The sequence below is a fragment of the Ochotona curzoniae genome, unplaced genomic scaffold (assembly GCF_017591425.1).
Source record: "Ochotona curzoniae isolate NIBS_2020 unplaced genomic scaffold, NIBS_Ocur_1.0 contig_2723, whole genome shotgun sequence".
NCBI lineage: Eukaryota > Metazoa > Chordata > Mammalia > Lagomorpha > Ochotonidae > Ochotona > Ochotona curzoniae.
This window is the reverse complement of record NW_024465573.1, coordinates 24760940-24891566: the sequence shown is the minus strand read 5'-3', so window position 1 is coordinate 24891566 and position 130627 is coordinate 24760940. Positions and strand designations below refer to the sequence as shown.

General features: G+C 46.2%; 4 protein-coding genes and 1 pseudogene across 22 annotated transcripts; 2 read left to right on the top strand and 3 right to left on the bottom strand.

Moving 5' to 3' along the window:
• The first annotated feature begins 3774 nt into the window (after positions 1 to 3774).
• Positions 3775 to 4309, top strand: LOC121153992 (annotated as a pseudogene).
• Positions 4310 to 12000: 7691 nt separating this feature from the next.
• IFT46 (intraflagellar transport 46) lies at positions 12001 to 29948 on the top strand. Of its 5 annotated transcripts, none has more exons than XM_040977050.1 (13): positions 12001 to 12155; positions 12868 to 12964; positions 14887 to 14966; positions 17362 to 17514; positions 18742 to 18881; positions 21242 to 21316; positions 21450 to 21543; positions 22920 to 23048; positions 23922 to 24043; positions 24337 to 24403; positions 28088 to 28148; positions 28390 to 28475; positions 29557 to 29948. In XM_040977050.1, the coding sequence occupies exons 3-13, from the start codon at positions 14922 to 14924 to the stop codon at positions 29650 to 29652; spliced, it is 1068 nt and encodes a 355-aa protein (XP_040832984.1). In that variant the 5' UTR covers positions 12001 to 12155; positions 12868 to 12964; positions 14887 to 14921; the 3' UTR covers positions 29653 to 29948. The 5 variants fall into 5 exon arrangements, with proteins under 5 accessions (XP_040832984.1, XP_040832981.1, XP_040832983.1 ...); XM_040977047.1 differs by lacking the exon at positions 12001 to 12155 and adding an exon at positions 12619 to 12740; XM_040977049.1 differs by lacking the exon at positions 12001 to 12155 and adding an exon at positions 12620 to 12740 and having other exon boundaries at positions 18745 to 18881.
• A 4077-nt stretch (positions 29949 to 34025) lies between these two features.
• On the bottom strand, positions 34026 to 38314 carry TMEM25 (transmembrane protein 25). Of its 9 annotated transcripts, none has more exons than XM_040977058.1 (8): positions 38272 to 38298; positions 37665 to 37758; positions 37106 to 37417; positions 36392 to 36682; positions 35815 to 35845; positions 35554 to 35654; positions 35364 to 35456; positions 34026 to 35244 (listed from the first exon to the last, which is right to left on the bottom strand). In XM_040977058.1, the coding sequence occupies exons 2-8, from the start codon at positions 37732 to 37734 to the stop codon at positions 35171 to 35173; spliced, it is 972 nt and encodes a 323-aa protein (XP_040832992.1). In that variant the 5' UTR covers positions 37735 to 37758; positions 38272 to 38298; the 3' UTR covers positions 34026 to 35170. The 9 variants fall into 9 exon arrangements, with proteins under 9 accessions (XP_040832992.1, XP_040832988.1, XP_040832989.1 ...); XM_040977054.1 differs by lacking the exon at positions 38272 to 38298 and adding an exon at positions 36052 to 36180 and having other exon boundaries at positions 37665 to 37991; XM_040977055.1 differs by lacking the exon at positions 38272 to 38298 and adding an exon at positions 36052 to 36180 and having other exon boundaries at positions 35364 to 35453; positions 37665 to 37991.
• A 169-nt stretch (positions 38315 to 38483) lies between these two features.
• On the bottom strand, positions 38484 to 41947 carry TTC36 (tetratricopeptide repeat domain 36). Its single transcript, XM_040977289.1, has 3 exons — positions 41519 to 41947; positions 40790 to 40978; positions 38484 to 38761 (listed from the first exon to the last, which is right to left on the bottom strand). The coding sequence occupies exons 1-3, from the start codon at positions 41634 to 41636 to the stop codon at positions 38502 to 38504; spliced, it is 567 nt and encodes a 188-aa protein (XP_040833223.1). The 5' UTR covers positions 41637 to 41947; the 3' UTR covers positions 38484 to 38501.
• Positions 41948 to 42191: 244 nt separating this feature from the next.
• KMT2A (lysine methyltransferase 2A) lies at positions 42192 to 128462 on the bottom strand. Of its 7 annotated transcripts, XM_040977020.1 has the most exons (38): positions 127992 to 128236; positions 125657 to 125755; positions 92043 to 92112; positions 87673 to 87996; positions 85343 to 85479; positions 83850 to 84027; positions 81771 to 82005; positions 80051 to 80115; positions 78952 to 79338; positions 78583 to 78656; positions 77958 to 78089; positions 77204 to 77317; positions 76422 to 76568; positions 75939 to 76034; positions 75586 to 75706; positions 74646 to 74768; positions 74069 to 74253; positions 73075 to 73248; positions 71908 to 72018; positions 71580 to 71653; positions 70624 to 70817; positions 70169 to 70275; positions 68401 to 68538; positions 67318 to 67476; positions 66533 to 66650; positions 66333 to 66411; positions 64872 to 65032; positions 64494 to 64679; positions 60047 to 64280; positions 58588 to 58668; positions 57614 to 57681; positions 55396 to 55566; positions 53999 to 54073; positions 49942 to 50116; positions 49673 to 49780; positions 48159 to 48242; positions 47655 to 47784; positions 42192 to 47154 (listed from the first exon to the last, which is right to left on the bottom strand). In XM_040977020.1, the coding sequence occupies exons 5-38, from the start codon at positions 85472 to 85474 to the stop codon at positions 46879 to 46881; spliced, it is 8892 nt and encodes a 2963-aa protein (XP_040832954.1). In that variant the 5' UTR covers positions 85475 to 85479; positions 87673 to 87996; positions 92043 to 92112; positions 125657 to 125755; positions 127992 to 128236; the 3' UTR covers positions 42192 to 46878. The 7 variants fall into 7 exon arrangements, with proteins under 7 accessions (XP_040832954.1, XP_040832948.1, XP_040832949.1 ...); XM_040977014.1 differs by lacking the exon at positions 125657 to 125755 and having other exon boundaries at positions 85343 to 87996; positions 127992 to 128462; XM_040977015.1 differs by lacking the exon at positions 125657 to 125755 and having other exon boundaries at positions 74655 to 74768; positions 85343 to 87996; positions 127992 to 128462.
• Between the last annotated feature and the right edge of the window lie 2165 nt (positions 128463 to 130627).

Below are 130627 nucleotides of genomic sequence, written 5' to 3'. Positions count from 1 at the left end.
ATTGACTAATCCTCCCCTTGCAATTTCTAGCATTCCACATGGGCACCAGTTTGTGTCCAGGCTGCTCCACTTCTCATTCAGCTCCCTGCTTGTGACCTGGGAACGCAATAGAGGCTGGCCTAAAGCCTTGGGACCCTGCACGTGTGTGGGGAACCCAGAAGCACCTGGCTCCTGGCTTTGGATCAGCTCAGGTCTGGCTATGAGTGGCCACTTGGGGAGTGAACGAAGGGAAGGAATATCTTTCTGATTCTCCTTCTTATGTAAATCTGGCTTTCCTGCCAGAGTCCAGCTCCAGCTGAGTTCGGAACTCGAGAAGGGTGCGTGGATGAGGCGCAAAGAGAGAGAGAGAGAGAGACAGACCACTAGGATTCCATGATCATTGTGGACAATGCAATAAAGCTGTCTGCTTTATTTACACAGTACCAGTCAAACTCTGGCTCAGACTTTTCACGTCACAGTCAAGTGGGTGTTTCTGAGGATAATTCTGCCATTTGTTTCACCTTAAAGCAGGATGTTAACCATCCTGGCGCCTTGGTTAGGAAGTTCTCGATAGATGGTGCATATCACTCAGTAACACATTCCTGCCACAATCCTCATTCTACAGCTTAGTCTTGAATCAGCTAAGCGAGGAAAGGCATCTCAGAAGTCAGGACCTAAAGATCAAAGAAGGAGGGAAAGAATAGATTCCCACTACACCTGGGGACAGAACACCCTTGATTAGCATATGGTCAATGGGGGCAGCCGAGACAGCGATAATAAAAGGCCTTTTGGCTAAAACGGTATCAGCAGCATCAACTTCCAAGCTCACATTGGTACTAAACATTAATTCCGCAGAGGCAGACAATGCCTAAATAAATCACAGAAATCTCAGTGGGGTTGTCCAATGTCCATGCAAAGGGAGGTGGAACTGCATTCAAGTGGATGCAGAGACATCCGCTGGGCCCTGCCATGCAGCAGGAAATTCCTTGCAGCCCTGCCTGCAACAAAACAGTTCTCTTCACACCTTCCTGTCTTCCACACCCATCACACAAACCCCAGAACTTTCCAATAAAAATAAATTTTTACTAAAAATTATTTGTTTATTTAAGATTCAAAGAGAGACACAGAAGAGAGCAAGAAAGCCCCGATCTCCCTAACTCCCCATCTGCTGGCTCATCCCCATGTCTGGGAAGGCTGGACCAGATGGAAACAAGGAGCTGTGTGGAACTCCAGGTCTCCATGTGCTGGCAGAAATGCGACTCTTTGAGCCATTACCTGCTACCCCGCCAGGGCACGCATTAGCAGGAAGATTAAAAACTCAACACCCTACAACTGTTTTTAACCTTTTTTTTAAAGAGATTTATTGATTTTTATTGGAAAGTCAGATTTACAGAGAGGAGATACAGAGAGAAAGATCTTCCACCCACTAGTTCTCTCCCCAAGTGGCCACAATGGCCAGAGTTGAGCTAATCAGAAGCCAGGAGCCAAGAGCTTCTTCCAGGTGTCACATGCAGGGTACAGGGTCCCAAGGCTTTGGGCCATCCTCTATTGCTTTCCCAGGCCACAAGCAGGGAGCTGGATGGGAAAGGGAGCAGTCAGGACATGAATCAACACCCAAATGGAATCCTGGCAGTTTCAAGGCAAGGATTTAGTCACTACGCTAGCACATCGGCCCACAGATAAATAATTTTTAAAAGAAAATCTAACACAAAAATCTGTACTCTAGTCTTCATAGCAGCATTGTTCATAATAGCTTAAAAAGTGGAAACAACCTCAAAGAACAAAATACAAAAAGGAATAAAGTGCTAGTCAGTAATACAGGTGCATCTTGGGAACATTATCTTTGATAAAAGAAGCCAAATAGGGCCCAGCACGGTAGCCTAGTGGTTAAAGTCTTCGCCTTGCACACACCGAGATTCCATATGGGTACTGGTTCTAATCCTGGCTGCCCATCTTCACATCCAGCTCCCTGCTTGTGGCCTGGGAAAGTGGTCGAGGATGGTCCAAAGCTTTGGGACCCTGCACACCATGTAGGAGAAACAGAACAAGCTGCTAGTTCTTGGTTTTGGATCAGCTCAGCTTTGGCCATTGCAGCCACTTGGGAAGTGAATCAATGGATGGAAGATCTTCCTATCTGCTTCTTTTCCTCTCTGTATATCTGATTTTCCAATAAAAATAAAGAAATCTTTTTTTAAAAAAATGAAGCCAAATACAGAAAGCATATGTTTTAATTCTACTAACATGAAGTGTCCACAATAGGCAAATTTGTGGAGAACAGAGAGAAGATGAGCGGTCCCCAGGGATCAGGAAGGTGACAGAATGGAGAATGTCTGCTAATGGGTGTGAGGTATATTTTCAAAGTAATTAAAATGTGAGAATCAAGATGGCGGAACAGGGTAAGGACACATTTAAACGGACGGAGAAACATTTAGCCAGGATGAAGCAGAGAGGACATATTTCAGGAAATACGAAAGGACAGAACAACAGCAGAGGGGTACCTGGAGACTGACAGACACAGGAAAGCAGCGGGCACAGCAGTGTGATGTTGCAGTGACTGATGCTCCAGCACGGCGATCTGAACTCCAACAGCAGCCGGAACTCCACCAGCAACCAGGTAGGAAGGGACTTTCACTGGGAGCTTGGAAGGTGAACCCAGACAAAGAACTGTCTGTCCTGCTGGTCCATTTGATTTGACCAGGAGCAGAGACAGAGCAGCAAAGTAATTAAAATGCTTGGGACTCGGGAAAGCAGCATTATAGTACAGCAGGTTAAGCTGCTGTTTGCATTGCTAGTGTTCCATACGGGAGTGTCAGGTTGAATTCCAGCTCCTGCCAAGGCTCTTAGGAAAGCAGTGAGAGATGGCTCAGTGCTCAGGCCCCATCACCCACATGGAAGGCCCTGATGGGAGCTCCTGGCTCCTGGCTTCATCCCGGCCCAGCCTGAGCTGTTCAGCCAATTAGGGAGAGAACCAGAGGATGGGCGATCTATCCCTTCCCTTTTCAAATAAATAATCTTTTTAAAAAAATGTTTTGCGGGCCCAGCGCGGTGGTGCAAGTGGTTAAGGTCCTCGCCTTGCACACCCAGGATCCCATATGGGCGCCGATTCTAATCCCGGCAGCCCCGCTTCCCTTCCAGCTCCCTGCCTGTGGCCTGGGAAAGCAGTCGAGGACAGCCCAGGGCTTTGGGACCCTGCACCCGCACAGGAGACCTGGAAGAGGCTCCTGGCTTCAGATCGGCATAGTATCGACCGTTGCGCTCACTTGGGGAGTGAATCATCGGACGGAAGATCTTCCTGTCTCTCCTCTTCTCTGTATATCTGACTTTCCAATAAAAAAATAATAAAAATAAATCTTTAAAAAGAAATGTTTTGCAACCCCAGATGTAGGCAACTATCTAGGTTGATTGTACCTAGACAAGTGTTAAACTCCTGGGAGAAAAGCAGGTAATAGCTGGCAGGCATTCTATGTCTGGTTAATGCCAAATTTGTGTTAACTATACCAGTGTGCCAACACAGTTGCTTTTTTTTTTTTTAAGATATGTGGAGGGGCCCGGCAGCGTAGAGGATTTCCTAAAGCCTTCAGACCCTGCATCCATGTCGAAGACCTGGAAAAGGTTCCTGGCTCCTGGCTTTGGATCAGCTCAGCTCTGGCTATTGCAGCCACTTGGGAAGTGAACCAGCAAATGGAAAATCTTTCTCTGTGTCTCTCCTTCTCTCTGTAAATCTGATCTGCCTTTCCAATAAAAGTAAATCTTTTGAAAGACAGGAGGAAGAGGATGAAAAAATAACCGTCTGAGATGCTGAGCCGAAGTGGACCTGGAGCCACCACGAACAGCAAAGGCCAATATCCGACGCAGCAGACATACCCGTGCAACCTCCCAGGAACCCCGTGTACTCTTAGACCTTGTACCTCCCCCAGGTTCTGCCCTACACTGATGCTCCACCTACCTACTCAGAGCTCTATCATCCGAGCTTTGTGCACCCAGGAGCTACCACAGTGTCCACCATGTCAGCAGCATTTCCTGGGGCTCTCTGTATCTTCCTATGGCCCAGTCCACGGCCGTTGGGTCTTTGGGTTCCACTATCCCCATGGCTTACTGTCCAGTCGGTCTCATCTACCCCTGGGTTCAGCAGTGCTGGTGGAAGGAGGCTACGATGCAGGTGCCAGATTTGGAGCCAGGGCTACTACTGGCAGCATCCCTCCTCCAACCGCCTGGACGTCCTCCCAATGCCACTCAGCTTGTGGTCATGCAGGGAACTGACGTCCCAGTAACTCAGCAGAAGGGAAACTTCTTCATGGGCGACTCGGACAGTGGCTATACCATCTGGTGAGGTCCCTGTGCCGGGAAATACATCACATACCTTCAGCACGTCTTACAATGTAACGGCTTTAGTCATATTAACCTGAAGTTGCAGTTTAAAAACATGTTGTTGAGGTGTCTTTCTGGTGCCCAAATGTGCTGGCACCTTTCCAATTGAATAAGGAACCATGCAATGGTAACAGCACTTCCCTAAAGCGTTTTGAGGTCGGGAGGTGGAGGTATCCATTCATTAAATGAACACCAGTGAAGCAGCTCCGAGGATCTTCCTTTTATTCCTCTGGAGTAATACTGTACCATACTGGTCTTTGCTTTTAGTAATAAAACATCAAGTTAGGTTTGGAGGGAACTTTGATCTTCCTGAGAATTAAATTTGCCAAATTACTCTGACTGGTCTTTAAAAAAAAAAAAAACAAAAAAAGGAAGAAGGAAATAAAGAAAAAAAGAAAAGAAAGCAGGAAAGAAAGAAAAGCCCAACATGCAAGAAGCATAGTAACTATTGTGTTTCAGTCAATTTTCTTTTTCTTTCTTCCTTTTTTTTTAAATTGGAAAGTCAGATATACAGAGAGGAGGAGAGACAGAGAGGAAGATCTGTCCGCTAATTCACTCCCCAAGTGGCTGCAAGGGCCGGAGCCAAACCAATCTAAAGTCAGGAGCCAGGAACCTCTTCTGGGTCTCTCACACAGGTGCAGAGTCCCAAGGCTTTAGGCCATCCTCTACTGTTTTCCCAGGCCACAAGCAGGAAGCTGGATCGGAAATGGGGCCACTAGGACATGAACCAGTTCCCATATGGGATCTCAGTGCATGCAAGGTGAGAACTTTAGCCACTAGGCTATTGTGCCAGGCCCAGTCTATCTACAGTATAAGATAGTGGCAAGTTTAAGAGAGTAACCTGGAGCAGCAGTGGGGTGGGAGGGAGGGAAGTGTCTGAATTCCCCCTTGCTACATGGTGGCTGTGGCTGGGGGAACCTGTGCTGGCTCAGACTTCCTGCTGGGGATCATAGTTCCTTATCCACTGCTGCTAGGCGGGGGGAGGGTCCTGGGCTTGTTCACAGCCACAGTGCCAGCTGGCGCTGGTCTTTTCCCACTGGCTGCCAGGCGGCAAGCTCTAGGGACTTGAGGATATGGAATTACTGCATAGGGACATCCATGGATAAGGCCACTGTATGTGTAGGTGAGGAATGAATCCTGCAGGACACTGAAGGACAGGGCTACTATACTTGCAGGTAAGCAAAGGGACTGAGACCTAGTGGTTTGAAGGGGAAAGACCTGAAGATCTTTATGGGTCAGACTGATGCATCAACCCACATGGGAGTCCTAGTCTGGGCTTGTTAGCATGGAACATGGCTGACCACCACTTGCCAGCACACCCGCAAGCTACCAGTACCTGATAGTGAGTGTCAGATCAAATGATGGGTCACATTAGTCTGGGCCGTGAAACCAACCAGCATGCAAGAGAACCAGGTCTGGGGCTGGATTCTGTGGGGGATAGGTGGGCCCAACCCTATGGAACTACAAGCCCCGCTGGTTAGCTTGAGAGTTGGGTTGATGATGGCCTGAGAGTTAGGCGTGACCATGGAATTCACTGATGCTCACCAGTACTAGGGCTGGGAATAAGTGGGGCAGGTCTAGGCTGCAGAACCCACACAAGCATCCTAAAACAGGGTGTGGGGCAGGCTGGGCCACACCAGCTCCTACAAAGACCAGAATGGATTGGGCAGGCCATGCCGGGTAAGGGCCAAGCACCTGCTGACATGTGTGAGATCTGGGTCTGGGAGTGGTCCAAGTGGGGGGACCTGGGAAAATTCCCTAGTTGGTCACAGCTCCTGCAGGTGAACATGTGGTCCATGCCTGGATTTTGAGCAGGCTGGGCAGGGTAGCTCCATCCGTTGGCAAGTGTGTGATTTGGTTTTGGAAGAGGGCAGACCAGCCAGGGCCGAGCAAACCACTTTCACTGGGAAGTGCAGAAACTAGGCTGGAGTGCAGGTCATGCCAGGCTAGGCTGCCATACTTACTGGTTTGCATAAGCCAGGGATGAGAGCAGACTGAGCAGGGCCAGGTTGAGCACCCGCCAGCAAGAGTTAGGACTGGGGGCCAGCTGGGTCAGGCCAGGCTGCAGCATTCAAAGGCAAAGGCCAAGACAGGGGAAAGGCTATGCCAAGCTAGGTCAGAGCAACCACTAGTATGTGCGTGATCTGTGGCTGGGATCATGTCTGGTTGGGGAGAAAAGGGGATACCCTGGCTTGGTTGTGAGTCCCCCTGGTGAGCCCAGGGGCTGGAGTAGGGGCTGTGGTCTGGTCTGAACATGGCTGCAATCTCCCTTGGCACCAGTGTTAACTGGGTATGAAGTGTGCCAGACTGGGCTAGTGTCCAGCACCCACTGGTGATTGTGAGAACCACGGTGGGTGTTAAGACAGGCTGGGCTAGGTATCTGCACCTGCTGAGCCATGTGTGAGCTGTGTCTGGGTGTGGGCCAGGTTTGGCTGGGCTGTAGCACCCAACAGTAAGAACTGGAATGGGTGAGGGCCAGTCAGAAAAGGCTACTGTTCCTGCTAGAAGGAGGTAGACTCAGTAGGGCTGGCCCATGGACCCTAGGTGTGCCTGAGATCTGATACTGGGAGAGATTCAAATGGAGGAGCTTGGGGAGCTCCTCTGTCAGGACATAGTCCTTGCAGGTGAGCACAAGAACCATGATAGGGAGCAGCCCAGGCAAGGCCAGGTTAGGTCCCCATGAGCTTATTTTGGGCTTATGTCTGGGGTGATCCAGGTTGAGCAAGTTCATATCACCCACTGGCAAATCTGAGAGCTAGAATGGTACGTAGGTCATGCCAGGTCAGGCCACAATACCAGCCAGCTCACATTAGGGCCGGGACTGGGGGTTAGCTGGGCTGGCTAGGCTGTAGTCCCCACCAGTGTGAGCTGGAACTGGTGGAAGGCCGGGCCAGGCTATAGCACCCACTGGCAAATACTGAGGTGAGGCAGGCCTGCCAGACTGAGCTGCAGTGCCCAACCAGCACATGTGAGACCTGGGAAAGAGTGAGTGAACCCAGTAGGGCTGCAAGGATCGCCCCTGTCGGGCCACTATTCCCATTATTGAGCATGAGAGCTGGGACTGAGGGCAGACTGGCCTGGCAAGGCTACAACACCTGTTGGCCTCCATATAAGCTGAATCAGGGACAAGTCAGGTTGGGAGGACTGTACCTATTGGTACATGCGTAAGCCAGAGGGGGTGAGGGTTGGTTGGGCTTTGCTGCAGCATCAACTAGCAGATGCTGGCACAGGGGGAATCTCTGTTGAGCTAAACTGTAGTACCATCTGGAGAGTGCAATATCTGGATGTGGGAGTGAGCCCATTAGGGAAATAGTGGGCACCTCCCTCTTGGGTTGCTACTCTTCCTGGTGAGCATGAATACCAGGACCAGGGGCAGGAATGACTTGACAGAGTGGCAACCGCCGGCACATGTATGGGTTATGTAGTGGGGCTAATTGGCTTGAAGTAGGCTCCAATGCCCATTGATATGCATGAGAGCTAAATGGAAGGAATGTAGGACAGACAGGACCAGTCTGCTGTACATACTGGCAAGCACAGGGACCAGGGCAGGGGGCGGGCCTAATGAGGGGTTCTGTGGGTCGCTCCGACTAGGCTAGAACTCCCACTGGTTTATGTGGGGGCCGAGTATGCAGTGGACAGGATCGGGCTGGATTGCAACACCCATTAGTTTGCATAGAAGACAGGGCTGGAAACAACTGACTCAGCAATTGCAACCAACAGGGTGTACAAAAGCCAATTTGGGCGACAGACTGTACCAGAACCTGTATCAGAATGCATACACAAAAATCAGGTCTGGGATCACCTCAGATGAAGTTTCTTTGGGAATCCCCCCAAGTGAACTGCTGGACTCAGAACTCTATCCATGGAGAAAACTGCAGGTTCCATGGTCTGACTGTGGAGTGCATGTGTCAGAGCTTGGCCTCCTCAGTGGCTTAGATGGAGCAGTAGGCCAGCATATCCAGAAGCACATGGAGGATACGGCAGCTCACTGGACCCTGCAGAGGACACCTGGTACATAATAGAGGATGGAGGACAGAACAAATTGATCAAGTACCCTAGCCAAGAGTTGGCAGTGAATACCTAGGCAAACGGAGACTATAAGGTGGACTATAGCAGCCAATGGATTCTGGAGAGATTTCATTGTGATTGGAGTGGCAAACTTGGCAGCAATAAAGAACTGTTGAACTATCAAAACCACTTGAGGGCCTGGCACAACAGTGTAGTGGTTAAAGTCCTCTCCTTGAACACACTGGGATCCCATATGGGCACGGGTTCTAATCCCGGCAGCCCTGCTTCCCTTCCAGCTCCCTGCTTGTGGCCTGGGAAAGCAGTTGAGGACGGCCCAAAGCTTTGGGACCCTGCACCCGCATGGGAGACCCAGAGAAAGCTCCTGGCTCCTGGCTTCGGAATGGCTCCGGTCCAGCCGTTGTGGCTGCTTGGGGAGTGAATCATCGGACGGAAGATCTTCCTCTCTGTCTCTCCTCCTCTCTGTATATCTGCCTTTCTAATAAAAACAAATAAATCTTAAAAAAAAAAAAAAACCACTTGAGCAGGACCCTCGGAGCATGCCCCACACTGGGGACCCTGGGATGGGTAGGAGGCTGGGTGTGGCTTCTACTCTTACTCTCCCTCCCTCCAGATACAGGAAGGGAAAAAAAAGAATGTGAAAACAATGGTCTCACCCACTTTCTTCTAGCCCTTGACCCTTTGCACACTATCCAAATATGTAAAAATTATAAAAAATAAAGTTCATACAAAAAATAGAAAAAGAAAAAAGAGAGAAAGAGAGTAACCCAGGGGCTGGCGCTGTGGCATAACAGGTAAAGCTGCTGCCTGCAATGCTGGCATCACCTATGAATGGCAGTTTGTGTCCTGGCTGCTCTGCTTCTCATCAAGCTAATGTGCCTGGGAAAAGCAGCAGCAGGTGGCCTAATTGTTTGGGTTCCTGTATCCACGTAGGGAGGCCTTGAAGAAGTTTTTGGTTCCGGCCTGGGTCAGTCCATTCAGACCATCTAGGGAGTGGAACCAGGGGGCAGAAGACATACCTCTCTTTCTGTTTGAGTTTTTTTTTGTCTGTGCCTTTCTCTGTAACTCTGCCATTCAAACAAACTAATAAATGATGAGAGGTAGAGAGAGATTATCCCAAAGTTTGTAGATCAGTGCATATTCAAATCAGACTTGAATCCATTCCTCCAGCCATCTCTCTTGGTAGTTCTCCCATGCCAATCCTTGGACTTTTCAGAGTACAATCCATCCAGCAGTTCTTCCCACAACACTCGAACAAGTTAAGCCTACATGTCTGTAATAAAAGATAATAATCGGCTTAGGTGGTTTCTTTTTTGTAAGGCAGGTTTACAGAGAGGAGGAGAGTCAGAAGGAGAGAGATCTTTCATTCCCTGGTTTATTCCACAAATAGCTACAATGGCTGAAGCTGAGCTGATTCAAAGCCACGAGCCAGATCGCCCACGCGGGTGCAGGGTTCCAAAGCCTTGGGCCATCCTCCGCTGCTTTCCCAGGCCACAAGCAGGGAGCTGGCTGGGAAGCAGAGCAGCCTGGACACGAACTGGACACCAACAGGGAGAGGACTGGCCTGTTGTCTCACTGCACCAACCCCAAGAACTGTTTTTTTATGCAGTGCTTACTTTGCGCCAGGTGTTTTACATGTTGCTTCTAATCCTTTACAACAATCCAGACGAGTGCACTAAGGCTCAAAGCAATGAAGCACAAAGCCTGGAAGTAAGTGCTAGAGCCAGGACTCAAGCCCAACTCTGTCCATCACGTGATAAGGCCTCTCCGTGTCTCCTGTGTGTTCCTTAGCTTACTGAATCACCACACTGTACCAGCCACGCCTGTCATCTTCACATGGAGGCGGGTACCATTATTATCCTCATTGTATCATGAGGAAATCAAGCAACACAGAAGAGAATTGATCTAGCAAAGTTCTCACGGCTAGGACATAGAAAAGCCAGGATTGAAAGCAAGCTGCTCAGCTCCCGAACCCACGGCCTTGGCATGCCCTTCCTGCCGCCTCATTCTCACCCTTATCACTTACCTCTCCAGTACTTGCTAATTGAAACTTATGAAAGCACAGATGTTCTCATGTCTGGAAGGACACATCACACCATATTTCTGTTTAAAAAAAAAAAGCACACATACTTTAAAGAAGAGAGGCTGGTGCTGTGACACAGCAGGTAAAGTTACTGTCTGTGGGATCAGCATCCATTTGGGTGTCCAGTCACTTTTTTTAAAGATGCATTTTTATTTTTATTTTTATTGCAAACTCAGATATACAGAGAGGAGGAGAGACAGAGAGGAAGATCCTACATCTGATTGTTCACTCCCAAAGTGACTGCAATGGCCGGTGCTGTGCCGATCCGAAGGCAGGAGTCCGAAATTTCCTCCAGGTCTCCCACACAGGTGCAGGGTCTCAAAGCTTTGGGCCGTCCTTGACTGCTTTCCCAGGCCACAATCAGGGAGCTGGATGGGAAGTGGAGCTGCTGGGATTAGAACCAGTGTCCATATGGGATCCCAGCATGTTCAAGATGAGGACTTTAGCCACTAAGCCACCACGCTGGACCGGCCATTCACTTTTCATCCCAGCTCTCTGCTAACATGCCTGAAAAAGCAGCGGAGGATGACCCAAGCACTTGGGCCCCTGTACCAACATGGGCCAGGAAGTTCCTTGGCTTCCACCTTCAGACTGCCCAATACTGGTTTTTACAGCCATTATTCATACAGTGAATTAGCTTATTGAAGATCTCTCCCTCTCTCTGTGTTACATTTTTGAATAAATAATAAATCATTTTTTCAAAAAGTGAAATATGTGCATCTTTCATCTTAATCACTTACTCTTTGATTCATGCACCCAATTACTTTTTTATAAATTTGAGAAATGGAGCTCCCTCCACTGGCTCCTGCAGATGCCTGGCTGAAGTCAGCAGCCAGGTACTCAGCCTGGTCTTCCAAGTGGCAAGAGCACAGCTACTTGAGCCATCCCTGCTCTCTCCCAGGGTACACAGCAGTAGGAAGCTGGAGTTAGAAGCCAAAATCAGCGACCAGCAATCAGACCCACATTTGTCTATGTGAAATGCAGGCTTCCTAATTCTTAGGCTAAATGCCACCTCTCCATGGAATGCCTAAGTTTTGCAACGAAGTGGCACTCTTAAGAAAATTAGACACAGACCCTGGCATAAAGAAGCTCAAAGCCTTTAGCAAACAAACAGAGGACACAGAATTGAGCTGAATGGCAGGTAACCAGGGAATAATATATTAATATAAGTATGTCTCATGTGGTAGGACATTTTGGAGGGGCTTATGTATATTCATAAATGTAATAAATGTTATAGGAGGAGATACAAGGCGTTGTGGAATATTCTAGGGCGAGCCCGTCTCAATTCTGATTAGACCGATCTGGAAGGATCCCACGCCTTGGCTGGATTGAGGCGAGCGGGAAACGCCTATCCAGGCTGGAGGGCTAACTCTCCTGGAGTGAGCATGAATCAATCATGGCTGCCCCACATGGCCACTAGACGGCGCAACAGATACACCGAGTAAAATCATAGACAAGCCCTCGGCTCGGCGGCCCAGAGAGGCTTCATCTGAACCCCACGCCTCCCATCTCCTTCCTGTGCCTAGAGATCCCTGTCTCACGAGAATGGAAGCAAATCTCGCGATCCCTGCCTTTTTTGCCTAGCGACTGACAACAGGCTGTTGGCTCCAAGTAGAATCTGCCTGACGTGAGATTGGAGACCCCGGCCCTAAGCTGGGGTTCTGCCCATATAGGGGAGACGGATTCAGAGGGGCTACAGGTAACTCCTATTCACCCCCGGGGAAGGAGCTGCCCGCCTCCCTCCCTCCGGACTTTAAGGGAACTTCTCGCGCCTTCCTCCCATCTCCATGACAACTAACCGTTCCTGGGCTCTTTCCCCCACCCCACCACCTGCCAGCCGCTGTCCGGCTTGCTTCCCTCTCCTGGATCGGAGGACGAAGGGGTGGAGATGGGGTGATGCTTTGAGGGTCTGATGAATAGGACATAGAGGCTGGACTTAGTCTCTTCTTGGGGATACCCTCCCATCTCTCCCTCCTATCTCCCCCATCCTGCTGTCCCGTCCAGGGGTGGCACCGAGACAAAAAAGCAAAAATCTGAGGTCTTCTCCGGGAAACTCCCACAGCTTCAGGGACACTTCCAGACCTGAGACCCGAGCTGCCCCTCCAGCCCCAGATAGGAATATTTTTTGGTATCCTTGTGCTGGCTCTCTGGGGGAGCAGCTGCCCACGTGGATGCTCCCAGCTCATTTGCCTCTTCCTCAGCTAGGCGCCCCAGCGAGTCCCTCCATCGGGGTGACAGAGCTTGACCTGGGGCCAGGCGGCTGTTAACGAAAGCTTGGATGGAGGTGAAAACTTTTGGTGCTCCTGGTATCTTGGGCAGGAGGGAGGAACCCGCGCTTTTTCAGGATGCACCTGCTGGTGGAGTGCCGAGGATTCCCCGTGAGTTAAGTCTTTCTCTCTCCTTGTGCTTAGACCAAGATTGTTGAAAACCAGACTTACGATGAGCGGCTAGAGATCCACGATTCTGAGGAGGTTGCAAGCGTTCATACTCCAACTCCGGGTCGCCAGGGTAAGAGGGATGGAGGCGAGGGCAGGGAATGTGGGTCTCTGAAGGAAGAGGAAGGTAGGTTCATGGTTATCTTCAAGAAGTTCCTATTTCTCTGCCCTAATCAGTGGTCCACAGGGGCATGCATCCTTCTTAACTATGTAAACATCATAAAACATGTATGTATTATTTTTAAAAAGAATTTTCTATTTAGTGATGGTGGTTACAGGTGTTAGAGTCAGATTCACTTGCTGATGTTTCTGATTTCTGAGTAGTTAAGAAGGAAACCTCACAGCTTAAAGAGAGAGAGAGAGAGAAAGAGAGAGGAAACAGAGGAGAGATCTGTCTGCTGGTTCACTGTCCAAATGCCCATGACAGCCACGCCTGGGCCAGGCTGATGCCAGGGGTGCAGCCCTGTACCCAGGCCTCCTGTGTGGTAGCTGCAGCCCAAGCACTTGACTGATCGTTTGTCTTCAAGATGCATCCACAGAAAGCTGGATCCTAAGCAGAGTAGCCAGGACCTGGACTGAAAATCCAGCATGAGACATGGGAGTCCTAGGTGGCTGAAGTGCCCACCCCCTCATCACCATTTACTTGGTGTCACTGCTTTGCTTAGAGTTGGCCAAGAATTCACTATGGCAGTGATGATTGGGCTTTTTTTTTTTTTTTAACATCGAAATTGTGTTTTGCTCAGTTCTGAAGATCTTTCAGTACCTGATGTTAATTGCATCCTAACCAGAAGTTCAGTGGATCTCCGTAGAGGACCTGGCACTGCTGGTTTATCTAACAGACAGTATATGATACAGAAGACAGATACATTGGCCCTGCTGCCCTATTGCTTAGAATCATGGAAGACAGATGACACATGGGAGAAACAAACTTAATGGCCAATGTGACAAGCATAATGATGGAAACAAGAATTGCTGGCTGTTATGAAAAGAATGGTGAAGAAAGTGAGCTATTTCTGATTAGAGTGGTCAAAAAAGACCCAAGGAGGACGATGCTTGTGACTAAAAGATGAGAGTCCAGACACTGAGGAAAAACAGGCCAGGAAGAGGAAAGAGCCAGTGAAATGGGAGAGGCACTGAGGCCTGAGCGGGGACCTGGAAAAGACCCATATGAGGGAGAGTGGCATGTGACCATGTTAGAGAGGCAGGTGAGAGGCGTGGTGGACAGCTTTGAAGACTGTGTGGAAAGGACAGAAAGATGCAAAGATGAGTATGGGAAACCAATTGGAAGAACTGTGGCTGAGTTGAGATGATGGCGCGTTGGGCTATGGTAAGGAAGTCAAGGATAGAAATACAAGGCAAATACAAGACACTGACATTGTGACATCATGAAGATGTAGGGGTACTTTGGATTAGACTAACAAAAAGCAAAAAGGGATTCACTTATTTGAAAGGCAGAGCGATAGAAGGTGAGAGATTTTCCATTGCTCATTTGCCAAAGTATCACAGTGTCCAGGGCTGGGCCAGACCAAAGCTCTTAGCCAGGAATGTTAGATCAGAAGTGGAGCAACCAGGATTCAAACCGACGAACCGGTACTCCATACGGGATGCTGGCATTTGAAGCCGTGGCTTAACTCATTCACTGCGTTAGCCCATGGATGTGACTCTTGACACAGAGTTGTTACTCATTTCTTATGATAAAGCATATACAACAAAATTTACTGTTTTCAATGTGACATGAAGTTCCATTAAGCATATTCACAGTGTTGTGTAACCATTACCAATGTCAATCTTCATTTCTTCCCTCATCACCTTACCGGAAGCTGCCTCCTGATTAAACAGTAATTCCCGATTCCTCCCTTCCTCCCAGTCTCCTGTCCTTTAGAGAGGTGATCTTAGAAATGCTATTCCCTAAAAATATTATAAACCTTTTAAAAAGAGTCCTCCTTAGAAATCATCTGAACAATACCAACCTAAACGGAAAACTTGTCTTCTAAGGACTTCTTCATTCTGCCCGGCTCCACGGCCAGAGCATGGCTGACAACAGCAGCGACGAGTATGAAGAGGAAAGTAACAAGGTACAGCTAGGCCTCCCGACGCCTGGGGCACTTGGGCTTTGGGTTTGTGTGGTTGGTTTCAGATGAGGGCAACTTGACAGTAAGTGCTTTCTGGAACGCTCCCACCTGCAGTGGTGGGAATCGTCCTGGCTCCTGGAGGAAGGCAGGCCAAGTGCTGGGAGATTTGTCTGTTCTTCAGGGGTAAAGCCTGTTACTTAGTGGACGTTTAAAATATGTTTTAAATTTTATTGGAAAGGTGGATACATAGAGAGAAGGAGATACAGAGAGAGAGATCCTCAACCCATTGGGTCATGCTCCAAGTGGCCACAACTGCTGGAGCTGAGCTGATCCGAAGCCAGGAGCCAGGAGCTTGTGGGTCTCCCACACAGGTGCAGGGTCCCAAGGCTCTGGGCCATCCTCGACTGCTCTCCCAGGCCACAAGCAGGGAGCCGGAAGGGAAGTGGAGCAACAGGGATTAGAACTGGTGCCCATATGGGATCCTGGTGCATGCAAGGCAAGGACTTTAGGTTACCACGCCAGGTTCAGATTTCTTTTCTTTTTTTTCTTTTAAGATATTCATATCTTGCGGATCAGTGCTCTACATAATTTACTGATGATAAGAGTCACCGGGAGAACTTGCTTTTTGAAAAGATTTATTCATTTTTATTGGAAAGGCAAATTTACAGAGAGGAGAGTCAGAAAGAAAAATCTTTCATCCCCTGACTTACTCCCCAGGTGATCACAACAGTCAGAGCTAAGCTGATCCAAAGTCAGGAGGTTCTTCCACGTCTCCCACGTGGGTGCAGGGTCCCAAGGCTTTGGTCCATCCTCCATTGCTTTCCTAGGCCACAGTCAGAGAGCAGGCTGGGAAGTGGAGCAGTTAGGATATGAATCGGTGCTCATACTGGATTCCTGCACGTGCAAAGTAAGGATTTAGCCACTAGGCTACCACACCAGGCCTGAGAAATGTTTTTTTTTTTTTTTAAGATTTATTTATTTATTGGAAAGTCAGATATACAAAGAGGAAAGACAGAGAGGAAGATCTTCCGTCCAATGATACACTCCCCAACTGAGCGCAACGGCCGATGCTATGCCGATCTGAAGCCAGGATCCAGGAACTTCTTCCAGGCATCCCACACGGGTGCAGGGTCCCAAAGCTTTGGGCCGTCTTCAACTGCTTTCCCAGGCCACAGGCAGGGAGCTGGAAGGGAAGCAGGGCTGCTGGGATCAGAACTGGCTCCCATATGCGATCCCAGCGCGCCCAAGGCAAGGACTTTAGCCGCTAGGCCAAGCCGCTGGCCCCGAAATTATTTTTATAATTGCACATCTTGCCTCCCCTCCCGGAATCCTGAAAAAAAAAGCCAGAACATTTATGTATTCTGTAAGCCGTTCAGGTAATTGTTATGCCATAGCAAGTTTGGAATTAATTGGTCTAAGCATTTTTTCATTGTCATCAAATATAATACTGTCAATATTTTGTGGATAAGATTTTAATTTTGAAATCTTTATTTTTAAATTTATTTTTATTTGAAAAGCAGATTTTTTAGAAAGAGGAGAGAGAGAGGTTTTCCATCTGCTGGTTCACTCCCCAAATGGCCACAATGGCCATTATTGATCTGATCCGAAGCCAGGAGCCAGGAGCTTCTTCCAGGTCTCCCACGAGGGTGCAGGATCCCAAGGCTTTGGGCCATCCTTGACTGCTTTCCCAGGCCACAAGCAGGGAGCTGGATGGGAAGGGGGGCTGCTGGGATTAGAACTGCCACCCGTATAGGATCCCAGTGTGTTCAAAGCGAGGACTTCAGCTGCTAAGCTACTGTGCTGGGCCCAGAGAGAACAATTTTTAAGCAGCAGATGAGCTACAAGTGTACCTGTGTAGGTGTCGTAAATTGGCCTCTTGATTTTGTGTCCACCCTAAATTCTTCCTGGTTTCAACGTGTGGTCAGGACCAAGGCTTATGTAGCTTGGCAATTTGTACCGTAGCAAGAACCAGCAGATCTGATCCAGTTTTGGCAATATTCCTAAAAAATTTGCTTTGCCAAAACTGTTTCCTGGGTAATCAAGAGATCATTTTGGCATATCTGATATCGAGAAAGAATTATGTATAAGGTTCTTGTCAATTGTAGTGCAATAAGGCATAGTCACTGAATAAATTATGCAAGTATGTGTCACGTTTGTCATATAAATTAAAGATAAGTTAGAGTATAGTTTTACCACTGTATAATAAATTGGATATTCTTAGAGGTAAATGTAACCCAGTTCACTTTTTGATATCCTGTGATGTGCCAGTAGTTGTTTGATCATAAGTGAAGTATTAAATTTTTAAAATAAAAACTAGAAACAAACCCCCATTAATATAAGCCATATGCTATAAGCTTTCAAAACCTACTTTAAAGGGGGCCAATTGGTCATCCTTCAGGTCCTAAGCGAGGGCATGCCACAGGCTGCAAGCCACAGAGGCAAGGACACGGACCCCATTCCAACTGCCCCCGCAAGTCCCAAGCACCACCAGCCCTCTTCTCGTGGACTGGAGAGGGTGGGATGGTACAGAGAGAGGCATCAGCTCAGTAAGGTAGGTTGTCATGGAGTGCTTGAGACAGATGGGACTCGCTGTATTTACCTTAGGGGGAAGGGAGGGACATGTGGACAGGCCAGGTGCCCCGTGTAGGCAAAGAGGATACTCCTGACCCCTGTCTCAGTGGGTCCGAAGGCAGGCACGGGAAGACTGCTGGCTTTCTTTTTCTAATTCCAGGCAGCTTACTCATAACTATCCTGCAAATGAAATGCTAGGTTCCCCTTCCCTGACCCCTGTGAGTATTCAAATCTTTCTAAGTCTCCCCTGCTTCCTCTTTGTTCATTTTCTCCTTAAATAATTGTTTTGCTAGTTTCATTTTATAAAAAAAGGGTTTATTTTTATTGGAAAGTCAGATTTATAGAGGGAATGAGATATAGAAATACCTTCTGTCCACTGGGTTACTCTCCAAGTGGCCTCAATGGCTGAAGCTGAACTGATCTGAAGCCAAGAGCTGGGAGCTCCTTTCGGGTCTCCCATGTGGATACAGGGTCTCAAGGCTTTGGGTCACTCTCTACTGCTTTCCCAGGCTATGAGCAGAGAACTAGAAGGGAAGTGGAGCAGCCAGGACATGACCTGGCACCCATCCGGGACCCAGCCCTTGCAAGGCGAGTATTTAGCTGCTGAGCCATCATGTCAGGCCCTGCTTGTTTTTAGAAAGATTTGTTTATTTGAAAGGCAGAGTTACAGAGAAATTAAGAGAGAGATCTTCTATCTGCTGGTTCACTCCCCAAACAACAATCGGAGCTAGGCAGTCTGAAGCCAGGAGTTTCTTCCTAGTCTCCCCACATGGCTACAGGGGCCCAAACACTTGGGCCATCCTCTACTACTTTCCCAGGCCATGAGCAGAGAGTTGGATCTGAAGTAGGGCAGCTGGGACTTGAACTGGCATCCCATATGGCAGAGGCCTTCAAACTAATGAGCGTTGCTGTCCTATATGAAAGCCCTTAAGCTTTAGGGTTGAAGTAGGCTACATAAAGCCTATGCAGAGCTATGCCTAGGGAACAGGTACCATAGGCAGAGACACGTGGTGTGGGTCTAGAAACGGAGGATTTGGTGTGTAGCTGACGGGGCAGAAGGTGGCTCTCGAGTGGCAGCTTGTCTGCAGGTGGTTGGGTGCTAGGTGCGGGGCTGGGGGCGCTGGCGAGAGCGGAAGAGCCCTGGGCATGGGTGTGTTGAGCTCCTCTCTCTGTGGACCTGTCTTTGCCTGCCCCTGCCCTGTCTCAGGAGAAGAAGAAGACCAACCCCCAGATGACCTCACAGCGGGGCTTCAGCGAGAATGACGATGACGACGACGACGATGACGACTCCTCTGAGAGTGACTCTGACACAGACGATGATGAAGAGCATGGTGCCCCTCTGGAAGGGTGAGGAAAGGCGCCTGCGTGGACAGTCCTTGCGAGGCGAACCCCCTGCTCAGCACCCTCCCCCACGCCCGTGGTCTCTCTTGTGTCTGCCACGCTGGAGGACTCAGGACTAGATGGAGCTTTCCTGAGCTAACCTACCAGACGGCACCTGCCTTCAAGTAGTTCATGGTCCGAGCCAGGGAAAATACACTTGCAGTGGGCCAAAGTGTTTGTGCTTAGCAGAGAAGCTCAGCCTGGTGCTTAGCCTCTGGTTTGGGCTCAGACTTTTAGGGGCAGCCAGGGAATAGGTGCTTGGGAAACCCCACCTTCCTTGGGCAATGAGAACATTCCAGCTTGCTGCCTTAGTCGAGATTCACCTCCCTGGGCTTTATTCCAAGTGCATTCTAAGGCCTCATCGATTTCCAAGGTAATTGCTTGCTTCAATAAATGATGGTCAGTCAGCAGAATTCTGCCTAGTCATTGAAAGGTTTGTGGCCACATTCTGTGCACTGGTGAGGAACTGCTCAGTTTGGAGAAGGTCGGGAGGAGTTTGAGCTGTGTTCCCGTGTGTGCAAAGTGTCAGAACCGCCTTTGGAAGACACTAGGAAACTAACGCTAGTAGTCACTTTGAGTGAGGAACCTCTGGCGACAAGGGGACAGGTGAGAGAAAGACATAAACTTTTCATTGTATTTCCCATATGCATACATTGTTGTTAAATGAAGCAGTTTAGTAAAAAATTTTTTAAAAATATAGTTAACTTTGGAATATCTCCTGGCAGGCGGGTGCTAAGTAAATTAAGCAAATGTTTACCCTAGACTGACTTCCCAGTTTGCTTCAGGACCGTATTCTATTTCTGTGAATATATTCTGGGAAAATGCAATTAAAATCTATTTGTTTCAAAGAAAGAGAAGCCTTTCATCTGCTGGTTCATATTGGTCATTGATTAGGCCATTCAGAGCCAGGAGCCTGGAACTCCATCCAGGTCTCCTAAAAGGGTAGAGGGCCCAAGGACTCGGACTGCCTTCTCCTGTCCTCCCGGGAGCGTTGGCACGCGGCTGGATAGAAGTGGGACAGCCAGGACTTGAACTAGCACTCTGACTTGGGATGCCAATGCTGGGGTTGCAGGTGGCAGCTTGCTGTGCTGTGCTACTCCCCAAGCTGGAGGAAATGTAAGTTTAAAGTCATCAGTATCTTCAATTTTTTTGAAGTGTTACCAGAAACACCTTAATAACCTCATAACTCAATATATGTTACCAGCGTTTATTTCACTTTGTTATTATAATTAATGCTATATGCACTACTGTTTTTTTTTTTTTTAAGGTTTATTTTATTTTTTTATTGGAAAGGCAGATGTACAGAGAGGAGGAGAGACAGAGAGGAAGATCTTCTGTCCGATGATTCACTTCTCAAGTGGCCACAACGGCCAGTGCTGCACCGATACAAAGCTGGGAACCAGGAACCTCTTCCGATCTCCCACGCGGGTGCAGGGTCCCAAAGCTTTGGGCCGTCCTCAACTGCTCTCCCAGGCCACAAGCAGGGAGCTGGATGGGAAGTGGAGCTGCTGGGATCAGAACCGGCGCGCATATGGGATCCTGGTGGGGCGTTCAAGGCGAGGACTTTAGCCACTAGGCCACGCTGCCAGGCCCTATACTTTTACTTTTTAAAGAAGTTAATATATTTGAAATGCAGAGAAACAGAGAACTTTGATCTGCTAGTTCACTTCTCAAATGCCCCTGGTGTGGGGGATTGGTCCCGGTTAAATCTGGGATCCAGGGCAAGTAGTTGGACCATCACCCATTGCCTCTCAGGGTGTGCCTTAACAGGAAACTGGAGTCAGGAATGGATGCGAGACAGGAACCAGGCATTCCGTACAGAACGTAGGTATCCAAATCAGTTTTGTAGCCATCAGGCCGAACACCTGCCCCTCACAGGGCTCTTGATAAGCTCTGTGGAGTTCAGTTTGACAAATTTAACATCTTCCAGAAGTTGGATATTTTATTTGTTTCCAGTGATTTGACATTGCTAAACATTGTTAAACCCATCTGTAATTTTTTTTCTTAGTGTAAAGTATGTTCATGTCAGAAATCAAAATTTCTTCTTCTTTATGTTCTCATTAATTCTTTCATTTAAAAAAAAAAGGCAGAAACAGTTTTTGTTACCATTTAGCATGAGAAGAATTATAGTTTAGAGTTTCTGTGGCTCTGTGCTTCACTGTCAGAGGTGACTGAAAAATAATTATAGTCAACTTTAAGGCTGCCTTTCACACCATCGAAGGGCAGATGTGGGAAGGTCAGAAGCCAGGTTCAGGGTCGTGGCCCTGGGGACACCCCCTCCACTGTGCCCTGGACACCTTGGACCGTAGGACTTTCCCTCTCCACAGGGCCTACGATCCTGCAGAGTATGAGCACCTGCCAGTGTCCGCCGAGATTAAGGAACTCTTCCAGTACATCAGCAGGTGAGCCCGGGCCTCCCACCCGCCCCGCCTTTCCCACTGCTTATCTGAAATGGACCCATTCTCCTTCTGATTTTCCCACCCAAACAGGAGGTGACTTTCTCTGACTCTCTCCACTCTCTTGGCAATCCCCTAGGTACACACCCCAGCTCATTGACCTGGAACACAAGCTGAAACCTTTCATCCCGGATTTCATCCCAGCTGTTGGGGACATTGATGCGTTCTTAAAGGTACCAAAGGCCTGGAACTGGCTCCTTGAATGTTTCTGCCCTCCCCCCGTTACTCTAACAGTTCCCCTAACTTCATGGACTTGCATTGGCTACTGTGATAATATACTCATTTCACTGGGATTCTTAACCTTGCTCTCTAGTCCAAATTATATTCATTACTGTTAATATTTTATTATCTCATTATATGTCAAAACCTTGTCATTGATATCCTAATTTTGAGTTTTAGCTTTATATTTAGGGTCCTGTTGATCATGTATTTTTTTCCCTAGGTTGTATTTAGTACAGTGTGATAATAAGCATACTTGTTTGTTTCCCTAGTATTTAGTATTTATTTGAAAGGCAGAGCATCAGAGAGAGGGGGAGAAAGAGAAATATCTTCCTTTGACTGGTTCACTCTCTATACATGGCCATAACAGCCAGGGCAGGGCCAGGCTGGCTGGTGCCCAAACACTTGGGCCATCAGCGCCTGCCTTAGAAGGTCTGTTAGCGGAGAACTGGGTCGGAAATGGAGCAACTGGCACTCACATATGGATAAATAGAGAATGCTGGTGATGAAGTGGTGGTTTAACCCACTGTAGAACCAATGTTGACCCCAGCATACTTTTAAAGAAAAAAAATATGTTTCTTTTTTTAAAGATTTATTTATTTTTATTGGAAAGGCAGATATACAGAGAGGAGGAGAGACAGAGAGGAAGATCTTCTGTCCAGTGGTTCACTCCCCAACTGGCTGCAACAGCTGCAGCTGAGCCGATCTGAAGCCAGAAGCTTCCTTCCTCTGGGCCTCCCATGTGGGTGCACAGTCCCAAGGCCCTGGGCTATCCTCAGCTGCCCTTCCAGGCCACAAGCAGGGAGCCGGATGGGAAGCAGGGCTGCCGGGAGTAGAACCAGTGCCCATATGGAACCCGGTGTGTTCAAGGCTAGGACTTTAGCTGCTATGCTATTGCGCTGGGCCCAAAAATCATATATTTGTATTTGATTTAAAAAGCAAAGTTACAGAGATTGGGAGAGATACGGAGAGGTAGAGAACTTCCTTCTGCTGGTTTACTCCCCAAGTAGCCTCAATGGCAGGGGCTGTGCCAAAGCCAGGAGCCAGAGTTTTCCTCATGGGCTCCCAAATGGGTACAGTGAACCAAGCACTTGAATCATCTTCTACTGCTTTCCAAAACACATTTGCAAGGAACTAGATTGGAAGTGGAGCAGTCAGGTCTCAAACCAGCTCCTACGTGGGATGGCAGCCCTAACCCAGCATGCTTTGAATACAGAGAATAATATGAACTAGAAGAGTTTTTCTTCTTGAGCTCATTGGAAGCAGCAGGTGTGACCCTGTTGCGGCCTCTTCTGCTATTTCTCTGCTTTCTTACCTTTCGCTTAACCAGGTCCCACGTCCTGATGGAAAGCCTGACAACCTTGGCCTGTTGGTGCTGGATGAACCTTCTACAAAGCAGTCTGACCCCACAGTGCTCTCACTGTGGTTGACAGAAAACTCCAAGCAGCACAACATCACGGTAAGATTTGGCCCATCCCAGGCGCCAGCCGGAGGAGATGACGACAATGCCATTTGTGCCCGTGCTTCCCGCCTGTTGAAGGGATGGTTAGGGCTCTGGGCCAACCCTACCTTCTTTTACCGACACTTCATCTGAGATCTAATCCACATGCTGCATCGCCCTCCCTTTCCGTTGTGCAGCTTGTTAGTGTTGGGTGGGTTCACAGAGCCGCACAGCCATCGTCACCATCTTAGAAACACTGTCCTTGTTCCAGACAGACCGCCCCCCACAACCGCTCCATGCAGTCACTCCTCTTCCTTCCACCCTCGCATGCCCAGGCGGTGGCTGCCACTTTAGTCCGTGGCTCTGGCCGAGTGAGGTTCAGTTGTATGGCTATACCACACTTTGTCCACCCACCAGCTGCTTCCACTTCAGTTAGCGGTGCTGCAGTGAACATCCGAGTACAAATTCTGCATGGGCACCTGTTGTTGCTTCTCTCGCATATACATCAGAGCAGGTTGCCGGACCGCAGGCTCTCACCAGTGTGTCTGAGGCGCTGCCAGCCTGATTTCCAAAGTGGCCACACCTTGTGGTAGTGCCAACAGCTGTGGGAGAGGCTCTCTGGTTTTCCCACTGCCAGCCTCTCCAGTGCTTGTTAGCATCTGTCTTGTGGGTCCTGGCCCTCCTTGCAGCAGGAAACGGTGCTTCCCTGTGCCAGCCCTGCCCTGTGGATTGGCCCCGCGATGGCTGCTGGAGCACGTTTCAGGCTTCCCCACGCCTAACTTCGGCTGTCATTAGCTTCCCCGTTGCCTCAGCTTCCTCATGAGTTACCCCGTTACAACCCAGAGAGCTGCTTCAGCCCTGGCAGCCAGGTCCTCTCCTCATTTTTCCCAGCAACATATGAAAGTCAAGAGCCTGGAAGATGCAGAAAAGAATCCCAAGGCTATCGACACGTGGATTGAGAGCATCTGTGAGTTGCACCGCTCCAAGCCCCCTGCCATCGTGCACTACACCAGGTAAGAGGGAGCCCTCGGTAACTCAGGCCACCTGCAACCAGAGCGCCCAAGAAGAGTCTCAAAGACTGAGTCCTGGGCGCCTGTGTGACTGCTGGTCCACATTGTAAATACAAGGATTCTGATGTCTCTGGGATTATCTTCTCCAAACTCCAGGGGCCATGGAGAAATTAGTTTTGCTCAGCCTAGGTTCTCCTGGAATCCTAACAAGCTTCATGCCGGCGGCATCCCCCCAGCAGGGGCTGCTGCTGCCCTTAGGCCGGGCTTCCTCTTTCTATTTACTGCTGTTCTCCTAGGCCCATGCCGGACATCGACACACTGATGCAGGAGTGGTCCCCAGAATTTGAGGAGCTTTTGGGCAAGGTGAGTGGAAAGGAGCAGGAGGTAAGATGGATGCGGCCTTCTCCCCGGCGGCCAGTGTCCTGTCCCTACATTGTTATGAACAGTTATGAAATGGAAGTATAGGGACCAGCATGGAGGCTTAGTGCGGTAAGGCCAGTTCCTGTTCTGGCTGCTCCATGTCCCATCCAGCTCCCTGGGTGAAGCAACAGGAGGTGGCTCAAAAGTCCTTGGGCCATTGCAACCCACATGGGAGACCCAGAAGCTCCTGGCTTCAGCCTGGTCCAGCCCCGGCCTTTGCAACCATCTGGGGAGTGAGCCAGCAGATGGAAGATGTCTCTTTCTCTGTCTCTCCCTCTCTTTCAAAAAGATAAATAAATTTTTGAAACAATATGAATTAAAATGTGATACACAGCAATGTACACAAGAAGTATGCATTGGTGTGTTTGTGCTGCCTGAAAACACTGTTTTTTTTTTTTTCATTTTGTTAATTATATTCTTACTTAGTTAATTAGGGTAAAAAGGTTCAAGGGCTACTGGAAAGTGGGTAAGACTATTATTTCTACATTGTTTCCTTCATGTATCCTTGGGACCCTGCACCCACATGGGGGACCCAGAAGAAGGGGGAGATAAAGGGAGAAGCCCCACTTAGTCTCCCACCTACCCCAGGTCCCTCATGTGGGGCATGCTCCGAGGGTCTTGCTCAAGTGGTTTTGATAATTCAACAGTTATGAATTGCTACCAGTTTCACCACTCCAAGCACGAAGAGGTCATTGCTGAATAAACTGTGTGAGCAGCACACTGGATCAGCACTCAGAACACTGCCAGATTCTTTGGGGGTCCCCAGGCTCCCACTTGCTAATGTTGTCAATATCCTGATTGCTAACAGTTTAGACTAGATTTGCCTGCAGGGTTTTTTAGTTTCTTTGTTTTTAAATTTTTCTCTTAAGTTTTTTCAGCTTTTTTTTTTAAATAGGGTGTTTTTTTTTTTTTTTTAGCTTTTTTCCTTTTTTTAAGATTTATTTATTTTATTGGAAAAGCAGATGTACAGAAAGGAGAGACAGGGAGATCTTCCGTCCGATGATTTACTCCCCAAGTGGCTGCAATGGCCAGAGCTGAGCCAATCTGAAGCCAGGAGTCAGAAACTTCTTCCAGGTCTCCCACGCGGGTGCAGGATCCCAAGACTTTGGGCCATCCTTGACTGCTTTCCCAGGCCACAAGAAGGGAGCTGGATGGGAAGTAGAGCTGCTTGGATTAGAACCGGCACCCATATGGGATCCTGGTGTGTTCAAGGTGAGGACCTTAACCATTACGCTATTGTGCTGTGCCCAAAAATAAATAAATCTTAAAAAAAAAAGAAGTGTAGCATCTGGGATCTGCACCATACTCCTACATGGATGCAGACATTAGCAAGCAGCAGCAGCTTCACTTAATGTGCCGCAATGGTCTGGCTCCTATTTTATTTATATTTACTCACACTGTTGTGTCTTCTTTTGCCTAAAATTTTGGGATATTTCTCTGCATTGTCCCATGCAATTGTTCGTTTGTTGTTACTTCTATATGGAATCCCATCATTGAAATATATAATAATTGGTTTATTCATTCCATGAGGGCATGTGGGAAGTTTCCAGTTTTTGGTTATCACACAGAGTGCAATTGGGGAACATTATAACATGTTTTTTGGTGAACATGTACTTCCGATATTAATTTAGATTCTGTCATTTCCATAGGAGATACTGTGTTATTCTAAAAAGTTAGTGTCTCATATATAATAACCCCAAATTAAAAAAGATACCCAGGAGTAATTTTAATAAAAGATTGTAAGCCCGTTTTGGAAGCACATTAAGAAAGTTTAATGAAGTTCACCTCTCGGGTGCCTGCAATGGCCAGGGCTAGGCTAGGGCAAAGCCAGGAGGCTAAAACCCCAACTGGATCTCTCATGTGGATGGCAGGGCTCAGTGACTTGGGTCGTCTTCCTCTTCTTTCCCAAATGCATTTGCAGGGAGTCGGATGAGGAATGGAGCAGCTGGGACTTGAGCTAGCACCCATATGGGACACTGGCACTGCAGGCAGAAGCTTAGCTTACTATACCATGGTGCTTCCCCTTCCACTTACGTCCTGATACACTATATATCCCTAATGACTCACTGGCTTTTTCCTTTTCCTCCCTGTTAAAATGCGAGCTCGGGCCCGGCGCGGTGGCGCAAGTGGTTAAAGGTCCTCGCCTTGCACGCCCGGGATCCCATATGGGCGCCGGTTCTAATCCTGGCAGCCCCGCTTCCCTTCCAGCTCCCTGCCTGTGGCCTGGGAAAGCAGTTGAGGACAGCCCAAAGCTTTGGGACCCTGCACCCACGTGGGAGACCCGGAAGAGGCTCCTGGCCTCGGATCGGCATAGTATCGGCCCGTTGCGCTCACTTGGGGAGTGAATCATCGGATGGAAGATCTTCCTCTCTGTCTCTCCTCTCTGTATAACCGCCTTTCCAATGGAAAAAAAAAAATGCGAGCTCCATGAAGACAGAGTTTTTGTTAGCATACAGAAGAAACAACTTCTTTCTTCACAACACTTCCACGGTGTGATTAGCGCATTGGACTGTGCCAGGGAATCATGTTTGGAATTGTTTTTCTGAGACATAGCGGCAACATGTTACATTGAAGAAAACAAATTGCAAAACTCTAATTTTTAATTTTTTTAAGATTTATTTTTTACTTTTTATTGGAAAGGCAGATTTACAGAGAGGAGGCGAGATGGAGAGATGGAGAGAGAAAGATCTTCTATCTGCTGATTCACTCCCCAAGTAACCACAATGGTCAGAGCTGTGCTGGTCCAAATCTTGGAGTCAGGAGCTTCTTCTGGGTCTCCCACGCGGGTGCAGGGTCCCAAGGCTTTGGGCCATCCTCAACTGCTTTTCTAGGCCACATGCAGGAAGCTGGTTGGGAAGTGGAGCTGCTGGGACAAGAGCTGGCGCTCACAGAGGATTAGCCAATATTATTTTTATTATTTATTTATTCATTTTAAGGAAAAATTGTTAAGAAGTCTGTGGTTTTTAAACTTGCCACATGATTTGTTTAAACCAGCTGGGTAAGACGTCATGTTCCTTTTCCCTGTTCTCATGGGGTCTCTGAGCCCTAGGGCATCACAGCCCCAACACATCACAGCGCATGGCCATGACCCGCTGCTGCTTTACAGATCCACACAGAAGGACTATCTGACCATGTATTTTAGTTACACAGTCTCTTCACTTTGGTAGTTCATGGGCATGACCAGTTCTGCCTGGTTGGCTGGGGGCAGGCGTTGTGTGCCGTGTGAGTTGGCAGGGGCTGCTATGCAAAATGTCACAGACTGGGGGTGACTGAAACAACCCAGAGGATTCTCCTGCAATCTTGGAGTTGGAATTCCAAGGTCAGGTTGTGGGCAGGGCTGGTTTCTTCTTGGCCACCTCCCTGTCTCCACACAGTTTTCACTTCGGGTGTGTCTGCCCTGATCTCTTGTGGTAAGAGCACCGGTCGGATGGGACGAGTGGTCTCATGGCCAGTTGTCTCCGAAGAGACCTTCCCTGCAGGCACAGCCATGGTTCTGAAGTATGAGGGGTTTGGGCTTCCACGTGAACGTGGGCTGGGGATCACAGTTCAGAGGCTCCTGTCCTGAATGAGATGAGGCTGGCGGCAGCAAGGTGAAACCCTTTCTGGCCTTGGATGTGCCCCCTGCAGGTGAGCCTGCCCACGGCGGAGATTGACTGCAGCCTGGCTGAGTACATCGACATGATCTGTGGTATGCTGCCCTCCGCACCCACCCTGCCCTGTAAGGCTGGAAAGGCCATGTGCACTGCAAAAAGAGCAGCTGGCCTCACAACCTCCCGTTAGCGCGCTGTGCTCTAGCAGCACTCAGGGGTGAGGCTGGGGGGCCTACCTGGGAGAAGACTGGCTTCCTAGACACAAGTGTCCCGTCACTCTCCTCTCACCCCTCCCTGAGTGCGTTTGGTTCTGTTTCTGGAACATTGTCTTCATTTCAGCCATCCTGGACATCCCTGTCTACAAGAGCCGGATTCAGTCCCTGCACCTGCTGTTCTCCCTCTACTCGGAGTTCAAGAATTCGCAGGTGGGACCTCAGTCAGTGGTCGACTTGGGCTGCACTCGAGGTCCCGGTGGTGTCCTCTGGGATTACAGCGGCGGTGTTCCAAGGACAGAGCACGGCTCTGCCTGCCGTCCCCACTGCCCTTCCCCACAGCCAGGAGAGCAGCTCAGGGGCGGGGGAGAGGAGGATGCGGAGGGGATGGTGGGAAGGTGTGGGCCTCAGGGAGCTGGGAGAAATCTCACCAAGCGGCCCCGTGAGTGGAAGCCGGAAGGAAGTACAAGTGCTCCTTTTCTGAATCTTTATGGAGTTATTTTTTTTTTAATTTTTATTTAGTTTTATTGCAAAGTCAGATATACAGAGAGGGGGAGAAACAGAGAGGAAGATCTTCCATTCAATGGTTCATTCCCCAAGCAGCTGCAACGGCTGGAGCTGAACCAATCTGAAGCCAGGAGCCAGGAGCTTCCTCCGGGTCTCCCACACGGGTGCAGGATCCCAAAGCTTTGGGCCGTCCTCAACTGCATTCCCAGGCCACAGGCACGGAGTGGATGGGAAGCAAGGTCGCCGGGATTAGAACCGGCACCCATAAGGAATCCCGGCACATTCAAGGCTAGGACTTTAACCACTATGCTATTGCACTGGGCTCTATGGAGTTTTTTTTTATTGGAGAAGCTGAAAGACAGATGGACAGAGACCTTCCATCTGCTGGTTGATGCCCCAGGTAACCACAGTGGCCAGGGATAGGCCAAGCCGAATCCAGGAACTCAAAACTCCCATCTGTGTCTCCTGTGGAGGTAGCAGGGACCTGAGTCGTTTAGCTGTCCCCCTGGTGGTGCAGCGGCCAGGTTGCAGAAGCAGGAAGCCGCAGCTAGGGACAAAGCTAGGGCCTGAACTCGGATACTCTGATGGGAGTGGGATGTGCAGGTCCCAAACAGTGGCTTAGCTGTCACGGCAGCCAGCTGAGCTGCTGCATCAGCGAATTCACGTGCTGCAGAGACCCTGGAAGCAGAGTTAGGTCAAAGTCGCAGCTGAGAGAGTTTTTTGAGATGTGGTACAGTGGTGGTCCCTATGATCCCCTAAATTGTGTGTCTCTCCTCTTTCCTTGCAGCATTTTAAAGCTCTGGCTGAGGGCAAGAAAACATTCTCCCCTCCATCCAACTCCACCTCCCAAGCTGGAGATGTGGAGACACTGACCTTCAGCTGAGACACGCTGCCAGCAGCTCTGTTTCAACGCCGAGCTGCAGCTCTGCCCTCGCTGAGGCAGAGAGATGGCTGTCAGCCGCCAGCGGCTCAGCCTGCCTCAGCCAGGGCACTGGTGGCTCCCAGATGGCTCTCCCTGGGTAGTTACACGTCTTCCCACTGTGGAGACTGCCCTGAGAAGAATTGGAATTTACTGAAGGGTTGCAGAGGAAAGCCTAAAAGATGTTCTTTTTGGGATAGGAATGGGATGATCTTTGAGTTAATTGGCCAAGATTTTACAAATAAAATACCCTATCTGTCGGGGGTTCCTGCCTTTTTTTTTTTAAGATTTATTTTTATTATTATTTTTTTTATTGGAAAGGCAGATATACAGAGAGGAAGATCTTCCGTCCGATGATTCACTCCCCAAGTGAGCGCAATGGCCGATGCTATGCTGATCCGAAGCCAGGAGCCTCTTCCAGGTCTCCCACGCGGGTGCAGGTTCCCAAAGCTTTGGGCCGTCCTCGACTGCTTTCCTGAGCAACAGGCAGGGAGCTGGAAGGGAAGCTGGGCTGCTGGGATAGAACCGGCACCCATATGGGATCCCGGGCGTGCAAGGCGAGGACCTTAACCACTGCGCCGGGCCCTTTTTTTTTTTTTTTTAATGAAAGAGAGGAGGCTAATGGAGCGAGCTGAAGGCGAGGCCAGGAAGTTGGCCCCATCCTAAGAGCGTTAAGTGGTCAGTAAACCAGCATTGGGAACTGACATCACCCAGAAGAGCAGTAGATGGGATCCCGTTCCCCCCAGAGTTTAATGTTTTGAGGGGTCACTCTCCAGAGAATACCAGCCCCTCAGCATATCGCCCGTTCACCTGTGCTCTCCCCAGCATGGGATAGTTGTGGCTTGGATTAAAGTGGATGTTGTAGAGATGGACAGACTTGGGAATATTTGGGAGTTATATTAGCCAAATGAAACCGTGTGGCTTTTTTATATTTATTTGAAAGGCAAAGGTATAATGATCTTTCATACCCTGTGTCATTCCCTGTTTCATTCTCCAAGTGCCTGCATCAGCTGGGCACTTGGAATTTTAGGAATTCAAAATTCTGGGGCTCCATGAGGGTCAAGGAGTCAAGGAGTCAAGTGCTGAAGCCATCACCTGCTGCCTCCTGCATCAGAAGGAATGTGGGATGAAGAGCAGAGATTAGAACCTGTGTCCATATGGGATTCCGGCATGTTTAAGACGAGGACTTCAGCTGCAGTGGCTGGAGCTGAGCCGATCCAAAGCCAGGAATCAGGAGCCTCTTCTGCGTCTCCCACGTGGGTGCAGGGTCCCAAGGCCTTGGGCTGTCCTCAACTGCTTTCCCAGGCCACAAGCAGGGAGTTGGATGGGAAGCGAGGCCACTGGGATTAGACCTGGCGCCCATATGGGATCCCAGTGCATTCAAGGCAAGGAGTTTAACTGCTATGCTATCGTGCCAGGCCCAAGATTTATTTATTTTAAAGGAAGAATTCCAGAGGGAGGAGAGAGAGATCATCTCTCTGCTGATTCACTCCCCAAACGGCTACAATGGCGGTTGCTGGGCCAAACCAGGAGCCTCGAACGCAATCTGGGTCTCCCATGTAAATATAGGGACCTTTTGCTGCTCTCCAGGTACATTAGCAGGGAACTGGATTGGAAGTGGAGCAGCTGGGACTTGAACCCACTGAAAGCAGCTCAACCCATTGTGCCATGCTGGCCCCCATGTTCATTCTAACAAATGATGCTTAATACGAGAAATTGGTGCAAAAGTGTTTAAAGGGCTGAGGAATGAATGGAAGAGCACGAGGGTCATGAAGGTTGAAGGCTAGTATCCATTGCAGGTGCTATAGGCAGGCCAGAAGTGGCTGTGCAGGTGGCACATACAGACACCACACATACCCACAGGCCCTCACCTTCCTTGTTGTAGGGACAGACCCAGCGGTGGCAGGTGCTTTCCTCTGCACCATCTCAGTTCCTGTTGGTGCCACCACCCCAATCCTGGCAGAAATGAAGAGTTGGTGAGGGCATCTGGAGAACCCTGCCATGCACAGCTGAGGATACAGGGGAGAGTGTGGGCCTTGGGGCATCAGATACAGGATTGGTGCAGGTGTCACCAACAAAAGTAGCTGAGAGATTAGATACGAAGCACAGAAGGAAGATCAAGATGACTTCTGGCTGTTGGTGGCTTCAGCAGAGGGATGGATAGTGGAGCTGGTGCTGATGGGGAGAAAGGAGGGTGGACGGTGATGGAGGGGAAGGTCTCATGAAGGGCTGGGCCTTCAGCCTAGTTGCTATGCTGTAAACACTGTGGTAAGATGAAAGACAAGGTGTTGCCTACAGACTCACAGCTCAGGCCTGCCTCTTGACAGGGTGGGTGTGTGGTGTGGAAGGACTCAAATGTCCCAGGTTTTCAGGGAGCCAGCAGAGTGGCCTCTTGGCCAGCGCTGTGACTGGCCACTGCCTGTTCTGTTCATGGCATTACAGTCATTAGGGCCCAGGTCACTGAACGCCGAGTCAGTCAACACTGAACCCCTGCTCCCATAGGGAATGCGGGGCTGGACTCCTGAGCTCTGGTCATGACATAGCTCCAGTCATTTAACTCAATGCAGGGTGATGGCTGTCTAACACGTGTTCTCTGCAAGACAGGTCTTGGCCTTTCCTGTGGCCATGCATGTGGACACCATTTTAAACAGTGCCATAACCAACAGAAGGCACAAAAGTGTAAAACATAGGCTGCCAAAAGGACGCATGGACAATTGAGAGTATAGAGCAGCTGACTATCATCTATGGTCCACGCCCCTACTTCTAGTTCCATGTCAGCTTCCAGTCATGGTAGGGGGCTCTTTCATGCACACACACACATCCAGACAGAAGGTAAATGAGGAAATAGAGGACTTAACAAAACAGTTATGTTCACTAGGCCTACCAGAGCACTCAGCCCAGCTTCAGCAGCAAACACATTCAAGCTCACCTGGAACACTCCTGTATGGAACATCTGGTAGGCCAAAAATGACATCTCCAGAGGTCCTGTGTGTGTGTGTTTTAAAGATTTTCATCGGAAAGTCAAATATACAAAGAGAAGGAGAGACAGAGAGGAGGATCTTCTATGTTGATTCACTCCCCAAGTGACCGCAATGGCTGGAGCTGAGCTGATCCAAAGCCAGGAGCCAGAAGCCTCTTTCAGGCCTCCCATGTGGGTGCAGATTCCCAAGGTTTTGGGCCATCCTCCACTGCTTTCCCAGGCCACAAGCAGGGAGTTGGATGAGAAGTGGGGCTGCTGGGATTAGAACCAGCGCCCCTTATGGGATCCTGGTGAGGGCCTTATATACTAAGATACCACGCTGGATCCGAGGTCCTGTGCTTTAACATTGATTTATTGGGGAGTTGGTGTGGTGATTCAATAGCCCAATCCTCCGACCTGTGCTGCTGGCATCCTATATGGGTGCTTATTTGTATCCTGGTTGCTCCACTTCACATCCAGCTCTGTTTATGGCCTGGGAAAGCAGTGGAGGATGGACCAAAGTCTTAGGACCCTGCACTCACATGGGAGGTCCAGAAGAGGTTTCTAGCTCCTGGCTTCAGATTAGTTCGGCTGTGGCCATTTCATCTACTTGGGGTGTGGAAGAAACCTAGCAAAGTAGTTAAGAGAGAAACAGAAATTAATCTTCCATCTGGGTTCATTCCCTGAAATGACCACAACGGCCATGCCTGGGCCAGGAACAGCCAGAAACTTCTGGGTCTCCCACATGGGTGGTAGGGGCTTGTGATGCTTTCCCACACATATTAGCAGAGAGTTGGACCAGAAGTAGAACAACAGGACTTGAATAAGTGCTCATATGGGATGCCAGCATTGCAGGCAGTAGCCTAGCCTGTTATGCCACAACACTGGCCTCCAAATACTTATTGTTTTTAACACAAAAGATTTGGCAAATTCAGTAAAATGTTGATTCAGGGCAGCACTTTGGCATAGTAGGCTAAGCCTCCACCTGAGGTGCTGGATTGAGTGCTGGCTGCTCCACTTCTGACCTAGCCCATGCTTATGGCAATGGAAGGCAATGGAAGTTGACCCAAGTCCTCGGGTCCCTGTTCCCATTTGGGAGACTCGGAAGAAGCTCCTGGCTCCTGGCTTCAGATGGACTAAGTTCTGGCTGTTGCAGCCATTTGGGGAGTGAACCAGCAGACTAAATTTCTCTTTCTCATTTTCTCTAACTCTGCCTTTCAAATAAAAATAAAAACATCTATAGCAAATTCGGTAAAATGTTGACTACAGAGCTGAGTGACGGGTGCACAGGCACTTGCTATATAGTTATTCCACCATGTGATTCAGAGATTTCATTTAAAAACCATCTGAAGAAATGAAGCAAAGGCATGGCGCTTGGTTCAGTCACGTTTATTGAATTTACTGTGTGCTTTGTACTGTCCTAGACAGTAACTTGAGGAAAATTACAAAATAAGACCTCAGCAAGGGAAAAATACACTCTGTACTATATTGCTTTCCCTTCAGTGCCTTGTTGCTTCTTAAAATATTCTTAGGTTGTTGTTGGGGGTGATGTTTGCCACCTCCCACTCTCTCCGCATCCCCCTAAAGCTACTGTTGAGTTCTCTGCCTTCTGGGACCAGCCCCTAAGGAGCAGAGGGTGGGGCAGGAAGAGCGGCTTCCTACTGATGGGGCAGCCAGGGCAAGGTCCCACCCAGGGGAAGGCATGCAGTCCTGAGCCTGTTGCTCACAGTGAATCACTGGGAGGTCAGGCCTGAGGGGTGTCAGGGGGTGGGGAGTTGCCCTGGGACCCTCACTCACCCCCTTCCGGAGGTGCTGTGCTTAAAGTGCTAATCTTGTAAGAAAACGATGCATAGCTACATGCGGTCCTGAGTACCACTTGATTTTTCTACCTTCTGTCTCACCCTGACTTGTGCTAACCCCAGGGGCCAGGCCTCAGGGCAGTCTAGGGCCCAGTGGAGAAGGTCTAGTGCATATCCTAGAATGCCCGCAAGGGGGCAGGGCAAGGGGACACAAAGGTGTGTAGTAAAAGAACTAGTGTGTGCTTGGCCAAGCCTCCAAGGCCAAGGGCAGGGTCCTACGCAAAGCACAGGTTGGGAATGGACAGTTAGCGGGGGTCCTACATTGTCCTGAGGGAACCAAGTTGCATCTACATTGCATGGACATGCGGGGCCTCCCCCCCGACACACAGTCTCATGCTTGCTGCACAAGGTGCAGAGCAGGACCAGTGCCTGGTGTCTCACAGGCCACACCTGCTTGCATGCTGGATGACAGGGAAATCCATCTGGCCAAAGAGCTCCCTGTGCCTGGGCTCAACCATCTGTGCTCCCCAACCTGAGTCACCTGAGGGGATCCCTGGTTACCTGTGCCCCTGGGCGCCAGATCCCAGGGAAATGGGACAGAGGGCACAGCGGAGGTAGCCACATGGCCATGGTGTGGCATGATAGAGGCAGCTTTAGAGGAGGAGGCATGAGAGGGTGCACAGGAGGGGTTTGGGAGCAGGAGGGCGCTTGTCCCGCTTTCAGCTCAGAGCCAGATCTCATCACTGCTCACGCTGGACACCCGATAGATGTAGCTCAGCATCGGGAGGCGGATGAAGCCTGCAAAGGGGGCAGGTCAGAGATGCCCAGGGCATTCAGAGACTTTGGTCCTTGGAGTTCTCCCTGTCCCTGGCACTCAAGCCCAAGAGGGGCTGTAGGATGCCCTCCCTGCATGGTACCTCGGCTGGTGAGGAGGCCACCAGGCTCTGGGTCCTGAAGCTCCGGGCGGCTGCTATTTAGAGCTGCTGGCTGCTGCTCTGCTGGTTTCCCTGCTGTGGACACAGAGGGGATAGTGCCAGGATGAGGAGCAGCCCCCCCCAAAGTGGCAAGACTTTGCTCTGCCTCAGCAGGGGGTGGGGCAGGGTGTACCTCTGCACTCCGGAGTGAGGTCATTGAGCTGGAGGTTGGACGGCAGCGACATGTTCTCCCGCGGCAGGCGCACATTGTTGAGTTTTAGGTTGTTGGAGTCACTGATGGGGTGGGCAGAGACTGCAATCCGTGTTGGCAACAGCAGCCCAGGCTCCTGCCTGGGGGTCTGCTCTCTACTGCCCAGATGGCCCCATTTCCTCCAGACCCCATATGCCTCCAGGTTCAGCCCATTTGTCTACCCCAAACCCCAGGAGGCATTACCTGGAGATGAGAGATGTGCGGCGGGAGGGGCCTGAGGAGAAAGAAACCATGCCGCTGGCTTGTCCTTCACCCCAGGGACCTCACACCAGGAGTTTCAAAAGCCCAGCTGAAATGGGGTTCCCAGGGCCTACTAAGCAGGGCTATACACTGTCTTATCCTGGCCATGGCCCAGAAGCTCCACCTGCTGCCCTGACTTACCCTTGACCACCCTCTGTTCCCCAGTGCTCCCAGCCCTACCTTTGGTCTTCTCTTTCCTGCAGACCAGGCAGGCCACCAGGGTGCTGAACCCCACCAGGGTACCCAGGGCAAGCCCTCCAGCCACAACGATGCCCAGCAGCGGCACCTCCACCCGGGTGGCCAGGAGCCCTGCAGGTTGTCCCCTGGTTAGGTTCCAAGTAGACACCCCTGCCCATCCCAAGATGCCCCCAATTGCTCTCTGTCGCCACCCTGCCCAAGGTAGCCAAGGGCAGCTCACCCACTAAACTCCCCAGAGGACAATAAGCATTCCCATGTCCTGGCAGTGGCCCCTGAGCCCACCTGAGGCCGCATGCTGCACCACCTGCTGGCAGAGGCTCACCTGGGGCCGGAAATGAGGCACTGGTGACACCCACATCATTGGCGGCCACCACTGAGAGGTTGTGTGCCAGGCTGCGGAGCTGCAGCTGCACGGTGTGGTTGGTCAGCCAGGGGTAGTTCTGGGCATCCAGCACCAGGAAGTCGGAGGTGTTGACGGTTACTGGCCCATCCTGGTCGATCCAGGTGACATTGGCAGGTGGGTTGGCACGTACCAGGGCAAACAGGACAACTAGGAGGCCCGGGCTCTCAGCATCCGGGTACTTGGCCCCAACTTGTGCAATCTCTGGCTTGACTGGTCCAAAGCAGAGAACAACACCATAGTCCCTCATCCTTCCGGCCCCATTTCTCTCCCAAACCCAGGTGCCAGCCAGGGGCCCTAGACTCTCCTTGGGGGTTGGGAGGGAGTATGCTTGAGTCTGTCTGGGGACAGATTTTTGTAGTGATGGAGAGCATAATGCCAGGAGCCCACATGCCTGGATTTGGACCCTGGCTCCTGTGCCTCTTGCCATATGGCAGACTTGGGCAGATCCCTGAAGCTCTTGGCACCTCAATATTCTGGCTCACAGCAGTGAGACCCTCCTAGGCCCACTAGCAGAGAGACTAAGTGACCTAATATTTGCATAGGGCTGCAATGTTTGTTGAGTGTCTTGCCAGCTGGCTACAGGGTGGCTGCAGGGGTCCCCCAGGGCAGGAAGAGGACCCTGGCCACACTCACATTGTACATTGAGGATGACTGAGGCGTTGGCTGGTCGGCTGCTGCCCGGCTCCTGCAGGGAGCAGTTGAGCTCATGCTGGGCTCGCTGAGCAGTGACAGTGAAAGTGCTGGTGCCGCCGGAGAAGGCCTCCCCACCCACACTCAGCAGTCTTGAGGTGCTGGCCTCCTGCAGCTGCCCGTCCAGGTACCAAGATAAATGGGGAGTGCCAGGACCCCCTGCCACCCGGCAAGTGAAGGCGTGGCGCTCATTCTCCCGAAGGGCCCGCTCAGCCCATGTCTGGCCATCGATTTGGGGTGCCAATTCCCCCCAACCTGGAACAAAGCAGGGGACCTCTGGGGGGGAGGCTTGGTACTATTCGGAGTCCAGTTACATTAGGACAGCAGGCCCAGGGGACAGGGCACACGGGGGTTCTCTTACCATGCACTGCCTTGAAGTACAGTTGCTGGGAGGGGGAGCCCGGGGCTTGGAGAGGGGACCCAGAGTGTCAGACACCCAACGAGGGGAGAGTGGGCTCTGATGCCCAGAAATGCGTGACCAGCAGGCCAGCAGGGTGAGTACCTGAGTTCAGAAGGGCTGGCAGGAGCAGTAGTGCCTGCAGGAAGGTAGCTGGGCCTGGCAGCAGCGCCATGCTAGCCCTGGCCAGGGCTCTAGGCTGCCCTGGAGAGAAGGGGCGGGCCTCGTGTCAGCCTTCGGGAGCAGGCAGGCCTAGCAGTTCCTCCGGGAATTCACTCTCCAGAAACGGCACAAGGAAACACAAATGCAGGAATGCCCAGGATGGCCAAGGTGCTCGGGGTGGCCAGCGTTCAAAGTCATCCTCGCACCATCCCCCCCCACTCAGACACCCCAGCAGGTACCTGCACACCCCGCTGGGACAGAAGCCAGTCCTGTCTCCAGTGGACACACCGCACACCCCCGCAGCTACACGGAAGCCGCGAGAGCGCCTGTGCACATCAACGTGCCTACCAACATTATGCCCAAAGGACCCGCTTTCCTCCCGGCCCGGCCTTTCCCTCCGGTCCACCTCTCGCTCCACGACTCCTCTCCCAATGCTGACTGCTGGGACAAATTTGAGGCGAGAAGGCGCAAATCGCAGGGGCCGGGGTCTCCGGAGCATCCTCCCTTCCCTCCGCTCCCCTCGCTGCCCCATCCCCCCCGGGCGGCTCACCTGGCTGCCTCCCCGAGCGCAGCCCGAGCAACTGCTCGGGTCTGAGGAGCGCCGCAGTCCGCGGCAGGCTGCGCCAGGCAGGGCCAATCAGTGCCTGCCGGCGGATACCCCACCCCCGGGGCAGGCGGCCGTGCCCTCCCCAGCCCTACGCCTGGTGTCCCCGTGCCCATGCGCGGGCGCGCGGGGACCGCACACAGAAGCAGGCGGAGCAGGCGGCGAGCCCGGCGGTTTTATTGGTTCGGGGCGCCTCGCAGCTGCCCCATCATGTCGGCCAGCATGCGGTTGCACAGCGCGGCGTAGGGGTTGAGCAGCACCAGCTGGCGCCGCGCGAAGGGGCTGCCCAGCCGCGCCGCCCGCTCGAAGTCCCTGCGGGCGTCGTCGTCCCGGCCCTGCAGTCGCGCCAGCAGCCCGCGCTGCACGAAGCTCTGGCGGGCGGCGCGACCTCGGCCGCCGCTCAGCGCCAAGGCCCGCTCCAAGTCGTCCAGGGCGCCTGCGGGAGAGCGGGCGGTCAGCGGCGCGCAGAGGGGTGGGCGGGGAGGGTTGCCCGGTACCCCAACCCCTTCCCTCTTGCGGCCGCCCGCGGTAGTCCCGGAGGCTTCGGTTAAAGGGCTGAGCACGAGCACGCTTTTGCTCCCAGGGTTACAGACGGTTCCCATTTCACTAATGTAGACAGGGAGATTCGGAATGGCTTGCCCTGCCTGGGCTGAGCAGCCATGAAGCAGCAGAACTGGGACCACAAGGCCAGTTATTTTCCACCATGAGTGCACCCGACAGAGCAGGTTCCTGCGAGGACTGTGTTGGTGGGCTGTGCTTCACTGCCTGCAGTCGTTCATTCCCAGTGTTACTTACCACTAATCCGGAATCCCAGAGCTACAAAATGATACTTTAAGGGTCGGGGTTAAGGCAACTTTTGGTTAAGCTGCTGCCTGCGTTACCAGCGTCCCATATGAGCACTGGTTCTGGCCACTCCACTTCCCACCCAGCTCTCTGCTCATCCGCCTAGAAAGCAATGTTAGATGGCCAAAGTGCTTGGCTTCCTGCACCCACATGGGAGACCTGGGTGAAGCTCTGGGCTCCTGGCTTCTGATTTAGGCTATTTGGAGTTGAACAACAGATGGGAGATTCTAACACTGTTTTAAGTAAATCTTTTTTAAAATATGCTGAACTGCACAGTCATTCTTGCAGATACACAGTTAAGTCAGCCTCTCATTCTTTTCCTTTCTGGGGCTCCCTACCTTTTCCATCCCAGGTTCCCTCTCCTGTTTCCTGCACTGCGTACCTCATTCGTCTACGATCTGGAGCTTCAGTATTTTGGATCTCCTTTCTTTGCAAGCAGGGCAAGGAGCAGCGGCTGTGGCCTGCACTTTGCTCTTGCTCTCATCCAGTACTTCAGAGGGTGAGCCTCAGAACTTTACCCCAGGGAGTCCCAGGAAGCTCTCAGAGAAGGCTCACTGGTGGCCTGTGTCTTGGCTTCAGTTCACATCCATGGTATGGCCTCTAGCTGGGCCTAGCATCCCTTTGGAGCAAGGCCATTACCCCCCAGCAGGTGCCATGCTCCCCTCTTCACCCACACTGGGGGGAAGCTCCCAGATTGTTGTTTCCTGGCTTCCCTGCGGAGGAGCTGGTCTGAAGGTGCTCAGGGCCTCTCCTGGGAGTCACTTTGCTGCTTGTTGGGCCTTGGGCCAGCAGCTTGATGGTCCCACCTGCCTGTGAGACACACCTGCAGAGGATGACTCAGGGGTCCCAACCACTCCCACAGTGGAGTCCCTAGCATGTCCCCTGTGTCTCTTTCTCACCACTCTAGCCAGAGTAACTGGGAGTACAGCAGGTGCTGTCCAGTTACTCCCTCAGGTGATCCCCCATATTTCCAAGGAAGACACGATGCAGTCACATCGGGGAATGCCGTTCTCCACTTCCTGGTGCATTTCCGCAGGCTCAGCTTGCCACGCACCACACTGCCAGTTCCTGCCACCCTGCACCTGTGCCTGCTCCTCCGCAGACTGTGCCTTCTCTCGCTGAGCTGCAGTCAACTCCTATCCATCCTTCTAAACCTGCAGATCCCCATCAAACCTACCCTGCTGTTGCCCCCAAACCCTGGACTGTGAGCTCCTGTGGGGCTTAAGAGCTCTGCCCGAGCCCAGATGGTTGACTATGGACAAGGTGCTTTATCTGTGAAATGGGGTAACAATACTGCATCCTTACAACGGGTGTTGTGAAGACTGAGTTCCCAAAGTTTATACATGCGGTGCCTAATGCTTTGCACTTGGGGACTGCGACATATTAGGTGACCTCAGTGCCTAGCTTGGTGCCACAGAGCTGGCTCCCCAAGTGCTTCTTAAATGATATGCAAGCTCCCCTTCCACAAGAACCCCATGAGAGTAGTAGGACCCCCACTATAGCTGATCCCTTACAGCAAACACAGGCTCCAACAGGGTCTGGGAGCTACCTACTCCCCCGCCCCAAGCCCAGCACCTCCATGGACCCTGCTCCCAGAAGCTGCAGCCATCCCTCTCCTCACCTGCCACATCTCCTTGGAGCCGCCGGGCCTGGGCTCGGTTATTGTAGGCCGAGGCCCTCTCGGGCAGCAGGTCGATGGCTTGGGCAAACCTTTCCAGGGCTGTGGCCAGGTCCCCAGCTTCCGCTGCCATCACCCCCTGCAGTTCCAGGGCCTTGGACTGCTCCAGCTGGGCTTGAGGGAAAACTCCATCTACCCAGAGGGAACAGGTGCAGTCAGGAGCAAAAGCTGTGACCTTCCCGGGGAGGGGCGTAGGCAGGAGAATCACTTTGGATCAATCTTTTGGCTTTTCAGCCTGAAGTTCCCATAAGGCTTGGGCCTCTTTCAGAAGCCAAGCACATCAGTCCTTCAACGGGGGGCTGGCAGAAAAGCTGGTGAACACAGGAGTCAGCTCAGCGCACCCGGCCAACGCTGCTTCTGCTCCTTGTGTCAGAGCCACAGAGCCATCCCATCCCCTTCCCTACTTGTTTCCTGTTCTGCATGGGGTGATGTCCTGTGTCGTGGCAGCACAGCTCAGCGAGGGTCCTGGAGTGGGCTGTGAGGGCCGATGGACTGGGAGACAAACCTGGCTTTCTGGTCTTAGCCCTTCCCAAAGCCCTGTCCTCATCAGCAGCCAGCCCCTCGGGTTCCAAGCTTGGTCATTACCTCAAGGTCATGAATGAGACCCAGTCTGTCTGCTGCCAGTGGCTGGGATGCCACGGGGGGAGTCACCCTCCAAAGTCAAATACTCACCTTCATCTGCTTCCTCCTGCTCTGTGTCATCTCCCAGGTCCAACCCCCCCACATCTCCAAACGGGGTGTTGGGGTTGAAGATGGCCTGCAAAACCGCCTGGTCATTAGGAGTTGCCATGGTGCTCCTGTCTGCAGGTGAGGAGCGAGAGCAGAGGCCTAGGGGGCGGGCGTGGAGCCTGCAGCAGGGAGCTGCTACTCTCCTGGGGTAGGTTGTATGTGAGAAGTGTGTTAGTCTGCGGCTGTAGCATAAGCTCAACCCCTCTGGTCTGGAGTCAGTGACCCTGGCTTGGCAGAATATTTACTTATTTCTCAGAGCCAATCTAGAATTAACAAATCCAATTTTGGCCTTAAGGTGGAGCAGGGCAAAGCAGGCTCCAGCTTGCCAGCAGCCCAGGTATTTTAGTTTGAATGTGTTATATGTATTTGTAGTTGAGGATGAAATTGCTGGAGGCTACTACCTTATCTCTCCTGGATGTGGGAGGCACTGTATTAACTGGGTCCTAAACATCTAGGCTGGCCCGTGTGGAGTGAGATCCGGAGGTAGGCCTTGGGGCATAGGTTAAGGGATTCCATCTTAAAATGACGGGAAGGTACTCTAGTAAGCAGGTCACAGGCCATGCCACCCTCCACACCCCTTGCCAAGGCCAAAAGGAAGCTCAACTGTGTGCAGCAATAAACTTGACATGTTTATTAATTAAACTATCACTTAAATAAAAAAAAGTGCATAGAAAATAAACATGTTTAAAAACTCCTTTTTTTTTTTTTACAACTATGTACACTTTTTACTTTTACATTCAGTCTTTCGTAGAGAGCTTTCAGCATTATTATTTTTTGAACTATTAAAGTCTTCTCCTTCATCCCTGTCACAGGGAGTTAACACTGATGGACTTTACACACTTTTTCTTTTTTTTTTTTTTCCTCTTTTTCTCTAACCAGAAGCTTGGAAGAACACAAGGAAAAAAAATTAACAAAACAAAAGATCTGTTATACATGATAAAGTTGTCAAGAAATGTCTTATTTCTAGAAAAGAAGCTTGTCATCTGTTGAGCTCTTGAAACAATTATTCAACTACCTGTATTTACTAAAGAGACAGTTAAAAGTCCAATAAAAGAAACAGCACGCGTCTGTTTGCTTGGTTGAAAGGACTAGAGTACCTCAGGGCAGGACACCAGGAAAGCACAGAACACAACTGTCCCCTAAGTGCAGGTGGCAACCCCAACATTCATGGGCGGAAATAGAGAAACAAGGGGTACAGGTACCGACTGGCAACATTCACGGGCAGAAAAAAAAATCCAGGTGACACCATTTTTGCATTTCTCTCTGGTCCCGGGGAGGGACTCTTCCCATCCCTCTGTGGTCTGAGCCCCCTCCCTTTCGAGGACCAGAGGAATGCTGGCCTGACATTTTCCTGCCACTACAAGCAACTGTAACACAATCCTTATCTATAGTGTTAAGAGTTAGAAGCCATGGACTGAACTAGGCTTTGTTACATGGTATATTACTATATTAGTTCCTATATATATCATATTTATATTTATTTGAAAAACCAAAACAAACAAAAAGATTGCAAGTTTTCAGAGTGAGACTTGACTGGTATTCAAAAACCATCTGCTCAATACCCTTGTATTGCTTTAAAATGAAGGAATGAAACACAGAATGACACCCAGCCCTTTGCGATGACCCGCTTTTCCTTTAAAACAAACAACAAAAAGAACAGCTTGATCTCTATTCAAAAAGAAAAATCCCAAATCAAACTTAAAAGTTAACATCTGACAAGGTTTTGACCTTTAGTATTTTCAAATATTTGATTGAATGTCAGTCCTTTAGAAAGATACATTCATTAAAATAAATTTTTTTGTCTTTGTGTTGTTGCATTTTTTTTTCTTTTTTTTTTCTTTTGTATTGTTTTGTACTCAAGGTTGCTGCATGGTGCTTACTACATTGGCCGGGGCTGAGACGGAGGCGAGCAGGATGGTGGACTGGGTCCCAGCCAAGGAGTCTCAGTTGAAAACTTAATAGCTGCCAAGGCTTCCCCCTTAACGCTTGTTATTGGTCTAAAAACAGGAGGGGCTGTGCTGGAGGTGGTGGGCAGCCACGGAGGGAGCCAAGGGGCCAGGTTCCGGCCAAAGGGTCGGCGCCATGCAGCTTCTTCTGGTTACTCAGTTGTCACTGGCCACCAGGAAATGCAGCCACAACAGGTTCTAGCAGCAAAGCGGTAAGTGAGCTGGCTCTCACTGAGAACTGACCAGGTATGCAGCTGTTACTCCTTAGGGACTGGGGATGCCCCTTGGGGGATATGCTGGGGAGCGACCCACCACGATGCCTCCATCTGCACTTTGGTGCGGAGATGCCCTGGGTCGCTTTGCAAACAGACTCCCACGAGTGCTGGAGATGGCTCCACCATTCTTGCCTTCTTCCCCATTGGTAGGGAAGCCTTAGCTTTTATCCCCCAAGTTGCTGGCAGGTCTGCTGACATTTGGCAATGGACTCAAGGCTGAGCTGTAAGAGGAGATTTCTTGTTTCTGTGGTTTGATGATTTGGGAGGGGTGGAAAGGCAAGGCAAACCAGCTGCAGCTGGCAGGAGGAGAGCTGTGGGTTCCTCCCTGTCCTCAGGGTTTAGGGTTGTAGGAAGAGGAGGAGGAGGGGGCTCACAGTACAGCATGGCCTAGCAGGGCAGTCACTAGGTCTATTGAGCTGAGTTTCCCCCACCCTCTGACTGGCCTTGGGTCTTTCTCAAGGTGAATTCGTGACCCATCAGTGCATTAATCGTTTCAGTAACAAACGCAGCTTAAGTTTTTTTTTTTCTTTAAAAAAAAATAGGAATACAAGGATTTACAAAAAAACCTCACACAGTGCAATAATAAAGGAAACCAGACACTAGTGGAACCCCTCGGGCCACTGCATCTTGTTCACGGGCAAAAGGAGGGGGGAGGGGAGGTCTGGGTAGAGTGCTTTCCCCAGTCCCCTGCTGGCACTTCTCCGTGATGACAAGGAAGTTCTCTGCCATCCTGGCCACAGTGCTGGGCTCCCTGTGTGACAGTGGCAACAGTGACAATGTTCCAGCAAAGCCACCAAGCGAAGTTCTTAAGGTCATGAAAGCCAAGGAGCCCAGGATGGAAGGCACAGCAGAGCCGTGAGTCCCGGGGCAGAGTGCGCTGGGCCCAGTCGTATTGCTTCACTAGGCTTCCATGGGAGTGGGCTTCTCACGGTGAGAAAAGGGGCCCCCCGCCCTCGCCGTGGACTACACTACTCTGAAACCACATGGCAGGGGCAGAGGAGGATCGGCTTCATCGTGAGTGGTCAAACTGTGCTTCAGTTTCAACGGGCTGCCCCTAGAGAGGGCACAAGATCAATGGGTGCTTGGCAGGAATGAGGACTCGGTGGGCAGAAGAGGGAGAGGAAGAAGGTGACCTATGAGGCAGATGGTGATGGACAATGTCAAGTTGCCATCCAGCATGTTGGCTGCAAACTCTGAAGGAGGAAAGGTGAGGGAGATGCGGAAGATGCTCGCCTCCTGCCGCTCAGGGGCTGGTGCCAGCAAGGAAAGAGTTCGGGAAGGAAGAGGACGAAGTGTTGTATCCAGATCCTATGACAGCCTTTTGAGGAGCTTCACTAGGGGAAGGAGGGGAATGGCCCAATGGAGTTGGGTGACCGTCCTTCTCCATTTATTGTCAAGGAGCAAACCCAGGAAACATTGATGTCGACAGGGCACAAACAAGCTACACACTGAACGACAAAAAGTACACCCTCCGGGGGGAAGTGGGGCAGGAAAAACCAGACTTTGTGTGTACAGCTGAATAGTTTCTCTAACTTCATCCTATGAAAATAAAAAATTATTAAAAACCGATCTTCTTTTAAATTAGGATAATACCGCAGTTTAAAAAATAGCCTTGTCATAAGTGCTTCTCCCTATGAAGTGCTTCTCATAGAAAAATATACAAAATATATTTACATTTATAAAACCTTAAATAGTAAACTGTAAACAGAACAGAGTAAAATCCAATGACTTAATTTAACAGGTTCAGGATACTGTCTCAGGGGAAGGAAGAGAAGGAACATTTGATGCTGTTTTGACCACGTCCTAAGGAGTAATCAGGGCAGTAGTGTCATTTCATCTACTTTATCCATGGACTGTACACAGGCGGCAGAGTCCCCCCCACACGAGGTGGTCTAGTCTCCAAGTTTAGGGCCTTGGAGTCTGATTAGTGTTCTGCCTTCAACCGGACACTGACCGTTTACAAGGGAGTCTTCCTATGTCTTAACACGGGGTAGAGCAAGTCACCGTCCTGGGCTTGGGGCCCAGGGCTCATCCTGGCTGTCATGACACTCTCGTTGTTGCATGATTCAAATCCTATTTAAATAATCTTTTTCCTCTTCTAAAAAAAATCATGCTACATATATATTTCTTCAAGACTCTCAGAGGAGCTTGATGAAAATGACTCCAAATTCTGTCTGGTTATGGCCGCTGGCTCCTGTCCACTTCCCCCCTTCTGTCCCCCAGAGTGCTTTACAGGGTCAGGGAACTTTCCGTAGGCACATCCTATGCCCATCAGGGAACGTCCTGGAGCAGAGAGTCCCTCTCCCCTACCACCCTGAAAGAAGCATGGGAAAGCAGTGGGATGAAGGACGGTGTGTGTGGAGGGGAGCAAGGAAGAAGGTGGAAGGAAGAGAGGGACGCGGCTCCTACTGCCAAGACAGGGAATTGGCTGAGATAAGGCTCCTGGGGAGAGCACTCCCCCTTCAAGCCACAGGCTCAATGTTTGGAACATAATTGGCACAACCCCAAGGCAGCCTTTTGACATCAGAGGTGCTAAGGATCTGTCTCCCTACCAGAAGTGAACTCTTGAGTGGGAGGAGAACAGGGAAAACTATCAGCCCTTCTCTGTTGGCTCAAAAGATGCCTCCATGCAAGGACTGGTTGGCAAACTACCAGGCATCCAACCGACTCTAGATGAGGGGTCTGGCCTGAACCCTCACTCATAGTGCTTGGGAAAGGGCCAAGGTGAGGATGGCAACTTCTCTCTGGGGAGAGCTTAGGCCCACTTGCAACGTAACTAACCCTCTACAGGCTCCCTCCAGGCGAGTCTGCTTGGGATCCCCACTTTCCACTTCGTAACGGCAAACAATCAGAAGGTACCCAGGAGAAGGCTGATCACACGGTCTCTTCTTTGGGACCTCAACGCTCTCTCCAGGACTCTGATCACACGCGCAATGTAAGTATGGGACGTAAGGGTGTTGAGCCGTCACAGAGGCCCCTCAACTGTGCCCACTCAATCCTGGAGCTCCTTGGACAAGGCCTTCAGCACTGCCCTGGCTGGCTGTGGGTCCTGGTTCTCAAATGCCGGGGGACAAGAGCAGCTTTAGTTTAGGAACTTCCGGCATTTCTTGGCGCCACAGTTGCAGGGCAGCTTGTTGCTGGCATCCTCGATGGGGAACTTATAGTCATAAGTGAGCTCCTCCCCCCGGTAGATCTTACGCATGGCAAAGATGACAATGTGCTTCTGCCCATCAATGTTGATGACCCGAGAGTAGCAGTTGGGCTCACAGGAGTGATTGATGAAGCGTGCAGCATTTCCATGCATAGTGGCGTCTACAACCTCGGAGTCATCAATGCGGAACATGTAGCAACCGATGCCCTACGCAATTAGGAGAAAGAAGAGCTCGTTATTTCACAGGGCCTAGGCTCAAGAGCTTTTCCCAGCCTTCCCCTGACGTTACCTCTGACCACTGGTGAACACAGTTTCTTCTAGTACCATGTGCAGATTTCTCCCAGTGCCCATCTTTCAAGATGCTTCCATGAGGACTGCCTAGATTACGAGCACTAGACCGTGGTTCCTAACGGCTCAGCAGCAAGGACACCTAAGACTCTTGCGTAGCTTTGCGTTTTGGATCCTGGGACTCACACAGACACACCCTCCAAGAGTATCTCTGGGTACTAATCCTTCGAGTGGTTTCTGAACTTTCAGTGGTCCCATTAAAAATGTCAAAGATGTAAAAAACAAAAAACAAAAAAACCAAAACGTCTTTGCATCGAGGCATACAGCGTTTCTTCTGGGTCTGGGACTCACATCGGTAGCTGATGGCCCCCTGCTACAGCAAAACCAAAGAGCTGGGAGAGCGACAGTGGGGGGCCCACCTTGCTGTCGTAATACTTCTCTCGCTTGTCAGTCTGGATGGAACGGATGACATTGCCGGCATACTCAATCACCATCTCACCTGCATCAATGTTTCTCTTACAGAAAAGCCCTCGGCCATGGATGGGAGACCTGGGACATAAAGGTGGACATCAATTTGGCAAGTGCAACTGTGTGAATACATGAATAAACGATACATTTCCCAGCACAGACACACTCGAGGGGGAAAATATAGACACACCTGGTTGGTATAAACCCACTGTTCTAACAAATGGAATAAGACATGAAATTTCTTCACTCTGGAGCCCATTAGAATTACCTATATTTTAATGTTTACTGTGTTAAATTCCTTGTTCAACATAAGGAAACGGAAGAATCCCAGGACAGCAGATTTAATGAGTAACTTTGATAAAATCCTTACGTGATGACAGAAGTAACTTCAGCACACATGTCTATTTTGGAAAACTATCAGTTTTCTAGGTTTCTTCCTAGAATTTTAGCCATACCTGTAGACACCAACTGCTTCCTTCGAAGTCTTTTTTAAGTGCCGGAAACGCATGGGCATTGGCAGATCCATGCTAGTTGCCCTCCTAAGAGACAGAACACAGTATTAATGGATTCCATTCAGGAAATAAACTCTTGGGTCTTGCACTGAAGGCTCCTAGGGAATGCAAAATCACTCTTTGCTCAACACCAATCATGACAAGTGACCAATAATATCAGGCTCTTTTAAAAAATAATTTTATTAATTTTTACTTATTTAAAAGACAGAGTGCCAGAGAAAGAGGGAGAGTCAGAGATCTTCCATTTGCTAGCGTACTTCCCAGATGCCTGCAACAGTCAGGGCTAGACCAGACCGAAACCAGGAACCAAGAATTCATTCTGGATTTCCCACATGGGTAATAGGAACCCAGGTACTTAGGCTTCTATCTGCAGCCTTCCAGGCGCATTGCAAGAAGATGGGATGGATGTAGAGGAGGAACTTGATCCCAGTTACTCTAGTACAGGATGCAGGCATCCCAAGCAGGGCCTTACCTTGATGCTGTGGTGCCTGTCCCTTATCCCAGTTTTAATTATGTGAGTACTCCTGTCTAGCAGATTGCCTATAGTGAGTATGGTGGTATATCCAAAGACAACAAACTATTAAAGAAAATCAGTACTTTGTGGGCCCAGTGTGGTGGCCTAGTGGCTAAAGTCCTTGCCTTGCATGCAGAGGAATCCCATATATGCGCCAATTCATATCCCAGCTGCTCTACTTCCCTTCTAGCTCCCTGCGTGTGGCCTGGGGGAAGCAGTTGAGGATGGCACAAAGCCTTGGGACCCTGCACTAGCGTGGAAGATCCAAAAGAGGCTCTGGGCTCCTGGCTTCCTGGCTACTGTGAGCACTTGAGGAGTGAGATAGCGGATGGAAGATCTTTCTTTCTGTCTCTCCTTCTCTATGTAAATCTGACTTTCCAATTAAAAAAAAATCAATCTTAAAAACAAAAAAAGAAACTATGTATTTTCTTTGTTACTTGAATTTTTCTAACTTCTATTCCTTCCTTTACTGCTACTTTTTTTTTTAAAGATTTATTTTATTTTTATTGGAAAGGCAGATATACAGAGAGGAAAGACAGAGAGGAAGATCTTCCGTCCGATGATTCACTCCCCAAGTGAGCACAACGGCCGATGTTATGCCAATCCGAAGCCAGGAGCCTGTTCCGGGTCTCCCACGCGGGTGCAGGGTCCCAAAGCTTTGGGCCATCCTCCACTGCTTTCCCAGGCCACAGGCAGGGAGCTGGAAGGGAAGCGGGGCTGCCAGGATTAGAACTGGCGCCCATATGGGATCCTAGCATGTGCAAGGCAAGGACCTTAACCACTGCGCCATCACGCTGGGCCCTACTGCTACTTTCTTAAAGTTGTATTTTAGTCTTGTAAAGTGTTGGTCGGGAAATCTGTTCTAGGGAAAACTACACAGTGCCCAAAAGAGCTGGTGTAGTAGGACAGGAATAGTGCTAACAGTCCCATGCACGGAACTCACCGGGCTGACTTCAGCTGTACTTCCTCTTCTTCCTCATCATTCGGGTTGTATGCAGGAGGCTGCCGGTGCTTAGAAGCCAGGAAGTTAAACATGTCGAATGCAGACTTCCTGGAGCCAAAAGATGAAAATGTGTTCAGAGAAATGCTTTAAAGTGGTAAAGGATGATGGCGTGAACATTAGACATCTCAAAGGTTATGAGGGAAAATAACTGGAATGGGAAATAATAAGAACAGGACCCCCAACTGCTTACAACAAAGAAAAAAACTTGCCTCAGGTGGACTTCAGCCCTGGCTGAACCATGAGGATTCAAGGGGGGTTCATTGGCCTCCTCCGGTTTATGGAAGCGGAATTTGTAATTCCGACAGTGCTTGGCACCGGACAGCTGCTCAATCAGGAATACAACTGCATCGTGGAGAATCCCCAGCATCCTCAATCCGTTCACACCTGTGGGATCAAAGGCACGTGGGCAGTGAGTCGGGCCGAAACGGCACAGTGCTGTGCTTCAGCATTATAACAGCTACTCTGGAGGTGGCACTGCTGCCTTTTTATCAGTTGTAGTGGTTGTTTGTCCATATTTTAAATGCTTTCATGTCATGGGTGATTTTTTGTTAAAGGAGCAATGATACTGAATTTTTGTTTCATCTAGAGAATTTCTAATGGAGATAATTTAGTGATAAGCACTACTATTAAGTCTGTACATAAGCAATGTTATTCTAAGCGTAACATTTGGTCCAATTACAACACTACTTAAGTACAGAATATCAGTCTATCCTGTAAGAACTGAAGCTATATAAGATAATAGCAAAAAACCTTTTCCCTACAGAACTCTGATTCTTCTCTAACCAGTTTTCTCCTGGGGTTTTCTACACTGTTGTGGATTTCAAGGCACAAAGAGACACCACCAAACATATGAAATATTCAGGTGTATTTTCAGTTCATCTCAAAATGCTGGCCAAATTTTCTATATTCTGGAGGTCTTACAATGAGATTAAGTGTTACACTGATGATAAGACCAAGATGAGTTAAGTTCACAGCAGAAAGAGGAATATATGTACCTCAACCACACAATGGGGTCCCAGTTAAGTCACGATATAAAGCACTTGGGAAAAATTAAATTTGTTTATGGGATAGTCACTTATTCAGCAAATACTTCTAGTGCACATAGCAATATTCTTTCATTGTGCTAGACAAGTCCTTGGGAACACAGAGGTGAAGATATACAAAATAATAATGATTTCATTTTAAAAGGCAGAGTCACAGACAGGAGATACAGAAAGATCTTCCATCCACTGGCGCACTCTCCAGATGGCTAGAGCTGGACCCATCTGAAGCCAGGAGCCAGGAACCTCTTCTGAGTCTTCCATGTGGGTACAGGGACTCAAGGACATGAGACATTCTATTACTTTTCCTCTTGTTCCAGAAGGTCAGTCCAAGCCACTTCTGGAATCTTGCTGGTGACTAGTTTAGGAATGTCTATGATGCCTCCTCTGGTCTGTAATATGTAAGATGTCCAATTGTGCCTAAAAAAAAGACTCCTCCTATTCCTTTGAACGATGTGATGACCAAATGTGACCCTGAGGACGAGGGCAACCATTTGCTATCAGCTTGGAGGTGAAGCTATTCCCTGAAGATCAAGGGGAAAAAAGGGAAGAACTTAGATCTTTAATCATACTGAGACTTCCTCATAAATCAAGCCAGCTATCTGTCCTACCTCTGGACGTCCTATGATGCTACATGATGCATTTACCTCACTGTTGAGACCTGTGAAGGTGGGGTTTCTGTAGATACAGGAGGGAATTTCAGTCAGTAGGGCTAAGAGATTAATGGAAGTTTGCCAAGTGAACAAGGGAATTTGGGAGTCTGGGAAAAATACAGTTCCTGTTGGAGGGAACTGCATGAACCATGGGATGCCAATGTGGAAGTACATGTGAGTGATGAAGCGTACTTGGGGGTGCAGGCTGAAATTCAGCTTTCTCACGCTGAGCCCAGAGATCTAAAAATTGCATTTATAGACCGGACTTAAGGACCGGCATCTGGATTAATATATAGTGTGCTGTAGCTACAGAAACAGGAGTCCTGAGGAAAGCAGAGAGAGCTGAGACTGAACAGGTGAAGAGAGGCTGAATAGGACCTTATCCTGTATAAAGACCTACATTTTGGAAGTTTTAGGAGCGCAGGGCCCAGTCTGCTTCTATTCAGGGATTAACATCCTGAATATTGTTCTGAAAGGCAGAAAGGAGAGAGAGAGAGAAGACAGAGAGAGAACAAGAATCTTTGATTCACTGATTTTCCAAAATGCCCACAATGGCCAGGACTGCGTCACGCTAAAGCCAGGAGCCAGGAACTCAATCTCAGTCTCCTGCATGGGTAGGGGGGACCCAAGTATTGAGGTCACCACCTGCTGCCTCCCAGAGCACACATCAGCAGAAATCAGAAGTGAAACTGGGACCTGAACTATGCACTCTGTTATGGAACATGGGCGTCCCAAGTCACATCTTAACCAACATGCCAAGTGCCCTGAGTGTTTAACATGGTACCAGACATACTGAAAGAGTTCCATAAATATTTACCAACAACAATAATTTAGTGGTATCTCCAGTGACCCAGGGGAAACATGTAAGGTGGAACAAAAGTGATTCTGGGACTAGTTTTAAGGGTTCTCAATACTGTAGGTGTGAGAAGAACAAGCATTACACCTGAGGCGGAAAAGAGGAGAAAGGGTTATGACTCATGCTTTGGGGCAGAATCAGCAGAACGTGGATGAGGAGGGAAAGTGAGGATGTCCGGATTGACCAGAGTTGTTCTGCTTCGAACTCTGGAAGGACAGCAGTGGGGGATGGAACCACTGCGTGGAATGGGAGAGCACGGGAATGGCTGAGCAGCCCAGGGAGTGGGCAGAGTGGGAGCTGAAGAGGCAGAGAAGCCAGAGAACATAAGACCACTAACTAGGAAAAAAAAATACCTGCCAATTGTTCTTTCATAAAATGAATATATTTGAATTTGTTGTTTTTAATTTATAAATGAAATAACCTACTCAAAGAAACAGAAGCACAGAAAAAGTTAATTATTCTATATAAGCATTAGTTCTGAGTAGAATAACTACAGTCTGTAACAATCTATCTTATATTTCAAAGAGACTAAAAGAGTCCAAAGATTTCAACGGGTAGAAAAAATTAACGCTTGGGGATCTGGAGATGCTGCTTATCCTGATTATACATTGTGTACATGTTTCAAATTATTTTTCATAAATAATTTGTCATTAACAAAGTTACCCATTCTAACACCGGGCCTAGTCCTCAGAGGCAACCACCACTATGTATATAATTTGCAAGTGTCTTCAGGCACTCGGGATCACACCAAACACATACTGCTATAACCTGCTTTTTAATTGCTTTACTCCAGATTCTTTCTAAATTCTCTTACTGAGGAACATTTGGGCTGCTTTCAGTCTTTCACTACCACGTGGTATAAGGACATGGTGTTATGACTTGTTTGTGACTACATACAGGATAATTTCTTAAAAGTCTAGCTATTATGGAAAAGCACATGATCTGAAAATTTTGAGAGCTACTGCATAACTGTTCTCCCAAATAGTTGTGCTAGTAATTCATATGCCCTCCTGACTACCAGTCATTGGGAAGTAAACCAGTGGATGGGCGCTCTCTGTCTCTCAAATGAATGAATACAAATAAAATAGAAGGTAAAACAAAACCATAACAAGAGACTGTTTCACGGATATCTCAATAATTAGAAAGACATAAGAAGTGCTGGCAGGCATATGGAGAAGTGGGAACTGTCATGCATTGCTGGGAACATAAAATGCTACAGTCACTTTGAATTAAAAACAATTTGGCAGTTCCTCAAAAAACTGAACAGAATTACCAAACGGCACAGCACTTTTACTTCTAGATATGTACCCAAAAGAAACAGAAACATGTCTATACCAATAAACTCCATGGCAATTATTCAATGAGGATGGAAAAAAAAAAAACCAAGACCCTGACAACTGGTGAAAGAACAAGCAACATGTGGTATATTGACACAACAGAATAATATTTGGCAATTCAAAGGAATAAAGAATTCATGCAATTTTACACTTCCCAAGTAACCTTAAAACTGCTCTTAAATTATGAGGCTGGCACAACTCTGTAAATATACTAAAAATCACTGAGTTGCATGTCAAACACTGAATTCTATGGTATACGAATCTTATACCAAAGCTCTGTCAGTGGTGGTATTATTATTTTGAGAAAGAACACTGTTTTCTTTTTGGAATTCATTCTGTGGCTTAGACTAGTGAGTCTCCCTAGTATTCTGAGCCATTACCTGCAAATGAGAGCTGCTTTAGGCGGGCATTCGATCGAGCTTCCTGGACTTTGTCTGTCAATGACTTCCAGGCATCTGTAAGGACATCAAAGAAATCTGTAGGTAAGAAAACTGTCATGCAAACATCTCTCCATGCCCATGTGCACAGGCAGTGTGCTTAGAATCCTGACGGCGTGAATGCACACCCTCTCCCATGAGGTTTTGTTGTCTGCCTCAGCTTAGTCAGTTCAGGGCTTAGGAAAGAATGCAAGAGGCAAGGTTGTTGAAGACATAGAAACATAAGCAGATTCACACCCTTTGGGATCTCAAAAGACCTCCTGGGAGTCCTCTGTTGGAGGTCTCGGTAGTGAACTTGAGTGTTTGGCACTATTGCTACTCCCTACATCCCTGACCAAAACAGTCTTTGTACTAATGATCTCACCGGGACTATGGGAGAGATCATAACCTCCCAGTTCCTTAAAACTAAGAAATAGGGCTAGAAAGTTTGTATAGTTCCTTCAAGGGCTAAATCAAGTCTCTGAGTTCTCACTGTGTGTTAGCCATTTTCACGTAGGAAGTCCTTATCACTATTCTTCATTTAATATTTTCCAAAACCTGTGCAAAATCTATCTCTTCCATTTTTTCTTTCACTTCTACCTGATGAGGATTTCAGTGTTACCCTGCCACCTGACATTAACCAAACCCAACAAATGCTTATCTCTTTGTAAAGAAAGCCTTCTCTCTATCTCTTTATCTCACCCACATTCTATTATTTCCTTTAATGGGATTTCTACTCTATTATAATTTTCATGTTTTTTTTTTCAATATCCCTAATTCAGCCATGTGGCCTTTTTCTTTGCTGAACTACCTAATTGCACAGCCTAGCGAACACTCCCTAGTCCTTCAGAAATTACTGAACACCCAGAGGCTTGGGATACAGAGGAACAAGAAAGTATAATGCCAGCTCTTACGATGAAGCATGTGGAGTAAGGTACAGAAATACAAAGCACTGTTAACACAAATTCTAAGCTATGAGGAACCAAGAAGATTTGAAAAGAGTGGGATGGGAGTGGTCCTGTGCCTCAGGAGGTCAGGAAATTCCTTCTGGGCTGGACTTAGGAGGGCCAGAACAGCACTTTGGGCAGAGGGGAGAATGCCTGTGATGAGCAGGGCACCGAAGGGACAAAGGAGGTGGCCAAAGGCAAACCTCGAGGGAGAAGCAGTGCACACATGTGTTCTGCTAAGATGCGGCTAACTTAAACGGTGGATAGTTCTCCAGGACGACAAATGTCTCAAGAACCAGAGAAATGTAACTCTCCAAGGAACCCCCATTATGCCTAGCAGAACACAGCTAGCTCTGCTGATCTGACAATAAGTGCATGTGAAGCTGGGGGTTTGGCCTGACAGAGCCCACTCACCTTCTATACTTTCTGAACAAATCTGAAAGCCATCATCACTGGAAATTTCAAAAACCAGGCCTTTCTTGGGCTTTTTCTCAGCAATGCTTTCCTTCCGCTTTTGTTCTTGCTGCAGCCACAGCATCAGTGGAGAGCTGAAGTTACTTTCTTCTTCTTCCACTGTTTTAGGATCTGTAAGAGAGAAAATCATTAATGGCCAAAGTGGTTGCAATAACAAAAGCTTCTTGAGTGCTGACAGCATGTACTGTGCAAATCATTCCACAGCTGGTAGGATTATCTCACTGACAGAAGAGCAAAGTCGAGGCTCTAAGTCATAGTAACAAAGAGACTAAAGTGTCATAATAATTCAACAGTTTGTCAATAAATAAATGTCCTCAACAGGGTCAAAACAAGAAAACAAAAGTAGCGAAATATATATGAAACTTTTAGTATGCATGAAGCATTCGCTCTTTTTTAAAATATTTTATTTTTTTGGAAAGTCAGCTATACATAGAAGAGGACAGACAGAGAGGAAAGATCTTCTGTCCACCAATTCACCACACAAGCGGCAGCAACAGCCAGAGCTGTGCCGATCCAAAGCCAGGAGCACGGAGCCTCTCCAGGGTCTCCCACATGGGTGCAGGGTCCCAAGGTTTTGGGCTGTCCTCAACTGCCTTCCCAGGCCACAGACAGGGAACTGAATGGAAGTGGGGCTGCCAGGATTAGAACCAGGACCCAAATGGGATTCTGGTGCTTTCAAGGCGAAGATCCTAGCTACTAGGATACAGTGCCGGGTCCCATAAGAAGCACTCTTATAGAGGCTTCAAATTAATACCTATAAACTTTACAATGTTAGTGAAGTAGCATTTATTATCTCTATTTTATTTTATTCAACAGTTTTGAGAGTCGGCTGAACTATGGATTAGCACGATTTATTCTTCAAATTGCTTCTTTATTTGAAAGGCAGAATGACAGAGAGAATTTCCCTCTATTGGTTTACTCTCCAACTACTGCCAGTCGCCAGAAGTGGGCCAGGGCTGAAGCTGGAGCCAGAAACTCAGTCCAGGGCTTGCATATAGGTAGCAGAAACCACACTGCTTGAGCCCTCACCACTGTCTCTCAGGGTCTACATGAGCAGAAGCTGGCATTAGGAGCTGGAGCACAGGCATCCTAAGTACTGACTCAGCAACTAGGTCAAATGCCTACTCCAAAATCTCCATTTTAAAGATGTGAGAACTGAAACATAGGCCAAGTTCACTCAATCTGTGTGATGTTGGGGAGTTTCAACCCATCTGGCTACAGTCTACCCTACCAATCAATGCCCTTCGCTGTCTTCATGCACAGACATGCCAAACTTCTGGGGAACTGGCAGCTTAACAAGATGTAGTAGCAGTACCCCAGAACTCAAACCTAGGCACAACTACCTTGTTCTCTTTTGGGATGTCCTTCTAAGCAGCTGGGCAAGGCTTTATATATCCAGAGCTCTCTCAATTTTGAAGTGATCAGCTGTTTCCTGATCAAATTTCTTTATTATTGTTATTTTATAGATTTATTTACTTTCATTGAAAAGCAAGATTTATGGAGAGGAGAGACAAAAAGATTTTCTATTTGCTGGTTCACTCTCTAAGTGATCTCAACAGCTGGAGCTGAGTCAACCTGAAGCAAGAAGTCGGAAGTCAGGAGCTTCTTGTGGGTCTTCCAAGCAGGTGCAGGGGCCTAAGGCTTTGGGCCATCCTCTACTGTTTTCCCAAGCCACAGGCAGGGAGTTGCATGGGAAGTGCAGCAGCCGGGACATGAACTGGTACGAAATGGGATCTTAGCACTTGGAGGTGGAGGATCAGTCAGTTGAACCATAGTGCTGGGCCCAATCAAATTTATTAGAAGAGACAGAAAGTGCTCTGCAGATTTTGGTGTTGTAACTACCTAATGAAAATGATGCTTGGTTTCTTTTAATAACAAAAAAGGATGAAGTCAGGCTATCATGGGCTATTTCAATTTCACTGCTGTAGGTGCTGCTTTGTTTTGTGGCCAGCAGATGGTCCCAGAGTAGTGGGTGGGCACAGTACCAGGAGACAAGTGCTCTGCGTTTCAGTTAACCACTCTGGGCAATCAACTTCCATGGAATTCAGATTTATTTATTCAGTGTGTGGGGAATCACAGGAAGCAGATTAGGTGATTTCAATAGTACTTTTAGCTACTGATAAATTATCTGATTCTAACCCATTGCTAATACACATACCTGTGTTTTCTTGTTCATTTGCTGTTGGATTTTGTGGTGCCTGAATCTCTGGAATAGTAGCCACTTGCCTAAATGAAAACAAAATAAAACCAAGTTTGAGATATGACATCAGCTAGTTCTTCCACTCAGACCCTGAAAGTGCCTGTCATGTGCCACCCAGCTGTGTCACTTACACAAAACAATTATCTGACAATGAACCACAGTGGCTATGCTGGACGGCTAATGGCACACGTTACTGGGTTATGGTACAGAGCCATCTTTTCTGAGATTCTTTCCAATATAGTGATGCTAGGTTTATTTCTGAAGTTACATTACACCATTGCAATTCTTCTCATACCCTTAGTATCAGGACATCATGAAAGAACATTTGTCAAATGCAACTGTATAATTGCCTGTAACTACACAGCTACTTATGTAAACCAGCTGGATTAATTCAAAATAAAAGTAAACTGTTTGAACTAGTACATTTTTATCAATTTTCACCTAAATGCTAAAACAATTCAAGTTTGTAGTAACTTATATGAAATAAAATAAATTGTGATAGACCCACTCCCATAATACTGCAGGCAGTCACTGAAATGGCAGGGTATTTTTGGCTGCTGGCAAAGAAAGATATACCCAAAAGAACACAATCAGTAAAAAAAACACAAGTGCAGAACAGTACATCCAGTATTATTTCTTTTTCAATTTATATCTGTACATGCACAGAAATGTCTGTACAAAGAAAATACACCCTGAACAACAGTTACCTAGAGGGAAGAAACTGGGAGGGGGCTGAGCTAGACCAACAGGGAGCCATTACCTTTTCTTTTAGTAGGTCTATGCTTCCCCCTCACCCCTCCCAAGCCTGTACTACTTCCATCTAGAAAACTTGGACAACACCACAAAAATCAATGTGAGTCAGGAAGAATGACTTGTTAAATAAGGTGCATGGCAGCGAGGCTTTCTCTTGTAGAGCTAATCTTTCAGCTTACCCCGCTGGTTGCCCACACTCCTTTTGTGCTGACTGCTCCACAGTTGCTGCACCCTGCTGCTCGGCCTCAGCTCCTGGAGTCCTGGAACAGTCATTTATATCATTAAGAGGAACCCACTGGTAACCACATACCAAATTCAATGAGTAGGTCAGTCTAAAGGACTCTGTCAGGACCTGATGCAATTTGTGAGCTGCCAAAACTCACCTAGGGGCCTAAAAATTACAAATTACAATGGCTACCTTGAGGGGGTACTAAGAGAGGGAACTAGGGCCCTATTGCATTACCAGAAGTATTTGTATATTTTCATCTGAGCCATGGTGACATGAGTGCAAGTATTAGGAACGATTCACTTGTTTTATGTATGGAATATGTTATGTATGGTATACTTCATGTATGTTATACCAAAAGGTTTTACTTTCTAAAATATTTAGTTATTTATTTGAAAGAATTGCTGAGAAGAGAGTCAGAGAAGGAGAGATAGAGATCTTCCATCCACTGGTTCACTTCCCAAATGACCAAAACTGTTGGAGCTGAGCTGGTTCAAAGCCAGGAGCTAGGAGCCTCCTCTGGGTCACCCACATGTGCACAGCAGCAAAAGAACATATGCCTTCCTCTGCTGAGTCCTCTGGTGCATTAGCAGGGAGCTGGACCCTAAGGAGAGCAGCTGGGACTTGACCAGGCTTCCTTGTGGGATGCCAGCACTGCAGGTGGCGGCTTTATTCATTAGGCCACAGGGCTGGTGATTTTTAGGAATTTATTTTTCAAAGATACTTTATAGTTTTAAAAGAGGACTCAAAGGGGATCTACAACACAAGGCTTTGCCCTCCAGATGGAAACAGTCATTCCTTAGGATCCCAAGCCTCAGCAAATACAAAAGCAAACAAAAACAAAACAAGCCACAAGGTAGCAAACAGCAGTACTGTTTTAAGTTAGAGCAAAGAGTAATTACAAGTATGGCCAGCATGTGGCACAATGGGTTAGGCTTTCACATGCAATGGCAGCATCCCATGTGAGCATTGGTTCAAGTCCTAGTTACTCCACTTTTGGTCTTTGTTAATGTGCCTGGAAAAAAGTGGCTAACAGCTCAAGTCCTTGGGCCCCTAAAGGAGCCTGGGATGCTGTTCTAGGTTCCTGGCTCTGGCCTGGCCTAGCTCTAGTCACTGTGGCCATTTGGGGAAAGAACAAGCAGATGGGAAGATTTGTCCCTCCCTCTTTGTAACTGCCTTTCTAAAATCAATAAATCTTAAAATAATAAATTTAATCTTTTTTAAAAGTATGTCAACTTAAGGCATAAACTGCCTGGGATGGAACTAAATTTTGTTTAGAATACTATTGGGAGGAAAAAAATATCAAAGTCACCCCCCAGAAAATCCCTAAGTAATGGAATTTGGCCAGAGGAGTGCCCCTCCCCCAAAGGGACAACCCCCGGTCCCAGCAAAGGCCCCATCTTGCCTCTCACCCTGTGACTGAGGTCAGGGGTGTCACACTGGCTTCTTGGTCTGGAATGTGTGCTTCAGAAGTGGTCCGCGAATGGGTAACTTTGTGCTTCTTGCCGTTCCCTTTGTCCAGAGGCAGCTGAATCCGTTTGATTTTTGGCTTGGGTTTCGTGGGAACCGACACTGATGGGCTTGCTAACTGCTGTCCAGAGGGTGGAGAGCCTCCAGGTGAGGCTGAGCTGGCTTGCATAGCTGAGGACAAGGCCTTGGTCTGCTCCAGCCCCACGCTGCTAGGAGCATCTGCTGTCTGAGTGAAGTTCGACGCTTGGGACCCAGAAGCAGAATCGAGATCACGCTGGGAAGAGAGAATCCCCGTTTTGCTGGCAAGGAGCTGGTTGACGTGCTGAAGCTGATAATGGTCTTCAGCATCCCCAGAAGGTGAGGCAGCTGGGATGCCCGTGGTCTGGGTAGAAGGGAGCACACAGATGCCAGAGGCTGCTGGCATTGCAGCACTAGAGGGAGTCTGTGACGTCCCGAGTTGAGGATATATTCCTGGACTTGGTGGTAAAGCCACAGGCTGGTCCTGAATTCCCAGGCTCTGCTGGCTAGCTTTGATTAAAAGATTGCTTATGGAGCCAATGTCTGGGGTCCCAAGCAACCTTGGGTTGGCTAAAGTGACATGTCCTGGAACTGATGCACTACTCGTAGGGGCAGTTGTGGTTTGCATGGACACAACGTTCAAGACGGAGGAACTGGAGGCCAAGCCAGACGCAGGCCCCGATGTGAGGTGGCCAGCATCCTGGCTTATTGTTGATGTGCCCGCTACCGTGGCAGCAGTTCCTCCCACACTCTGGGGTAACAGGGGTGCCTGTTCAAAATACATGATGCCAGATTTAGACCTTTTTATGATGTTGGGGACAGTTCGGTGAGATGAAGTATTAAGTGACCCCAAATCTAACAGATTGGGATGATTTGAGAGCTGGGAGGGTGTGAAGTTAATCAGTGTCATATTAGAAACCACATCAGAAGGGGCAATGTTGGAAGGGGTACTAGAGGGTGCAAGCTTTTTATTCTTTCGGGTCTGCAGACGGGATATGGGTCTTTTCTTGAGTCCAGAGGATGGAGTGGCTACTGTGGTACTGAGGTCTGTCCTCTGGCTGGCTTCTGAAACCAAAAGCTGGGGATCTGGAGGAGGCTGAACCCCAATGAGGAGGCCTGAAGGAGAACTGCTGATGTTGGGTGGGAAACTACTTTGAGTAGCTGCAGGGAAGGAATGTAAGTGCTGGTGATGAGGCATGGGGAGCAATCCTTTGTTAGCAGGAGGGAACAGAGATTGAGAAGTTGACAAGCTTGGATTTAGTCCTGTGGTTAGGGTGAGACCACTTCCCATGGGCCCCAGTACTGAAGTATTTGTCTCCATCACACTGGGTGTAGAACTAACAGAAGAGGTCAACTGAATCTTTTGGGTCACTCCATTTGGAAGAGTTTGGAGGACATAAAGTGGCTGCATGTTCTGGTTAACAACAATGAGTTTCTCAGTGGTTGGTTTCAGGTGGGGTGGAGTGGTCTGGACAGCTGCATTAGAAATCTGAGATGGGCCAGGACTATCAGTAGAATTGGGCACATACTTCTGGTTCTGGATGGGAACAGTGGGGGAAACAGGTACCTGTAGGCCAGGGGTGCTACTGTTTCTAGTTAAATCCTGACTGTTGCCATGACCTTGTTCCACAGAACTGCAAGGAGGGCTGGATATGTGGTCTGTATCCATGTGTCCTTGGATGAAATGATCAGGGGTCATGTGGCCTTCGGGAGTAGGATCGACTCCCGGACTCAGCAGTGCTGGGTCTCCTTCAGAGGAGGTTACAGACTTTTCTGGGATGGTGACTCTCTTCTCCCCTGAGTCTGAGATCACCGCTAGCCTACTGGGATTCTGGCTGGGGACAGTGGGGCTCCGAGTAGTGAGGACAGAGAGGTCGGATGGTAACTCCAGAGGCAACTCAAACTGTTCCTCGGCCGAGATGGAGGAAGAGACACTACTGTCAACGGCTTCTGTCGTTGGCAGTTGCTGAGAAAACACTTCAAAAAGACCCATGTCTTTTTCACGATTGCTGTCAAGACCTAGACCTTCACCCAGATTGAGGAGTTCTGATGAAGACGACTCTGGGCTCTCACCCAGGGCTTGCATGGAGGGAGTGTTCTTCAGTACAAAGTCCATGATGTCTGAAGGCAGGATGTTTCCACAGTCATCACTGTTGTTGTTGTCAGAATCTGATTTCAAGAGTTCAGTGTTGTAGGTATCCAATAAGTTTTTGTCTGATGGGGTGCTTGTGTGGACCCTGCGGCTTGACTCCAGTGAACTGAGCTGAGCTTCCAAGGAATCCTGGCCCTGTGTTTTCACTCTGCTGACCGAGTGGCAGTTATCCATTTTTGGCTCATTTTTGTGGCCAACAGAACTCTTAATGACATGCTCTTTTTCCCCAGCATCTTCGGGTCGATCAATCTTTAAGTTCTCTGTTCCATTTTCTTTACCACTTCTTTTTGGAATCTGGTTACTTTTCCTTGTCGTAGCTGTGACACTGGTATCACTCTCTGTCCCATCATCAACACCGTCCAACTGTGAAATTTTCGGAAGATCACACTGATCCTCCTCTCGGAATAAGTTATGGGATGCCAGACGCTCCTCTCCACCTGAGGAAATCACTGTCCTGGTGAAATTATAATAGTACAGGTCATCTTCATCGGAAGTGCTGAGGTCGTCAGCCCCATCCACTTGTCCCTCGGCAGATCGCTTGCCTCGCTTCTTCCCCACTGAGCTGCTGTAGAATGGAATGTCTTCCTCACCATATGACCTTACCCCATAGAGTGGAGTGAGCCCAAAGAACATGTTGGAACGGGCACGGGCACTGCGGCGAGGATACCTCCTCTTGAAAGAGCCATCTTCCTGAGGTTTGGGGCCATCTGGGAGCATAAGGTTTCTGTCCTGTCCTGGAAGATTCTGATAGTTGTTACTTTGTGAATCCTGAGGTAAGGTATTGTTGGGGTTTGGCTGGGCCACTGGGCCATCTCCAGGGCTTTCGGAGGCTGCAAGTGGCTCTGTGGGAGATGGTGATTCTCTTTGCAAAGGGGAAGCAGGACTACCCTCTTTCAGGGTGTTTTTGGACTGATTCTCACTTTCCATTTTCAGTGGTGTCAGTGTGACTTTGACTGTGCGTTTCCGGGGTGCCTGTGCATCTTTGGTGGGTCCTTCAACTTGCACAGACGGAGTTTTAGGAACTCCTGGGATAGAAAGAACATTTTCTCCGATTTTATCAGAAGAAATATTGTTACATGGCCGTTGCCCCATAAATTCAGGAGCCAAGACCTCATCAACAAACTCCGGCTTTAGATTTCCTTCCTCATCCGTTGTCACCTGACCAGGTTCCAAAAAGGATTTACTGGAATGCTTTTCTTTGTAAGTTTCTTTGCCAGATTTTTTCCCTTTTTGTCTCCTGTCTCTGGAACTAGACCCCACGTGTTCACTGGAAATAGAAGATCTGTTGCTCATTCCAGAAAGCTTCAAAGTTTTGACATCACTGCTATCATCTGGGGAGGGGTTTGCTGACTGTGCAGAATCTGTGTGTTGGTCTCTCTCATTTCTTTGCCCTCTTGAATGTAGCTGTGAAAAGAGGGTGTCTTTAGAAAATGGCACTGAAGAGGGTTCGGCAAAAGTGCTGGTTTTGTTAACATTTGATTCTCCAGACATGGTGTTATGAACTTGTGGGGCCAGTTTTGGAATTCCGGGGTACGCCATGTTATGTACAGATCCCTCTGAATTCTTGGAACTCAGCACTTTGGTCTTTTCTCCTTTTGAAGAGGAGCTCTTGGGTGCTCCATCTGAAGCACTGGAATGCTTCATTTCTGAAGATGAAGAGCCAGCAGAGTGACTGGATTTAGTACCTACAGTAACCACTGTCCTTTGCAAATTTGAAGATGGAGTGTTTTGCCCCAAATTAGTACTTGAATTCAGTGACCCTAAGGCATGATCAACTGCTTTGGCACTGGACTCAAGATCTGAAGTGGTCTCGATGGTTGGGGCTGAGGAAACACTATTTCTGGAGTAAGTATTCCCAGTTCTCATTGGAGACATTATACGGAGTTTGGATCGCTGGGGAGACAAGGAAGAAGTACTGTGACGCCTGGAGCCAATACTTCGAAGCCCAGAAGAGAGTAAGGGATCTCCCACTGTGACGATTTCATGAGTGGTCGGGGTAGGACTTCCTGAACAAGACAGAGAAAGTAGTAAAGTATGTTACAGACCAAAGAAATGTGTGGAAGTTGTTGGTTTCTATGTCTGAGCTACTGATATTTACTGCTAACTGAAAAGTCTGTTTTCAAATTAGCAAAGGTTATCAAGATAAAGCTGACTGAAAGAATTACATATTAATCTTTGGGCTGACTTTCTTGGGTCAGTGGGCAGACAAAGCCCTTTACCTGCAGAAGGCAATGGCCGGCAGCCGGGGGATCTCTGTGTTGGAGAATAACTGGGTGTCCGAATCCTGGGGACTTTGGAGATTACATGATAACAACAGGAGCCAGAAGCTTGTGAATGGGCAGATCGGTCTGGAGACGGAGGACTTATCATCTCAGCCATGTTTTGACTGTCTTTAGATGAGCTCTCTGTGATAGCAAATAAAAACCCTTAACTAAGAAAGTCTAATTAAAATCAACAAATGAACTGATACAAAATTAGCTATTAGGTAAAGGCCAAACTAGAAATCAAATGAAACCTTGCAAGTAAATTACTTTTCCCTCATCTTTCAAACATCTTCCAAAAACTGAATTCAAGTCTCGCTTCAAGAGAAGACTAACCTGTGAAAGATGGTGGGCTGTGGGCAATGGTCCTATTCTCATCATGCTCAACTGTGCTGTTGATGTCTGGTTCCACCACCGGGGGGCGGCACTCCACTATCTTGCAGGTGTATACGCAGCGTTTGCGGGCATCTGTGGTGCTCCAGTACACCCTGGAACACCTGCACACAGATGGGGAAAAATCATGAAGAGGAGGACAAAAGAAACTCAGGTTCATGAAGTTCTGGTCTCAGCCGAGGCTCTCCCACTTAAGAGAATTTGCTTCAACCTTTTTTCTAGTCCTTGGTATTTCCTAGCCTTTTGAAAACAATTGGATCATACCCAAACATGATAAGATTTCAAAAACCTGGGGGGGGGGGGGGCGGGGCGCAAAAATGCTAACTGCTGTAAGAAACTGGTTATCAGGAGGGACCACTATGCACAAAATGAGGCTCTAACATAAAACACAGGGCAAACGCAAGATGTTTCTTTTGGGAAAAAATGCTCCTGGAGACAAGGGGAGTATAATTGCTTCAAATCTCCTGAACAAAGTGGAGCCCAAAGCAGGCAAAGAGCTAATTAAATGTGCAGCAGACTGCATCATCAGAGTGGGCATGCAGTAATAACTGAGGTACAAGCTGAAAAGAGGGAGAGGTAGAAGGAGAATTTTTACTTTTATTGTCAGGTTTTTAGACATTTGAACAATTTGTTTCATATAGGAAAAGATCCTAAATCCTGACTGGAGAATCTCATTATTATAGGGAATTATATTTTCAGAAGTACCTTTAAGATGTGAGGACAGGGGATGAAGTGGTTAAGCAATGAAACAATCTAGGGGGCTGGTGCTATGGCAGAATGTGTTAAGTTACCACCTGCAACACCAGTAAACTGAACACTGGTTTGAGTTCTAATTGTTCCACTTCAGATCTGTCTCCCTGCTGATAGGCCTGGGAAAGTAACGAAGATGGCTGAAGTGTTGGGGCCCCTCCAGCCATGTGAGAGACCTGGATGTAGATATAGATTCCTGACTTTGTCCTGGCCCAGTCTTGACCATTGCAGCCATTACAGCCATATGGGGAATGAACCAGCAGATGGAAGATTTCTCTCTACAACTCTACCTTTCAGAGAAATGAACAAATTAAAAAAAAAAAGAAACAAAATGAAAAGAAATAATCTGTACTTTTGAACTCACTTGAGTGGAATTAAGAAGTATCCTAAAAGAGCGTACTTTCTATTTAGGTTTTATTTGGAAATGATTGTGACATTATGCCAAATGTACTTTCACTCTGTAACAGGATTTACTTCATATAAAAATGCTAATTTAGTCCCAATCTACAAGCTGATGAGCCAGGGAACTAGCAAAACATGTTATTACTTAAGCAGCAGCAGTTAAAAGTAGCTGACAAGGGTGCCTTTACATTTAACAGAACACAATGCTCCAGGGAGCGTACACTGTGGGGCTGCTGTCCTCTTGCTACTTACTGATATCCAATAGGAAAGAGTTTATCTTCACAGTCAGAGAGATCGTTCAGAATTCCTAAGCAGTCAATCGTCATAGAGCCTGACCAAGGAGAGAAGAACTGGTTAGAGGAGACAGTGAGAAAGGTCATTTTATAGCTGAGGGTTAGAAGGTGGCCCAATGATATACACAGCCTTCCCCTAAACCAATGCCTAGGTCATACCAATCATCATGTGGATGTTTTCTGGTTCCAAGCCATTGAGAAATTTCCTTCTCAAGCTGATTCCTTCAAAGTCCACAAAAACTCTTCTAAAGACTTCAAATCCATTCTCAGGAACCACCTTAAATAAAAACCCATGGTAGCTGTCAACAGGCTGTTGCTCTGTATATTATAGTACTGATGGGGCATAGCTAAAGATTACCATTCTGTATTACTAGCAGGAGCTCTGCTAGTTAACTTTCTCATTAAAGGACATGATGCTAGGAACCTTGGTGGAAGACGAAACAGTTTACTCTCTTGCTATTATTCAGTTTTTTCCTCTAGAATTCCTAGAAAATTTAAAAAGCTAATGAATAAACCGTGAAATGTAAATGTGTACTGCTAAGCTTAAGGCAGCCTCAACAGCTACATACTGTATGATTTTGAGTATATGAAACTGTTGGAGATGGCCAGAGTATGAAGATGATGTCAAGCCCAGTGGCTGCCCAGGGCTGCGGAGAATAAATGGGTGAACACAGAGGACCTCAAGAACAGTGAAAATACTCATCCGACTCAGTGATGGTAGACACGTCCCATTACGAACCCTTATGTAAATGATGGACTCTGGTGATAAGGATGCACCAACTCTTAACAGTTCCACCAGCAGGGAATACTGATGAAGACTGGTGCATGGGATAGCTTTACACCCTCCTTAGTCTTGCTGTGAATCTCAAACTGCTCTACAAAAGTTTTAAAAAAAGTCAAGTCTATTACTAAGAGGAAAAAAAAGACAACTAAAGCTCTCTTACCTCGCCTTTGATCAAATCCCGATGTCGCTGGCAATAGACCTTTTTGTCATCCAGAAAGACACAGTTCTTGGCTCGAGAGCACATGAAATGATAGTTACTAGTGCAAGATGTGAGACAGCAACCCACAGTGGCTCCTGGCTTTTGACAGAATTCACATCTCTAAAAATCCAGAAAGAAAAGAGTCTTGTTCAGACTTTTGAGATGTTTTAAGACATTCACCACCTCTTCTACAAAATCACCCTTATTTTGGGTTCCTGCAATTCATTTGTTTATTGGAAACCTGCTGAAGCACAGAGAAAATGATGTGAGACAAAAAGCCCCCTCCGTTCTTCCCTCTCCATTGTCCATAAGGTACTGTATCTACAAAAAAGAATTACAGCTTGATCTAATATTTGTGCCACACATTGAACATTTTTCCCCTAAACTGTATAGCTGATTTAGAAATGATGAACCTTTGAAGACCCATGGTTAAAAACACCATCCTGAGAGAAAGTTACTATATCCCAATGCGACTCTCCTCTAAGTGGAATCACCAAAGTTCTCTAGTTTTTATACTCAATGGTTAACACATTTATCATGATTCCGGGACTTTCCTACAACTTGCCCATTGTGTTTGTGTTCTCCAAACAATTCTCAATGTTGCGCTATCGGTGCTAGCTTTTGTTTGTTTGTAATAACCTACCACTTTCTACCACCTTGAATGTGTGGTTTTGAAAATTTTATTGCAAAACTTCTGGTTTCACTTAACAGCCACTGTCTACATTCCCTCTACAGATACAGAACCACATGTTTTTCTCTTGTGGAATGTTGATTCCCCTGAGATCTCAGAGATCACTCTGGATAAATCTCTGAGTAAATGAACACTTTTCTCGTATATGGGAATTATCTCCTACATCAGATAACACTTTATCTTCTACTTTTATGGCAGCCCTCGTCTGAGAGCTGGAAGGGCATGTGCCTCTGTGTGGTTAGAGAGCTATTCTGGAGGTATGGTGGAAGACTGGTGGGGCCACATGTGCCCACAGAGAGAACCCCAGAACTCTGAGGGCATCTTGCTCACAACATCTACCCCGAGCTTCTTACCAGCTGCTTGCCCCTGATCACAGCCATGTGCACATTCTTCAGGGATCCATCATCATCTTCAAACACTTCCGCTGACCATAAAGCACAATTTACATGTGTCCATTCGTTTTGGCCAATGTACAGCAAACGACCAGCGTCCTGAAAATAAAAAAGATTTTGATTCTTGATATAATTTAAACACAATTGTTCAATTTTACAAAAACAAATCACATTCTTAAAAAGATTTATTTATTTTTATTGGAAAGGCAAATATATAGAGAAGAGTAGAAACAGAGGAAGATCATCTGATGGTTCATTGCCCAAACAGCCACAACAGCTACAGTTGAGCCAATCCGAAGCCAGGAGCCTCTTCTGGGTCTCCCACGCGGGTGCAGGGTCCCAAGGCTTTGGGCCGTCCTCGACTGCCTTCCCAGGCCACAAGCAGGGAGCTGGATGGAAAGTAGAGCCCCCGGGATTAGAACTGGCACCCATATGGGATCCCAGCAGTTCAAGGTGAGGACCTTAACCATTACGCTATCACGCCAGGCCCAACAAATCACATTTTATTTTAAAAAGAACTTCCCTCTTTTCTAGATTACGTTTTCCATCAGCTGGGAATATTTTATAAATCTAGACAATAAAAAAGTGTTGTGTTCCTAAAAATGTATACTGGCTTCTTTAAAATTATATTTGAAAGCCATTTCTGCAAGGCACAGTAAGAAACTTGAGGGCCCAGCATGGCACCTAGTTGCTAAAGTCCTTGCCCTGCCTGTGCCAGGATCCCATATGAGTGCCAGTTCATGTCCTGGCTGCCCCACTTCCTTTCCAGCTCCTGCTTGTGGCCTGGGAAAGCAGTGGAGGACGGCCCAAAGCCTTGGGACCCTGCACCCACATGGGATACCCAGAAGGGGTTCTAGGCTCCTGGTTTCAGATTGGCTCAGCTTCGGCCGTTGTGGCTGTTTGAGGAGCAAATCAGTGGATGAAAATCTTCTTCTCTATCTCCCCTCCTCTCTCTCTATATATATCTGACTTTGCACTGAAAATAAATAAATCTTTAAAAAAAAACTTGAAAAAAAATTGTGAAGTTGCTGTGTGCCAGGCATTAAATAGAAATTTTACATACATCATTTCATTTATCTTCACCACCACCCTAAACCAGCACCTTCATCTTAAAGATGAGATTGCAGATGAGGGAAGTTAAGCCAAGATCAACAAGCAGGTGGTGAAGTGGAGCAATGTATCCAGGCAGCCTGTCAGAGCAGGGCTCTTGGCCATTCCGCCATCCTCCATTAAACACAAGCTACTTACTATGCAACTTACATTTTACTGACTTCCATCAAATCTTATGGGGGGACTTCCAGTAAAAATTGTTAGACATCAATAGGTTAATTTAAGGTAAATCACTGTAACAATTTTTTTCCTTTATCATTTGAACAGCAAAGAGAGTGACAGAAAACCTCTCATCAACTGGTTCACTCCCCAAATGCTCACACTGGCCAGCTGGGAGTCAGCAGTGCAATCAGGAACGCAATGCCTCAAGCCATCACCTGTTGCCTCCCAAAATGCTGGAGTCAGGAGCTAGAGCTGAGAATCAAACCCAGGCATTATGAGGCGGGATGAGGGTGTCTCACCCTCTAGGCTAAATGCCCATTCCCAACAATCCATCTTTAGATCAACTAAATCATTTATAATAACCTCCAAGTATCACAAATCATCATGTAGACACAAAGCATAAATAGCTAAGTTGGGACATATAATAACTAGGTCCCTGTATCCCCCCAGTACTTACATTAGCACTGTCATCCCCATACATCAAACACAATGCGCACTGTCTATTGTCTTCTACTCCTGGGGGTGGGTTCAGCTCTGGACTGTCTTCTCGACTCCTGTCAGTACCTTGGAACACGAAAGACACACAGTTAAAATTGGCAACAGTATGTCTTAGTTTTTCCTTCTTCTTCTTTTTTTTTTTAATAGGTCTGATTTCTAAAAGGAAAAAAAAAAACTCAGCTTAAATAGCCTAGAGCTTATAAAATAAACTCTTGCAAAAAGTGATACCTCATCATCTATATTACAATACTCAAGTATTAACACTCCAAGGGAAACAACACTAACGATTTTATTACATTTTAGGGTGACCTGGAAATTTCTCTTTGATGCCTCAGTGTATTAATTTAGAATCCCAAGGACAGCCATTCACATGTAGAGGAAAACGGAGAATGACTTTTCAGTCTGGTGCCTTACTCAGAACTGGAGGGGTCGGAGGATGCAGTGGAGTCGGTGAGTCTGGCTCTCCCGGCCCTTTGGCTTTAGGGGCAGGAATGATTTTCTTCATTAAAGGAGGCTGCTCAGTGTGGCTGTTTTCCTCTCGCTCCTGCCACTGAGCATAATTATGGTCAAGTGAAGGTGGAAGCACTGCGTTGGGTAACATCCCACTGCTGGAAACAATCGATTCAACAAGTATTTATTGAACTCCTACAGTAAACCTAGAACTGCACAAAACAATCAAATTCTTGATGTTATCATGTTGGGGTCCCATGCATAGGCAATTCACAGGATGTAAGAACAAATCACAAAGTTTGCGAACTGCTTAGGTACACAGGAGTTTAATATCTTATAAAACAATATAATCTCAATAAATGACTTGAGGTTAAACTTCCAGAAACAAATCACTCTGGCAAAAATCAAACACACCTACTAGAACAACAATTTAAGGTTAATATGGAGAATAAAGAGCAACAGAGAGCACCATTTGAAGTGAGTAAGATATGACACAATTACAACAAGACTGCCACACAGTTTTATGGCACGTATTTGTTACAAGTTAAAACCAAGTTCCCTGAAACACACCTAACAGATAAGTAAAAGGAAAAAAAGGCAAAAGACAACAGCAAACATTGCATCTTGTGTCTACACTAGCACTGACAGGGAATTTCAATGGAGTCATTTCTAATATTAAAATCCCTCCATAAAGAGAAGGAAAATTAGAAGCATTTGTCCCACCCACCTTCCCCCATGTCTTGACTCTTCCTACCCTAATCAGTGGTCCTCATGGGCATGTATCTTTGTCAACTATGTAAACAACATCAAAAGTAAAAAATAATAAAAAAAATCTCTTAGGAAATCTCCATTTATAAACGTGAGACCTCTCAGATCTCCGGACAAAAAGCAAGGAAAAACATAATACTGAATCTACTTACTTGCTTGATACTTTGTTTGGCTCCCAAAACCTGGACTTTTTGACACTGAACCAAGGGAAAACACGTTCCATTTGCTAAAAAAAAAAAAAAAGTAAATATTCTTTGGAAACCATATAGAAACCAACTTCTCTGTCAAAGTGACAAAAATTTCAGGCCACCAAAGGAAAAAGCCATCCAGTCTAGCAACCTCATCAACTTCCTTCCCCAAAACTGGAGGAGCAAATTAATCATGTGCTTGTTCTATACAGGGCAAAGCAAAAGCAGAAGACAACAAGCCTATTGTATTCACAGGTGAGCTTTAGAGATATGAACTATGAGCAGTACTCACCCGAATAAAGAAGGACTTGACCATGCTGTTGGCTTTTTTAATCTCTGGCTGTCCCCCATCGGAATTAATGGCTGCTTGAATGATCTTCACAATATCATCACTGAACTCCAACTGTATGTAAAAACAAAACATTAATTATGGAATACGATGAGCTCAAAGCTACTTCCTCTTTCGTCCTTAATCATTCAGCACACACATTAATAGAAAACTCACACCCTATTTTAATGCAGTGTAATTTCTCCTCGGCAGAGGCCTTTGGGATTTGGTTCACAATTAACTTGTGGCAATCAAGGGATGCCAGGCTAACAAGGCAAGAATGTAAACAAATTAGCTGCAGCATAGCAAGGTATCCAATTAGGAAAACAAGTTTTTATTTCTATTAAAATGAAAAATCAACTGAGTAGCAAATATGGACATTGAGGGCATTAATGAAGGAACATTTCCTATACATTCTTTTTTTTCTTAATTAATTTATTTTTATTGCAAAGTCATATATATATATAGGGGGGGGGTGGAGGAAAAATAGAAAGGAAGATTCTCTGTCCGATGATTCGCTCACCAAGTGAGCACAATGGCCAGAGCTGCACCAATCCAAAGCCAGGAGCTTCTTCCAAGTCTCCCATGTGGGTGCAGTGTTCCAAGGCTCTGGGCCATCCTACCCAGGCCACAAGCAGGAGCTGGAAGGGAAGTGGGGCCTCCGGGACTAGAACCAGCGCCCATGTGGGATTCTGGCACACTCCAGGTGAGGACCCTATCCACTAGGCCATCGTGCCGGAACCTCCTATACATTCTAAAAATCCTAAAATTAAAAGGTATCCATCTGCAAATGAATATCTCAGGAAGAATTATTCAGATCTCATCTCATATTGGAAAGCCAACAAACTTCATATTAACATTCTCCCATAAACAGTTCTTTGGCTTTCTCCATATAATTTTCAGAGAACTCAGATGAAATAAAAATAAAACAACCATCTTAAGTACATTAGCATATTATAATCCTGAAATACACAGTTAAAGTAACTCAATGCTTAGGCATCTAAAGCCACATGGCATTTCAAAACGCAATACAGATCACTTTTTGGTTTACTTCCATCCAACTTCATCCCCCAGAGACCCAAGGAAGCTAACTTGGTGCTTGAGGCACTGGCATGCGCCATGGGGACATACCACGGATGTGTAGTTTCCCTGGTCCATTTTCCTCTTGACCCCTTCCAGATCTAAAGGCTGCTGTTCATCCTGCTTGCTGACCTCAGTCAGAATTGGTGGGTCAGGCCCTTCCGGGGAGCTGCGGGAAGGAATACTCTCCTCTGTCTCGGGATTTAAGTCCGGAGGCTTGGCAGCCTGTTACCAGGAAAGATAAGTTTCTTTTATCCAACACTGAAAATGAGGATTTTATCCAAATTTTATGAAAATCAGCCTAATATGAATTATTCATAGCATAAAACTGGAAGAGTATGAAAATAGAGATTGTTCAAATAGAAAAGTAAAATTCAGTGAGCCTGTATCTAAGAGCTTGGCTTGGCTGACTTTGGAGGTCTGCTTGAGAACTTCCCAACTGACATGGAGCAGCTGAAACCATGTCCAGTTCCTCCAGAGTGCTGCTTACACAGCAGGTAGTTTCCCAACTCAAAAAACAGAGCTCTATTAAAAGATGAAACAGCACCCTAATTCTGACATTAAGTTCTAACACCATATTTCATATTTCCAAAAAGTACTTTATAGATGTGGAGTTCCCAATTCACAGAGACAGAAAGTAGTTGTTTTCAAATTGATTACTATAAAGGCCTTCTAACCACTGTTCTTGCTTCTAGCTAAGTCTTTCCCACACTTCACCTCCACTCAGGCAGGGTGGGATAATGTCCTCTTTCGCACTCCCCCCATCAGAAGTAACTCTGATCATTTTACTCTCTTCATTGGGTTTCCATCACCTTCAGAATATAAACACCAAGTTTCTTCTAACAGCTGAGCTTTCAAAGATATAAGCCTCTACCTTTCTTATTCCAAAGTCCCATTCCTGGCTCTAAACATTTTCCTAATAGCTATGGCCAAAATAATTCCATGAAACTAAATCAAGAGTAAGCACTTCCTCCCTCCATCACATCACTTAGAAAAAAGCACCTGAGAACAACACTTTCAGAAACAAATCAGACCACAGGCCTACCTGCCGGTAACGAAGCAAGTGGCTGGTGGTCCGAGAGTTCAACAAGGCTGTCAGAACTTGCTTCAGAGAAATCTGCAGCTCTTTCTCCAGGGCCAGTCTCCACTCTGCAGGGTGCCGCTCAGTACAGTTCACACAAGTGTAGGCCACACTTTCTGGCAGGTTGGATAGAATCTCATACATCTCATCTAGGACAAGCAAATCTACAATGAGCATGTCCTCAGGGAAGAGGGACTGGGAGAAGAGGTAACTGAAATCACTCTAAAAGCTGCACGTAAGCAATTGCACTGATTAGTAACTTGTAGGATATCATACATATTATCTCCAAAAGGGACACTATTAAACACTAACCCAGGATTTGGTTAACAGAGAATTGACAAGGACAGCAAATAAATCAAAGGAGGTATTCAAGATAAATGAGTATAAACTTAACTCAATGTCACCCATGCTACAGGTCAAGAAAAACACTTGAAAAGACTTCAAGTGACAATACTACCATAACTTTAGAGTTCTAGTGCTCTGGGGGCTGTACGTGTAGCAGACCTAGGGAGAAGGAAACTGTAATAAAAAAGACTCCAACCTTCTGTACCTGAAAGATTCTCACATTTGGAATGGACCCAGCGATCACACTTCCCACATTGCATCATCTTACTCTCATAGTCATCGTCATCATAACACTTGTCACAGAGCGGGCAGAAGTTTCCTGAAAGCAAAATTTGCAGCAGTGCTATGAGTCCATACACCAACACTTCAGAAGCCCCTGACTTACGCACCCTTGCCAACCTGATCCAAAAACCTATCCTCTGGACTCCCTCACAAGTGCCAGCACATCAGTTAACTATGGAACACAAACACACCTGCAGAACGGCATAAAGATTCAGACATGCCACTGTCTTCTTGAGACCCATCTATAACAGGTCATGATGTAGATTTTCAACATAATGGAAAAAGAATGGAAGAACAAACTCTGTTAAACATCAAAAAGAAACTTTTAAAAATTTTAAATGAAGTGGCATTTGGGAGTAAGAAGCAGTTCATTGAATCCCATTCCTCACTTGGATTGTTTCTACTCTAACAGCTTAGGGCAGCACCTCTGAAAATTCAGCAAGCCTTCGTGACTTGCTTTATCCCTGTATCCCCAAGACTATGTTTCTACTTAATGAACTTCTTTAAATTGGTCTACAAAGGATTTGGACTTTATATGGTCTTAGCTTAGGTCAGTAAACTATGGGTTAATATGTGTTGATTACAATTCGTATTCCAGCATGATTTAAAATGTGTGAGTTCCCTATCAACATGTTTCTGAAATGAGGAAATGTGTGCACTGCTTCTTGGCCTTTTGGCTAAGATCAAGTGTGAAGGAGATGTGTGCTTGCTACACTTGGCTCTACTCGGCATTTCTGTGTAAGCAGCTGTAATAAAATCTACCCAAGAATTACCAAATTTTACTCTTGTCTGCTAAATATGCAGGGAACAGAGGCAGGAATACAGTAGTCAGACACAAGTAGCTTCAGGAGTACCTTTAGCAAAGAGCTTGGCACAGTCATGGCACAGTGAGAAGTCGTGAGACCACTGTGCATCCCACCCTTTGCCTGGAGTTGTGGATCCACAGCTCTTGCAGCGCACACATTTGGTACAGATCTGATAAAAGAGAAAAATTCAGTAGGAATTTATTTTTGGTATCTCTTCTTGACAAGATCTCAACCACAATCCATTTCTATAGCTGACTTCCTTATGAGACATTTCCTTATAATAAGACCCCCAAAAAAGCTGTTATATTGATATCCTTAAGCAAGGAAATTCCCATGATAAGTTGTGCAAGCCAAACCATTTCATGACAATTCTCTTTAAATCAGCCTAAGTGGGTACTCACCCAAACTTTCTTTTTCTTCGTGGGTTTGGTGGGGTAGTTTGGTCCCAGGCACTCGGGGTGATAGCTGTTTCGGCACTTATTACACTCCAGCAGCTGCTGTAAGAGAAAACAACAGCAAAAAGGTGGGTATCTCTTCACTCTGACTAAACATCAGCTATTTGACATGCCATTTCATATCTCTCCTCAGGAAGTAGCACACCACTATAGTAGTTCAAATTTCATGTGACCTTGTTCTCCTCCAGTGAAAACTCAAGAGTTATTTCCTGACAAAGGCAAGGCATCTAGGGATGAGTATTCTCATCAAGCAAACTTGCAATTTTATCTGCTGTTTATATTCCCAACATTAAAACACAAAAATGGGCAGTTGATTACATTCAAAAGTCTGATAACTCAGTAAAAAAAAAAAGAATATGCATGAAAAATCCTAAGGTAGAAGTCAGTAATAAAGAGTGGAGACAGACTAATACTCCAAGCGGGTGGTACCTTTGTAGCCTGATGCTGCCTCCCACAAACATGACAGAACTTGCAGCGACGACAACACCAGTTTTCCAGCTGATCCTCCAGAGGGCGCTCGTTCTCCTCCAAACAAAACTTGTGGAAGGGTTCACAACAGACTTGGCAATACACAAACTAAAAAGATGGAAACAGAGAAGTATGTCTGTCACACAGTGTATAGAGAGAAAATATCAACTCTACCCTAGTTATGCACTTTGCGTTTTAGGAGTCCATAGGAACATTTTTCGCTGACAATGCATTAACGAGGCAGGTGCTAAGTGCAGTGACTAAGATGCCGCTTGGGAATCTGTGTCCCATATTGGAAAGCCTGGGCTTGACTCCTGGTTCTGCTTCCAATTCCAACTTCTTGCTAATGCCAAAGCGAGGAGCCTGGAACTCCATCTAGGTCTCCCATATGGATGGCAGGGCCTCAAGCACTGTAACCATCAGCTGTTGCTTTCTCAGGTACACCAGCAGGGAACTGGATCACAAGTGGTACAGCAGGGACTCAAACCAACACTCATATATGGGATGCCAGCTTAATGTGTTGCACCTCAACAAAGGCCTCAACTGCTAAATGTATCTCATGTGGTAACTTTGCTACTCAAATGCATAGATTTTTTCCTGAAATCTAAAACTTCAAAAACATTTCCTTAGTTGGTTTAAATGGGATAGTACTTGCTAAATACCAACAAAACATAATAATTTCTTTCTTCCTCAGTAAAATAATCCATTACTATATACTCTTTTTGGATACAAAGATGCCTTACCTCTACATGCCCACTACTGGCACAGAGAAAGCAAACCACCCTGGGTGTGATAGGAACAGAGGTCAGGATTCCTAAGCCTCCCATTTCCCACACATTGTCTGCTTCACAATCCTCCTGGGAAGAGAGAAAGATCACTTAGGAGAGTTTTAAAATGACACAGCCTGGGGTTGAAAATAAGGATGAAAAGTATAAAATCACCAGAAGCAACACCAGAATGTTAAGAGTATTCAATGAATCCTGAAATAACTGCTTCTAAAAAATCTTAATCTCAGACACAAACTATATGAGACTCACATATGGGTTCAATTCATATTAAATGTACTGCAAAGATACAGTGGGACTGAATTTCCTTTACAGCTTTTGTTAACTCAAGCAATCACCATGGCTTAACTGTTCTCACGTGAGAGAATCATTTCTTCAGACAGTGCGTGGGGTGGCCAGGAGCGTTTCAATGAAAGTCACTTCAGACACCAAGGCCTCCAAATCTCAACAAACTCTCTCCCACCCGAGCCCAGTTGCTGCCATCCTGCTTAAACACTCCTCAGTCGATGCTGATTGCTTCTTTCAACACCTTTGGTCACCCCATTTTCTTTAACATCTCTGTACTAAGGGTCTTTAAAAAAGTTTGTGGAAAATATGTACTTTGCAAGGATTTTCAAATATATGTGCACCAAAATCAGCTTGTCTTTTAATTCCATTTTCCCACAAACTTTCTGAAGCGCCCTTGCAGAGTGTGATCACTAAACACATTTACCTTAAAGTCCACCCTGATCCTGTGGACTCCATCTGCTGGGACTTTCTGCTTAGAACTATTGCCATTGGACAGAGTGCTGAGGATGTTCAAAGTGCTGGCATTCTCCTGCTTACTGACGGGAGGTGGTTTTTCCTAAGGAGACACAAGACAGTTAAGAGGACAAAAGCACGTCCAATAGGCCGGCTGGGTAATGCAAAAGACAAACCTCATCAACAGATCTGGAAACCATGTTCCCAACCTAAGCGTCCCAACCAAAAAGTCACTTGGGGATTGTTAAAGCCCCTCTCTCCTTCTAGCCATAGCAAATAAAACCAGTGGACCCTGGGAAATCCATTTTTTACAAACAAATCCTGTGAGATGAGGCAAAAAACAAGCAGGCCAAGTGGTCTGTGCAGGAGGCACATTCCTAGGCTAGGAACCTGTAGAGCAACAAGGGAAAAAACAATGAGGGAAAGAGACGGAAAAAGACAAGGGGCTCCAAGACCAAACCAAAAGTTCATTCATCTTCAGGAACCCCACTGCTATCAGCACGAGGTTTCACCTGGTCACAGAAATGTCGAGCTTTTCCCCATGGAACAGGACACAGCCCTGAGAGGTGGCAGAGAAACACATCTGTCCCCCTCACCTTTTCTTTTGGCTTTTGTTTCACAGGGATACTCGGGCGGGGAGCCACTTTTCTCTGCTTGCTTTGCTCTGGACCTAAACAATTCAAAGGAGATTGTGGTCAGAAGCTGACAGCAACTACTGTGAGACTCAGTGGCCTCTGAAGTGAGGGACATTAGAAAAACCAACACACACAAGGTTTCAAAGAGAACATTAACACATTATCTCCAATTTACTGAGTGTGTATATATTTTTAAAAATTTCATTTCTTTATTATATAGAAGGCAGCTAATGTTCTGGAATGGAACACTTCAAGTTACCCAGTTCTAGTTCCTAAATGCCATTTGAGCCACAGGTGCCTTGGCGAGTCCTTGTCTCCCTAACTACTCACCTGCTTCTGGTGGTGGTGGTGGTGGAGGCTGCTTCTTCTTGGGTTCACTAGGAGTGGTCTTGGGAACGTCTTTCCTCGGTGGTCCCGTGCTGGGGGGCTGAGGGGGGATGGTGGGTGCTGGCTGGGCGACCTGTTTGCTGGACTTCCTGGAAGCTGGGGTGGTGCTTTGTTTGGACTCTGGTGCCGGGGCAGAGCTGTTCCCTTCTTCACTCTTTTCCTCCGTGGGCTTTCGGGGAGCAGGTTCACTACTGTTTTTCTTTGGGGCAGGCTCCTCTCTTGCTGGAGGGGTAGCCTTCTGAGTAGAGTCCACCACGTTCTTCACCACACTGCTCTCTTTGCTCTCTTTCTTTTCACTGCTCTTGGACTTTTTCTCTTTCTTTTTCACAGCTGAGAGGGAAAAAATAGTATTTTCTATTAGGTTATCTATCTATTTAAAATAGATGTTTGGGGTGGCATGGTAAGCTAAGCTGCTGCCTTCCACACCCAGTATCCCATTCAGAGTACCAATTCCAGTGGCAGCTGCTTCATTTGTGATCCAGCTCCCTGCTAATGCGCCTGGGAAGGTAACAGAAGATAATACTGGGTCCTTGTCACCCACATGGGAGGCCCAGATGGAGTTCCTAGTGTTAGTTGGGTCTGATCCTGGCTGCTACAGCCATTTGAGGAGGGAACCAGCAGATGAAAGATCTGTGTCACCCTGGTTCTTCAAGCAAATAAGTAAATATCCAAAAAAGTAAAGTAGGATACAAGAATAGATACATGACATAATCTCATTCTCAGCTTTCTGCAGTTAAAGTTGGTACTGAAAGGCTCAAAAAAGTTAATGTCAAGCTAAGCAGATGAAACATGCATACTTTTATTCCTCTAAGGAGTAAGATAAACTATAATTCTTTGACAAATTTTAAGAACTTATAGAAATTTTGAAATGTAACCCAAAATATATAGCGGAATGAACCCTCAGGCATCTGTCACCCTGCTTCAACTACTCACTGGGAAGAGTAATACTTAAAAACGCGAGTATTCTCTGTTGCTGCATGTTCATGACTACACAGCACTAACACAGGAAGCATTTAGGGAATTCCCTTTTAAACAACACTACCTTTAGCTTGCTTTTGAAGATAGGCTTTGGAAGGCATCCATTGCAGATTCTGACATTTTCTCATCCTAAGATAAAGAATAAACTGTGTAAGTTACATTTATGAGAGAAGTCATTGAAACAAGTGGTCTCTTGTCTGCAAGTATCAGTGAATTTTTATTCAGGCTCATTTTGACAGCTGCAAAAATCTGCTTGTCAGTCAGGTTACATTTGAACCTGCAGATCCTCAAATAGCAATTTTTTTCCACCCTGAGGATCTAGAAGGAACAACTAACAAAATATTCTGAAATGGAGCTCAAATTTCTTATAAACCAATCCTGACCAGCACCACACACAAATGATCACTTAGTACTTCTTGGGGTCAAATCAGCACTGTTTGTTATGATATTAACAGTCATAATGTATGCTCAAATTATCCAGAAAGGCCTTTGTCTACCACTACAATGCTATAGGTAGGTATACCTGATGGCTCTAATTTATGGTATTCACCCTTTAATTTAAATGTAATGAAATTCAAATTTAGTTTGAAGCCAAAATTTCACCATTTCAACCCTTACATTTAGTGCAATTTTAGCTTGCTATCACTTGTCCATACGGGATCTGTGAACTGTCTCACATCTTCTGCTAGAAAGACAGGATTCTTGCTAAGACCCAATCAAATCAAAGCACAAAAGCACTGATCATCTCCTGGAGATTGTCTCCCATGAACTAAATAATGCAGCATTTCTCCCGATTAAGCTTTTTAATAACTAGTGTCATTCATTTAGTCAATCATTCAGCAAATATGTATGGAAAATATCTATTCCTTGTACAGTACTTTGCATAATGCTCACCCACCAAAATTTCTGTTTATGAAATCCTTCTGACCCACAGGGGGCACGTGTCTAAGGCAATTAACATGTCATGTGGTACAGCAACATCCCATTCTGGAGTGCCTAGTCCAAGTCCTGACTCCACGTCCCATTCTTGTTTCCTGCTAATGCACATCTGGGGAGGCAGCAGATAATGGATTGCATGCATGGGTCAGTGCCATGCAAAGGCAAGATCCACACTGAGCTGCAGCCTCCTGGCTTGGTCTGGCCTAGGCCCAGCTACTGCGGGCATTTAAGGAGTAAACCAGCAAACAGAAGATCTCTATCTTTCTGTCTCTGTATTTCAAATGAAAAATCCATGCCCTTTTTAAAAACATGCTCATAGAAATGAAAAATTAAATAGCAAAAGTTTCATAAACATAATAATATTCTAAGAGGGAGTCGGAGAATACAGAGATTTATACAAATATCTCAAAAGTGTCCCAAGTACCATAAAGGTAAAACTGATTTCGCTTGACCCAAAGAAATATTATGCCTCAATTGGTTAAGTTTTTGGCAGAACTCAAGAATTGCCCTGACATGGTAAAATTAAGTATCAAGCATAGTTTCTTAGTCACATTAACCACATGTCACATGCTCAATGGCCACACTGTGGCTAATGGCTGCCAGACTACCCTGGGCATATACAGAACATATTCATTATTGTAGAATGTTCAAGCAAACAGTACTGCCCAAGAGCACAGCCCACTTCTAACCACATCACAGAATCCAGCTCTGCAAGTAATCTTGCAACTCCCAGGAGATCTGATATAACCACATTCAGCTTCCTGAGACATCTCTGCAACAAACCAGGGAAAAACAAGCACCCTTCAGGTTGAGAGGTCAACACCTCGGAGCAAGGCACCACTCACTTGCAGCACTGCTTCTTTATGTTACGGCCACCAAACTTGGGCTTGTCTAAGCAATTAGTGCAAACACCACAGTCCTCAGGCACCTGGCAGCCAGGACACTGCCCACACCGCCTTGATCGCCGTCCTTTCTTTACCGGAGGTTCCTGAGGTGCCTTGTTTCGGGTAACAGGCTTAATTGGTTTGATGGGAGGAGCAAGAGGTTCAGCATCTTCTGAGCCAGCAATCGATGACTTGTCTGTTTGGGAAAGATGTCATTAGTTCAGCAGGAGTAGCTAAGCCCTTCTCAGGAGTAAGGGGGACATCTTGCAGTCCCTATACATCACTAGAGTCATTCAACACTTGATTTTAATTTGGACTCCAAAAATGGAATACATTATAATAAAGTGGTTTATATGTAGAATTCAGGGCTTGCTTTATAGAACTACTTAAATTTTCTTTTAAAGATTTATTTATTTATATTATAAAGTCAGATATACAGAGAGGAGGAGAGACAGAGATGAAGATCTTCCATCCGATGGTTCACTCCCCAAGTGGCTGCAACGGCTGAAGATGAGCCAATCCAAAGGCAGGAGGCAGGAGCTCTCCCAGGTCTCCCACGTGGGTGCAGGGTCCCAAGGCTTTGGGCCATCTTCAACTGCTTTCCCAGGCCACAGGCAAGGAGCTGGATGGGAAGTGGAGCTGCTAGGATTAGAACTGGCACCCATATGGGATCTTGGTGCTTTCAAGGCAAGGATTTTAACTGCTACATTAATATGCTGGGCCCTAAAGAACTACTTAAATATTTAAAAATGCCCATAATCTAAACGTTGGCGAAGGCTCAAATCCAAATTTAAAAAGCAAACAATATAAAATAAGAATATGAACTGAGGGCCCAGAGCAATAGCTTAGTGGCTAGAGTCTTTGCCTTGCACAATCCGAGATCCCATATGGGCACCAGTTCACGTCCCGGCAGCCCCACTTACCATCCAGCATCCTGTTTGTGACTTTGGAAAGCAGTAGAGGATGGCTCAAAGCCTTGGGACCCTACACCCACGTGGGAGATCCAGAAGGAGCTCCTGGCTCCTGGCTTTGGTCAGCTCAGCTACAGCCGCTGCAGCCGCTTGGGAAGTGAGTCAGCAAACTAAAGATCTTCCTCTCTGTCTCACCTCCCTGTATATCTAACTTTGCAATAAAATAAATCTTAAAAAAAAAAGATGAACTGAAATCTTCTATCTTTTCTCTAAATGTCTAAATTTACTTTGAGTATCTACCTAGCATTTTATAACTATATGGCAGGGGCTGGCATCATAAAATAGAGTGTTAGACTGCTGCCTGCAATACCAGCACCCACCTGGTATGGCTGCTCCATATCAGGTCTGATTTCCTGCTAATGTGCCTGGGAAGGCATTGGAATATGACCCAAGTCCTTGCGCTCCTGCACCCATGTGGGAGTAGCTCTCAGTTCCAGGCTCTAGCCTGGCACAGTGCTAACCACTGCAGACAATTGTGGAGTGAGCCAGCAGATGGGAGATCTCTCTTTCCTCTCTTTTACTTTCTCTTTGTAACTCTGCCTCTCAAATAAGTAAGAATTAAATCTTTAAACAACAACAAAAACCCACTAACTATATACATGGCAGCCATGAGAATGTGCCTTAAACGTCGACCTCCAGGAAACCTAAATGACCAAGGCTCTCAGCTGTTGAGCTCTGACAGCCAGCAATGCAGACAAGCCACTGTTTCCACGGGTTGCTCCCAGGCAGTGACTCAGAGCAGCAGTGACACAAAGGTAGGCTGACCCCTGAAGACGAGGCTCTTCTGATACAGCTCATGGCAGTCTAAGAAAGGTTGCATCCAATCTTCCACCCTTCTCTCCTTCACAGGGGTCAGGCTTTCATCACAGTCTCACAATTCCCCAGTCTTCCTTGGCCATGTCCCCATTTTTGTTCTTTGGAATTTCCTCCTCAAGCACTTAGTCCCCTCCCATATCTGTTTCACAGAAGAACTGGACTAAACATGGAGTGCCTACTTGTCACCTCCAGAAAGATAAGTAAACAAATCAGAGGTCTACTTGGATTCCAAAGCCGATCTCCCCAGACCTACCATCATTCCCCATGGAAGACAAAATCTTTTCTCGTTCTTCCCATGGTAAGGCACTCAGGGTGGGCATGTCATCAGGAAACACAGCTCGTTTACGGCCAAGGGCAACCGCAGCTCTTCTGCAAACATGTTTAATCCGGGGACCTCTCACAGAGGTCTCTGATGAATCACTCTCTTGACCCTGAATACAAGGCAAGCCAGAAAACAAACAAAACAAACAGTAACAACCATGTATGCTGGCAATACGATTGAATTAAACAAAGGTATATTTGGTCCATTGTTACTAATATAGGATCACAATAAATGATATCAATATACTGAAATAAACTACTTCTATTTCCTAAAATAGAGAGCAAAAAAGTCTCCAGTCAAAAAATAGAAAACAACTAGGTTATTTTCAATTTTACTGCTTCTTTAAAATTTCCCTCTAAATTCAACTTGTAGGGACGGGCACTGTGGCATATGGGATTAAGCCACTGTCTCCAATGCCAGCATCCCATACGGGCTCTGGCCCAAGTCCTGCTGTTCCACTTTTGACTAGCTCCCTGCTAATACACCAGGGAAAGTGGTAGAAGATGGTTCAAGTCCTTGGGCCCTGCCACCTGTTCAGGAGACCTGGATGAAGCTCCTGACTCCGTCAGCCTAGCCTAGCCCTGGCTGTTGCGGCCATTTGAGGGAAGGAACAAGTGGATCAGATAGAAGATACCTCTCTGTAATTCTGCCCTTCAAATAAATAAATAAATCTTTTTAAAAACTTCAAGCTGTAACTTCATATTAACAAAAGTTTAGTCTAATGTTAGCTTATGAATAGAGATTACTAAGCCACAGACTATTATATTTCCTTGTTCCATACGGAAATATGTAGATTCAGCCCATAAATGTAATTTAAAACAGCATGGTTCAAAACAGAAATGTCTCCCATTTGAATCAGTCACTGTTCCCATCAGTATGAGTCTAATAAAAAAATACCCAACATTGGTCTATGAAATAAGTGACACCACATTCCTGCTACAACACTCAACTGGTAAAATTACTAACTGCAGATATGGCCCTAGGTTGAATAACATTAAAAATTTAAGTTTGAAGCCATCTTACTCTAACTTGTTACAATGGCATAAATATGCATCTTATTATATATCATAATAAGATTATATTATAATAATATAATATATAAGATGTGTTATATCTTATTACACAGCCATCCCCAACTCATGTTTTGGCCTTAGTTTATCATTCTCATATGAATCGATCCAGCTATTTATTATTCCTTAATTAGATTTCCTATTTTTTGATCTCCAGTCACACTATTCCCTTAATTTGGAATGTACTTACTACAATCCTGTCATTCCTGAGGACTGCACTGCTAATAGCACCACCTCCACAAGGCTTTTCGCAATTTCCCTAACTAGATGTAACTGAAGCACTTTGCCCTAAACTTGGTCATAGAAGAGACCTGATAAACTGCTGGTTTTAAAAGACAACGTAGAAAACAGTACCTGTGCTTTGGGCTGGTCAGTTTGCTTAAGACTCTTACTCTTCTCAATCTTGCAGAGCTGGGCTTTGGCCTTTTTTAGGAGGCTGGCAACCCGCTTGTCAGTCATTGGGAGCTTGTCTGCCTGAGCCAACATGGAGCCTATGGAGGAAGTGGAATGTTTAACAGTGCTAGATGAAGGAGTGGAAAGGCAGAGGGCTTTCTCCTTCTCCAGGGATGGGGCAGTTGGGCCGAGGTCCAAGTTGTTTTTTTCCAGATTTCCTCTCCCTTTCTTTATAAGTATTTTGGTTTTGACAGCTGTTGTATCCCCAAGAGTCACAGAAGCAATGTCAGTCCCGGAATCGAGTGATGAAGACTTCTTCCGCCCTGTTGCTTTTTTGGCGGAAGATGAGGTGGCAACATCTTCACCAGCAACCTTCTCTTTGGAAACCCGACCCACGGAATACAAAGCAGAGCTACTCTGAATCTCTGATCCCTTTTTCCTTTTCTCTTTCCTTGACTCCCGCTTATTCTCCTTTTCTCTCTCCCGGTCTCTCTCTCTACTCTTGTCCTTCTCCACGCTCTTGTCAGCGTCTCGATCTTTGGACAGCTCCTCGGGGGCCTTGTCTTTATTTCTCCCTCTTTCAGTCTGAGAGCCTGGGGTGAACCAAGGGAAGAGAGGAGTAGGACTACTGGATGAAAACGGCTCTGCCGGAGCACTAGGCTGCTTCCTTGGTCTCTGGTTTTTCTCTGCTGATTCCCCAGACTGAGTCAGGGAATGAGAAGGAAAAGTAAAAGTTGGGTTTAAGGCACTAGTGGCAAGAGGACTAACAGAAATGCTCAATGAGGAAGAGACAGAAGACGGGGGAGTGAGAGGTGACAGCTCAGAAGTACTAAGCCTTCCACTTCTTGTCCTCATGGAGTGAGAAGGAGATCTTGGTTCAGATCGAATAGGACTAAACACTTTTCTCTTCCTCTTTCTATTAGACACTCCGGAAGAAGATGTTCCAGCAGAAGTTCGATTACTGGGCAAGGTTACGGACTCAAATATCCTAGAGTGAGCCTCACTTGGAGTAAATCTCGGAGCTCTCAGAAGAGGGCTCCTTTTGTGCATATCAAACCTTGTTCCGGAATGGAGTGGTGAGAACAGTCGGGCTGACGCAGCAGTGCCGGACGCGGAGAAGCCAGAGGCAAAGCCAACATCCTCGGGCGTGAGTGGAGGGGGTCGGAAATTATCAAATATTGGTTTGCGAATAAGACCTTCTTTGGCATACTTTGCTGAGGAGAAGTACTGTGGCTCTGACCTAGAATGCTTCAAAGAAGTCCACCTAAATGTCGGTTCTCGCAAAATAGATTTTCGCTTCCCTTGCATGGGCGCAGCAGAAGCAGGCAAAAATGGTGACGCTAAGGGGATGGTTGGAGGCATGAGCCAGGGTGTGTGGTCAGAGATACTGGAGGCTGGCTGCAGCGGCGGCGGTGGGGAGAGCAGAGGCGGAGGTGGAGACGAGGAGGTCTGCTGCTGCGGGGCACTTTGTAGAGCCGACAGCTTTTTAGTCGCTCTGGAGGCGAAACTTCGCTCGGACACGGAGTACCTTCTGCTCCTCCTGTCACTGCTCTCGTTTTCTGGTGACTGGGAAATAGGCAGTGGAGTATGCACTTCGGGGGTATCGCTCCGCTCCTCGGGAAGACCCTGGATCTCCTCGGAAGCCTGAGAATCCGTGGAGGTATCGACGCTGGGGCTGCTGGATCGGGACGAGTCTGAAGACATCTGTGAGGAGTGCTGAGAAGCTGCGCTTGATTTTTCAGAAGATCCACAGGATGTGGCGCTGAATCTACTATTCGGTGTAGACTCTAGTCGGGCAAGTTTAATGGGAGGGTCGTAATCCTCATCCTCTATAAACCGCCGAGGGGTTTTGATGATGCGAGAGGAGATGGCGCTGACCACAGGCATGATGAACTGTCGAATGTTTTTGACCTGAGTCTTCACCTTTCTTCCTTGCAGCTGAGCTGCTTCTTTTTCGATTTTCTTTTGAGCCCCCTTTTTCGCCCTCTGCAAGAGTTGCTTAGCAATGGTTGCATCTGTCCTTTTAGAAGAAGGAATAATCCTGACGGGCTTAATCCTTCGCGGGCTCTGTCTGACGACGGCCTTGTCGTCCCTGGTGAGTGGAGGTGTGCCTTCTTTGTCTTTGCGGACCTTCTGGGGCTTTTCCAGTTCAGAATTAAGGAGGAGACCAGAAGGGGTCTTGATTCTTTCGGCGGAGGGAGGCCTTCCTCGCCGGCGGACAATCTGTACCCCCTTCCTTCCTATTTGAAGCTTCCCTGTCTTAAACTTAGACTTGAGAGGAGAGAGTTTACCTGCTCTGAGTTTTTTAATCTTTGTGGCTTGCTGAAATGTGGCGGAAGGTGTCCGTTTAATTGTTTTCAGGCTCTCTTCTTTGTTTTCCTTTGGTAATTCTGAAATGTCCTTTCCGTGGGTTATTTTGATTTTTACTCCAGTGAAAGTAGGAGGTCTTCCTCGCTTCTTTTCTATACTTTTGGAATCTTTCTTCTTGATCTTATCTCCAGATTTGGTCTCTGGTTTATTGAGAGGGGAAAACACAGATGAGTCTGAGAGGATAGCTGAATTTCGGTCAGAGCCACTTCTAGGTCTCCCGCGAGGTTTTCGAGGGCTACTTTTAACTGCATATAGAAATTAAACAATGAAGAGCATATATTTAGCTGTGCAGGTCAGGTCTTAACTAAGCTGAATATAATTTAATATAGGCCATTTTGTTCTGAACTAGACTTGGGTCTACTGAGTCAATAAGGCATCTTAATTGTGCTCAGTTTCTTTTCAACAAAAAAGTTGCCTCAAAGAAAGAAAAAATAATAATATTCCACTTGAAAGAACATCTAGTTATTTTTTGGTGCAAAAATCAATATTCTATCAAGAGATTTTCAACTGAACAATAACGTATAAAATTAATTTCCCTACAACTTTAGGAGAGCAAAAAAATGTTTCCTATAGTCAAAAGAACTTTAAGGAAAAAAGGAATTTAGTTGTCTTGCCGCCAACACCAACATTCAATTTACTAGAACCTGCTTCTAGTAAATCGTACCATCTTTTCAATTTATAATTTTGCTTGTGAATAAATTTGTACAGAGTGCTTACAACAAACAACCTACGCTCAAAGCTCCTGGGTAGCTCTGTATCCTATATTTTCTATCTGTTTTGTCAAAGTAAACTAATAAAGTTTTACTGAATAGAAAATTCACTCGTGAGACATCAGAAGCAGCTCACTGAACTCTGAGACATTTGAACTAACCAGAGAAGTGGTGTAAGCAGGTTATCAATCTTACTACTAAGTCACAAGTTATAAACAGATTTAATCTTAATTGATGTCGATAGCAAATGAACAATTCATTAAACCAGATTCCTTTTATTCTAAATATAAGGAACTTGCTGATTCATAAATTAGCTCAATTTGCTACTTACCAAGGTATTTGTGAAAAGGCGTCTGTCTCTAATACTTGCATAAACTTGTATTTTTAAAAAGTATTAAGAATTGCCAATTCTATCATCTCTTTTTCCTTCTCAATTTGTCAATGTTTTATATAACATTCTTTTGAGACTAAAACTTCCTATAACATCATTAATTATAATAAATACTTTCACTATAGAACCACTTTATAGTAGAAAAATCAACAAAGATTTTATTGTTGAGGTATCTAAATATAAATCTATTCCTCACCAATTAATTTACAAGACTTTCCTTAAATTAAGAATTCACAAGTCTACTCTCAGTATGAGCATATGAACCAAAACAATGACAGTGGATTCCAAGACAAGAGAGAAACTGCCTCATTTTCTAAATGATGCATCTTATCCAGTATCTTTTTAGAAAGCAAGATAACATTCAAAGTAGACTGACAGCCAAGGGAAAAGCGGAAACCATAATCAAAGAGTTGGGGATTAACAAAATTAAACTCCTGCTCAGAAGCACATCATAAGATTTGTTGTAACTGCTAGATTTGAACCTAGCCACTCAGAAAGTTTTATCAATTCTGAATCTCTCTATCTTACTTTCAAAGAAGCTTTATATAATAGAAAAATAGAAAAACCTGAGTATAGTGTGTGTTACACTGCTAACTTCTCTAAAAACATCCAAAGAATTCACAAATTGGTGGTAAAAAGCAGTTCATCAGGACTGGTGCTACAGTATAGTGAGTAAAGCCACTGCCTATGGCGCAGGCATCGCACATGAGTACCAGTTCAAGTCCTGGCTGCTTCACTTCCAATCTGGCGTTTAGCAAATGTGTTTGGGAAAGCAGCAGAGGTTGACCCAAGTACTTGAGCCCCTACACACACATGAGAGATGAGGGAGAAGCTTCTGGCTACTAGATTTGGACCAGCCCAGCTGTAACACATGGAAGCCATTTGGGGAATGAACCAGTAGATGAAAGATGTCTCTTTCTACCATTCCTCTCTCTACATATAACTTTGACTTGTAAATACATTAGCAAATTTTTTTTAAATTAAAAAAAACAGCTGTTCATTATGTATTTTCTGGGCCTACTTAGACACCTGTAAATGACTGATTAGACCAGATGCCCCAAATATCTTTCCTATGTGAATTTTTAAGATTTCATCACATCTTATAGAGAATATACTGGGGCTGGTGTTGTGGTAGAGCACATAAAACTGCCATCTGTGATGCCAGCACCACATACGTGTGCTACTTTCTGTCCCAGCTGCTCCACTGCTATGCAACTTCCTACCAAATCGCCTATTTGGGCCCAGTCAACTGGGTGGGACACCTGGATCAAGCTCTTGGTTCCTGGCTTTGGCTTGGTGCAGACTTGGCCACTGCAGCCATTTGGGGAGGGAGCCAGGGGTTGGATGATCTGTTTCTCTGCAACTCTTTCAGATATATGAATTAATAAACAAACAAATAAATCTTCAAATGGGGAGGAGGGAGAGAAAACATTTTTACAGTCGAAATAGCACAGATACTGGACCACTACTGGATAATTCCTTCCCACTAAAATAGCAATACCACCTCCATTTGGGAATAAAAAACTGTCAATGTAAAGGAGTAAAACCAGCTAACAATATCATATTTAACTAGAGTATCTAACCACATAAAACCAAAACCTGTATCTAAAGTCAGATGGCAATGAACATTCAAAGGCTCTCTAGTCAACTAACACAGTACTGATCTCTGTGGACCATTAAATATATTATTTCCACTGAAAACCTTCTTTTAGGAAACTGCTTGTAAATCTGGAATCTCTAGGGACTAGCATTGTGCTGGAGTGGGTAAGGCCGCCAGCAGTGATGCCAGAATCCTATAATATGCTCCATTTCTAATCCAGCTCCTTACTAACAGCCTGGAAAAAAAAAGATGGAATATGGACCAAGTGTTTGGTACCCAGCCACACATATAGGAGACTAGGATGAAGCTATTGGCTCTTGGCTTTTGCCTTCCCAACCCTAGCCATTGTCGCCATTTGGAGAGTGACATGGTAGATGGAAGACCTCTCTTTCTCTTCAACTCTTTCAAATAAATAAATATATATTTTTTAAATCTAGAATTTCTAGATATTTTAGTCATTCTGTTGGTGGGAATATGACAAATATTGCTAATAAACACCCCTGTAACTTTTTTCTTCTCTACTACCACTCAAGAATCAGGTATAATAATTCAATATAGTGCCAATTTTTTTTAAAGATTTATTTTATTTTTATTGGAAAGGCAGATATACAGAAAGGAGAGACAGAGAGGAAGATCTTCCGTCTGATGATTCACTCCCCAAGTGACAGCAACGGCCGATGCTATGCCGATCCAAAGCCAGGAGCCTCTTCTGGGTCTCCCACACGGGTGCAGGGTCCCAAAGCCTTGGGCCGTCCTCGACTGCTTTGCCAGGCCACAAGCAGGGAGCTGGATGGGAAGCGGGGCTGCCGGGATTAGAACGCCCATATGGGATCCCAGGCATGCAAGATGAGGACCTTAACCACTTGCGCCACCGTGCTGGGCCCTATAGTGCCAATTTTTAAAAAGTTATTTATTTCAATGGCAGAGAGACAAAGAGAGAGACTGCCAGCCAAAGTGAGAGACAAAGAGAGCAAGAGGGCTCTTCCATCTGTTGGATCACTCCCCAAATGGCCACAATGACAGAGCTGGACAGTCCAAAGCCAGGAGCCAGAAGCTTCTGGTTCTCTCACGTGGGTACAAGGTCCCAACCACTTAGGCCATCCTCCAGGGCTTTCCTAGGCATATTAGCAGGGAGCTGGATTGGAACTGGAGCAGCCAGGACTCGAACTTGTGCCCATATGGCATGCAAGCAGCAGCTTTATTTTCTATGCCACAGCACTGGACCCCCAATATTTTCAGTTCCTTGATAACAACAGATTTAAATTTCATCCATAAGAAATAAAAGCCAAATTAGTCACAAAGGCATATGTAAACGTAAGGATAATTCTAGTGGATGGTCTATAATGTGTCTACCTGGTTTCAGATCATTCTTTGGAAACACACCTCCCATGCCCCAGGTTCTTAACAGAGACAAGCATACTAAATAAACCAAATGTGACCTAACACAAGTTTCCCATAAAGAAATCTAGTTCACGGACCATCTCCTATCTCTAGTATTGTAGATTTCCCTGACATGCAAGGATGGCAAGAGGAAGCTACACTTTCCTATCAACAGAAACTGACAGACACCACTTGCTTAGTTTGCCATACCTGAAGGAGACCTTGTGGGACTTCGCACTCTGACTTCTTCATCTGAGCCAAAACCTAAGAACTGCTCATCCTACAACAAAGGAAAATTAATTTAAAATCAGAAGCAAAAAACATCAATGTAAACATATCCCAAGAAACACTTAGAGGAGATACACATTTGAAAAATTTGCCTTTATATATTAATCATTCAAATGGATACTATAAAATCATCAACAGGGAAATATAATGGCCCCAGCCATACAGCTCCATTACAAACAGGAGTTGTATAGTCACTGAACAATGCACTAAAACGTCATCTTTGGTGCACAATACTCAGGGGACAGTTCTGAATTTCAAATGATAGATACAGCCCACAACAATTAAAGCATGACTTTAATTCAGGTAAGCAATCAGATTAATGGTAGAAATACCCAGCCCCAATCAAATAAATGTTTTTCAGTAAGTATTTATTTCTACAGACACATAAGGAATAACATAAACAACATCATAATCTCTGACCTACTAAACATTAATAGAGACTGAAAGAGCCATAATGGTCAGTTCCTTAACTCAGGAATTGACATTTAGTTGTGATTTCTGCACATTTGAGATCCAGAGAATCTCAACATGCATGTTATGGCATCATTTTAGAATGCCCTGTGACAAGAGACTTAATGGTGGGCAGCAGCATTTGAGAAAGGGGATAAGAATTGACCATACACAGGATGAAGGCCCTTCACTAAAACTTAGGGAAATATTTTATTTTCAGTTATACTTGCAAGACACAAAAAATCAAATTTCTCCTGTCCTCTAACTTTTAACCTGTTTTTTAAAAATACTAGGGGTTCTACTTTGGACAAGTTTTCAAGAAAGACCGTCAAAACAAACTGACTCTAAACCTTCACTGATTCAGACACTGAGTTCTTTCAGACACACACAGAGGGAAAATTTCAGATTCCAGAAACAAAATCCACATAGAAAACAGCAAGGAATGATGAACAGGCTTTCCTGAATCTCTATTTCCCACTGAAAAGTCCCAAACTAAGGTTCCATGATTAGAGTCCACAAAATTTGCCCTCTTGAGCTAACAGCACATGTATGTAGGTAAAATGGTAGATTCTCTGATGAAAATCCATTTGTCCAATTAATTTAAAGAGAAGGATATCAAACTGTTTAACCACTTTTAGTTAGGAATGCATTGAAAGATACATATAATTGGGTCCAGCATGATAGTGTAGCAGTTACAGTCCTCTCCTTGAAAGCGCCAGGATCCCATATAGGCACAGGTTCTAATCCAGCTCCCTGCTTGTGCCATGGGAAAGCTCAGGACAGCTCAGGGCCTTGGGACCCTGCACCTGCGTGGGAGACCCAGAAGAGCTCCTGGCTCCTGGCTTCAGTTCAGCTCAGCTGTAGCTGTTGCAGCTGCTTGGGGAGTGGGCCATCGGATAGACGACCTTCCTCTCTGTCTCTCCTCCTCTCTGTATCCATAAAAATAAACAATTCTTTATAAAAAAAAAAAAAAAAGATACACACAATTTAGACAAATTAGACTAATCTAAATGTAATTTTTTTTAAATTTCTTTATTTTTATTGGAAATGCATATTTATAGAGAGGAGAGACATCTTCCATCCCCTGGTTCACTCACCAAATGGCTGCAACGGCCAGAGCTGAGCTGAGCCAAGCCAAAGCCAGGATCCAGGAGTTTCTTCTGGGTTCCCCACATGGAATACAGGGTCCCAAGGCTTTGGGTCACCCTTGACTGCTTTCCCAGGCCACCAACAGGGATCTGGATGGGAAGCAGAGCAGCCAGGACATGAACTGGCACCCAATGGGATCCCAGCGCTTGCGAAGTGAGGATTTAGCAATTGAGCCATCATGCCAGGCCCAATGTAAATATTTTTCAGGAGCAAAATATTTGGGTTCAAGCCTTGGCATACTATGCAACTAGAATCTTAAAAAGTTATTGGAGTCTTAATAGAATTTGAGAGTTTCTGCTCTGAGATTGCTATATTGGAAAATCAGATTTACAGAGAGGAGACACAGAGAGAAAGATTTTCTATCCACTGGTTCACTCCCCAAGTGGCCGCAACAACTGGAGCTGAGCCAATCGGAAGCTAGGAGCCAGGAATTTCTTCCAGGTCTCTCACAAGAGTGCAGGACCCCAAGGCTTTGGGCTGTCCCCGATTGCTCTCCAAGGTCACAAGCAGGGACATGGATGGGAAGTGGAGCAGTCAGGATAAGAACCAACACCCATTTGGGATCCCGGAGCATGCAAGGTGAGGACTTTAGGCACTAGGTTACTGTGCCAGGCCCAAGATAAAAGTATTATACTGTTTAAGAGGCTGAAATTCACTTTAAAGGGATTCATTTGAAAATATATTTTAATTCTAACACTACTAAATTTAAGGAATATATAATAGAGTCTGTAAACTCTCTACAGTTTCTGGTTTCATCACTAAATTTAAGATCAATTTGTAAATTCTTTATACCTTAAAAATTAAAATCCTTGCTGTGAACATCATTTTGTGGGTCAGTCCTTCAAATAAATAAAATAAATAAACTAGGCGTTGGAAAGGGTGCTCAGCATTTTGGCAGTGGTTTAAACCTCTGCCCGCAAAGTTGGCCTTTCATACATGTGTGGCTTTAACCCAGGCTGCTCTACTTCTAGTTCAGCAAATGATTTAGGAAAACAACAGAAGATGGCCCAAGAACCCGGGTCCCTACAACCCATGTGGGAGCCCTGGACAATGTTCCAGCCTCCTGGCTTCAGCCTAGCTCAGCCCCAGCTGTTGAGATTAGCTATTTGGGGAGTAAACCAGAGGATGGAACATGTTTCTACTTCTTTCCTTTGCTATCCCACTCCGCCTTTCACATAAGTAAATCTTAAAAAAGAAAAAAATTATCTCTTTATCTTAAGTCAGGACATAACCTAGGACACGTGAAACTTGATCCAAAATAAATTTCCAAAATGAATCTCTGGGTTTGCTTTGAGAGTAACAGGAGGTATTATTTGCCCTTCTTGTGGTGTCTTGAAGGAAAGATGGTCAGAAGGATTACATACTAACCAATGTGCTTTGTACCCCAGATAGATTGACTTATTGAAACGTGCTTTAAGATAGAAGTTCCCATTGTTTAAAGATGCAGACAGCTTAGCCAAAAACAAAATGACATTGTTGCATTACAGAGCTCTAGTCTTCTAGCTGAATTTTCAATTCTATGAAAAAGATGGAAAAACAAAAATTCTAAGGAAAACAAAGTTGAGAAAGCATTAGGAAATAATACTGCAAGGAAAAACGTCCTGCTTGTTTCACACTCGGCACTGTCATCAGCAAGAGGCTTCTCACTGGGCTCCGTCAGCTCTGTAAACACGTGTGGTCTGCGGAGGCTGTAAACAAGGGAACCATGCTGACTTCCCAAGTATTTAGATTTGCCTGGAAATCAAAAGACTCTAGCAATATTTCTACCAAAAGACAACAAAAGAAGCTACAACTAAATCCATGTTTGGCACTGTGGAATCATAAGCCTGGACAGCCCCAAAGACAGAGAGGGTGCAGGAGACATCATACGACACATGACCCAAGACTCCTGGGAACTGGGCCCAGACAGTCATTCATCACATACTTTCCCTTTCAACATGGCCTGCTCTGGTGAGCACAGCATTCCAAGGCAGAGAGGCAAAAGTCATGAAAGCTATTCCTTCCAGACAAAGATGTCCTTGGAGACTGGACTGCCAAGATTTGATCATTTTTTTGCTTCCAAAGACAAGATAATACGTTTGCCAAGTAAAGCTCTATAGAAGAGTGTTAAATTATGTTTGGCTTCCCAAGATAAAGATGACAAATTAAGCTACCTGATGTCACTTTCTAAGTAAAATCTAATTGTAAAATAATAAACACACAGAATTCATTATCTTTAGCCCTTAATAGTAAGGTAACCAGTTACTTGAAAACTTCTAAGCATGCTTTACTAGTAAGTTTACTTTCATTCATAAATATCTTGTCAGAATTTCCTATTTTTTATAAAAATGTATTTTTTTATTGGAAACTCATATTTACAGAGAGAAATCTTGCACCCGCTGGTTCACTTCCCAACTGGCCGCAATGGCTGGAGCTGAGTCAGATCCGAAAGCAAGAGCAGGAGATTCCTCCAGGTCTCCCACATGGGTGTAGGGTCCCAAGGATTTGGGCTGGCTTTGACTTCTTTTTCCACAAGCAGGGAGCTGCATGGGAAGTGGAGCAGCCAGGACACAAACCAGCACTCATATGGGTTCTCAGTACATTCAAGGGAAGGACTTTAGCCACTAAGCTGTTGCGCCAGGCCCATGTTTTATTTTATTTTTAAAGATTTATTTATTTTTATTTGAACGACAGATTTACAGAGAGAAGGAAAGATAGAGAAGGTCTTCTATCTGCTGGTTCATTCCCCTAATGGCCACGGTTGAGTTTGTCTGAAGCCAGGTATTTCTTCTGAGTCTCCAATGTGGGTGCAAATTCCGAAGGTGTTGGGCCATCCTCTGCTGCCTTCCCAGACCATAAGCCGGGAGCTGGATCTGAAATAAAGTGGCCGGTGAAGGCACCCCACCCCTATGGGATACTGGCATGTAGGGTGGAGGATTAGTCTGTTTAGCCACAGTACCGGCTCTCCATTTCTCTTTTATTTTCTTAAAGATTAATTTATTTTTATTGGAAAGACAGAGATTCCATACACTGGTTCACTCTCCAAGTGGCCACAAATGCCAGAGTTGAACTGATCCAAAGCCAGGAGCTTCTTCTGGGTCTCCTACACAGGTGTAGGGTCTGTACTTTCCCAGGCCACAAGCAAGAAGTTGGATGGGAAGTGAAGCAGCCAGGACATGGGACACAAACTGGCGCTCATATGGGATCCTGGCACTTGCAAGGTAAGGATTTAGCCATTGATATATTGTGCCACCCTCCTTTCCTCTTCGGAAAGATTTATTTATTTTTATTACAAAGTCAGATATATAGAGAGGAGGAGAGACAGAGATGAAGATCTTCCATCCGATGGTTCACTCCCCAAGTGACAGCAACGGCTGGTGCTGTGCCAATCCAAAGCCAGGAGCCAGGAACCTCCTCCAGGTCTCCCACACAGGTATAGGGTCCCAAGGCTTTGGGCCATCCTCGACTGCTTTCCCAGGTCACAAGCAGGGAGCTGGATGGGAAGTGGAGCTGCCGGGATTAGAACTGGCGCCCACATGGAATCCCGGCGTGTTCAAGGCGAGGATTTTAGCCATTAGGCCACCACGCCGGACACCCCTTCTTATTTTTAAAAGGTTTACTTGTTTATTTGAAATGACAGAGAGTGAGAGGCTGAAGAACCGGTCTTCCGTCTGCTGGTTTACTCCCTAAATGGTCACCCACAGCAGAGGCTGGGGCAGGCCCCTTAGGTGGGTAGCAAGGGCCCATCCACTGCCCTCCCATGTACACCAGCAGGGAGATGGACTAGAAGCAGAGCAATGGAACTTCAACAGCACTACCATGTGGGACATTACTACCACAAGTGGTGGCTTACCATGCTGTACCACAATACTGGCCCTTGCGTTTTTATTTTGTGACAAAATTTTAATCTTATTGGTTAATTAAACATTTAAACATTGAAGCAATTGGAATATTTTCTCACAGAACTAAGTGAACCCAAAAAAAGCATTACAAATACTGTTTTTAAATTTACTATGAATAAAAAGTTTATATTATTCCACTAAGACATTATGAAAACATTTTACAATAATATATGAAATTCTGCATTACAAGAAATTATGTGCTATGACATGATATTTTAAAGATAGCAATATTTCATTTACTTGTTCATTCAGAAAACATTTACATGCTTGTCCAGGACAATGATTCAGATTCAAACTGGAGAAAGATTATTTCTACACCTAAGACTCTAAGGCGGGCTTGGCACGAAAAAGTCTTTAGCCTAGCAGATAAAGTCCTCGCCTTACACGTGCCAGGATCCCATATGGGCACTGGTTCTAATCCTAGTGGTCCCGTTTCCCATCCAGCTCCCTGCTTGTGGCCTGGAAAAGTAGTAGAGGATGGCCTAAAGCCTTGGGACCCTGCACCCATGTGGGAGACCTGGAAGAGGCTCCCAGCTCCTGGCTTCAGATCAGTACAACTTTGGCTGATGCGGCCACTTGAGGAGTAAATCAATGCATGGAAGATCTTCTTCTCTCTGTCTCTCCTCCTCTCTGTATATCTGCCTTTCCAATAAAAATAAAGAAATCTAAAAAAAAAAAAAAAAGAAAGAAATACCCAAGAAGCAAACTGTGTATCAGGGCATAGATGCAGTTCTGCCAAAATGCACAAATACAGTTTCATAGGAGTAACATATTCCTTTTGAGAAGTTATTCCAGTTACAGATAACTTCTGCTGGCACATTTCCCTTTGTGTCTACTGCAATGAGCTCTAAAATATCAATGACGTTACTTTTTAAAGAGATGTATAAAAAATTAACAGTATTTAATTAGCTTAAGAAATTTTAAAAAATGTGTTTACATGCTTGCTTCCAACTCTTGAATGTGTATTTGTTGAAGACAGAGTGTTTCCTTATTCTTATGTGCATTCCTAGTATCTGGCACTAATTGGCATTCAATATATGTTTGTAAAATGAAAATAAAGGAAATGCAATATACTAATTATGCAACAAAATTAAATATCTATTGTGGTCACAGCATTGCAGAAGTAATACTAGTGGACACCAAAGAATTAGGCAGTATGATTCTGACTTAAGAATGCTTAGAGATTCAAAGAAGTCTGAGATGCCTCCTTTCTTTCCAGGATCTTATGTCTTAGCAAATTACCCTACAAAATCACAGGCTCCTACAGTGAAATGCACAGCATGTGAAACCTCATCTAGTTCAGGTTTTCAGACACATTCTCCAGGGCCACAGAACTCTACAGTGATTGTTTTTAATTTTGTGGTTTCCATTCTGATTATAATATGAAATGTATTTTTTACTGGCTATAAAGAAATAAATCTTCTTTGCAAAACAAACAAAGCAACAAAATGCATGCTTAGAGAACTAAAGCCATTATAGGATAGTACCTTACATCTGTTAGAATGGCTATGATTGAAAACATAAATGCTGGGGGCAGGGATGGGTCTGCAGTGCTAAGCTGCTATATACTTCCTGTAATGACAGTTTGTGTCCCAGCTGCTCACTTCCAGCCCAGCTCCACCACTTCTAACCTAGCGCTCTGCTAATACACCGGGGAAAGCAGTGGAAGAGGGTCCAAATGTCTGGGCTCTTGCATTACATATGAAACCTGGAAGAAGCTTCATGGTTCCAAGCTTTGGCCTGGCATGGCTCTGGGCTGTGGCCATTATGGTCATCTAGGGAGTGAACCAGATGATGAAAGATGTTTGTCTCTTCCTCTCTTTAATCTTGATTTTCAAACAAATGCATTAATCTTAAAAAAAAAATCTGCTAAAAGAATAAACTTGCAATACTCTCAGTATGGAAACTGCTGAGTTGGTGAGGTAATGGATATGGTAATTGGCTTTGATTGAATTGTTCTACAGTATATGCACCAAAAACTTCACATTGAACTTCATAAATATGCATAATTATGTCAATTTAAACTGTTCAGAAGAGTGCTTCAGAAGAATACTACAGGTTGGGAGATTTAGGTTAAACTAATTTGGCCATTCATTAAAATAAAAATGAAACCATTACTGGGTTAAGGGATGCAGACAGACATAAAAAGAAGCATCTGTCTTCAAGGCCTGCAGCTCTGTCAACAACACAGGAGTGGACTGATGGAATACACATGGGAATACACCTGCTAGACAAACATACTGGGAACACACCAGGAAGGTGACTCTCCCAGTCAGAGCACTGCAGCAAGTGAAGCATGATAAAGTTGGGAATGGCACTGGAGCTAGTACAGTGTGAGCAGACACAGCAAGAACACAGAGGCAAACAGCACAGCATGGAAGATCACAAATGCCTCTGAAAAGCTGAGGTCCTAGATGCTTGGGAAACAAAGTAGGAGGAATATCAGAAAAGGTCTTCACACCTTCCTAATTTGGAAGCTCCTCTTTAGGAAGTGTGGCCTCATCCTGAAGGCTACAGCATACCAATGACTCTTTTAAGGTGGGCAACAAGCATGGCTGGATTGTGTTTTTTGTTTTTAAGATTTCTTTCTTTTTTTATTGGAAAGTCAGATTTAGACAGTGAAGGAGAGACATTGAGAAAGATCTCCATCTGCTGGCTCACTCCCCAAGTTGCTGTAATGGCCAGAGCTAAGCTGATCCAAAGCAAAGAGCCAGGGGCTTCCTCTGGGTCTCCCACATGGGTGCAGGGTCATCTTTGGACCATCCTCAACTGCTTACCCCAGTAGCAAACAGGGAACTGGATGGGAAGCAGAGCAGATGGAATACAAACTAGTACCCATATGGGATCCCTGTGCATGCAAGGTAAGGACTTTAGCCACCAGGCTATTGCGCCGAGCTCAAGGATTTGGCTTTTCTGAAGATTGCTGACAGTGGTGAAAGAGAGATGGCCTTGAAAATGAGGAGCAAGAATAACATGATGGATTAACTCAACTCCAGTGGCAGCAGGGGTTGAGGAAAAGACGTCTAGGTATTTAGAGAACTCAGATAAGGTTTGGTTATAAATGGTTGAGTAGCTGGAATCAAACATTTGAAAGTATCTGGCTTAGGTTGCTTATGTTTATGATGATTATTTATAAAGATGGGCATACAGAAGGATTTATAAAAGCAAGAAGGGAGATTGCTTTAGACATTTCAATTGGATATGTCCATCCAAGCTGACCAAAGACTATAACCTGGAGAAAGTATATCTGATTCAATGAATACACAAATTCTGAAACCCTAAATGTGGATGCAATCACCCTGGGGAGAATATTAAGAAAGGAGGGTAGATGGCAGAGTTCTGAGGAATACCTCCACTTAGCAGAGCACAGGGAAAAGAGAAGTCAAGGAAAGAGCAGGCATGGAATTGCCTCTGAGGAAGATCAAGCATGGACAGTACAAAACAGGCGAGTAGAAAACACACATCCAAGTGTGGTCAGGTAGGTAAGGGTTCAAACTTAACCAACTGTGTCATTACCAAGGCCAATTTCATTGCAGTGTTAAAAATGGGAGGAGCCAAACTAAAATGTGATTAGGAAGTACGAGTGCTCTCTGGAAAAAAGTTATAGGAGGAAGGAGAAAGAGACTACAAAGCAGGAAGATATATGTTTGGAAATATGATTTTTGGAGCTGATTATTTTTACATGCTAAATGCTAACATAGCAGCACAGTAGAAGAAATTAAAAATTGCAAAACCAAAGGGATAATCAATGGAAAAGGATTGGGGTTGCACTGGTAGGAAGGACAGCAGTGAGAAGAATGAATTCATAGCATAATGGAGGGAATTTCGCTTTACCTGAGAAAAGATGAAAGGGGCTAAGTACAGATTCTGTTGCAGAAAAGTTTATAGGCAGGAATAAGCTTAGAAATTGCTCTGTGTAGGGCTGCCATGATAACTCAATTGGGTAATCCTCTATCTGCAGCACCAGAATCCAATACGGGTGCCAGTTCACATCCTGGTTGCTCCACTTCCCATTCACAGCAACCTGCTTATGCCTTGGGAAGGCAGCCAAGAATGGTTCAGGTCCTTCGGTACCTAAACCCATGTGGGAGACCCAAAAGAGGCTCTTCTGGTCTCAGATACTCCCATATACAATGCTGGCATCTCAACCACTGTGCCAAATGCTTTCTTTGGGAGTGTTGTGGCATAATGGATAAAGCTGCTGCCACTTGGCAACACCAGCATCCCAAGTGGGACAATGATTCAAGCTCTAGCTGTTCCACTTCTGGTCTGTTTCCTTGTTACTTGCCTGGGAAAAGCAGCAAAAGATGTTTGGGTGCATGTCATCCCCATAGGAAACTCAGAAGACACTCCAGGATCCTGGCTTCGGCCTGGCTCAGAGATGACCATTGCAGTCATTTGGACAGTGAATCAGTGGATGGAGGCTCTAATGCTGTCACTCCTTCTCTGTAAATCTTCCAAAATAAGTAAATCTTGTTTTTTTTTTAAAGATTTATTTTATTTTTATTGGAAAGACGGATATACAGAGAGGAGAGACAGAGAGGAAGATCTTCCATCCGATGATTCACTCCCCAAGTGAGCGCAATGGCCGATGCTATGCCGATCCGAAGCCAGGAGCCTCTTCTGGGTCTCCCACGCGGGTGCAGAGTCCCAAAGCCTTGGGCCGTCCTCGACTGCTTTCCCAGGCCACAAGCAGGGAGCTGGAAGGGAAGTGGGGCTGCCGGGATTAGAACTGGTGCCCATATGGGATCCCGGGCGTGCAAGGTGAGGACCTTAACCACTGCGCCACCGCGCCGGGCCCAATCTTGTTTTTTTAAAAATGCATTCTTCATGTTTCTCCTCATTCTTAATCAGCCATTGTTCATTACCTTCTTTATGAATTAGCTGCTTAAGAGCAGGGTTCCACTTCTCATTTGAGTTTCCTCCTAGTGTGCACCATGAGCAGCAACAGGTGTTGGCTCAAGTGGTTATTAAGGGATCTATATTCTTAGAGATCTAGGCTCCTGGTGTCAGATTGGTCCAGCTCCAGCTGCTACAAGAATCTGGGGAGTGAGCCAAAGGAGAAGGATGCTTTCAGCCTCTCAGAAATAAAAAGGGCCATTGCTATTGTACCATGTGTTCTGTGACATCAGCATCCCATAGGAATGGCAGTTCAAGTCTAGGCTGCTCCACTTTTTTCCCTTAATTTTAAAGATTTATTTATTTTAGTTGGAAAGGCAGATTTATACAGAGGAAGAGAAGCAGAGAGATCTGATAGTCCCATCCCCAAATGCTTGCAGAGCCAGAGCTAAGCCAATCTGAAGCCAGGAAGCTTTTTCCAAGTCTTCGACATGGGTGCAGGTGCCCCAAACTTTGGGCCATCCAGTACTACTTTTGAAGCAACAGGCAGGGAGCTGGATTGGAAGGGGAGTGCCGGGACACAAACCAGTGACCATATGGGGTCCTGGCAGTTGCAAGTGGAGGATTTAGCCATTGAACCATTGCACCAGGCCTAGCTGTTCCACTTTGAACCCTGCTCCCTGATAATGCACCCAGGAAAGCAGCAAAGGATGGCCTAATGAGATCAGCAGCAATACAGAACAGTTGAGCTACCAAAACCACTTGAGGGCCTGGCACAGCAGCCTAGTGGCTAAAGTCCTCACCTTGCACATGGTGGGATCTCATATGGGTGCCAGTTCTAATCCTGGAGGTTCTGTTTCCCATCCAGCTTCCTACATGTGGCCTGAGATGGCAGTTGAGGACAACCCAAAGCCTTGGGACCCTGCATCTGCGTGGGAGACCCAGAAGAAGCTCCTGGCTCTGGATCAGCTGAGCCCAAGCCATTGTGGCCACTTGGGGAATGAATCATCATACAGAAAATCTTTCTGTCTCTCCTCCTCTATATATATGCCTTTCCAATAAAAATAAATAAATCTTACCAAAAAAACCACACACACACACTTGAGCAGGATCCTCAGAATATGCCCCACACTGGGGACCCTGGGATGGTTGTGAGGCTGTGTGTGGCTTCTCCGTTTATCTTTCCCCTACCCCCAGATACAGGAAAGAAAAAAGGAGATTGTGGAAGCATTGGTCTCACCCACTTTCCTTTAGCCCTTGACCTTTCATAACCTAATCAACTATGTAAAAATCATCAAAAAAAAAAAGATAGCTTAAGTCCTTGAACCCCCGTACCAACATGGCAGACCCAGTAACTGCCTTTCAAACAAACACACAAACAAACAAAAACTTAAAGAATTTTAAAAGAATAAGAAACAAAATCAGATGTTAAGCTTAGTAAGAAATGATTTTATGGAAAGGAGTAACAACAGCAGGACAAAAACAAAAAAGACAAATGCAATATCAAATTACTAATTCTAGGATGGCAGACAGTTGAGTTACAATTTTAAGTTGATTTACAATCTTAGAACCATTTATCTATTTTCATTGCTTTAAAAAGATTTATTTGTTTTTATTGGAAAGGTAGGTTTTAGAGAAAGACAGAGAATATCTTCCCTCTAGTGGTTCACTCCCTCCCCAAGTGGTCGCAATGGCCAGAGCTGAGCTGATCCAAAGCCAGGAGCCTCTTCTGTGGCCCCTCACACAGGCGCAGGGTCTCAAAGACCTCGGCCATCCTCTACTGCTTTCCCTGGCCATACACAGGTAGCTGGACAGGAAATGGAACCACCAAGACATCAACCAGCACCCACATAAGATCCCAGCATTTAGAGGTGTAGGATTAGTCAATTAAGCCATTTTGTTAACCCCATCTAGATATTTTTATTTAATCTGAAAGATGGAGAGCTATCATTCATCTGTTGGCTCAAACCGCAAGTGCCCACAATGACTGGGGCCAGCCCCAAGCCAGAAGCCTGGAAGTCATCCCAGGTCTCCTATGTGGGTAGAAGACACCCAACACTTGACAATTACCTGCTGCTTCCCAGACAGCATTAGCAGGACTCAAATCAGGCACCTTTACATAGAATACAGGTGTATCAGGTGACACAAACACCCACTCAAAATATGACTTAATCAACAGCAAGTAGCTACCAATGATTCTCAAATATATCTAAGGCATAATTATGCTTCAAGTCCATCCTGGAAAATAGCATATAGGGAAAAGGCAGACACCAAATAGCAGTCTAAAGGTACAATGCTATTGTGACTGGCACTCATACATTCAGTAAGCATTTACTGAGGACTGTCAGGTATTGTTTTAAACTTTAAAATGAACAGATCAGGCCCATCGTAGTACCCTAGTGGTCAATGTCCTCACCTTGCATGCACTGGGATCCCATATGGGCATCAATTCTAGTCCAACCAGCCCCACTTCCCATCCAGCTCCCTGCTTGTGGCCTGGCAAAGCAGTCGAAGACAGCCCTAATTCTTGGGACCCTGCACCCACGTGGGAGACCTGGAAGAGGCTCCAGGCTCCTGGCTTCAGATTGGTACAACTTTGGCTAATGCAGCTACGTGGGGAGTGAAACAACACATGGAAGATCTTTCTCTCTGTCTTTTCTATTCTCTGTGTATCTGACTTTTCAGTAAAAATGTAAAAGTAAATCTTAAAAAAAAATAAAACATGTAAGTCAAGTAATGACAAGACATCTGTTGCTTGAGGGACTCTAGTGAAAAAGAGATGAAAGGTAAACACATAATTAAAACTCATAAGGGCAGTAAGGATCCCAGGGGACAGTTATGAGAGGTGTATTCATTAGGGTCTCAGGAAAAGATTCTCTGAGGAAACAGTTTACCAAGTATTGGTAAACTGAACGAAAAGGTCTAATCAGGCCCATCACTTGTTTGGTTCATGAGCTAAGATTAAAATGGTTTTTGGCATTTTTAAATGACTAGAAAAATTGGTCCAGCATCTTGGATGCCAGTGTCCCTCACTGGAATACCTGGATTTGATACTTGGCTCCCTTCCTGACACTCTCCTGCTAATGTAACCACTGGGAGGCAGCGGTGATACCTCCAGTAACTGGGTTTCTGCCAGACAGGGAGACCTGGATTCAGTTCACAACTTCTGGCTTTTAGACCCAGCTGTGAGCTAATGTATGGACTTGGGCAGTGGTCCAGAAGATGCAAGCACTCTCACTGCCTCTCAAATAGACTAATAATAGTATACATACCTTTTCAGTATATGGAATTCAAAATTCATCATCCATAAAATTTTATGGGAACACAGCCATACTGATTAGTTTACATATTATCTGTGGTTGCTTTGCTACATAGAGTTAAGTAGTTGCAACAGAAACTACTTGGCTCTTTGTGAAAAAAAATTTGATAAACATGATTAGACCTAAATGAAAAAGAAAAAAATCTCTCTCTCTCTCTCTCTCTCTCACACACACACACACACACAGGTTATGGCAGAATAGTGTTCTAATGGGACAATGAGTACACAGGTCTTAGGGACCCACTAGCACACCCTGTATGACAGAACAAGGCCAGCATGGCTCTGCAGCAAAATGAATGAAAAGAACAGATTATGCTTTAAAAAAAAGCAGGTTTGACAAGAGACCAAACTAGTTCTGAAGGTAAGGAATCTGGAGAATCTGGACATATTCTAGCAGTAACAGAAGATACTGATGGGTAGAAAGTTAAGAATTCATTAACTGTGGGCCCAGAGTGATAGCTCAGTGGCTAAATCCTCACCTTGCAAGTGCTGGGATCTCATATGGGCGCCAGTTTGTGTCCTGACTGCTTCACTTCCCATCCAGCTTCCTAGGGGCCTGTGGCCTAGGAAAGCAGTACAGGATGGCCCAAACCTTGGGTATATACACCCACATGAGAGAATCAGAAGAAGCTCCTGGCTCCTGGCTTTGAATTGGCTCAACTCTGGCCATTGCAGCCACTTGGGCAGAGAAGCAGAGGATAGATGATCTTTATCTCCTTCTCTGTAAATCTGCCTTTCCAATAAAAGTAAATAAATCCTAAAAAGAAAATACACACATAAAGAATTCATCGCTGCTATGTCAACAGCAAACTATAGTGAGGCAAGAACACAAAGAAACCGATGAGAGTAATCCAATCATGAAATTACAATGGGTTACCATGGGGTTTTGGTAGGGCAGTTGTTTTGAGGAAGTTTGATTTTAGAACATATGAGATGAAATCCAGGCAAAATTTAATGATGGATAAGATCTGGAGTGTAAAAAAAGAAAAATCAAGGGTAACTCTTAAATCGTATCCTTAGGCAACTGGAAATATGGTAAAATTCATTCTGAAACAGATTTGAGAATGGGAAAGGACTGGTGGGGCAGGGAAGAATCAAGATTTTTTTGAACATGGTCATGTGTGAGACAGTTGGTTAGCCAAATGTTTCAATGCTTATCTATTTCCTTGCCTGTAAGTTGAGGATCATAAAGATTAGGTGAGAAAATATATACTTAGTATACAGCCTTGGCCCACAATAAATAGCCAACCAATGTTAACTCCTATTAGAACTGTCCAGACGGAAATGTCAAGAAGGCAGTCACAGAAATCGAGAACCCCAATTAGTAGTCAGTGTTACAGTCAAAACTTCACTCCCCAGCACACAGATGTGGCCCAGAGCAGCTCACCTAGATGACAACATGGACAGAGAAGGCATCCTTGCATTTAAGAGAGTTATGTAGAGGAAGGAAGCCATAATAGAATACCAAACTTTAATTACCAATGAATCAAGAAAATCAGCTGAGCAGTACCAGTTAGGACCAGTGCTATGGTATAGTGTGTAAAGCCACTACCTGCAGTGCAGCATACCATATGGATACTGCTTTTAGTTCTGGCTGCTTCATTTCTAATACAGCTCCCTGCTATTGTTTCTCAGAAAGCAGAAGATGGGGTAAAACCTTGGGACCTGGTACTCCTATGGGAGACCCAGAGGAAGCTCTAAGCATCAGACTGGCCTACCTCTGACCTCTGCAACCATTTGGAGAGTGAACCAGGAGATGGAATCTCCCTCTGTGTCTCTCCCTCTCTCTCTGTTAACTCTAACTTCCAAAAGGATGAATGAATGAATGAATGAATCTTAAAAAAAAAAGAGAGAGAGGGAGTGGTTAGCTGGTTCAAATACTGTCAAAAGGCTTAACAGGATGAAGACTGAATTATATAACCCAACCGGCAAGACAGAGATCCTTGAGGATCTTGAAAAGAGCTATTCCAAGTGGAGTTCCAGCAACAAAAGCCCATCTGGAGTGGTTGAGGATAGGATAAGAGGCAGCAACTACATACAGCACCTTCAAGGGGTTTTTGTTGGAAAAGAGACAAAAACTCAGTTGGAGGAAATGTGGTCAAGGATTTTTTTAAACGAAAACATCACAGAACCAGCGATTTGATGTGGTGGGTTCAAGACCCAGCTGCTTTACTTCTGACCCAGCTCCTCCAGCTCCCTGCTACTACACCTAGGAAGGCAGTGGAGCATTGCCCAAGTGTTCAGGCCCCTGTACCTATGTGGAAGACCTCAAAGAAGCTCTAGGCTCCTGGCTTTGGCTTGGCACAGACCTGGCTGTTGTGGCCATTTGGGGAATCAATCAACAGATCAAGGAGGAGATCTCCATTTCCTCCCTTCCTCAACAACAAAGCCTTTGTTTTTAAAAAAAAATCATATTAAGACAGTTTTATATTATGGGGTCAACCCAGTTGTGAGACAATCTGCTGACACAGTAGTTGAAAGAGCAGAGAGCTGCAAGTGGCATCCTCAGTAGAATAGAAGGGAATGAACCCAGAGCTCAAATAGAGAGGCTGGCCTTAAACAGAAGGGGCACTGCCTTGACTGTGAACAGAGGATGGAATAGCACCCAAGTTCCCTTTCAACAAGAAGGGAAACGCTATTACATACTTGGAAGCTATTTAAATTCTCTTGAGTCATTTATTATATTTAGTATAATACAACCTACTCTCAAGAATTTGTAAATGATGAATAATAGCCAGACTGTTCCCAAGGACAATTCTGTTAATATTACCTTTGATGGCTTCAAATTCCAAATGATCAATTCTGAAAGTGTCTCACAAAGCACTGTAATTTCAGTTTTTATACTCATGCTGCATTTTAACGTGAACTCACTAAATAGAGATTAGATAGTAAATGTCATGAGGGAAGGGATGTGCCCAATGTTACAGCCCCAGCACTTGGACATCTGCCTTGGACATCAGATATATTCCTTGACAAAATGGATAAGGATTTCACTATCTCTACTGATCTCTTATAGAGTGCTATATTTATCATTGCCATTTAAGAAAACAAGCCTATCTGCAGGCATGTTTTCACCATTTGAAATAAGACAGTATAGTGACATGTGTAAATTATTTCTAAAAGTGCAATATAAAAATTATGCTGTTGGGGGCCAGGATGGTGGCTCAGCAAGTTTGCATCTCAACATGATAGTTCAAGTTCTGCAGCTCTGTTTCTAATGAACCTGGGAATAAGTAGAAGATGGTTCAAGTCCTCCACCCCCTCATGTTGGAGAACAGAATGGAGTTTCCTGGGTCTTGGCTTCCATTTGTCCCAGATCTGGCTGTTGCAGCCATTTGGAAAAGTGAACAAGTAGATGGAATATTTCTCTATATATGCCTTTCAAATAAGCAAATCTTTAAAAAATGTATAGCACCATAGAATCAGTAAGGGAAAAACATATACAAGCATAGTCAAATATATAGACACCAAGAGGTAAATCTAAATCAAGACGGTTACTGAGAATCAACCAATCAAGAAACATTATCTAGGGGCAGATATCGTGGTACAGTGAATTAAGCCACCATTTGGGACACCTCTATCCCCAGAGAGTCTGAGATTGAGTCTGGCCACTCTGCTTCTGAGCAACTTCATGCTAATGCATCCTGGGAGGCAAGAGAGGAGGACTGAGGCCCTTGGGCCTTTGATACCCACACAGGAGATGTGGATTGAGTTCCTGGCTTCTGGCTTTAGTCTGGCTTGGTCTCAGCTGTTGTAGGTGTCTAAGACCTCGCTCTGTCTCTAGAGAAGATAAAAATTAAAAACTTTGAAGAGTTCATAGTGAAGAATATAGTAATAACAAAATACTTTTTAAAAGGGGCTGGCACCGTAGTTCAACAACCTAATCCTCCACCTTCAAACACCTACATCCTAGCTGCTCTACTTCCCAATCCAATTCCCCACTTACAGTTTGAGGAATCAATGGAAAATGGCCCAAGTGCTTGGAACTTCGCACCTGCATGAGACCCCCAAAAGAAGCTCCTGGCTCCTGGCTTTGTATTGGCTCAGCTGCAGCCATTGTGGCCACTTGGGGAGTGAACCAGAGGATGGAAGTTTGCTCCCTATCTCTCCTCCCTGTAAATCTTTCAAATAAAAATAAATAAATCTTTTTAAAAATACGTTTTTTAAAAAGGAAATGTATTCAATTATTGAACTGACATCACAGGCTCTTGTGAACAGTCTGCTGGGGGCAGGGGCTATTGATGTATCAAAGAGAACAGTGGTTGTTTGAATGCATAACAGATAGGAAGAGATTTGAATTATTCTAAATGAACCCTGTATGATATTGAGAAATGTTAATAGAAAAAGGTCATCTAGGATTAAAGTCTACAAACATGATAAATACCACACTGTTCTTCAATATCAACAGAAAGTAAAATTCTCACCCCCAAGAATTAAGTCCAGTTTTCAAAGTGCTAATTCTTCCTAGCAACTGTCACCTAAGAAACACAAATGCTACCCACTTTGCAATGCATGTAGTGCCCCTCATCCCCACCCCTAGTCAACAAGGGCAAGAAGCAAAAAATTCTCAAAACAACTGAGCCACTGAGACAGGTGAGCTCCACCCATCCTGCTTCAGAAAAAGGGAGATACAAAACAGCCCATTTGTTTTCAAAACCAAACCAAGCAGCAAAATAGATAGCAAACTATCCAGATTCTTGGCAATTCCCCCAATTAAAGACATCTTCAAAAAAAAAAAAGCAAAGGTACATTTCCAGACTCCTCAGGTTCCAAGCATGACCGCATGACCTGGTTTATCTGCTTGCTGAAGCAAGAAGAAATAAGCCCAATTAACTAATAAATTTTAGCAAACTAAATCACTGCAATCACAGGGTTTATTCCTCTTTGCCTAACACAAAAAGGATCACAAGATGACCAGATCTATTTGAATAGGCTGGAAAAATCAAACAAACACCAACGTTGTTTTTAGAGATGCTTCTTTTTTATTACAAGAGACCCCTATACACCAACTTCAAGCAGAAAACTGAATGGTGACCTATATACTCATGCAGCTACAAATTTCTACATAAAACTCTGCATTTTCTCTTCCAGCTTCTTCTTATCTTGGTGCAAAGAGACAGGTTGCCTTCTTCCTCTGGAAGCAGGGCTGTTGAATGACCAACAGCAACTGGTATAACCCTGAGAAATCCACAGCTTCTTCTCTTGAAAGGTAAATGGGCTTACCTCTCCATAAAACCAGCTTGCTGAAGGAGCAATGTGAAATTAGATGACAAAAGCAAATATTCAGGACTGATGCAATCACTCAAATGGATAATCCTCCACTTCCAAGCACCTGCATCCCATATGGGTGCCAGTCTGTGTCCCAGCTGCTCCACTTCCCATTCAGCTCCCTGTTTATTGCCTGGGAAAGAAGAGAAGGATGGCCCAAAGCCTGGGGACCTGCTCCCACAGGAGAAACCTAGAAGTTTCTGGCTCCTGGTTTCAGATCAGCTTAGCTCCAGCCAGTGCAGCCATTTGGGGAGTAAACCAGTTGATGAAAGATCTTTCTGTCTCTCCTCTCTTTAAATCTGCCTTTCCAATAAATAAATCTTTAAAAACAAAAAACAACATTCTCCTCAGCAAGACAACAAAGCCACCAACTCAGCTAACACAGTTCTCACCTGTTACTTTTTAGGGAATCATTTTTAAACACATGAGTTGGAAAATTTTGTGTTAATATTCTGAAAAGCTAATTAGTCTCTTCTGACTGTCACATCATATCTGGAAGTTTGCCATCACATTCTGAAAAGCCCACATTAGGTGGCATTAACTTATTTTTTTAAAAAAAGTCCCTGGTAGTTTTTATTGCTCTATCATTAGTCTCTCAAGTACAATAAAAGCATAAGAGAATTATCCTTTTACTTTCATAATCTTCTGTTCTATGAATTTATACCTGAACTACTAGTAATTAAAAGTTGTAGAAGGAGCCAAAGTGATCAGGCTAATCCTCCACTGCATGGCACCGGCATGCCATGAGTGCTGGTTTACGTCCTGGCTGCTCCACTTTCCATCCAGCTCTCTGCTTATGGCCTGGGAAAGCAACAGAAGATGACCTAAGTCCTTGGGTCCTTGTACCCAACCAGGAAACCCAGGAGAAGTTCCTAGCTTCCAGCTTTGGTTCATCTCAGCTCTGGCCATTTTGGCTGTTTGGGAAGTAACCAGTGGATGGAAAACCCTTCTGTCTCCTTCTCTCTGAAATCTGCCTTCCAAATAAAAATAAATAAATCTTAAAAGAATTCTGTCAGCAACCCATTATCATCAATGAACTTCAGTCCTTTTATGAGACTGTTGGAAAAGGGACACCAATTACCAATAAAAATATTCAATGTATGTAACTAACTTTTGATACTCATCAATTAAAAAGAGGGATTTCACAATTTCAGTACTAATTCATGTCTCAGTGCTTGAAATTGCCTGATCAAGGTGTTGGAGCTCGGAGGTAATAGGAAAACTGGCTGGTGTTAATATCAGCTCTGCCCAGACTTTTGGTAATCTATATGAATAATTCCAATTCACAATTTTCATTCTGACTGTACAGGAAATGCTTTCTGCAACCCAACACATCTAAAGAGGTTTCATTCTGAGTGATGCAAGCCCTCCAGACAGCCTCAAAAGCCAAGGGTCAGAGCCTTTATAACACTCATTCACATGAAGCAAACTTGGTGGGAAGTGAGTTATAAGCACTTGTTATAATGCATGCACACACAAGACATAGTCTGAAGTGTAGATTTTTTATTTTATACCTGCAAACATACATAAAAGCTACACATATTTATCTTCTATACAGAGACCACATATTTTTCCTTGTTTTGATCTTTGAGCTTTCTTAGCTCACTTACATTTTCTATTCTCCTATAAAGCCAAAATCAAAAAAGTGATTAGAAAGAAAAAAATAGCTTAAAAAGTTTAAATGATTATTTCATAAAGACTTTTTCTCTAGAAGTTTCCTACTAAAAATAATTACTGCCATAAATTTAAAAACTAACATAAAATTAGTTCTTAAAGAGACAGTGTGGCCCCAGGATGCCTTAGGAAATACTGGGAAGCATAAAAGATGAAGCACACCCTTGAAGAAACTGGGTAAGACAGTGTCTGGTGATTTATGGAAAGGGAGGACAGTGTGGGAGGCCACTTTATATTTACGTGCAAGCAGAACTGGACTTCAAAACTTCCCTTCCACACAAGATAATAAAGTATTTGAGTAACCTTCACATTATTTCTGAAAGACAGCCATCATTAACAACACATTCCTTACACAATGACCCTACATTTCACTTTAAGTCTGAGTGTTTTTATTCTAGAGGTGCTCTAGAGAACACCTGGACACCATTCTTTTTAAAAAAATATTTTACTTATTTATTTATTTATTTTTATTGGAAAGGCAGATACACAGAGAGAAGATCTTCCATCCGCTGGCTCACTCCCCCAGTGGCCGCAATTGCTGGAGCTGAGCTGATCCAAAGTCAGGAGCGAGGAGCTTCTTTCAGGTCTCCCACATGGATGCAGGGTCCCAAGGCTTTGGGCCATCTTCTACTACCTTCCCAGGCCACAAACAGGGAGTTGGATGGTGAGTGGAACAGTGGGGACACTAACTGGCACACACATGGGATCCCAGCAGATGCAAGATGAGGCTTTATCCACTAACCCATCACTCTGGGACCTGGACACCACTCCTATCAGGGGTCCCATTCTTGGCTTTGAAGAGTTCTAAGGTACCTCTTAATTTTTCCATTCTCAACCTTTCCTCATTGGAGTACCTTCCAATCACAAAACCATTTTTTTTTTTCACTCTACTCAGGTCTCCAAGGCCTCCTCATCCCTTTTAAGATGAGGAAATCTGGAAATGGAAACAACACACTAGTAAGGGGAAGATCAGCACTAAGCATCACCCACATGAAAGATAATCCCATCAGCATCTCAGTTTACTTTCAGAACCATAATGTATCTTTACAAAAATGCCTGGTGCTGGCTCTTATTTTTTACTTTATCTCTTTTTTCTTCTTCTTCTTTTTGTGGTACTGGCTCTTAAGAGTTTGCTCTGCCATATTTAATTTTGTTTAGTATCTTTTAAACATTAGTCAAGGCACAGGATGAAGGTACCACCCATAGTCCCTGAGTACTTGAGTTCAAATGCCAGCACTAACCCTGATTCCAACTTTCTGTTAACCTGCACCCTGAGAGGCAAGAGATGACAACTCAAGTGACTGGGTCATTGCCACTCATGTGGGAAACTCAGATTAAATTACTGGATCCTTGTCTCACCCTGGTCTCCCTAGCTGTTAATGTACTACTTTTAAGAGTGAGTCAAAGGGAAATGTTTCTATTTGCCTTTCTGTGTTTCAAATAATAATTTTTAAAAATAGGATGGGGCCCGGCGCGGTGGCGCAGTGGTTAAAGTCCTCGCCTTGCACGCCCGGGATCCCATATGGGTGCCGGTTCTATCCCGGCAGCCCCACTTCCCTTCCAGCTCCCTGCCTGTGGCCCGGGAAAGCAGTCGAGGATGGCCCAAAGCTTTGGGACCCTGCACCCGCGTGGGAGACATGGAAGAGTCTCCTGGCTTCGGATCAGCATAGTATCGGCCGTTGCGCTCACTTGGGGAGTGAATCATCGGATGGAAGATCTTCCTCTCTGTCTCTCCTCTCTGTATATCCGCCTTTCCAATTAAAAAAAAAAAATAGGGTGGCAGTTTGGTCTAGTGACTGAGAATCCAGTTCAAATGGTTTAGTCTTGGAGCCAGCATGTGGAACGTAACAGGTTAAACCACTGCCTGGGATCACCAACATCCCATATCTGAGTGACAGCTTCTGTCCTGACCCCTCTGCTTTTGACCTAGCTCCCTGTTAGCACACCTGAGAAGGCAGCAGAACATGGCCCAAGGGCTTGGGCCCCTGCCATCCACCAGGGAAATCTAGATGGAGCTTCCAGCACTTGGTTTCAGCATGGCTAGTCCCAGATGTTGTAGTTGTTTGGAGAATAAATTAGTGGGCAAAAAATTCTTTCTCTTTCTGTAATTGCTTTTCAAATAAATAAATAAATCTTTTTAAAAACAAGTAAACAAAATTCCTGCGGGCTTACATGGTTTTAAGCCCTGGCTCTGCTTTCAATTCTGGTTTCCTGTTAATGTGCATTCCTGAAAATATCAGGTGATTTCTAAGTGGTTAGGTCCCTACCACCCACAGGAAGACCTAGATTGAATTCCTGACTTCCAGCTTCAACCAGGCACAGCACTGATTCTTACAGGCATTTTGGAAGTGAACCAGAAAATGTTCTCTTTCTCTCTCTGGCTTTCGCTCCTTGTGCCTCTCAAACATAAAAGAAAAAAAGTTGTTAAAACTATCCTGACAGTGGTATTGCCTAAGTTCTCATAGATTATCTAATGTTTTTGCAAAAATATTCCAAAGGTGCGTGTAGATCAAACTTTCATGTCAATAATTACCTTCTATAAGAAAAAATCTATGAACACTGATTTGAATCCCAGTTGTTCCACTCCAATCCAGCTCGTTGTTAATGTGCCTAAAAAGGCAGTAAAAGATCTCAAAGTACCTGAGCCCCTGACAGCTCTGTGGGAGATCCAGATGCAGTTTCTGGCTCCCAGCCATTTGGGGAGTAAACTACCAAATGGAAGATTTTTCTGTCTTTCCTTCTCTTTATAACTCTTTCAAATAAATAAATAAACCTTAAAAAAAAAGTATGACTTAAAATCAGCTCATGTCTTAAGGGAAATAAAACCAAATGAGGGAAATACAAACACATTCAAAAACACAACAAAAGGGCCGAGAGCAATAGCCTAGTGATTATTGTGCTCATCTTGCATGCCCAGGATCCAGGGTGGGCGCCAGTTCGTATCCTGGCTGCTCCACTTCCCTTCCAGCTCCCTGCCTGTGGCCTGGGAAAGCAATAGAAGACAGCCCAAAAAGCCCTGGGTCCCTATACCCATATAGGAGACTGGAAGAAGTTCCTGGCTTCAGATCGGTTCAGCTCTGCCCATTATGGCTATTTGGGGAGTGAATCAACAGATGGAAGAACTTTCTCTGTATTTTCTTCCCGCTCTAAATCTGACTTTCCAATAAAAATAAATAAATCTTAACAAAAAATACAACACAAAGTTTCCTGGAATAACTTCTTCAAGCGCAAGGTATAAAGTATAGTAAGAAATAGGAAAGAAGTTGAGTTTTAGGGGCCAGTGTGATAGCTCAATTGGCTATTCCTCCACCTACAAGTGTCAGGATCCCACATGCCAGTTCGTGTCCTGGCTACTCCACTCATATCTGGTATCCTATCTATGCTGCGAGAAAGCAGTGAGGATGGCCCAAAGCCTTGAGACTACACCTGCACAGGAGACCAGGAAGAGACCCCTAGCTCCTGGCTTCAGACTTGACTCAGCTTCAGCTGTTGCAGCCATTTATGGAGTGAACCAGTAGATAGAAAATTTTTGTCTTCTTCTTTCTGTAAATGTACCTTTCCAACAAAAAAATAAATAAATCTTAGGCAGTAACAATAGTAATAATAATAGTAGTAATTGTTGTTGTGTTTTAAAGTCATAGCAGTTGGGCCTGACAGCATGGCCTAGCAACTAAAGTCCTGGCCCTGAATATACCAGGATCCCATATGGGCGCCAGTTCTAATCCCGGCAGCCCTACTTCCCATCCAGCTCCCTGCTTGTGGCCCGGAAAAGCAGTCGAAGATGGTCCAAAGCCTTGGGACCCTGCACCCACGTGGGAGACCAGGAGGAGGTTCCTGGCTCCTGGCTCCCGGTTTCGGATCGGCGCAGCACCAGTTATTGTGGTTACTTGGGGGAGTGAATCATCGGACGGAAGATATCTCTGTCTCTCCTCCTCTCTGTATACCTGACTTTGCAATAAAAATAAATAAATAAATAAAGACATAGCAGTTTTCTGTTAAAGCTTTGTGGAAGAGTTCAGACTTGAGGATCTGAACTGAGCCACAGAGACACGAAAGCCAAAGCCAGCCAAGATGGGAAGGTAGGGGCTGGGTAAAGCCACCATCTACAGTACCAACACCCCATATGGTTCTGGTTCAAGTCCCAGGTGCTCTACTTCTAATCCATCTCCCTGCAAATGTTCCTGGGAAAGTGGCAGAGAATGGCCCCAGAACTTGAGACCTGGAAGAAACTCCTGGCTCTTGGCTCTGGACTAGCCCAACTCTGGCCGTTATTGCCATTGGGGAGTAAACCAGATACAAGATCAGATCAGTCTCTCTCTCTCTCTCTCTCTCTCTCTCTCTCTCTCTCTCTAACACTGCCTTTCAAATAAACAAAATAAACCTTAAAAAAAAAAGACATTAATGCAAAGAGAGAGTTTTAGCAAAGATCAAAGGCAGGTATACAAAGATTGTGGAGAACTCCTAACAGCTCAGTAGTCCAATGGTGCTAAGGCACATAAGTGAGATTATGCATCCAGGAAATAGGCTTCAAAACATAGAAATGTAGGCCAGCTAGATCATAAAGAACTGAGAATTCTATGTTTTTTATGTAAGTGAGAAACCAAAGGGTTTTAGAAACATACAGTGACACAACCACATTTGTAAGATAGCCATTGGGAAAACCATAGGGTGAAGGCAGTGGTGGCGAGACCAGTTTGCTTACTCCAAGAATCCATACAAAGGCAGTGGACATTTAAATTCGGATAGTAAAAACTGCAAAGCAGTTTAAAGACACACTACAACACTATAACGGTTGAGACTCAGAACCTGAATGGTGGTGGAAGGAGAAAGGGCATGAATGGGCTTTCCAATGGATGGAGGTTCTGATTTGAATCCTAGTTCTACCACTCAACAGCCATTATGACTCAAGGAAAACTACCTGTGTGTGAGCTTCAGATTTTTCATCTGTAAAAGATGGTGTTACTTGTTTTAATAAACCTTCTCACTTTACATAGATTTATTTTTACTTATTTGAAAAGCAGACTTACAGAGAGAAAGGGAGAGAAAGATTTTTCATCTTCTGGTATACTTTCGAGATGGCTACAACAGCCAAAGGTGAGCCAAGAAGAAGTTGGGAACCAGGAGCTTCATCCAGGTGCCCGACCTGAGGGCTGGGGGCCCAAGGAGTTTGACCATTTTCTGCCGTTTTTCGCAGGTGCATGAGCAGGGAACTGGATCAAAAGTATAGTAGCTGGGATTCACAACCAGCACCCATGTGGGATGCTGGCAGACACCGGCTTTACCTACTATATGCTACAATGCTAGCACCAATAAACCTTTTTACAGCTAAGTAGAGCAGAACTGCATTTTTCCTCTTAAAACATACTGCCCTCTTAGTTATTCTTAAACTTCAGTCTGTTTTTTGCCATTCTACTTGTGGTTATTTTATTTCTCAAGTTAAATTCCAAACCCCAGAACTCGCAGCCTACAATTTAGCATTTCTTCTATAATTAAATTGTTAATTGCACTGGTTGCTGCAGGCCAACACTTTTTCACCCCAAGATGAAACATGAGAACAATTGTCAAATAGTTACCAAGTATAGATGAATGGATCTGAACCTGGAGGCCAAGAACGGAGCCTCCCCCTCCGTGTTGTTTTAAAGCATCACCCAGCCCTCATACACACAAAAGCTAACGGGGAGGGCATCTGGCACACGGTCACATTGACCCTTGGAGGCCTGTATCCCATGTCAGCATGCCACAGACCCTGTTCCTCTGCTTCCAAACTGCCTCCTACAAACGCCCACCCTAGGAGACAGCAGATGATGGCTCCCACACGGAGTCCCTGCCACCCATGTGACAGACCAGATCGTTCAGGGCTCCTGCTTTTTGCAGGTTCTTGGGGAGTGAACCCGGGGATGTTCTTTCACCATTTGTCTTTTAAACAAAATAAAAACAAAATTGGCAAAAAAAATCTAAAGGTTAAATAAAAAGATCAGGCAATAAAGACCAAGAGTAGCAAGTCCAACATAGTTAACTGCCTTAGCCCGGTAATTAGGTGACTCATGGTGGCACTGGATTCCTTGGTTTCCTACCTGCCTATTTATTGTCCTGTTAGAGGAGTTTCTTATCCCTTTTTAACCTTATCTCTAATTATGTTTCAGTTATATGCTGATGGTATCCATGGTTACTAAGGTGGGTGGCTGGCTTTCAGTTTGGTTCCACTTAGCTTATTGATGAACTTGACACCCAGACCAAAGCCAAGAACATCCTAAAATATGTGTGCAAACACACAAGCATCTCTCAAATTAATCATAATCTGTTATATTTGTGAAGATAAAGAAAGGATTATAGCACAGGCATCTAAGATGGGCACTGATTCTAGTCTTGGTGTCTCTACTTCCGATCCAGCTCCTTGTTGATACTCCTGGGAAGGCAGTAGAGGATGCTCAAGTCCTACGCCCACATAGGAGACCTGGAAGAAACTCTGATTCCTGGCTCAGGAAAAGCCCGACTCTGGCCATTACAACCATGTGCAGAGCAAGCCAGCAGATGAAAGATCTCTTTTTGTCTCTCCTTCTCTCTGTAACTGTTTTTCAAATTAAAAAATAAAATCTTAAAAAGTAAAGGTTATAGCACTTGAGTCCTTTCAATTTCTCAGTTCTAACAGTAAAAAAAGGCTACTTCTACCCATTGCCAGGCTAAATGTCAAGTGCTTTGCATGCATGATCTCAAGCCTTTCAATACAAACACACACACACACACACACACACACACACACCAAATATACAGAGAGGAGGACAGACAGAGAGGAAGATCCTCCCTTCCATGATTCATTCTGAGCCTGGCGTGGTGGCCTAGTGGTTAAAGTCCTCTCCTTGAACATGTCAGGATCCTATATGGGCACTAGTTCATGTCCCGGCAGACCCATTTGCCATCCAGCTCCCTGCTTGTGGTTTGGGAAAGCAGTTGAGGACAGTCCAAAGCCTTGGAGCCCTACACCCGCATGGGAGACCTGGAAGAAGCTCCTGGCTCTGGATCAGCTCAGCTCCAGCCACTGTGGCCGTGTAGGGAGTGAACCAACAGAAGGAACATCTTCCTCTCTGTCTCTCCTCCTCTCTGTACATCTGCCTTTTCAATAAAAATAAATAAATCTTAAAAAAAATATTTCTTACAGAGTTATTTGTGTATATGAAAGGCAGAGATACAGAGAAAGAGGGAAATCCTCAATTTGCTGGTTCACATTCTAAATGATCACAGGGCTTGGTCTGAGCGAGGCTGAAGCCAGCAGTCAGGAGCATGATCTGGGTCTTCCATGTGAGTGCAGGGTTCCATATCCATGGGCCATCTTCTGCTGCTTTTCCCAGAGCATGAACAGGAAGCGGTACTGAAGTGAAGCAGTCGGGACTCAAACCCATGGTTATATGGGATTTCAGCACTACAGACAGTGACTTACTCCACTTAGCCACAACTCTGATTCCACAATAATCTTTTGAAGCAATGATTACCCTTTCCTTACAAATGAAGAAACTGAGGCACGGAGAGGTTAAGAAACTTTCCTAATCTAGTTAGCTAATATGAACTATGAATCCAGTCTAAACACAGAGGCCATGGTCTCACAGTCCTTCATGACTGCACTATACTATCTCACACTATCACAGATTAGATTATGAGATGCAGCTTCTCTCTAAAGGTATTTACATATACACAAATAAAAGAGCCTGACTGGAGATTACAAGAGGATTTCCTCATTAGCCAGCTTAAAGAGATGTCATTCACAAGATTTTATTGCTTATAATCGGAAGGCAATAATCTAGGGACAATGCTGTACTTGTTCTAAATATCGGTCTATTCCCATGGATGGACAAAAGGTGAAAACAGGCAGATGTAACTATTTCTTCTTCTAAGAATAAGATATTTATTATGGATCAGTACTGCACTTCTCCCTAGCTTTTAGAACTGAAATAGCACTAAGGCAATCACAGTGAAAAAAAAAAATCTTCTCCAAAAATACTCCTCTCAAGGATTATTACTGTAATTCAAGACAGAATACTACAATTAGTCTAATGTTGTAAATTAAAACAATGAAGCTTCAGCAAAGCATGGATTGTAAGGGTGGGATTCTGTTTCTCTCTTCAACAGTGTAAATCTTAGAAAGGGTCACAACTCTTACAGCTGAATGACATCAAAATATCTACCCTCAAATACTACAACAAAATACATGACCAAAAATGCAAAAAAAATACACAAAAAAATATATGTAAGAAACTCTAACTCCCGAAATAAACGCCAATGGAATAGCTCCTACCCACGGGTAGGTAACGCACAAGGTATTGCTGTAGTGATGACTGGGGAAATCCCTTTAGTCTCTTTGTCAAATTGAAAAACAACTACTCATTTCAAGGAAAGGGGAATTTTGATAGGCTGCACAGAAAACTGCCAACTAACTCTTATGCTAATATATCTGTTAACTGTTTCCTTATGCTCATCAGACCAAGTTCTACCTTCCACTCTGCACTTGTCCTACAAGGAGATTTATACCATCTACAATGACTAGAAATCATCAAATTCTTCTTCAAGTGTCTGAAGCTTTAGAAGCATGTGACAGCAGCTACAGCTCCATGGTTGGCTTCCCCTGGTGTGTAACCTGACAAGGTAAAAAGCTCATTGAAATATTTAACAGGGGTGGTATGGATTTCTTTGAATGGGTCAAGAAAAGGAGCTCATCTTTTTTAAAAACATAAAGAACCATTTTATGGGAAGCCATTCCCTTAGTCCAAGTGTCAGTCCTTTTCTTCAGGGCTTTCCCAGAGAACTTACTGAGGGGAAAATGAAAAGGCTAACTAACAAAAGGACCCTTTTTCTCTCTCCAGTCCCAGCATCATCTACCTCAGCCAGAGGGCCAGTAGCATCTACACTGTCATAAATGGCAGCAATTAGAGAATTAGGCCATAAAACCACCCACTCAGGTATAAGGGCCCAGGCCTCCAGCTTTATTTAATGTGTGCCATAAAAGATCCTGTACTTCCTTCTTCCAGGCCCTCTTCACAACAATGAAATGACAATAGCAACAACAAAAAAAAGCCCTTTGTCCGCCTATCTCACACAGATGTGATCAATGAAAACATCTGGGCCCAGGTGAAGCACTGAAAGATTACATTCTCTCTCACATGCAACACAGAGAAACTAAAGTCAAACTACTTTTACCTGAAAAATTGCCCCACCTTGTTCTGACACTACTCTAGAAGCCTAACCAATTCCTGAGCCTACAAGAGTATTCTTAACAATTTCTAGAACCTTCTGAAGTCATTTCTAATCAAGAAATTCTATCTCAAACTAAATTGCATTCATCTTGCTTCAAAGCTGGAAACAATTCAGGATCAATAATTTCACGTGATAATTTGTTACACAAACTACCAGTGCAGAAAAATCACAGCTGTGATTTACTCCCAAGATAAGACTTTAGTCATCAAGCTTCATAGACCAGTTTAGATAAGATACAAGGAAATGCCTTCTAACTTGAACTCCTCAGCATCCTCTTTCCTGTTCGTGCCTATAGTGCTAAGATGCCGATTAAAATGTAGCTACATCAAAGCCAGACTCATTAGTGATTTAAACTTTCTTAATCCCTGAAAATAACATACGCAAACAAAGGAAGGTTCCATCCAGGCAATCCACAAGTAAATTCCTCCCCAAGTAGTGATGGTCACACAAAGCTTCCCAATTTCTTAAAGTGTTATGCCACTGGGCTCTCTTCCTTGGCAAGGGAAGAATGGAAAGAGACAAGATATTCACAAAAAGCTGGGCTGAAGGCCTTCAGTGAAGTGCTAGAAGGAAGCTGAAGTTGTGTGCCAACATTAGTGGAATGTGGGCAGGCACAAAGAGATCTTAATTAGGAGACCTACAATTAAAACACAGCAAGGCCCCAGAAGCCTGTTATGCCCCTGGGCGAGAGGAGCTGTGACCACCCCTTCCAGCCACAGAACAAGGAAGGAAAGGGTAGTATCCACAGATGCTCCTGGAGCAAGGAGGATGGCTCCAAGGAGCAAAGGGACAAGAATTCAGTCAAGACAGGAGTGTTTCCAGTCACGGTGCAATCCGACATTAAAGCTTTATTTTGTGAATGATACTCTCCAGGAACAAGTGCCTTAAGATAATGAAATGGAAGAGAAAAATGGGGACTGGTAGTAATGATTTTCAGTGAGAGACATAAAAATTCTAAAGACTGGATTTCTAATGCTCAGTACAAGCCAAAGTTCATGTCAGAACATACTAACAACTATTTCCTTTGGATTTACAGAGACAATGATGTGTTGTGTTGAATTTTTCTTCTCACTTAAAAGCTCATACACCTAAAGAAATATACCCCTTAGGTTGACAATTTCTTTTGGGACAGTCAGGAATCCACAACAATGAAAGCAAACATCCATACAGGACAGCTTCTGAATACCAAATAATGCTTGGGGCTCTACAAGCTCTCAGAACTATGCTTATAATTTTATCTTCATTTTTTTTTTTTACCAATGAAATTAGTTCAACAATGAAAATTTTCGCAACATGAAATTATTCCTCCTAATATAGTTAAATGACCAAAAGTATAATCTGACATTAGAATCATTAGGGGACAGCGTTTGGCATAACTGTTAGGACAGTGTGTGCCATAACTGGCTGGACTTGGACCTGGCTCCATTCCTGATTCTAGCTTCCTGCTAATGCAACAGTGATGGCCAAGTGATTGGGTTCCTGCTCCCCATGTGAAAGTTCTGGACTGGGTTTCTGCTTCCAGCCTGAACCAGGGATGGGGTGGGGATGAAGGCTGCGGGGGAAGGTGCTGTAGTTGTCTGGGGAGTGACACAGATAGGAACTTCCCTGTGTCTCTCTGCTTCTCTCCTAACCGGTTCTCAGTCACCAAAAGGGTTCACTGAGCCTGACCCTTGAGCTAAGAAATTATGACCCAACCAAAACATTAGTTTCACAGAAAGGAATCAGAGTACTAAGTCAGAAAAGATTCATGAGACATTTAGCCGATTCTTTCCATTTCATAGATCAAAAATGTAAGGTTAAAGGTGAATTGTCCAAGGTGTCCTAAGTGAGAGATAAGAGCCTATGTCCACAGACTTCCCCACTTTGCTTCCGCCATGCCCATCCTGAGCTAATCCTTAGCTGTGAGGGCAATGCCCTAGCACCCCCACTCTCCAGATCAGTCTGATTAGTCTCTGGATCAGGCCACCCTAAGAACATTGAAAAAAAAAAGTATAGACCATAGACACTCTTTAACTTTCCTTCAGCTACAGGGCTATCATCTTTTAAACTCAACTCCAAGGCTTGCCTCAGTCTCCATGGACTTGCACTGCATTTTCATATGAAAATTTTATATGAAATTTTTCATATGAAAAACTAATTGTCAATGTTGTCAATTAGTTTCAATCTACACGTAATTAGTCTGTTCTGGGTTAGGATCAGGATTGGGATGGAAATTTTGCTTTTAACTTTTTTGAGGCAGTAAAGTAACTGGATAATACAATTAATAAACAAAGGCTAACTGCTGATAAACTAATCGTTTCTGGGGCTTATGTTAAAACAGTCCAAATTCTAGTCAACAATGACACTGCCATGGTAGGCTGAGTGCAAAGCATCCAAGACAATCCTCAACAAAACAGGACAATACTTGGGAGCGAAGGGGAGGCAGGCACCAACTGGGTGGCTCTGATTGCTCAAAGTGTGCAGCAAAATAAGGCTTCAGCTCTACCTCTGGTCCCACACAAAGTCCCCCAACACCCCTAACACCCACCGGTGTTTGAAAATAGCTCCATTCCTATCTAGTCATGAAGAACTCTTTCACAGCTATTACCAAGGCAAAGGAAGTTAGGAACCAACAGCAATGAGAAACAAACCTCCTTGAGATAACCCAGTTCAAACAGGAAAGTAATGTGGAAGTTGTCACTTGGTTTTAAAAGGACTCCTTCAGGTTCTGTTATGGGTAACTGATAGTAATGATTCACTCAAAGCAAACCAGAATTTCACAAGGTCAGAATCACTTTGGGTCATCTAACCCTTTCTTCATGAACCAGACAAGCCTTGACACACAGTTGTGAGTTCTGAGAAGCAATCCTTAGAATTCTGTCAGTGGGTTGAACCCTAAACTTCCTTTAGAAACTTCCTCCCTGATTTGTAAGCCTATAAAAGTGCTTGTTTTCTACATTGAAAACAACCAAACCAGACAAGATTGTCACTCTAGTACTAACTCTAGCATACCAACATCCTATAACTAGACTGCTTCAAACTTCCACATAGCAAAAAGTTACCAAACCTAGTTCCAAACCAGAACACTAAGGTTGAAGGTACGGAGTCAACTATTCTCATAAAGAAATAGCAACTACTGTTCAGGCAAAAGTTTTAAAGAAAAGAAGCAAACCCCTAAGTAACATGGTCTTACTTTAAGTCACTGCAATTCCTTGACACTACATATTCCTGTCGAGCAAAATAAAACACTCTTACAATCCTCTCACAGTGCCAGTGGCTAAGGAAGTGTTAACATCTGACTAAAACTTTAAAGATGATTTGTCAAAGACCAACAGATTAAATATTCTGGTGCCCAGACATTAGGTCCCTGAATCCAGGTGCCTCTCTTTCTACCAGTCTCTTGAAAAGCTATGATTGGAAAGTGTCAGCCCAAAACTTGGTGTGATAACATTTGAAACATGAACCTTTGGTCCTTCAATACAAAACACAAAACACATTAAGCATGCTGAACAGGGGGTGAATACTGCTCCAAATCCCCTTAACATAAACAAAATTCTCCTAAGAGACTTTATCAGACTCACATATACAAGGGACTAAAATTCCACATAGCATCAGGCAAGTCTCAATTTTGAAAATAAGCAGGTAAACGAAATGTCAATAAGTCTACTTTTTATGTTTTATTTATTTATTTATTTTTCGCTGCTGTATCTTTTAAAAAAGCAAAATCAACTCACATTTAAGCACCAACTCCATGCAAGTAACCTGAACGGTTCAGTCTTTTTGTCATGTATGAGGCCTTTGGTTCTCCAACTACATGGGATCTGTGTTGTTAGCTTAAAAAATACAGAATTGGCCTTTCAAAAAAAAATAATCATCTACAGCAACCAACAAAATAAGTCTCAAACAACCCTGCTGACTGCAGCTGCCTGCTGAAGGCTGGGAAAAGGAGGTGGAGATAGAGCAGAGAGGCAGGGAGAGGGGACGCTGCAGCTAGCTGTGAGGCAGGGAACACGCCCCCATCATGTCCTCCCAGCTCTGTCAGAAGGCGGGTTGTTGTCAGTCTCCTGATCAGGCTGCCTTAGAAACCATTTAAAGAGAGAGAGAGACAGAGAGAGAGAAGGAGGAGGAAGAGAGAGAGAGACAGAGAGGCAGAAAGACTAACAACTCAAAAATGCCAGCTCCTTGAAAGGAGGGGCCGGGGACCCCGGGATCTCCTCCCTCCCCATCTTTCAGGATCTTTGGGTAAATCTAAAGGAGTGTGGGGCACCATAGGAGCCAAGGGGTTTGCCCAGGATATTCTGTGTGCACCAACGGCAGAGCACGCAGGAAACGGCTGGTTGTTATCTTTCCCTTTCTGTTTCAATCAAGAGCACTCCAGATCAGCAAAGCCCCTACCCCCCTTCGCTTCAACCCTTAGCAGCTGCTCTTCCTCCTCCTAGCATCCCCCCATCCTAGGCGTCCCCTCCCTTCCTCTACAATTCAAACTCCCCCCCTTCTCCATCCAATGGAAAACAAATGCGCAACGCCACGGCTGAACCTGAACTCAACTTCCCTTCCCAGGGCAACTTTCCTTTGGGGCTGAAGGGAGCTGAGGGGGATCCTGTCCAAGCCTCCCAGTTCTCTCCCCAGCACTAGCTGTGAAGGGCAAAGCTCTGATCCTTCCTCCACCTCGGGTCCCCTGGTATGAATCAGTGAAAAATCCCAACTCCTCCTTCTAAGGAATAACTTTGCTTTGCTTCATAATCCTCCTCCTGCTCCCAGCCCCAAGCCACCACCACCTCAGCCGCCGCTGCCACCGCCACCGCTGCTGCTACCACCACCACCACCACCACCACCACCACCACACTAAAGTAAGACTGTCCCTATCTACTTCTCAACCCCCAACCAGCATCCCCCCGCCCCCTGCCCTAAGCCCCAGGATTGGCCTAGGAAAAGGTGGTGGATCAATAACGAAATGACGAGAGGAGGAGGGAGCTAGGGTTGGACACTGCGTGCTCTCCCGCGCAGTGGGTGGGGTAGGAGAGCAGCTGCTTCCCCTGAGAGGGCACTGCCCAAGTCCCCCTACAAACACCTCCCCGTGCAGGGGCCCCCTTCCCAGGGCTGGTGGGCAAGCTTGCCTCCCCTCCAAAGCAGAGGTGCAAAGCTGCTCTCCGCTACGCCTAAGGGACTATCCCCCACCCTAACCACCCCCCTGAGATGCCACTAATCCTCCTCTAAAGGGTGGAGAGAAGGGAAGCCTAGTCCAGCTCCCGACAGGCTAGAAACTGCAGCCCTGCAGACCCGGGCGGGGGTGGGGAGGGGGCGGCGGAGAAGAGAACGCGGTGCGAGATCACCGTTAGCTTCAGAGGGAGAGGAGGTGAGGGGAGCCAGGTGGAGCGGAAAGGCGACTTCCCCCGGTGGGGTAGGGCGGGCAGGAGTGGGGACGGAGGAGGACCTATCTGCTAGGGGGCGGGGGTGGAGGAAGGGGGAGTGGCCGGCAAGGTAGGGACCTGGCCCGGGGAAGGGGCGCGGGACGGGTCGTCAGGTGTCCGCCAGCAAGGTGCTGGAAACGACACCGGTGCCCAAGGGCGAGGAAAAGAACGTGGCCCTGGAAGAGGCCATCACCCGAGGGATGCCCGAGAGGGAAACTGCCCCAGGAGTAACACATCTGCCCGGGGAGGAAGGCGGGGATGTGGCGGGATCAGGTCTCTAGCAGGGAGGGAGGGAGGAATCTTGCTCGGATGAGGTAATCTGTGAAAGGGAGGAGGGGTTCAGTCCCGGGATGGGAAACCCCGGCGAGGGGGTCCGTGCCAAGGGGTCTGGGGGAACGCTCAGGGGAGGGGAAGGGTGGTCCAAACGCCCTTAGCCTAATGGGTCCAAACCCTGGGGAGGGGTCGCCTGGGGGGTCTGCAGCCCTGTATGGCGGGGAAGGGGAGTGCGAGAGCCCCAACATAGCAGGGCCATTTGCCCCGGGTCAGGGAACTCAGCTGGTCCCAGAATCGGGATGCTCCTGAAGCCCGGATGGGGGAGGGGAGGGGGGCTCCGCAGAGGGTCGAGACCCCAGACCTGGGGGGTTCCTCGCCCCCTTACCTCTCCGCTGCCGCCTCCCCCGCTGCTCTCCCCAAACACCGCCCGGAACCGGCGCAGGTTGGTGCCGATGGCGGCCGAGACCTGCAGCGCCGCGTCGAAGCCCGGGCCCACCCGGAGCAGGGCCGGCCCTGAGGAGGCTGAAGACGATGACGAAGACGAAGACGAGGCGGACGACGAAGAGGCTGCTGAGGCGGCGGCCGCTCCCCCTGGAACCCCAGCCCCGCTGCTTCCCGCCGCCGCCGCTGCCGCCGCCGCCGCCGCCGCGGCCGCCACAGCCGGGGGGGAGGGGGGCGCCCCGGGGCCGCCACCGCCGGCCGGGGGCCCGGGGGGAAGCAGCAGGGCCGGGACGCGTTGCCGCGGGGCGCCCCCTAGGCCCCGGCGCCCCCCGCCGCCGCCGCCCCCGGTGGTCCCGGGTCGGGCGGGGAAGCGCCACCGACAGCTGTGCGCCATGTTCGCCCCGTGAAGTGAAGCAGCGAGAGGGAGAGGCGACAACACAGGGGGGCGGGGAGGCGGAGGGGGGGGCGGCGGGCCCCGGAACCTGTCTAACCCGCTCGGCGCCGCCCGGCCGCCTGCGCCCGGCCGACCGCTATGCACAGCGCCGGGCCGTGCCCGGCGGCCCGGCAATCGGTATACAGGCCTCGGGCCCACGCTTCAGACGCCGGGCCGCGGCTACTCCACCCAGAGGCCCGGGCCGCCTCCGCTTGCCCGCCCGCCCGCCCCGCAACCTGGATAACAGCATGCCCCGCCCTCCGGGAGCGGCATTGCTAGGGAAAAGGAGGAGGGGTGGAGGCGGGGGGGGGGAGGAAGCCCAGGAGCTGGGAGAGGAGCGCGGGTTCCGGGGAGAGGGGGAGGGGGCGAGGACTACGGGGAGGATGGAGGCGGAGGGAACCCGGCCGCCTGCAACCTCGAGAGCCCGGAGGCCGATTACACACGTTCCCGGGACGCGCTGGGAATCGAACCGCCCAGGAGAGCAGCTTCCAGTATAAGGCGGCTGCTGGGTCGGGGAGGAGTGAGCCTTCTCCTCCGCCTCGGGGCACGGATACAAGCGGGTCCGGCCCGAATCGAACGCCTCTAGAATAAAAGAGCCCTTATTGTACTACATGCAAAACAGAGAAGCGTTGCCCGGTTTACTATATGCAAAATAGGGAGGCCCTCAATGAACGCGCTTAAAAAATAAATAAAGAAAGAAGGAGGGGCCCTCCCATTTTCATGCGGGAGCTCTCTCTCTCTCTAGCCGAAACGCGCACCCCAAATGGCAGGTCTCCCGCCACCTCCTCGCCCTACTGTGCGCTCGGGGCCGAGGAGCCTCTGGCTTTCGTGCCCTTCTGCAGAGGCGTGGGTCGTGCGTCTCCAGCCCCCGGGCGCAGGGGCCACGGCGTGCTCCGCTAACGACGCGGCTTTACAACGAAGCCGAAGCTGGGTGGCTAACGGGGCCTGGAGGGAAGAGGCGGGCAAAAGCGCCCCCGCCCCTTCTGCCTCCGGTCGCGGCCTGCCGCTGCATGCAAAGCAGACCCTAATGTATGCGCGCAAAGGGAGGGGGCTCGCGAGCACGTTTCTGATTAAGAGAAGGGGGGTAGGTGGGTGGAGAGGAGGAGCGCGCTGGGCATTATGATACACTGGGTGGAAGGGGCCCGCCAGCGGCCAGATCTGCGCGCCGGGTTAGCCCGCGGGGGGAGGGGGGAAAGAGAGGGCAGGAGGAGGAGGGCTAGGGAGGGGGCTTGCATATCCACGGGGTTCACTTTATTGCGGGAAAGAGGGGAGGGCGCCTCCAGCAAGGCGCTGGAAGCCTGCGAGGCTGGGAAAGCCGAGAGGGGAGGGAGGCGTTAGTGCCCGGAGAACTTGCGTTGACTGAGGCTGGGGGATCGATACTCCGCCTGCAGGGCCCCGGGGGTAGCCTTCATCTCCGCCACCGCCACCCCACCTCCCGCCCCAGCTGAGGTGGAGTTCGCTGGAAGGTCACGCAGCCTTCCCGGACTCCCGCACTGGTACAACACACTGCTTGTAATAGTACAGCCCCGGGCGGCGAGTTTGGGAAGGAGGGGGCGGTGGTGGAGGGTCGTGATGAGCAGGTTGCAATTGGCTGTGGCCCTCTGGTGGGTGCACTGCACGCTCCAGAGAAGGTCCACGGCCTCCCGGTGCTGAAAACCTACGTCCTCCCACCAGCAAACCGTTTAAGCAGCGCGGAGGACCGGGTGGGAGGGTGGAAGGGAGAGGAGAAAGGGAGGAGTCGCAAGCAAACCCCTACTCCCCAAGCTGGTCCCGGATCGATCCTTGTTCCAACCGCACAGGATGGGGCCCAGATGGCTTGCAAGGCGCACACAACAACCAAATTTCGTTGTCACATCGCGTGGCTTACTAGGTGCAGAAAAGGTGGGGATGACGGGAGGGCACTAGGCGGCAACCCCAAGACTCTGCGAAGCAAGGATGTGGACACCTCATTGTGGACCATTTTTCCATTGCAGTATATGGAGCGCCAGGCGCTGGGGGCTTTTGCTTCAGGGGTGGCTGCTTGATCAGTTACAGATTGGCGACCACGTGGAATCCCTCAAGCATCCTGATTTGTTCCCTCTCCCACTCTCTCTTGGATTATTTTCCTTTTGTATTTGCAGCCCCCCTTCCTTTAATATGCATAGCGA

What these genes read in the sequence shown, in the direction of transcription:
- IFT46 (XM_040977047.1), top strand. An exon ending in TCCAACTCCGGGTCGCCAGG is followed by an intron (nt 12,965 to 14,886) that starts GTAAGAGGGATG and finishes TTGTCTTCTAAG; the next exon opens with GACTTCTTCATTCTGCCCGG. An exon ending in ACATTGATGCGTTCTTAAAG is followed by an intron (nt 21,544 to 22,919) that starts GTACCAAAGGCC and finishes TCGCTTAACCAG; the next exon opens with GTCCCACGTCCTGATGGAAA.
- TMEM25 (XM_040977053.1), bottom strand. Translation starts at nt 37,734, where the DNA reads ATGGCGCTGCTGCCAGGCCCAGCTACCTTCCTGCAGGCACTACTGCTC. An exon ending in TGCCTCATTTCCGGCCCCAG is followed by an intron (nt 36,181 to 36,391) that starts GTGAGCCTCTGC and finishes GACAACCTGCAG; the next exon opens with GGCTCCTGGCCACCCGGGTG. An exon ending in CAGGAAAGAGAAGACCAAAG is followed by an intron (nt 35,846 to 36,051) that starts GTAGGGCTGGGA and finishes CTTTCTCCTCAG; the next exon opens with GCCCCTCCCGCCGCACATCT.
- TTC36 (XM_040977289.1), bottom strand. Translation starts at nt 41,636, where the DNA reads ATGGCAACTCCTAATGACCAGGCGGTTTTGCAGGCCATCTTCAACCCC. An exon ending in GCAGGAGGAAGCAGATGAAG is followed by an intron (nt 40,979 to 41,518) that starts GTGAGTATTTGA and finishes CCCTCTGGGTAG; the next exon opens with ATGGAGTTTTCCCTCAAGCC. An exon ending in GCTCCAAGGAGATGTGGCAG is followed by an intron (nt 38,762 to 40,789) that starts GTGAGGAGAGGG and finishes GCTCTCCCGCAG; the next exon opens with GCGCCCTGGACGACTTGGAG.
- KMT2A (XM_040977014.1), bottom strand. Translation starts at nt 128,441, where the DNA reads ATGGCGCACAGCTGTCGGTGGCGCTTCCCCGCCCGACCCGGGACCACC. An exon ending in GGATCAGGGTGGACTTTAAG is followed by an intron (nt 77,318 to 77,957) that starts GTAAATGTGTTT and finishes CTCTCTTCCCAG; the next exon opens with GAGGATTGTGAAGCAGACAA. An exon ending in TCCGACCCCTCCAGTTCTGA is followed by an intron (nt 70,276 to 70,623) that starts GTAAGGCACCAG and finishes TCGTGTTCCAAG; the next exon opens with GTACTGACAGGAGTCGAGAA.